Genomic DNA, 139262 nt, shown 5'->3' with positions numbered 1-139262 from the left:
TATTAGACAATGTTGGCTTATTTAATGAACGCTTATTTGCAGGGAGGTTAGATTGTAATGCTTTTCCTGAATTTGTCGGTATGTTATTGAATCCCACTGCAAAATAGAGACAGCCTGGAAGCATCCCAAGACTTTTCACTTCAAATGCCTCCTATCTCCCACATTAATCCCTTCCCAAATGAGTTTGGATTTTTTAAAGGGGGAAGGCAGGAGGTATACTGTACTGTGGTACCTCTGGTTATGAACTTAATTCGTTCTGGAGGTCCGTTCTTAAGCTGAAACCGTTCTTATCCTGAGGCGCGCCTTCGCTAATGCCTCTGGCGTGCGATTTCCGCTCTCATCTTGGGGCAAAGTTTGCAACCAGGAGCAGCTACTTCCAGTTTAGCGGAGTTCGTAACCTGAGGCATTCATAACCTGAAGCGCTCGTACACAGTAATTGCATAGTTGCTAGGTTGCGTCTGATCCAGATACCTTTTCTGAGAAGTGTGTCTCTTGCCAGGAATGCAAAGGGAATGCAGTTACGGCATGTGTTAGAGCATATATACTCAACGTACAGATAAAATCACCAGCCTCTGCAGTTAAAAAGATTTCAGGAGGGCCAAGAAATTAGGCCTAGCTGAGGGGAGACCCAGGTTAAAATCCTTGCTCAACAATCGTGTTGCACACTGGAGCCTAATCTCAGCCTAATCTCCCTCACAGGATTGTTGTGAGAATAACATGGTGGAGGCTGGGAACTGCACGCTGTCAAGTTTGGAGAGAAAAGAGGATGTACATTCAGCAATAAACAAATCCATACAAACAAGTTTATTAATAGTCCACTGACATTCAAACTCCAAAAACAAATGTAAGCAGAAGCCCACAAACAGTGCACTTTTCATTATTAAAACTTTAAAGAGGATTAGAACAAAATTAAAACAAGTACATTTTATCAATGTAAAAGCTGTAATAAAAATACAACCTCTGCCTGAGAGCGAGGATACTTATTGCTGGACAACATTGGCCAATGGTCTGAGTTGGTACAAGTCTTCTTCACTGACTTGCCAAAATGTAGTCTTAGTTTATTATTTTTATTTTATGTATATATTTAAACCGTCCATTTCTCCCTCATATTTTAACTATAGCCAGTAAATGGTCTAGTTCTCCCTCATATCTAACTATAGTCTATACTTTAGTCTATCTCTTCCTCTTATTGGTATCAGAACCTTTATCCAAGTAGCTTAACATGGCTGTGTCTTCCTTCACCCCATTATGAGGTACCTTATATCATCCCGTGAGGTAGCTTAGGCTGGAAGATAGTAAATGGCCCCACATCTCTCATGTTGGCTTTCTTGGGCCAACGGGTACTCAAAAGTGGCTCTGAGACCCTTGTACCTTATGTGCAGTTACAGAATAGTTTTCTGGCACCATCCTGTGGCAACTTCTCAAATTACACTTTAAAGTCATATACGGCACACTAACGCTGAAGCGCAAGCAGCTGCTGCGTTCCACTACATACCACTTCATATGCAGGCTGAAATGGTATCGGTACCTTCCTGATGGGACGCGGGTGGTGCTGTGGTTTAAACCGCAGAGCCTAGGACTTGCCGATCAGAAGGTCGGCGGTTCGAATCCCCATGACAGGGTGAGCGCCCATTGCTCGGTCCCTGCTCCTGCCAACCTAGCAGTTCGAAAGCACATCAAAGTGCAAGTAGATAAATAGGTACCACTCCAGCAGGAAGGTAAACGGTGTTTCCGTGCGCTGCTCTGGTTTGCCCAGAAGCGGCTTAGTCCTGCTGACCACATGACCTGGAAGCTGTACGCTGGCTCCCTCGGCCTATAAAGCGAGATGAGTGCCGCAACCCCAGAGTCGGCAACGACTGGACCTAATGGTCAGGGGTCCCTTTACCTTTTAACCTTCCTGATGCTGCTGGATGACAATTCCCACCAGTCCCAGCCGGTGTGGCCAATGGCCAAGGGTGATGGGATTTGTAGTCAAGCAGCATCTGGCGGGCACACAAATGCTGCCCACCCGGCATTGCCAAGTCCAGCCAACCTCATCATGAGTGAATGTTGCAAGCAAATCGCCAGGCACTCGGACCACTCGCAAAGGGCAATGGTATTTCGCTGGAAAAACCAACCGACACACCAGCTGTTGACAAATGTATGCACTGCCACGTGGAATTAAATCTCATGGAGCTCAGTGGAAGCAAAGTAAATGTGTAAAATACAGCTGCATGAAACTCGCCCCACAACCCAAAATCTTAAAGCTCAGAGGTTGCACTTTTCATCAAGGACTTGGAACAGGAATGGTATACTCTCTGCTGCCTCCCTTTGGCCAGGTCCTGCAACAGCAGCCTCTTTCCCTGCTATTTGCTGGTCACTGCTGGCCAGGTTGTGTTACTGCAGCCTTTTTCCTTGCTCTCTGCTGCCCTCTCTTGGCCAGGTCCTGCAACTGCGGCCTCTTTCCCTGCTATTTGCTGGTCACTGCTGGCCAGGTTGTGTAACTGCTGCCCCTTTTCTCTGCTCTCTGCTGCCTACTATTGTCGGGGCTGTGTAATAGCAGGGTTTAATCCCTGTTTCCTTCTGCTGCCTCTTGGCCAACCTGGTCAAGAGGGGGCAGCAGAGAGCAGGCAAAGAGGCTGCCATTACAGAACCTGGGCAAAAGGGGGCAGTAGAGAGTAGGGCAGGAGGCTGCAGTCACATGATTTCAGCCTCTTCCCTTGCTCTTATGTATCAGATTCCCACCATATGCAGCAAAATAGTCGCAAATGCGCCTGTGAACTGTGACATCCGTATATGCCTCGTTCCCGCCACCCCAGCCCCTGACCTTCTTCACCTGGCTAGAAGTTATTTTTGTGAGCAGAAAATTTGCCAAGGCACCAAACAGCAGTTATGGGGAAATGTGGAATAACAGATGCAAGGGCAAGAGGAAGGTGCCATCCTTTACTTCCATGTTGTCAGTCCTCTTAGGGGGCAGGGATAAAGATCGTCTTCTTCTGAGGCTTCCTGCACCGCCGCACGGTGACAGTGACAGGAGCCGGGTCCAGAGGCATTCCTGCCACAGAAGGCATCGTGCCAAACTGGAAGAAGCAAAGGGGAAGAGCTTGTTACAGGGAGGCAACGAAATGCAAAACAGCACGCTAGAAATCTGCTAAAGTTGCAACGGTTAGCAGCAGAGCTATGCATCTTGCAAGGGTGTTTTCTACATCATAGAATCATAGAATCATAGAGTTGGAAGAGACCACAAGGGCCATCGAGTCCAACCCCCTGCGAAGCAGGAAACACCATCAGAGCACTCCTGACATATGGTTGTCAAGCCTCTGCTTAAAGACCTCCAAAGAAGGAGACTCCACCATACTCCTTGGCAGCAAATTCCACTGTCAAACAGCTCTTACTGTCAGGAAGATCTTCAAAAGTGGACTTGCTTGCATCTTGAAACATGACCATGCATATTATGTTTGGCAAAGCCAATTTCCCTCAGAGGCAGTGAGGTGTACTGGTTAGAGTGTTAGATTAGGACTGGGGAAACCCCAGGTCCAGCTGTGAAACCCACCAGGAGACTTAGAGCCAATCCATTACCTCTCAGCTTAACCAAACTTGTTGTGAGGGTAAAATATGGAGATGGTGGAATGGGGAAAAGGACTATGATTTGGGTCCAGGCTAATTTACTTAGTTGCACTTAGTTCCAATTGAAACCAAAGTGAAAAACTAGTTGCGACTTTAGTTTCAAAAGCAGCAAAGTTCAGCTAAGTTCTTAGATCCAACTCCATGCATGCCACCTTGAACTCCTGGGAAGAAAGGCAGGATAAAAATGTAATAATAATAAAAAATATCCTGGAGATGCATGAACATTGGTGCTTCATTAGTTTGGGGTTAGAGTAAAAGGGTTGCTGGGGTAGTTAGCTTCAGTCGTGCCATTTTATAGGTGACTGCTGAAATAGTCACAACAATAGTCAGCCCACAACTTATGCGGCGGTTACATTTTGGGGATTGCATCTACTCTAAATAAGTTGGAGCATTGTAGTTCAGATTCGACTGAAAAGAAGTGAATCCATGTACTTCTAATATTTATGTATTTCTAATATGTACTGCTAATATTTATTTATTTACCGGATTCCCCTAACTACAGTTAAAAACGTGGATTGGCTTAGGGCTTTGCAAAACAGAGTGCCAAAGGTTAAAACTGGCATATAAATTGTTGACAGTGCCTTATTCACCAAAAGCCTGCAGGTTTCTCTGTCTGTCTGTTTGTGTCTTAAAAAGCACTTGTTACCGTACCTCCTGCATATTTATTTTTTTTAAAAATCAAAATGCTACAAATATGAACAATTCTTCAATTTATTCTCTATTTCATTTTAGCTCTGATGTGCCTTTTTGCAGTTATCAATGGTTCTGACATTTCTTTTTTAAAAAAAATGATATTTATTGAAAATTTTATAGTTACAGAAAAAGAGTATAAAAGAAAAAAGAAACAATGAAAAATTTAACAGACAATACGTCAAAAATAAAAAAGAACAATACATCAAAACAACAAGAAAAAATCAAAACATTTAAAAACACATCCAATTTCCATATCTTTATCTTTCATTTACTTGTTTCCTCGACTTCCTCACACCTCCCTTTTTTGTATTCTAGTTCAAATTAGCTAATTCAGCAAATCCTTTCCCTCTTTCTCAATTTTTTGTTCTATAGTTTATCCTAACACAATCTAACTTTAAATTTTCCACTTCAACCCATTAACAATCAGTTTTTGCTTAATTCTTTATAACATTTCTGCTAAAACCATGTAACTTCATCAATGGTTCTGACATTTCTACCAGGGTCAGCCTCCCTGAATTGGGCTTTGGGTGAAAGTGCAACGGGTGTGCCTTCCTACATTCTTTGGATGCCCAACTCTATGGTACACGCACCACCTCCCCACCAGGAGGACTGCGCTCACCTTATAGGGTGCACTCCACTTCCCAGCACCTGCCACGTTGAGAGACCTCACGCGCAGCAAGTACGTAGTGCCAGGAGTCAGATTCTCCAGGTGCTCTTCTGTCTGCGAGCAAAACCAATGGATGTTCTTGCCTTGACCATCCAGCCGGGCCTCCTGCAGTTGCAGCTCGTAGAAGGAAATCAACTCCCCGTTGCGTGGGCCTGACCAAGAAACCTATGGAGGAGAGAAAAAGGGCATCATGCAGAAAGCTAGGAGATGAGCTCTTTCACTTGATCCCAACATCTTCAGGGAAGTGGGTGCTAAAGGGGTCCTTTCACTGGTGCAGGGAGGAACCGTGGTGGCTGGTGCCCATTGGGATTTATGGGACAGAAAACAAGGAGACCAGTAGTAAGTGGAGCCAGAACAAACCCAGCTGATTCTAGTGTTGTCCCCCATCCTCTACCCTGTTGAGTTCTGCAGGAAGTAAGGAGGAGGAAGCTGGCATTCAGGGCCACCCCTGGGGCTGGTTGTTAGGAAGATGGTGGACAGGTGGTGGCTGGTTGAAGACAGATGGAGGTTGGCTGGGCAGTGATCTCTTTACCCTAATGTACCAGCCTCCTAACCAGATCAAGCCTATCCATTCTTAAGGAAATCAGCCCTGAGTGCTCACTGAAAGGACAGATCCTGAAGCTGAGGCTCCAATACTTGGGCCACCTCATGAGAAGAGAAGTCTCCCTGGAAAAGACCCAGATGTTGCAAAAGATTGAGGGCACAAGGAGAAGGGGACGGCAGAGGATGAGATGGTTGGATAGTGTTCTCGAAGCCACTAACATGAGTCTGACCAAACTGCGGGAGGCAGTGGAAGATAGGAGTGCCTGGCGTGCTCTGGTCCATAGGGTTACGAACAGTCGGACACGACTAAACGACTAAACAACAACAACAACCAGCCTCCACTGCCCTTAAGGGACATTCACCAAGAGGTAGCCTTAGTCTTCTCTGATATAGCAGAAAATACTAGGGGTGCTTCCAGGCAGCCTGTCTATTGAACATTCACCCTGACTTGTTTGTAGGGAGGTTAGCAAGTGCTTTCCAGTGCATTTCCCCAACATTTCTCTTAGCACAAGATGTCCAGTCTCTCCGGGAAGCGAGTTGGTTGCACAACACCTCCCAATCAACTATAACTGCGCAACCTGAATTTGGCAGTGTGTGGCTTAATGCTGGACCCTGCAGCCAAGTGTTAGTTCTTGGCTTTAAAAAAAGGTAAAGGTAAAGGACCCCAGGACAGTTAAGTCCAGTCAAAGGCAACTATGGGGTTGTGGTGCTCATCTCGCTTTCAGGCCAAGGGAGCCAGCGTTTGTCCACAGACAGCTTTCCAGGTCATGTGGCCAGCATGACTAGACCGCTTTTGGTGCAACAGAACACAGTGATGGAAATCAGAGCGTGTGGAAATGCCATTTACCTTCCTGCCGCAGTGGTACCTATTTATCTACTTGCACTGGTGTGCTTTCAAACTGCTAGGTTGGCAGAAGTTGGGACAGAACAACAGGAGCTCACCCCGTCGTTGGGATTTGAACCGCTGACCTTCCCATTAGCAAGCCCAAGAGGCTCGGTGGTTTAGACCACAGCACCACCCGCTTTGTAACCTCTTGGCTAACCACTCATTGTTTGTCTTGGGGGCAGACAAACTACAAGCCTGGTTTTGGATGCCATGTTAAGCCAAAACATAGTTTTGCTCCTGGTAGTGAAGCAGCAGCAGCAGCAGGGAGAGGAATGAAGCAGCTGTGATTTTTGCTATGAATACCAATGGCACACTCGTTCCTTCTTGTACAGTCATGGTTTAGCTCAGCTTTATGCGCAAGCCATGCCACTGTCCAATACAAGCTATATTCCAAACACAGTAATTTCCTGGCACTTGAAACTGAAGACTATTGCTGTGCACTTGGAGGGCTGTTGGCCTGGGTGACCCACTGGGATTCCTTGTGTGAAGTTTTTGCTCTTAAGGTTTCTGTGAGCAGAGCTGTCAAGGGTGGCTTATCCTGAGGCAACACGTCTTAAGGCCTGAAAGAAGACTATTTATAGCCGGTGGCAGTCAGGTGATGTGTTTCGATGGGAGTTAAGATGGCTCAGAAAAAGGATGAAGAGCGATGACTAAGCTTATTGTCCCCAACCCCAGTAAGCAGGGAGAGGGGTTAAAAGAGAAGGAAGCGACCAACCTGCAGGTGTTTTTGTGACTGATGGAGAATCAATGGACAAAAGGATACAGAGGGCTGAATTGCTCTCTGTAAAAGGCACTGTAAAAGGCTCTGGCAGTTCCATTAGAAATCTGATGGGGAGCATTGTACCTGGGACCTCTGTATTTTCCACCTATGCTCAACCTGTGTACGTGTATAAATCAGGGATGGGGAATCTGTAGTCTCTACAGAAGTTCTTGGACTCCATATCCCATCAGCTCCAGCCAGCATGGCCAATGGCCAGGGATGATGAGAGTTGTAGTTTAGTAGCATATGGACCCATCCCTGATATAAATAGCCTGCTATTGTGATGATTTTATTATGATGCTGCCTATTATGATGCTTTGTATGATGTTTTAATTATTATGCTCCATAAAATGTGTTCTTAATGTTGTACACCACCCTGGGATCCTTTGATAAAGGGCAGTATATAAATCGAAATAGCAGTAGCAGCAACAACAACAACCCATATGATACAAGGCTCCAGTCACTCTCCTCAAACCTTATTCCACAGACACTTAGACAAGCACTGGAGCCCCCGAAATCTCTCACGTCTCATAGGGTTGGGGTGCATGTAACAATATGGGTTCCTCAGAGGTGCACTAAATGTGATCTATCTATGCTCAGATGTTGCACCCCCATTTACCCAGCGGGGTAGTTGAAGAGGAGTTCAGCTTTTGGCTCAAACAGAGACCCGGCTCTCCAGTCACAGTAACCTAGCAATGCAGAGGAGGCCATTTTGTGTCAGGAGGCCCCACCTGAGCGCTGGTGCTGCTGACGGTGTGCTCGCGGATGAAGGGCTGTGGCGGCAGTTCCACACACACAGGAGACTCCGAGCCGCTGTCGGAGAGGCTGGTCTCCCCGTCGCTCATGTCCAGGTCGACGGGGACGCTGGGGCTGCTGCTGCGGCGAGGGCGGCTTGGCGGGGGCCTGTGAGGGGCTTTCTTCGGAACTGACAGCCCGGCCAGCAAGTCATCCAAGGTGTGAGGTAAACTGCAGGCTGAGTAGAGAATGTGTTTGGGGGTTTCGATGATGCTGCCCAGGCCAGAGCTGGATGTGTCACTGCTTTCACTGGGAAGGCTTGAGTGATTTCTGTAGAGCTGAAACTAAATTAAAAGAGGAACAACCCACCCAAACAACCCCTGAGTGAAACCTGCTTGCAGAACTTGTTCATTTTCTCCTAAGCCAGAGGTGGGGAACTTGATGCCCTCCAGATGTTGACAATTTCCAACTACAATTTCCACCCCCCGACCATTGGGCATGCTGGCTGTAGATGATAGAGCCTGGAATCCATCAACATCTGGAGGGCTGCAAGTTCCCCATTTGTCTCCTCATACTCCAATGTTTTCCCATTTATTGAAAGGATGTATATATTCCAGATGACTGACAATACTTTAACAAGCATCAACAGAACCTAGGAAGGTCTTCATTTTCACTACTACTTGTAGCATCTACAGTAGAAGAAGAAAACATGGTCCTAATGTTGGTGGACTCCAGTTCCCACCAGGGGAACTTTTTCCATTTTCCATTGGCAGTCTCATGCCAGTGTAAGTTGGAGCCAGGGCAATGGACGCGACTCCTGCCTTTGTACAATAGCCTACAGCCACACAAAATCCAGATGTTTCTGCAGACAGTCCCCCTTACCCCACGCATCCTCTGAGGCATCACCACAGATCAGAGACCCATCCCAGCAGTTAAAAGCACTCGAGGGGGGGCATGGAGCAGGTCCAGTTATGGCCTGGGGGCAGTTCTGAGAGCCAAACAGAGATGCCGGGGGGGGCATATTCACTCCCTGGGCTTAAGGTTCCCTAAAGGTAAAGGTAAAGGTACCCCTGCCCGTACGGGCCAGTCTTGACAGACTCTAGGGTTGTGCGCCCATCTCACTCAAGAGGCCGGGGGCCAGCGCTGTCTGGAGACACTTCCAGGTCACGTGGCCAGCGTGACATCGCTGCTCTGGCGAGCCAGAGCTGCACACGGAAACGCCGTTTACCTTCCCGCTAGTAAGCAGTTCCTATTTATCTACTTGCACCCGGGAGTGCTTTCGAACTGCTAGGTTGGCAGGCGCTGGGACCGAACAACGGGAGCGCACCCCGTCATGGGGATTCGAACAACCGACCTTTTGATCGGCAAGCCCTAGGCGCTGAGGCTTTTACCCACAGCGCCACCCGCGTCCCTTAAGGTTCCCTACTCCTCATTTATATGACCAAATATCTTAGGCTGCACCCTTCCCTCCTGAATTAGCTTTTTTGGGGGTTCCTTATGAATTAGCTTTGATTATAGGAGCTGTGGATTGATTATCCAGGGACGGGGGGGGGGTAGGGGTAGGTGGGCCTCAGTCCCCCAGTCTCAGGGGGGTCCTAGCACCCTCTACTCCCTTCTTCTGGGATGCCTGGTTCCCTGTTGATGGTCCACATTAGCGTTTTTTTTAAAAAAAAGCATTTTAGAGAAATACCTCACCTACCATTTTCAAGCAGGGGAGAGGTCATGCCCTTGGGAAGGAGAGACTTGACGAGGCTTCTCTGTGGCAGATATGATGAGTGGTGATGAATGACTTGCACCTTTAAGGCTGCATCTGTTCACAGGAATGGAGGGGTTTGAGTGCATCAGGATTAAATAGGTCCACACATCTGTTGAGCCGCAAGGTTCGGAAAGCTTCCAGCTGCAAGGAGCAGAACCCTTTCCACATCGAAACTTGTCTGCCCAGGAACCAACTTCTGCATGCGGCAAAGGGATGCTTAGCCAGCAGCAGACTTTAGGCTTTTGAATTTGAATAAATCCCTCTGCAACGCCAAAATTTGATGCCCTCTGCCCCAGCCTCTTATCATTGTTGCAGTGCCCTCTGAACTCAATGCCCAGTGTGGGCAAACTAGTCTTGTTCCCCAAAATCCACCTCTGTCACCCTTGCACTTCCTTAGCAAGACTTCCACCCAGTCTCCCTTGCTGTTACCTAGGCAGAGAACTCCTTTTGCTAACTTTGCAGGAAAACAAAACAAAACATAGCTTGGTTGGATATGGGTTTTTTTTTGTTTTTTTTTGTTTGCTTTCCGAAAAATGCAGGAAGAGAAGCCATTTCCCCAGCTTCAGAAGAGGAAGAACAGAGCTGTTTACCTTGATGGAACAGACAGGTTATGCACTTGGCTTCGTTGCTGAGCTGGGGTTCTGCTTCCAAATCCAGCCAAAACCCCTAACCAGGAGCAGGGAAGCCTTTTCAATCCATGGGCTTCATTCCTTTCTAGGCAACTTTCCAGGGACCACATGCCAGAGGTAAAACTGAGCAGAGCAACCAATGTGACTTTCGCCTGTGTACACAAACTCACATGTACTCCTTTCTAGCCTCTATCCCAGGGGCTGTCAACCTGGTCCCTACCGCCCACTAGTGGGCATTTCAGGATTCTAGGTGGGAGGTAGGGGGTTCTACGGCACAAGTTGAATCCTCCTTCCATCAAGCACTAGTGGGCAGTAAAGAAATTTTACCATCAAGAAAGATGCATTAGTGGGCGGTAGGTATAAAAAGGTTGGCTACCCCTGCTGTATCCAGACAAGCAAGAGGCATTGTCAGAGGTCAAAGACACATTCCAGCCAGGCAAAAACATTCAAGGAGGGTGCAAAGCAGCAGGGTTAGAAAGGGGTGTGGGCTGGGGAGAGTTCTGAAGGCCAGAAAGAGAAGTCTGGAGGGACACATCTGGCCCAAGACCCCGAGGCTTCCCATCCTGGCCCTTGACTTTCCCCAAACTGCTGAAGTTGCCTCTCTGGTTCCACTCACACTCAGTTTCTGCTTTGCATCCTAAATCCCTTCCCTGAACATGTCTGTGGTGCCGCCGCCACCCCTTCCATCAGTGTGCTCCCTAAAAGGACACATTTTCCATGAGGACTCTGGCTCAGTACTCATTCCCAGATGTAACCAAGCTTAAAACACAGACACAAAAATCTAAACTTTTGTGGCTTTGCAGATGTTGCAGGACTCCAATTCTCATCAGCCACAGGCAGAGTGGCCTGTGGTCAGGGATGATGGGAATTATAGTCCAACAATTTCCCTCGTCTGTAGGATTGGAATGTAAATATGTTTGCTGACACTTCATTTTTATCCTATCTCCCTTGCACTGTCATTTTCCTCATCACTGATTTTTCATTGTAAGCTTCTGTCTGTGTTTTGTTTTCGAAAGTCTGTAAAGTGGCATGTACATGAACGGTATAACAACAACAACAACAACAACAACAATTACTACTACAAGGATGCTGTATAGAAATTATTGACACTGTCCTGGTCCTTCAAAACAAAGATGGGAGCCGCCCTACATGGAATCATTACAGAGGTTTCTAATTTTCTAGGAGAAAATCATGGTTCCTTATGTCATGCCCGGTAAAGGTAAAGGGACCCCTGACCATTAGGTCCAGTCGTGACTGACTCTGGGGTTGCGGCACTCATCTTGCTTTACTGGCCGAGGGAGCTGGCATACAGCTTCCGGGTCATGTGGCCAGCATGACTAAGCCACTTCTGGTGAACCAGAGCAGCTCACGGAAAGGCCGTTTACCTTCCCTCCAGAGCGGTACCTATTTATCTACTTGCACTTTGACATGCTTTTGAACTGCAGGAGCAGGGACCGAGCAACGGGAGCTCACCCCATCGCGGTGATTCGAACCGCCAACCTTCTGATCGGCAAGTCCTAGGCTCTGTGGTTTAACCCACAGCGCCACCCGCGGCCCTGTGTTTGGGCATTATATAAAACTCCAAGGTCCAGAGAAAGCCACTGCCAGGCAAACAAGCTTGAATGCTGGGTACCCAGCCTATTGCCACTTTCCCTCGCTCCCCTCGCAGCCACCCCTTGTGTTTTAGCCCTGTTGCTGTCCAGACTAGCTCTGCCTCTGCCTCCAGACCCATGGAGCTGACTTACCGCCCACAGGATGCCCCAGCACTAGCATATTGGAGGCTATGAGTCTGAAGGCCTGTCCCAGAAAGGCCACTGTTTGCCTAGTCCTCATTATGCCACAGTGCTACCCCTTCCATTGTGACCAGGCACAGTCAATGTGGGGCAGGCCTAGGGCTAGGCCCCAGGGCCCTTTTACATGAACGTAGCTGCTGACTGGCTCTGTGCAGTAATTAATGAAAAAATGAACAAACATGAACACACATATATACCAGCTGATATGTTTCTATTGTGTTAGGAATTTTGAGGTCTTAGATATATGGTAATGTTCATAACCACATGTACATAGATCAGCACAGGAAGACCGACCTGAAGGCATTTTGATTCCTAAACTGAGCAAATGTTTTCTCTGCAAGGTCAAAATGGGAAATCCTCCCCATTGTCTTTTCCTTCACAAATCCTGTCTTAAGTGTATGTCTGTGTATGAATAGGTTGTGAGCCTGTCAGTGGCGTAGCGTGGGTTGTCAGCACCCGGGGCAAGGCAAGTAATTTGCGCCCCCTAACCCGTGGATTTGTGCCCCCTAACCCTAACCCCCAGATGTTGTGCCCGGTGCGGCCGGCCCCCCCTGCACCCCCCATGCTACGCCACTGGAGCCTGTGACCTGGCCCAGGAACTAAGTATTTATCATTACAAAAGATTGGCCAGGCTCCCCAGGCAATCCAGTCAAGTAACCTGCCAGACAGGAGATAAACAAGGACAGGAGAAAAACAACATTCAAATTTCTGTTTAGACCGCCTTTTCTGTAATGTAGGTATGATGTATCTGAGGGGTGGTCTTAGGTTACATCCCTTCTGTGATATATGTATGATGTTTCTGGGGGTGGTCTTGATCTACAGGGTGGCAATTTCAAAAGTCTTTATAAGGCCTTGCACGCCATTTTTCTGGGTTCCTCCTCTCTCCTGTGGGTGAGGGGAGCACCCTGTTGCAACAGATCAATAAAGATCAAGCTTACTAGCTGCTTTGCTTCTCAATATTCTCTGGTTGGCCTCTGTTATTCTCTCCTACCAATAGGGAACCTATGTAAGGACTCTATATGGGCTCTTGGATACCCCATAAGGGAAAAGGGCATATTTTTGTTTACAACACTATCATTACAGACATAGGACCGGAGCTGTTTTTTGTGGCAATGCTCACCACTGGTACAGATTACCAGCATCTTTTTTGTACCAACAGTACTTTTATCAATATATGAGTACTAGCACCTCTTTTATTTTATACCAGTGCTTAGGACAATTGTGTGCTTTGGTGTTGCTTAACACAATTGGAAGCCAATGCCTGTGCAAAATCGCGCTCTTGCCAGAGCCTGGAATGAAACCAATTATATACAAATTTAGGAAGGCCGAAAGGAAGCAGTACTAACAGCAGAAGAGAGAACATTTCCTATTGGCTCTGCTTTATGGAAGGGGTTCTTCTGTTTGGCTGTGAAATAAATAATTAATTGCCCCCCCCAAAGGGGGTCTTTGCCTCAGAAGGAGGACTGGCACCTCGGAAGGAGCACGGTTGTAGAAGGCTTCGTACCAGTCGGGAATTGACACAGACCACACCAGGATTTGAGAAAAAGCAAAGTCTGATCTTTATTGAAAGAACAGAGAAAAAAAACGAAACTGTTGCAACAGGGTCCCCACTCACGTAATAAAACGAAGTGAGAGCCCGAACAAAAGAGCTGCCTTGACTCTTATACCTTTTGGTTTCCATACAGATCAATAGCAGGAAGTGACATGAACGGCGTGAAGAGGGGATTAACATAAGGTAAGAAGGATGTTGTAAGACCTTTGGGAGGTGTCAAATATTGTTGGAGGGCTGGGATAATATGTGTTGAGCTTCCTCTCATTTATTCTGGATCTGCTTAACGGCTTTTCCTTTATCTACAGGAAAAATCTCCATAGTTGCTGATAATCAGCATGCAGATCACAGAGGCTGGATGTTCGGGAAATGGCTTCAATGTTAATGTGAGATCTTGCTCTGCGTTGCTATCAACTTGGGTGTGATAGTCTGATGTTTGCATAAAGGTAAAGGTAAAGGTACCCCTGCCCGTACGGGCCAGTCTTGACAGACTCTAGGGTTGTGCGCCCATCTCACTCAAGAGGCCGGGGGCCAGCGCTGTCCGAAGACACTTCCGGGTCATGTGGCCAGCGTGACATCGCTGCTCTGGTGAGCCAGAGCCGCACACGGAAACGCCGTTTACCTTCCCGCTAGTAAGCGGTCCCTATTTATCTACTTGCACCCGGGGGTGCTTTCGAACAGCTAGGTTGGCAGGCGCTGGGACCAAACAGCGGGAGCGCACCCCGCCGCGGGGATTCGAACCGCCGACCTTTCGATCGGCAAGCCCTAGGCACTGAGGCTTTAACCCACAGCGCCACCGCGTCCCTATGATGTTTGCATACTTATTGGAAAATAAAACTACAGTGGTACCTCGGGTTACAGACGCTTCAGGTTACATATGCTTCAGGTTACAGACTCCGCTAACCCAGAAATAGTGCTTCAGGTTAAGAACTTTGCTTCAGGATGAGAACAGAAATCGTGCAGCGGCGGTGCGGCAGCAGCAGGAGGCCCCATTAGCTAAAGTGGTGCTTCAGGTTAAGAACAGTTTCAGGTTAAGTACAGACCTCTGGAACGAATTAAGTACTTAACCTGAGGTATCACTGTACTTTATTTTGAGGCGGTATTTGTGTGTATTCATGGAATTATTTTTTGGGACGCGGGTGGCGCTGTGCGTAAAACCTCAGCGCCTAGGACTTGCCGATCGTATGGTCGGCGGTTCGAATCCCCGCGGCGGGGTGCGCTCCCGTTGTTTGGTCCCAGCGCCTGCCAACCTAGCAGTTCGAAAGCACCCGCGGGTGCAAGTAGATAAATAGGGACCGCTTACCAGCGGGAAGGTCAACGGCGTTCCGTGTGCTGCGCTGGCTCGCCAGATGCAGCTTGTCACGCTGGCCCCGTGACCCAGAAGTGTCTGTGGACAGCGCTGGCTCCCGGCCTATAGAGTGAGATGAGCGCACAACCCTAGAGTCTGGCAAGACTGGCCCGTACGGGCAGGGGTACCTTTACCTTTACCTTTATGGAATTATTTGCAGACCCAGCAGATGGCAGTGTGGTGGAGAGAGTTTTGGCAGCTACAGTTTGGATACATTCAGAAAAATACAGCCTAGTGCAGCATTACATTTCTGTAAAGGTACATTCATGGAAAAAGAGATACATTTCAGTAAGGATACATTCAGATACATTATACATTTCAGTGATAGCAAAAGGTAAAAAAGACACAGCAAAAGGATACATTCAATGATACATGAAAAAGACACAGCATACATTCTGATACATTTCAGTGATAGCGAAAGAAGGTAAAAAGGCACAGCAAAATGATTTATTCTCAAACGATGCATTCTGCAAGGCACAGTTCATTTTCTTGTGGGGTTTTTAAGGTAGAACACTATAATTCTGATATTGGTAGGGTCATTTTCCTTTATTCCCCTCTCTGACCCTGACTCTCTTATGACAGCTGACACCTGCCTCTTTCTTATTGGCTGCTCCTTGTGCCTCTTTCTTATTGGCTGCTCCTTGCTATATAAGGCCTACCGTTGAGATGGTTTTGAGGCATTGTTTTATCTAGATGTGTGCTAAGGGTGGCCAGGTGGCCCTCCTTTATCTGACACAAAGTGAAGCTTTGCTGTGGGGTGTGTGTGTGTGTGTGTGTGTGTGTGTAAAAGCAGTGTTTAATTCTTTATCTGCCAGATTCCCCCTTGAACCTGTGCCCCAACACCGCTCTGCTTTTACCCCTGCCAGTGCTTCAGGTGCATGTTAACATCACCTTCCCAGGTTATAATAAATAGTTAGACTTCATAATGCAAATAATAATAATAATAATAATAATAATAATATCCTCCGTGTGACATACCAGGAGATGTGGTCCCATAGGTACGAGAGTCCTAGGCTGTATAGTAATAATAATAATTATTTATTTATACCCTGCCCATCTGGCTGAGTTTCCCCAGCCACTCTGGGCGGCTCCCAATCAAGTATTGAAAACAATACAGCGTTAAATATTAAAAACTTCCCTGAACAGGGCTGCCTTCAGATGTCTTTTAAAGATAGGGTAGCTACTTATTTCCTTCACATCTGAAGGGAGGGTGTTCCACAGGGTAGGCGCCACTACCGAGAAGGCCCTCTGTCTGGTTCCCTGTAACCTTAGCTCTCGCAATGAGGGAACCGCCAGAAGGCCCTCAGCACTGGATCTCAGTGTCCGGGCTGAACGATGGAGGTGGAGATGCTCCTTCAGGTATACAGGACCGAGGCCATTTAGGGCTTTAAAGGTCAGCACCAACACTACAACATGTAGTTCAGGAGCTTACTTCATTTTTCATTTCCATCTCCAAAGAATGGATTCTCTAAAAAACCCCTCTCTTTTCCTCTTTTGTTTTGTTGATGGCCTATAGTTTCCCTCACAGGGGGAAGGGTGGGAGAAATTTCTTCTGCTGCTTTAAGGGCAAGAGGGAATTTTTTAAATCTGCACGGGTGTGTGTTTGTGTGTAATACAATAGGAGGCAGATGGAGCTGGAAGAAAATGCCTGTAGAGAGAACGCCATTGGCTGCCAAGGGAACAAGGCAAGAAATGAGCTTTGTTTGGAGGATAAAAAAACAGAAACATGATCCAAGGAGGGCAGCGTCTGACAAGAATCATCCTGTATGAGGCATCTGAAAATCCTGACAGGTTCCAAAATGCGTTCCTTCCATCCTAGGCAAAGCTGGAGTTACCTGATGTGTGTTACAAAGAGGGTCATGACAAGGATCAGCAGCTACTACTGGCAGCCCAGGGTGCCAGTTTGACTTCTGGGGGCTTCCTATCCAGCGCTTGAATGATAAGGTTCAGCATCAGCAGTCGGTTCAGAAGAGCTCCTAGCCAGCCCAGTCTGGCTGTGATGCCGCTCCTCACCAGTTCCCCAGAGGCTACTGCAGTGGTGGGTGGAAGGTTCTCAGTTCAGCTAACATCCTTAGGGGCCGTCCGCCATCTTTATTTATCCAAAATGGACAGGCCTCAACCCAAACTTCAAAAATGGCACTGAGGTGAGGGCCCAGTTGCCCCTCTCCTATCTACTCCTTTGAGCCTTGGACTTGCCGATCAGAAGGTCGGCGGTTTGAATCCCTGTGATGGGGTGAGCTCCTGTTGCTCGGTCCCTGCTCCTGCCAACCTAGCAGTTCAAAAGCACGTCAAAATGCAAGTAGATAAATAGGTACCACTCCGGTGGTAAGGTAAATGGTGTTTCTGTGTGCTGTTCTGGTTCGCCAGAAGCGGCTTAGTCATGCTGGCCACATGACCCGGAAGCTGTATGCCGGCTCCCTCGGCCAATAAAGCGAGATGAGTGCCACAACCCCAGAGTCGGTCAGGGATCCCTTTACCTTTACGATCCTGCAACTCACCACATTTTTGATGTGAACATGATGGACATATGGATGAGGGCCTCATCGAGGGCTGTCCCGAGACATCTTCCTGCTTAGGGTTACCGGAAATTGGAAGGGGGGTGGACCCCCCCCCAAGCCTTGCCTCTCCACACTACGAGGCAAAGACAAAGAGCTTCCATTGAACATTACCAAATGTAGCAAACTGATAAATGCATCTATGTACTGGCTCAATGGGAAAACTTTAGGAAGTCATGTAAAATCACTCCAGTGATGGATTTACATCATTCCAACGTTCTAATCAGAAGGAAAATGGCTACCAGAAGAGGAGTTTGGGAGAGAGCTAGGGGCAGCCATAATCCCTGGAGCGTGAGACCATGTACACAGCAGCCCCACTGCCTGGGTGATAATCCCTGGCATCTGGCACCTGAGTGCCAGACAGGTAGTCATCCCAATCACAATAAGAAACCCAGCCTCAATGGATTGGGGGTCTCGGTCAAGAGGAAAGGGTGTGCTTAACTTGTCTGGGAAACAGGAACATGTAAATCCTTACCTTTCTTTTACCTAGTGGGTGTGAGGTGGGGGTGAAGGAAGGGACAGGGGGCAAACCTTATACTCAGGTTTCTGCCAGAAGACCCTTCCCAGTTTATGACATAGTTATGACAAAATGTATGATGTCTTTGCTAAGGGTGTTATGGGTAAAATGGGAAACTTATAAAAAGGGGAGTCATTCTTCTTTCTGCTTCTTCCATGTGGTAATTTGAAGTCCTGTTGCAACAGTTCCTTGAATAAAGTTCAGGTCTACAGGCTGCTGTTTTGCTCCTATATTCTTGGCTGGTGTCTTTGTTTGGTAATTCAAGTGAGCCGGGGGAATTTTTCTTTAACATTTAGTCATCATAGCTCTGTGGTAGAACATCTGCTTTGCATGCAGAAGGGCTCAAATTCAACCCCAAGCATCTCCAGATTGGACTGCCTGGGACAGAACTCTGTCTCCAGCCAGCCACTGTCAGCCAGTGTAGTCAGCACTGAGTTAGATGGCTCAACGGCCTGAGTATAAGGCAGCATCTTATGGTGCCTGAGGACAAGACGGTGCTCTTCCCATTGATTTGAAGGTTATTGTGAAAAGGTTTGAAGAAACGAATAACAAATTATAAGGTAAAAGGTAAAGGTAAACTTACCTTACTTTCTTGTTGTTGTTATCTACCTTACTTGCATCAAGAGATGGTCTTAAAATATATTGGAATAAATAGAGTTAATAAAAGTTTCATTAAAAAATCTACCAGCTACCAGCCAGTATTTTATGCTGCAAATGTGGAGTATTTTATGCAGCCAGCTGCCTCCCAGCATACTGTGCTCAGCTAGCAAAATGTGGCCTCCCCTGCTGCAGCAAAGAATGGCAGGTCGAGATTTCAAGCAGGGACATAGCTGTCAACTTTTCCCTTTTATTGCGAGGAATCCTATTTGGAATAAGGGAATTTCCCTTTAAAAAAGGGAAAAGTTGACAGCTATGAGCAGGGGACAGGGAAGGGCCTCCACCATTCTACCCTGCCTCTGAGAAAGAAGAGCTGCAATGTGTCTTTGAGGAGGAACTCAGTTGCCTTTGTGCATTTTCTTGTTGGGCGGGGATGGAAAAGGGGCGATGGTGGGAGCGGCTGCTCTCTTGCCCATTCCTGGCCTGATCTCTCCCCCCCCCTTCCGCCCTGCTGTCCCAATCCAGTTCAGGGTGGTGGTGCAGAGAACCAGGTAATCAGTAACTGAGTGTGTGCAAGTGTGTGTGTGTGTGTGTGTGTGTGTTTGTGTGTGGCCAAAGACTCCCCCCACCTGCACTTGAACCTCCTCTGAAAAGCAGGAAGCTGGGTGATCCGCTGCCTTTCCCCCTTCCCTTCCCCCCACTCCTGCGCTGGCTGAGTGCAAGAGCTAAGTCACCCATTTGTTTTGGCAGTCTCTCCCTCTGCTCTGTACCCAGCCCCTGATGAAAGTCCTACTTGGTTATTACACACCACAGAATGTCGCATAGACAGTGGGAAAACAAAAAACGCAGAACAACTAAGAGATTAAGACAGATATATAGTTAAATTTATACGTGAGACAGATGATTAATTCCAGAGGAGGAAAGGGAGTTGTATAATTTGCATCTGATTTTATGGTTATGTTCTTTAGATGAGTCAGTGATTTAAAATCTTTGAATCTATAGCTATATCAGCACAGTTAATTGTGCGGAGGTAAGAGACTGAGTTAACCTGGATGAGTGATGTCCGCTACCCTCAGTGAGTTAGGGATTTCTGCTGCAGGCGAAGACAGGCACCAGCAGATTGAGCAGCAGCAGAAGAAGAAGAGTTTGGATTTGATATCCCGCCTTTCACTTCCTTTAAGGAGTCTCAAAGTGGCTAACATTCTCCTTTCCCTTCCTCCCCCACAACAAACACTCTGTGAGGTGAGTGGGGCTGAGAGACTTCAAAGAAGTGTGACTGGCCCAAGGTCACTCAGCAGCTGCATGTGGAGGAGCGGAGACGCGAACCCGGTTCCCCAGATTACGAGACTACCGCCCTTAACCACTACACCACACTGGCTCTCATATCAATAGTGGGTCCAATGGCCACAAAGGTGGTTTCTGGATGAGCTGTAGAGTGAAGTGAGGGGTAGATGGGGCTCATCAACCTGGGAAGGTAGCCCATCTAGGAGAAAGAAATCTCTGGTCCTAAACCTCCACTGCCTTGAGGGACATCTACAGAAGAAGGAAAGGCTAGGGAGTAAACTCAACACAAATCTGGAGTGTTGTTTCCCTAAGACAGTTGGATAGGGTCTTGCACACTTCCTTCCAGCAACTCCTGAAGCCCAGCTGGTGCCAAATGTATTCCTCGTCTTTCCTTTGGACCACATCAGCGAGGCTGCATGGTGGTGTCTTATAATTTGGGCAGCCCAGGACCTCCATATACACAAAGTGACCGCCAGGGAGGGACAATGGAGTGGAGAGGCACACTCCATTTCCTCTTGAGACAGATAGATGCCAACAACCATTAATTATAATACTGTATTTTATTGTCTTACACTTTGAATACTATGGAAGTAAAAGAAGCAAAGGAAAATACAATTAAGGAATCCTACAGCATATCACAATTGCTACAACTGCAATAAAATTTATTAAGCGGTCCGCCAAGACCCTCAGCGATATTAAGGTGGTCCATTGGCACATCGCCCCAAGGAATCCTGGGAACTGTAATTTGTTAAGGATGCTGGGAAATTGTAGCTCTGCGATGGGTAAATTAGAGCTCCCATGACTTTTTGGGGGGTGGGGGGAGCGTGTTTTGAATCTGATGTAACGGTATGTATCATGTTTCACAATGGGCAAAATGAATGCTTGCTTTTGGGGGCTGTAACATCCATTTCCATTTGGTTTTTTAAAAATGCTTTTAATACTGAAATATTGCACACAGTGACAATTCTGTAACAAAGGTTGCCAAGACCTTTTTCTATAAAAAAAGAATTGGGGTCCGTATTAATTAGCATGACGGGCGTTCCTTTTCCAATTGGATATTTTACATCAGGCTCCGACATGTCTTGGGCCTGACCTGATCTCACCCAGATCAAAGCTCCATCCCATTGACCCACACAGCCTGTTTGCTCTCACTTTCCTCGCTGGGCGACGTTTGCTGGAACTGGGGGAGCGTGGAGGCACGAGGGAAGCGGCTGGAGGAAGAGGAGGTCCTGATGAACCTGCGCCTGGGGGCTGGGATTGTTCCTGCGTCTTTGTGTGTGTGCAGAGAGAGAGAGAGAGAGAGAGAGAGAGAGAGAGTCTCTTCTCCTTTGGAGAGGCTCCTGAGTCGCAGGTGCGACGTGAGCCGCAGACAATGGGCGCTTTGAGAAAGGAGGCCGCGCTATGGGGGTGGGGAAGCGGCGCGCGAGCTTCGGGCCTGGCGATCTCCAAAAGCTAGAGCGCAGGGCCGAGTTAGAAAAGAGCAGCCTTTTCCCTTTACAAACACCTTTACATCCATTCAAACACCACCGCATTCCGTTGATTCAGACCCTTTGGAGAGATCTTCTTCGCCATCGGATTTTGTTTCAGGCTGAAGCTCGCGCCTCCCTGCAGGATAATAGCAGGCGAGCGTGCTCTCAGGAGGAAAAAGAATGAAAAGGAAGGGTGGCCCGCTGCAAAGCACAAACGCACCGTCCCAATGTCGTCATTTGGTCACCAAACAAGCCCATTTCTCCCGCCAGGGCTTAATGCTCCAAATGTAGGACGGATACCTGGACTAAAGGGAATCCTGAGCGCGTGCAGAGTGCATTCCCATGACCGCTCCCTAACTCCAGAAAATCCCCAGCGGTTAGGGAGGAAGGACTTACAGCCTTTCTCAACCTGTGGGTCCCCAGATGTTGTTGAACTACAACTCCCATCACCGCTAGCTAGCAAGGCCAGAGCTCAGGGATGATGGGAGTTGTAGTCCAACCACATCTGGGGACCCACAGCTTGAGAACTGCTGGAAGGTGATACAATGAAGAAGAAGAAGATGATATGTTGCTTCCAGGCCGACTTTAGCCCCAGCATATTTTTTTCTACAAAGGAATTAACCTCTGATCACAAACGTCGCATTCAGACGCCAGGAACATCGTTGGTTGGTCGCCGTTGGAGACACAAACTGTGCCGGACTAGGTCGGAGATGGGAAACCTTTGGCCTTCCAGATGTTGTTGGACTACAGTTCCCATCATCCCTGGCCGCTGGCCACCTTTGCTTGAAGCTGAGTTGGACTCCAGCAACATCTGGAGGGCCACAGGTTCCCCATCCTTTGGCCAGTGTTCCCCAAACTTGGGTCTCCAGTTGTTTTTGGACTACAGTTCCCATCATCCCTGATCACTGGTTCTGCTGGCTAGGGACGATGGGAGTTGTAGTCCAAAAGCAGCTGGAGGCCAAAATTTGGGACTTAAACGGAACCATGGTTTGATCCAACAGTTCTTTATTTCCGTCAACCCTCACTATCCCGGGCCACTTTTGAAAGGGACCCAGGTGTCCGGTCATGGCTTTTTTTAAAGAACTCACTTTCAAGGCTGGGAATGGATCCCAGGAATCCGGGTCTCCCCCTTCCCCTGAAAACCCCAAACACCGTCTCCCTCTCTGTGTCTGTCAGGCTGTTTCCCTCCCCTCCAGCCCTAAAAAAACCTTCACGCTTTCTTTAGCTGGGGATGGGATCCGGACGCGTCAAGCCCCTCCCACCTGTTAGCCACACCCACCGCGTGTTCTCTTCCCCTCCCCACCCCCCGGCTCCTTCCCTCCCACCCTCCGTCTGGCAGGTGTCTGCACAGCTGCAAAGGGGCCGTCGCGCCCGGGTCCCCCCTCCCGGCTCCTCCCGGGTTGCTAGCCCTTCCCCTCCTCCTCCCGCCGCCCCAGGTGGGGAAGCTGCCTTGCGCAAGGAAGCACTTCTGAGCCCGGGAGACCTGCCCTGTCTCTGGCTCTTCAGCCATGAAGATCGCGCCCCCCTTAGCGGGAAGGCAAGTACCCCGGTGAGGGCAGCGAGGTAAGAGGGGTTTCTTTCCCTTCCGCGGTTGCTACTTCGCGAACCCCATTCCACAGGGAAGTGGGGAGCAGAATTTGAACGCTGCCCTGCTTTGTCAACCCGTGTGTTCCTCCACCTCCTTCTGGACACCCCACAATTCCACCCCCACCCCGGGGCTTGTCGGCATATGATCACATTGATATTCTTATTTTTTAAATATTTCCATGGGCTACTTGCCGTTTCACAGTGGGTTCCAGTTTGGGCAGAATGCACCACATTTCGATTTGCCTACTTTGCTTTCCCGCTATACCCTCCAGTTAAACTTTTTTTGGGTTATCGCATTCGATCTGAACAGTTTCTCCGACCTGTTCTGCATTTCTGAACGTGACGCAATTTGTTTCGGGTTGACTTGGTCCGACAGGTTTGAAAATGTGTGGTTATCTAGATGTTAAAATCTCTGGCTTGCCTCCAGCTGAAGGAACTTAATCATGCCCGTTAACTTCAATAGGTCTACCCTGAGTAGGGCTAGTATTGAATGCAACCCAAAGTGTGCTCCTCCCCTTTTAAATGAAGGATTGGGGATTAAGGAATGTTCTATCTCCATGGGTGTAGCCAGGATTTTTGTGGGGGGTGGCAGGCCTTTGGGGGGGGGGGCAGAACCTACGTTAGCTATGTATTTTTATGTGTTCTTACTGATTTAGGGAGAGGGACGCGGGTAGTGCTGTGGGTTAAATCACAGAGCCTAGGACTTGCCGATCAGAAGGCCAGCGGTTCAAATCCCCTCGACGAGGTGAGCTCCCATTGCTCGGTCCCAGCTCCTGCCAACCTAGCAGTTCAAAAGCACGCCAAAGTGCAAGTAGATAAATAGGTACCACTCCGGCGGGAAGGTAAACGGCGTTTCCGTGAGCTGCTCTGGTCTGGTTCACCAGAAGCGGCTTAGTCAAGCTGGCCACATAGCCCGGAAGCTGTATGCCGGTTCCCTCGGCCAATAAAGCGAGATGAGCACCGCAACCCCAGAGTCGGTCACGACTGGACCTAATGGTCAGGGGTCCCTTTACCTTTACCTATTGATTTAGGGAAGCAGCTGCCCCCCCACCCCCCATGTATATCTCATTGTTAATATCCTTTAATTCTTTAGTAAAAAGATTGCTCCAGAATGTTTCTTGATAGCCTCCCATAATAAATTACTCCCTTGCCTCATCCCATGACTTTTGAATTAATAAATTACAATTTTTCTGAATTAATTAATTCACTGCCTTCTCCTCCTCCTAAGATGATACAGGGCAGTTTGGGCAATACCCTTGGGTGAGCTTCCTTCTTTGGTGGTGGGGTCGTGGTGAACTGAGAGCAGGTGGGGAGCACAGTTGTCTGAGACGGTTTACCATTTTAATTCCCCACAATGCCCTGGAGCAATGCTACCTTGAGGGCATTGTAGGAAATTAAAATGGTGGCTCGACCCAGACCCCACCGTCATGGTTTGAAACAGTCTCATACCAGTTTAAACAGTCACTGCTTCTTCCAAAGCACCCTGGGAAATACAGCTTTTGTTAAGGGTGCTGAGAGTTAGAGACCCATATTCCCTTCACAGATCTGCAATTTTCAGAGTGATTTAACTATCAATCCCTCTTTATGGGAAACTCTAGAAATTGTAGCTCTCTGAGGGGGAATAGGGGTCTCCTAGCAACCCTCAGCACCTTTAACACACTACAACTCCCAGGGTTTTTTGGGGGAAGAGTTGACTGTTAAAAGTGGATGTGTGTGTGTGTGTGTGTGTGAATTTGAGCCTTTTGCTCCTCTGGAACCAACTCTGGTCACATGGCCAGCAACGCTGAGTAGGGGACTTGCATAATAACTACAGTCATACCTCGGAGTCTGTTCCGGAAGTCCGTTTGACTTCCGAAACGTTCAGAAACCGAAGCATGGCATCTGATTGGCCGCAGGAAGCTCCTGCAGCCAATCAGAAGCTGCAGAAGCCCCGTCGGACATTCGGCTTCCAAAAGAATGTTCGAAAACAGGAAAACTCACTTCTGGTTTTCAATCGTTTGGGAGCTGGAACGTTTGACTCGCAAGGCGTTTGGGAGCCGAGGTACGACTGTATTTTTGTTTGGAAAACTGATGGATATACACAGAGAGATCTCATTGCTGCCTATTCAGGGTATTAGGCCAGGGACCTCTGGATCAGGGAAGACAAGCTGACACAGTCATCTCCCTGACTCCCATCAGCCTGGAACACCCCAAACCAAAGGAGGTACTGGGCACTTCCGCATTGATGGGAGGAGGACTTATATGGGATGGTGAACTCATGGTCCTCAGTTAGTTATTGGGACTAAGAACAAAGAGATCTTTGTCTTTCAACCAGTCTTGGACAGGACAGTCCTTCTAACAGGATGCCTTCAGAAGAGAACAAGGATGTGAAACTCAAGCCTGGGGGCTGCATGTGTCCCTCTAGGTCTCTCTGCCTGGTCTTTGGGACTCTCTCCTTGCCACTTCTCCACCGGCTGTGCTCCACACCCTAAAGGGGTTTTGCCTGGCTGTCTTTGAGCTCTGTTATGCTTCTTTGCTAGCCTGGATTGAGGATAGAGAGGGGTGTGTAGAAATTAGCCTGCTGTGCAAAGGTAAAATGAACTTTGGTTGCTCTGGCCCCCAGAAGGTCATACAGATGGGCATGTGGTCCTCACCCAGAAAGAAAGGTTCCTTACACCTGAAACAGAGGACTGTCATCTTGAAAGCCCTTCAAATAGAAGACAGTGTCTTCTGTAAAGTCAGTGGCGTAGCGTGGGTTGTCAGCACCCGGGGCAAGGCAAGTAATTTGCGCCCCCTAACCCGGGGCAAGGCAAGTAATTTGCGCCCCCCCCGCTGCACTGTCCCTCCCGCAGATAGTCCCTCGCTCTCTCTGCACCGCACGCCTGGCACCCACCCCCTCCACAGTGCACAGCCAGCACTGCAGTGAGAGAGAGTGAGTGAGCCAGGTAGGGGCAGAGAGCTGCGAGTGCGAGCGCGCCCCCCCCCCAGATGTTGCGCCCGGTGCTGCCAGCCCCCCCTGCACCCCCCACGCTACGCCACTGTGTAAAGTAGGACACATGCCCCCCACACCTGCCTAGCACCTTCTTCTGGGTGTTCCCATGGGTGAACATCGTCTATAGGAAAGTGCCTGCAGAAAGTTACTTTGATAACATTGTTCCTGGTAATGTAGATTCCCTTGGGGCATTATAATTCCTGAACTGTATGATGCTCCCTCTTGGGTTCTAGACTGAACTCTCATTTCTAACAAGGGACATTTCTGGAGGGGTTAGAAAACAGTCTTCTGTGCTCGCGGCTGGGACATCGGTGCGCTGCTGGGAAATTGAACTTATCTTTGATGTCCTTGTTTGGAAAGTGACTCATCAGAGTGAAGTAAGGGTGAACCAAAAAATTGGAACACATTCCTGCAAGGCTGCCAGAAAATGAAATAAAAGTGCAGCACATTACTGCCCAGGCCTTTTAAACCCCACCCCCTGCTCTATAATACACAATAATCACATGTAATTTTACAGTTAGCTCATACTTCATATAGCCATAATTACAGGTTCATTTGTTTCATATTGATTGCTGTGCGATGAAGATGGTAACCCTTTTAGACCAGGGAGAAGAGTCGGTGGAAGAAGATTGGAAAAAATTTAAAGCCTATCTACAAAAACATTGTAAAATTAATGAATGTTAGAAGGATGCTGGAATGAAGTTATATGGTTTTAGCAGAAATGTAATAAAGAATTAAGGAAAAGTGGATTGATAATGGGATAAAATGAAAAATTTAAGGTTAGGCCGTTAAGATAAATTATAGAACAAAAATTGAGTAAGATGGAAAGAATTTGCTGAAATAGTTAATTGAAATAGAATACAAAAAAGGGAGGTGTGAGGAGGTCGATGAAACAAGTTAATGAAAGGTAAAGATATGGAATATTGGATGTGTGTGTCTAATGTGTTGTCCTTTTTTTGTATTGTTGTATTGATTTTATATTGTAATTGCAATGTATGTTTTGTTAAACTTTTTATTGTTTCTTCTTCTTTTTTCTGTAATTTCCAAATTTCCAATAAATATTCTTTTAAAAAAATATGAAGATGGTAACCATTTCCCCCCCGCTGATTGGATCTTTCCTTCTCATAGCTGCTAATATCTGTTTATTATATTTTGTATATCTTATTCTTCTTCAGAATCCTTAAGTGTGAAACTTTCCTCTTTTCCCACAGCTTTGCTATTAAAATGCAAGCAGTTAGTAGCATTTGAGAGACCAGGGCAAATGAACTTTGGCTAATACCTGGTGTTCTGTATTGCCAATACCATCGTTAAAGGGTCTAAAAGTAGATGGGTGTCTACTAGTTCTTTAATTTCTTGCTTAATTTCCATCCAGAATTCACAGTACTTTTGGCAGCTTTGCATCTCCAACAGCTGTCAGACGTTGTTGTCATGCAAACCAGGTCTATACGTCTTAAGTCAAGAGAGCTTACTGTTGACATCTCTCTTACAAGAGGCTGCGTCCTCCTGTAGGGCCAAATCTTCTCTATGTAGCATCAGTCCACAATTATTTCCTCACACCGGCTGAGAGATCCACATGTGTACATGCTCCCTTGCCCCCAAGCAGCTGGGAATGCTGCCTAAGTGTTCAGCATTTTTAGTGTTCAGTGGGTGAAGGCTAGAGAGACCAGGATTCAGATTCCGACTCGGTCCTGATGCTCCCTGGGTGACCTTGGGCTAGTCACACTTTCTCAGCTCAACCTACCTGTGGAAATAATATGGGGGAACCATGTGTGCCACCCATTGTTCCTCGGAGGAGAAGTAGAGTCAGCGTGTGTGATGGTGATACTCTGATCACTACTTTCTTTTTTTCTTTTTCAAATTGATATTTTATTGAATTTTTTTTTTTAGGTATAAAGCAATAAAGTGATACAAAATGAAAAAAGAACAAAACACACAACTGTGTAAAGGGGGGAAAACCATTATACAAATACAGTCTTACCTTGGTTCGTGGATGCTTTGCGACTTGAACGTTTTGGCTCCCGAACGCCGCAAACCTGGAAGTGAGTGTTCCGGTTTGCGAATGTTTTTTGGAAGGCAAACATCTGATGCAGCTTCCGATTGAGTGCAGGAAGCTCCCGCAGCCAATCAGAAGCTGCGCCTTGGTTTTTGAACATTTTCAGAAGTTGAATGGACTTCTGGAATGGATTCTGTTTGAGAACCAAGGTACGACTGTATATACCAAAATACCCTAACCCATACATTCTTTTATAAACTTGGTATTATTATCCTAATACTAATGTAAATATTAAAAGCCTACTACATTTTGTATGAATTCGTTCCAGAAATTGTTGTATTTATCCAAGTGGAGTCTACGTCTGTGAGCAGTCCGTTTGTAGGTTACAAGTGTTATCATATTATCAACCCACTGATTAAGGAAGATCATGTCTTTATTCTTCCAGTCCATCAACATCAGTTTCTTGGCTACCATTAGAGCGCGTAAAATCCATTTTTGTTGTCCTGTTGTTAACTTCCATGTAGTAGGTCTATGGTTCTGAACTACCACTACTTTCTTTGCATGCTCAATGGAAAGATGGGCGGTGCTGTGGCTCCAGGATTTTGGGGGCCCTTGGTCTTGGCACCCACAGCACAGCCTTGCAACCTGTAAGAGCTGGAACATGCAAACTTGAGAATCTGCTTAGGGTATATCTGGTGTTCTTGACTACTCTGTGCAAACTACGGCAGCCCTGTTAAGTCAGCAGGCTCTCTGTTGATCTCGAGGTCCTGACAGGTGCCCATCTTTGCCTCCTTCTCGACTCAGCCCTGGCAGATGGGTTCAAGGTTTCTTGAGGCTTATATTCATCTTTTGTTGTCTACAGGGCTTCCAGATTCCCCCCACCCCCCCTAAAAAAGGCCTCCTCTCCTGGAAGACCTGCATTTCGGAAAGGAGGATCCAGCAGGTTTGATGATTAACCAGTTCTGAAATGGCTGAAAAAGATGGTGAGTTGTAATTTCTTTTTGAAGGCCCTAGAACCTCCCGTGCCTTTTTCCATTTAACTCCAGGCTTTCCTCCCCAGCACCCCCACCCCTCACTCAGCCAGAGCAGGACTTAAACATTAACATTTCTGGCTGATTCCTGCTGCCCTGGGAAAGGCAGTGAGGTCATGTGCCCATTAAGTGACCTCTTGGCACCCTCTCTCTAGGTTTTTGTTCCGTTCGGAGGTGGGCAAATTCCACAGGGTGAGTTGTGTTAGGTTTGCTGCAGGTGACTCTATGCTGCAGCAAACAGTGTTTCTTGTTCTTGTTTGTAAGTGACGCCTGTGAGCCTCTATAGAGTCCTTAGAGCAGAGATTAATCCAGCTCTGATTTACTCGACTCTGTCCTTGTCTTGGCTTCCACCAATGACAGTATATAAGACTCATACCTTTCTATGTATTAAGCCAGACAGACTGTTGAGCAGTAGCGACCTTTTTCATCCATACTGAAGGCTCCTTGGATTCCCAGAGCCTGATTTTCTGACAAAGGTCTTTTTAGTGGTGGCACCTGTTTTAAGAGGGTGGAGCTACCTCAGGTGTGTTTTTACACACTGGCCAGTGAAAATGTCTTTCTTTATCAAGGCTTTAGAAAACCAACTCCATATCTGTGTTGCTGCTGTTAGTTTTATGGCTTTGCCACCTTTGCTGTAAATTTTAATTGGTGTTGTGAGTGATCATCGTGGTGAGTAGCTGAGTGAAAATGTATTATTATTATTATTATTATTATTTAAATTTGTATACTGCCCTATGTAGTCCAGCAATGTCTGGAGAGTCACCTGTTTGCCAGACCCACTGGAAAGAAGCCACTACAGCAGCAGTGAAGAACCTTCAGCCCTTGAGCCTAATAAGGCTGCCCAGGCCACCCCATTTAGCCTGCAAGGACTTTTGGACAATGCTCCACCCAGGGCCGTCTTAAGCATATCTGGCGCCATGGTGCAAAGATCCCTCTGCACGCCCCGCCCCCCATTTCCCAGAGTTGTCAACCTTTTCCCCAAGCCTCTGTGGGGATCGCTCTCCTCCCGCGGAGGCTTGGGAAGGAAGCTGCATGCCCGCCAGCCATATGGTTGATGGGGCACAGCTGGTGGGTGTACAGGGAAAGGGGAGGCTGCCGGCAAAGCTGTGCAGTTCCCCACTCGCTGGAGCACCCCTGAGAGGCTGGCACCCTGGCACAATGCGCCACTAAGCCCAATAGGAAAGACGGCTCTGGCTCCACCTACCTCCACTACACCTGACACTACTTACGATGTCAGATGTGATGAAGGTAAAGACATGGCTCAGCCAAAAGGGGATTTGTGGGCACCGCCAATCAGCTCTGAAGAGCATTTTGCAAGGGGTTTTGCAAGAACTGACAATCAGATCATAGTCTGCAAGGACTGCCCAGTGGTGTCTGGTGGAGAACTTTGCGATGGCAAGCAATTATCCAGAGCCCTTTGCAAAGCCTCTACAAGACCCAACAACCAGCTGATTGTAAGGTCTTGCAGAGTGCATTTGAAAGCTTTTGCCCCCATCGTTTGATTTCAAACCAAATGGGCAGAAAAGGATCTCCCGACATCATTGCGATGTCAGGTGATTGATAAATTTGGCCCTGCATGTGAGGAGATGCGTCCCGCAAAAACAGATCCAATTCCCAACTCCTGCAACCCCACTACTTTTCTTCTTAGTCTGGGGGCAAAGCAGAGAGGCACATGAGTAGTGGTCTCCCATTGAGCCAGGTGATAATGAAAACCTGATTTCTATTTCATTTGAAGCTGAAATGATTACTTGCATGTGAAGCTCATTGATTTCAGTTCTAACAGCTTGCCTAAGCTGAAGTCAAAGTGATTTTGACCACATCCTGCTGCTGCTGTTTTGCAATCCTCCCTAAATTACAGGCAGGTGCCAGTTTGCATAACTTCAGGAGAGGTGTTAAGGTTATAGCTAACTAGCTAGCAGGAATGCATGCACAATAAGGACCTAAGAATGTTTCCCTGGTTGTCCAGCCAATTCCTGCTTCTAGAGCAATTAATAGCAGCTCCAGGGTATGGTACTTGAAAATACCAAAGGGTGTGCCTCCTCTTTCCCTATTTACTGCTCTGACGCAACAGAAAAAAATATAGCTGCAAGCCATCTTGTACCTCGGCGTTGATCATCTAGCTCTTTCCAAGTGGTATGTAAGTCCTGGGCAGTGGTACTGCCAGATAATGGGAGAGGCTCCTGGCTCTTTTTCCTAACCAGTGAAAAAGAGGTGGGGGCAAGGGCCTCTAGTTATTACAGTGCCCCATGCGCTTGTTGAGAATTGCTACTGCAGGTGTGCCTTTAAGGTGCAATCTGTTGCAAAACACATCCGGCCGGGAGCAAAACTTCTTTCAAGCACATGGAGTTGCCCTCTTGTTAAGTTTGCCTGCCAGCGAGTGATGGATCTGTGGTTTTGTGGTTGCCTTTCTGCTGTCTAACCATCTCTCTCTGCCTTCCAGGGGGCCTGAAACGACGCAACTGGACTTCGCCTAAGGTGGTGGCTGTAGTAGCCAGCGGCTTCCTTCTCTTGGCTGCGATCGGAGTTGGGTGCTGGGCTATAGGTGAGAGTCTCTGCAGGGCTGGAAGAGGCTGTTCACAAGACATGGTGCACATTAAAAACCAGTGATCCTAGTTGCAGGGGGTGTGTGCCTTTTATATGTATGTTTCCGTGTGCAAGGAAAGGGCACTCTATCCAACTCTATCCAGCCCAGGAGGCCTTTCAGTAGTTGCCCCAAAACTCTTCCCATAAAAGATTCCATCTCTTTTCAAGCACACTGTAGGAAACAGCTGTAATTTTAACACCAAATGCAACACCAAACAGGGTAAGAACAAATCCCGGAGTAGGAATCACATACAGCTGAAAACCACTGGTAAAAAAACAGGGCAAATGTATCAGATTCAATACCAGGCTATTTCTGGAGAAATGGCAAACCCTATAGTGTAAGGGTGGTGCTGGAGGAGATGCTTGAGAGTCCCATGGACTGCAAGAAGATCAAACATGTCCATTCTTAAGGAAATCAGCCTTGAGTGCTCACTGGAAGGACAGATCCTGAAGCTGAGGCTCCAATACTTTGGCCATCTCATGAGAAGAGAAGACTCCCTGGAAAAGACCCTGATGTTGGGAAAGATGGAGGGCAAAAGGAGAAGGGGACGACAGAGGACGAGATGGTTGGATAGTGTTCTCGAAGCTACCAGCATGAGTTTGACTAAACTGCAGGAGGCAGTGGAAGACAGGAGTGCCTGGCGTGCTCTGGTCCATGGGGTCACAAAGAGTCCTACACGACTAAACGACTAAACAACAACAACATAGTGTAAGGGAGTTTCTGAGCGGGCAGCAGTATCCCAGTGGTATGAATTCCTGTAGAGATGGCTCTGCTGGAGTGCTCCCAAAGCCATTGAGGAGCCAAAGTCAGCTTTGAGTTTGGAACCTGATAGTACTACACCTAAGGAACCCACAGCAGGACCTGCAAGCATGGTGAAGACTATGGCAAACCATATCTGAGCTTCAGACAGAAAGCTGATACTTGTTGACTTCTCCACCACATGGTAATGGACTATGTAAAAGGACCAAGCCGTTCTTCCACAGTCTTACTGGAAAGTATCCAGATGAACTGAATTTGTTGTGGATGATGTTCAAGACATTGCTGCCTACTGCCATGTGAAATGCAGGCCAACGTCCCAGTGCTACAAGAAAAACCAAAAGGTGCATGGATTCTCTGAAGCAAACAAGCAGAAGTTGGAAGGAGCCCTACAGTAACCACAGATTTCTACGTCATAAAGTGCTGATGGTTAAATGATAGCCTTTTCTGCATAATGAACTGATCAAGTTAGAATAAGTGCCCCGATGAGCTTTTGTCGCTCTGTCCTGTAAATGAGAAGAATAAAAATGTATAAAATGGCAAAAGGGGGGGGGGGGGGAGGAAGGAAGGAAGAAAATGAATCTACCGAGCCTAGCATTGCCTCCTATCTAGGGTTGCCATATTTCAAAAAGTGAAAATCTGGACAGAAAATTTGTTTATGGAACATTTATATTTTTAAGGGAAATTACCACAACCAACATTCCTAACATGGGTTGCCATATGTCTGGATTTTCCCGGACATTGAAACAGCTTTTGTCTGGACACTATTTCTGACAACCGATTGCCGGCTATGTCTGGGAAATTTCGGACAAATGTGGCAACCCTACTCCTATCTTAAGATGAATCACCCCTTCAGTCTCAGGGGTGGGCAACCTACGACCTTAGGGCCACTTATGGCCCACAGCCTAACTTCATGCGAATACAAGGAGGGGGGTGGGAAAGGGAGTGGCTAAGAGAGAGAAAATGGGGTACCCTTTGCACTGTTGACTCTAGCCCCACCCACTACTGCCACGGGGACCCCAACTGATTACCCCCAAGAGAATGAGACCCTTCACAAAAAAAAAAAAAATGTTTCCCATCTCTACTCTAACTTCACCCTCCTGTTTCTCCTTTGCAGTGGTTTCTGTGCTCAGAAGTGAAGGTGAAAGCCTGTATGTTGGTGAGTGTTTGCAAGAGAGCTGTGGCCTCTCTTTACATACGGCATCATGTCATAGGGTCCAGTTTACCGGTCTTCTCTAAATTCCTGATCATATTAATTACTTACACAATGCTTTCCCCATGTTCGGTTTGCCTTTTCTCAGCCACCCCCAATAGCAACCCTGTAGGGCAGGCTAGTATTACCGTATTTTTTGCTCTATAAGACTCACTTTTTCCCTCCTAAAAAGTAAGGGGAAATGTGTGTGCGTCTTATGGAGCGAATGCAGGCTGCGCAGCTATCCCAGAAGCCAGAACAGCAAGAGGGATCGCTGCTTTTGCTGCGCAGTGATCCCTCTTGCTGTTCTGGCTTCTGGGATTCAGAATATTTTTTTCTTGTTTTCCTCCTCCAAAAACTAGGTGCGTCTTATGGTCTGGTGTGTCTTACAGAGCGAAAAATACGGTATATTTCTTTCCTGCACCTTGAAGGCCTAATTTTTCAGCAGAGGTTTGATGGGAACAGTGCACAGGGCACATTCACATCATGACTTTAAAGCGTTACACTATCTCTTTAAACAGTCATGGCTTCCCCCAAAGAATTCTGGGAACTTTAGTTTGTTAAAGGTGCTGAGCATTGTTGGGAGAGACCCCTGTTCCTTTCACCGGGCTGCAGTTTCCAGAGTGGTTTAGCAATAAATTTCTCTTGACGGGGAACTCTGGTATGGAAATAGGGGTCTACTAACAGCTTGCAGCACCCCTAGCAAACTTCCTCCTCCCATAATCCTCTGGGAGAAGCCATGATGGTTTAAAATGGTATCATAGCCCTTTAGGCACGAATGGGGCCAAAGTTAAAATCAGGCAATTCACTCCCACAAGTGATGCCTACCAATTTGGGTGGTTTTGAAAGGGGTTTAGACAAACTCATTGAGGATATGCTATCAATGGCTGCAGGCCTCTGAAAACAGCAGTGGGAGAGAGATGTTGTCTTTCCGCCTGGCTTGCGGACTTCTGGAAGCCACCTGATTGGCCTCAATAGGGAAAAGGATACTGGGCTAGCTAAGACCTTTGGTCTGACCCAACAGGGCTCCTCTTATGTTCAGTCCTGAGGTAAATGTGGGGAATTTTGTGAGAATCCATTCAACTGAATCATCCCCAAATCCTGGTGCCATGGCGCACCAAATTAAACATTCATTCAAGATGGATAATTTAGGCCATCTGCTGTCAGCTGAAGCATGAAATCTAGGCCTGAACTTACTGTAAACATGCCTATATAGTTGCTCATCATGCCAGGTAGACTTCATTGCACAACAGGAGTATTTGGGGGAGCTCTCAGAAGCCGAGCTAGGAAATTTAGGCGTGAAGTCAATACTAGTCCTTGCCCATTGAAACTGATGTGCACATCTAACTTGGAGTCATTTATCTCTGTGGGTCTGCTGTGAGGAGAAACTAGCTGTTAATTAACGTGTCATATTTCTAATTTGGCTGCGCCATGGTGCCTCATGCAAGAGGGAGATGTCACCGTGAATTAGGAAAGGATCGGTCAGTGCTGGGCTGTGGCAAAGGTGGGGTGAAGTGTGGGCATATCCTGCTAAGATCTCACACCTTTGTTTGGTCAACGCAGTCCAGGTGAGCTCCGGCGACCTGCGCCTCACTGTGTACGATGAGAATGAAGGGAGGTGGAGGCTGCTCTGTTCGTCGTCCTCCGATGCCCAAGTGGCCACCCTCAGTTGCGAGGAGATGGGATTTGTCAGGTACTTCGAGAGAACGGTAATGGCTGAGGTGACTAAGGGTGAGAGAAGCATCAGCAGAGGAGGCCTTTTGGAGCAGAAGTTTAGATGAGGGAGCCTCGTCAGCCCACCTTGTCACATAAGAGGGAGAAAACCTGCACCGGTTGAGATGCTTTCTTCTACGTAGTACACAGGACCGCCCACCCCCTCTGCTTTTTAACTTGGTCGTCATAATTTTATTCATTTCAGAAATAATTTACACTGCTTTATTGTAATGAAGCCTCACAGCAGTTTGCAAAAAAGAATAAAACCACCAGTAAAAAACAGTTATTTAAAACCTTAAAAAAACAAGTACAGTGGTGCCTTGCAAGACGAAATTAATTCGTTCTGCGAGTTTTTTCGTAGAGCGAGTTTTTTCATCTTGCGAAGCACCACGGCGGGGAGGGGTGGGGAGAAGCAGGGCAGCTGCCGCAGCCGGTCCTTGGACTCAACCGCGCCTTGTGGACACTGCGAAACGCGGCTGCTGGAGGGCGGCGGGGCTCAGGAGCGCGACTCCGGCTGCAGCGCTGGCTGCTGGTGGCAACGGCTCCTGAGGGGAGCGCGCGAGGGCGGTGGGCAGTGGCGCGAGGCAGCCGGAAGGTCGGAAGGTCGGCCTGAAGGTGGGAGGGAGCCGGAGGAGCGGGGAAGCGAGCGTGTGTGCGTGCAGTGACCGTCGCCATGACAGGAGAGGCAGGGCTGTTTCGTCTAGCAAAGCAAGCCCTTAGAAAAATCCGTCTTGCGAAGCACCTCAGAAAATGAAAAACCCTTTTGTCTAGCGGGTTTTTCGTCTTCCGAGGCATTCGTCTTGCGGGGTACCACTGTAAATGATAAGTTAAAAACCTGATTAAGACGTATGCCAGCATTCAACATAATCGATGCCCACATGGGTCTGTAGCCCTTTCCAGGCATTAACTGCATGTAGGGCTTTTCACCTGTGGAAAGGGATGTAGGGCTGTACCACCGACTGCATCCCAGCACTGCAACCCCCGCCAGCTCTGCGCTTAGCTCAGGAGTCTGAGAGCTTCCCTTTGTGGATGGACACACTGATCACATAGACACTGAGGACAGATCCCCCTGTTTCTGCACATGAGAACTGTGGCTACATTCAGTGTGTGAGAAGGGCTTTGGAGCCACTGGCCACTGGTAGAACTTGTGTGAGAGGTGAGACCAGTTGAGAGATGTAGGTAGGAGTGGACCGGTCTAAGGAGCCTTGAAAAATGGATGGGATTGGACATGCTTCCTCCCCAAACTGTTGGGCTGAACCAAATGGTCATGTCTGAGTCTTGTTTTGCTCACCCCAAAGAGTGGATGGTGTTCAGGGCATGATCAAAGCAGCCTGCAGGATGCCCTTCCCCTGAGCCAGAGAAGGGAGGCTCAGTGCCAGAGCACCTGCTTTTGGTGCAGAAGGCGGCAGGATGAATCCCTGGCATATTTAGCTTGAAAGTAGCCAATATTGAGCAGCCGTATTCTGCTCTAAAGCTTTAGCATTGGAGGGGGTTGGACTAGATGACTCCTTGGGGGTGGCTTCCAACTCTATGGAAGCCGTGGGGGGAGAGGGTGGTAAGCTGGCGCTTTCTAGATATTGTTGGACACCAGTTCCCATCAGCCCCAGCTTGCATGGCCAGTGGCCAAGGATGATGGGAGTTGGAGTTCAACAACACGTGGAGAACATCAAGAGGTATTGGAGAACAGGGCTGAGAGAGTCTTCTCCCCAGGTGGGTGACTCAATCTAGAGTCAGGGCAATGCTTCCTGTAGTGGTCACATGGGTGATCCTGGCCACTCAGGGGCCCTTCTAAGGCAAGCATAGTCAAACTCGGCCCTCCAGATGTTTTGGGACTACAACTCCCACCATCCCTCGCTAACAGGACCAGCGGTCAGGGATGATGGGAGTTGTAGTCCCAAAACATCTGGAAGGCCAAGTTTGCCTATGCCTGTTCTAAGGCAACCTCTTTTATTGCCCTTTAAAAACAATCCTTGAAAATGCACTAAGAGCGCGGGGGAGATCTCTCTCGGTTCTGGTGCTGGGATGTAGGCATGGCTGTTGCATTGATACTGACCCCCTCTGTCTTTGCCTGCCCTTTAGGTCTCTCTCCCATTCAGTTCTGGCTGCTGACAGAGCAGGGGCCAATGGGACGTCGGGCTATTTCTGCGTGGACGAGTCCCGCCTACCTTTTGCGCGAAGGCTGAGCGAGGCCATTGTGGTGTGGTAAAGTACAAGATGGACTAGGGTGGGAGTTGAAATCCAGGAATGTCTGGAAGGCCACAGAATCAAAGCCGAAAACCCTGATGGTGGCTGAGAAGCACTAGGCTAGGTTTCCACAGGAGCCCTGACCTTTTGTCAAGCTGGGGAGGGGGGGAGGATTTAAACACATTGCAGAGTTCCCAAAAAATAGATCATCCACCAGAGCTTTACTGCTATCGAAAGCAGATGAGCATAACGGTCAGAAATCCAATACATTCAGAATTGGCATAGTCCATAAGAAATCCAGTTGCAGCACTTACAAAAACTTGTAAACTTATAACAAGACTAAAACTTAACACTAAGCATACTATGTACAGAACCCCACACCAGAAGGAAGAGAGATAGAAAGAGAAAGTAAGTAAGCCCCAGGCCCCTTCTGGCCTATATTTATAGTCAGCATGACCTTAACAGAAAGAGATAAGAGAACCAGTTTAAGCCAGCTGTACTCAGCTTCTCTGAAGGAATAACCCAAAGACCATGGACCTTCATCTTGTTTCTTTCACAAAGAGAAGGTTCCAGAACCCCCTTGAATGAATTAGAACAGGAAAGGTCTCTACACATCAGATCAATGCTTTCTGCACTACGAAATGCAAACTGACACCTTTGACCCTTCTGGGTGGGGCTGATGGGAGGCCAACAGTTCCCTCTGCCCTGACCTAGGCCTTGTAGGACGACCTAGACTTGGACCAGTTAGGGCAGGCGTGGGGACCCTTCCCAGAGCCATTCTTGACTCACCAAGGGTTCCATATTTGCCTGCAAGACTGTTTTTGTGGAGCCATGCCCCGCTGTCAACCAGGTGACATCACCTTGATGGGTGGGTTTGAGGGACGCAGGGGATTGCAGCAGAAATCAGGGTTGAAACCCTCCTGATCCACCCATCAGCGGATGGGGAGTTCAATCCTGCTTGGCCACTGTCTCCCCTCACTCGCCAACTTTGACAGGTGGGCGGAACAACCCACATGCCAATCACCTGATGTTAGACAGGTCCACCTGTCAAAATTGACTCATGTTGGTGGGGCCCATAAATGTTCCCCACCCACTTTTCTAAGGCGTTTGGCAGTCCCATATGGTGCATCTCACAGACTTAATCCCAACACTTGGTGACTGGATTATATTCTGCCCCCTTTTGCTGCTCTCAGCTGCTAAATACTTGCCCTATTCCCCTAACAATTGGTACTGGGACTGACCCAGGCGTGGGTGACATTGATGGCAGATCACTTAAAGCACATGGTTAAACTACAGTTCCCAGGATTCTGTAGGGGGAAGTCATGTACTTTAGATGTGTCTTGGATGAGCTGTAACTGTACTCGAGTGAGCACAGACATACTAGCAAAAGCACATCCATCACCAGAATGTTCACCCTTTCTCTGAAGCTTCATCACCATATACGTATACCAATAAACTGAATGTTGGCTCAGCCTTACCCCATCCTCTGCTGTTTGGGCAGCCTGCCTGTCTCTTTGTTCATTTTAAAAAGCATCTCATGAATGCTCAGGGTGGATGCATTCATCTGTTGCCTACAGCTGGCTTCTGCTGTATACTTGCAGAAGCATGAGTTATTGGGGTTTTGCTTAGAGTTTGACCCTGGAGAGGAATAGGTACCGTTGCAATAAACCCAATAAGGGCTTAAAGCAGGCTTCCTCAACCTCAGCCCACCAGTTGTTTTGAGACTACAATTCCCATCATCCCTGACCACTGGTCCTGCTAGCTAGGGATCATGGGAGTTGCAGGCCAAAAACATCTGCCTGGCTTAAAGTCACTGTAAATGTGTGACATTGACATGGCCAAGGTCATTTAGTTCATAATGATACTGGGGGCTGTGTGTAAGCTAGGCTTTTGAAAACAACACCTTCCCCACCCAGCTCTGCACCGGGAAAAGGCACTGTGTGAATTAAAATAAGTGAAAATATCCTTAATGTGCCTATTTTACATCATTCCCCTCCTAGCCACAGGGAACACAAGGGACTTTTAGGGCCACTATAAATCCTACTCAATGTGAATTCCAGCTTTCAAGTTAGCGAGAAACTGCACCATTGCCTCCAGGTTTGTCATAAGGCCTAGAATCTTGGAAATCAAATGCAGATGGAGATGTTCAGGTACGTGAACTCCCCACCCGGCAGAAAGCTCAACTTGCAAGGAACCTGGAATACACATGTTCCTGATGAAGGTTCGCTTTCCTTCCTTTCTGCAGCTGAGCCCTCTCCTCTTTCTCTTTCTCTCACAGCGAGTGCCCGACAGGCCGATTCCTGGCAACGCTATGCCAAGGTATGGAAACCCTGAACCCTCCCAAGGGCACCGTCTTGATCCACCTGCCTGCGTACAGGTCTCTCTCTCTCTCTCTCTCTCTCTGCCTGCTATCTTGAAGTTCCTCTAACTCTTTCCCAAGTCTCCTTCTGTTGTTCAAATGCCATTAACAGCTTTTCATTTTCTTCTTCTGACCTGCTCACACCTAAACACCCCTTGGGACAGTGGAGGCTGGTCTGTTAGGGCAAATAGAGTACCCACCGCCAGCCTCAGCAAGCCCCCGGCTGCCTGCCTTCTTATTTCCAACCAAACCGGGAAGTCCAGAAGGTGGCCCTGACTGCCAGCGGCCAGCATCCTCCTCCTGAGTCTCATTGCTGCCCTTGTAGAAATCATCAGGGAGGACAGGGGCAAAACCACAACTGACATTGGCTCTCTGGCTCCACCTACAGTTGGACTCCCTGCCTTCCACCCTACCAGCCCCAACAAGCACCAGCCATCACTGCCTTTTTAGTTTACTGGCCTTGGTGCTAATGCGAATGTGATCTCATGAAAGCAGACAGAAACTTGCATCAGAACGAGGAAAGAAAGGCAAGGTCAGCTCTAGCTTTGAGGAAGCCATCTGCAGCGTGTCCTCTGGTGGGCTCCTCTGTTGCCAGCAGGTTTACCCATTAGGAGTGGCAGCAGCCGTTTAAATTTCCCACAATGCCCCTGACGGCTCTGATGACCTTGTGTGAAATGGAAATCGTGAGTGCCAGTCAATCAGTGTGTGCGTGAAATTAAAGGGCGCTCAGGGCAGGTGGTGACACTCAGCCCAGCCAAGAACCCCTGTAACTGCCCCCCAAAAGCTGTGTGGTGAAGCTGGGACTGGATAAAAGTTCTAGAAATCTACGGACTCATTAGTTGCCAGTAAATGTTAGAAACCTACATTGCCTCTTATCGAGGAATGGCTAAGGAAATACTGTGTGAAGCTTAGGGATGGCAGTCAACACCCTGAGATGGCGGAGAAAACATGGCCTCTGTTTATTGGTCCACCCAATAAACTTGGCCATTTGGCATTTCGTTTTTAAGCTTGCTTGCCTTTTGTGTGGTAACTCTGCCAAGCAGTGCTACAGTTCCCAATGTTCCCTGAGATGGTTAATAGTTGATGGTTAAACTATTCTGGGAGCTGTAGTTCTCTGAGGGGGAATGCAGGTCTCCTAATTACTCTTCGGCACCCTCAACAAACGACAGGGCCTAGAATTCTCTGTGGGAAACCATGACTTAGGACAGCTGGGGGGGAGGCAGCAGGCGAACAGTGCGGAGCCTGCGGGTGCCTGAGATGTATGGCTTGGGCATGCTGCAGGCCCCGCGGTGAGTGCTGCCCACATTTTGCCACCTCCCTCAGGGTGACACCCAGGGTGGCCTGCACCCCCACACTCCCCTTCCTATGCCCCTGTGTGGCCCATGGCACGCTCTTCATGCAGCAGAATGAGGTGGCAGGATTCTGAGGCAGGGGTTTGCATTGTACTATTTCAGGCAGGAGGAGGTGGATACCACTTAAGAATGCTCCCTGAAATAAAAACTTGAGATGGCAAGTTGAAAACAAAAACACAGGCCTATCCCATCAGGGAGAAAACTTCTAACCCAGCTGCTCCCTGTTGCACTAGTTTTCTACTTGTGGGGATGTTGTGGTTTTTTTATGTGCTTAGCATTAAAAAAAAGGTTTCCTCCCCCCAAAAACCCCAACAACACTTGATGTGGTACAGGCCATTTCCAGATTACTCTGGTTTCTGCCACTGATATGTTGGCATGTACCAAGGTAAGGGCAGGGAGGAGCCTGGTCCAAACAGGGTCTGCTCCCTTCACATTGGCACATGTGGAGATGGCTGAAACACTTGAATAATAAGGAAACGTCTCATTTGTGGGCAGCAGGGGCTGTGACTGGGGCAGGTCTGTGAATTATTTTGATGGCATGCAAGGGTTGTGTGAACCTCCCCTCTGCATTATGTAGCGTACAGGAGGTAGCGATGACCACCAACTAGGATTGCTTTAAGAGAGGATTAGGCGAATTTAGGGATGTTTACAAGGCTTTCATTAGCTACTAGGCCATTGGAACCAGAGTTGGTGTGCATGTTCATGACAGTATTCTGCAGGTCAGGTATGCAACTCAGCTCAAACCCATAGATCTGATTTTGTTCTTTACTCTGCAGCAATTGTGGGAATGGGATAGACTCTTTTTAAAAAAAGTATCTCAAATCCTAGAGGGTAGCCGGGAAATTGTCCCCAGTTTTAAGTGATGTTAACTGATCACCTGAGTTGTCTCTAGCCAGATCCTGCCCCTTGAAGAACTCATGCCTGTTGTGTTCTTTGCAGACTGTGGACGTAGAAAGTTGTCCATGGACCGCATTGTGGGAGGACAGGACGCCAGCTTGGGCAAATGGCCATGGCAAGTCAGCCTGCGCTATGATGGGACGCACCTTTGCGGTGGCTCCATCATCTCCAATGAGTGGGTTATCACGGCTGCACACTGCTTCCCAGAGTAAGTCCCTGCCATATCTGTGTTTGCTATTGTGATGGCTCCCAACTTGGTAAGGTTGCTCCTCTCAGGGCTTGCCCTGATGTTTTAGAGTGTTTACTAGGATGTGTGAACCCATCTGAAGGTAGCCCTGTTCAGGGAAGTTTCTAATGGTTGATGTCTTACTGTGTTTTTAATATTTTGTTGGGAGCTGCCCAGAGTGCTTGGGGCAACCCAGTCAGATGGGTGATATATTATTAATATTAATAACAGCAGCAACATGAAAAATTGAACTGAATGGCCTCAGTTGGCTTCAGTTTTAATTTGTTCCGAAACAGATGTGATTAGAAATGAACGAATCATGGAATTGAAGAGTCGGAAGGGACTCCAAGAGTCATCGAGTCCAACCCTCTGCAATGCAGGAATCTCAACTAGATCATACATTACAGATGGCCACCCAACATCTGCTTAAAAACCTCCAATGCCCAAGAGGCCACCAGCTTCAGAGGGAGTCTATTCCATGGCTGAACAGCTCTTATGGTCAGAACGTTCTTCCCGGTGTTTAGTCAGAATCTTCTTTCTTGTACAGTGGACGCTCGGGTTGCGAACATGATCCATGCAGGAGGCAAGTTCGCAACCCGCAGTGCCGCATCTGCGCATGCGCGGGTTGTGATTCAGTGCTTCTGCGCATGTGCAAAGCACGATTTTATACTTCTGTGCATGTGAGACTGCTGAAACCCAGAAGTAACCCGTTCCGGTACTTCCGGGTTTTGGCACATCCGTAACCCGAAAAAATGCAACCTGAAGTGTCTGTAACCTGAGGTATGACAGTAACTTGAATCCATTGGTCCGGGTCCTAGCCTTCAGAGCAGGACAAAACAAGTTTGCTGCATCTACCATGTGGCAGCACTTGAGATATTTAGCTCTTTACCAGGCTAAACATACCCAACTCCCTGAACCGTTCCTCATAAGGCTTGGTTTCCAGACCCTTGATCATGTTGGTTGCCCTCCTCTGCACCTGTTCCAGCTTGCCATTATCCTTAAATTGTGGCACCCAGAACTGGATACAGTCTTCCAGATGTGGTCAGAGCAAGGTGGAAGAGAGTGGGACTATTATTTCCCCTGATTGGGATACCAGAATAGCATTGGTTTTTTTTTTGCTGCTGCTGCTGCACCACGCTGTTGACTCGCGTTAAGTTTGTGATCTACTAAGACCCCTAGATCCTTTTCACATGTACTACTGTCAATCCAGCTGTACAAATGTGTTCGTTCTGTTGGAGGTTTTCCTATCGGCATCTGGTAGGCCTCTGTGAGAACAGGATGCTGGACTAGATGGGCCACTGGCCTGATCCAGCAACCTCTTCTCATTCACACCCACCCACAAGCCACCAACAACCCTGGCAATGTTGTACAGTGGTGCCTCGCAAGACGAAAAGAATCCGTTCCGCGAGTCTTTTCGTCTTGCGGTTTTTTTCGTCTTGCGAAGCAAGCCCATTAGCGGATTAGCGCTATTAGCGCTATTAGCGGCTATTAAAGGCTTAAGGGATTAGCAGATTAGCTGCTAAAAGGCTATTAGCGGCTTAGATCAGCTGATAAGCGGCTTAGATCAGCTGTTAAGCGGCTTAGCGATCAGCTGTTAAGCGGCTTAGCGAACAGCTGTTAAGCGGCTTAGGGGCTTGGGAAAAAGGGGGGGAGGGAAAAAAACCCCCAGGAATCGCAAGGCATTTTCGTCTTGCGAAGCAAGCCCATAGCAAATTCGTCCTGCGAAGCACCTCCAAAATGGAAAACCCTTTCGTCTAGCGGGTTTTCCATCTTGCAAGGCATTCGTCTTGCGGGGCACCACTGTATAGCTGTCCTCCTCCAATCTCTTTCTGTGTCTTAGGCTGATAGCTCAGTTGGTAGAGCATGAGACTCTTAATCTCAGGGCCATGGGTTCGAGGCCCCACGTTGGGCAAAATATTCCAGCATTGCAGGGGATTGGCCTAGATGGCCCTTGCATTTCCTTCCACCTCTATGATTAATTTTGATTTTGATTTCAACAAGTCTCCCCATCTCTCTGCAGGAGGAATCGAGCACCAAGCAGGTGGCGGGTGTTTGTGGGAGCCGTTTCCCAGCGCTCTGCTAAGGGGCTGCAGGTGGGTGTGACAAGCGTCGTGTACCACGGTGGCTACCAGCCCTTCCTGGATCCCAACAGCGAGGAGAACAGCAACGACATCGCCCTGATGCACTTGGCAACGCCCCTTTCCTTTAACGGTGAGAATGTGGTGACAGGAAGGTAGTTTGGGGAAAGAGTTATTATGAGCCTGTGGGGCAGGGGTGGGGAATCTGTGAGCCCTGGTTGTTGGACTCCTCCTCCCCCTGGGCCTCCCCAAAATCCACCCAGGGAGGAGGGGAGAGGCAAGTTGGGCAGGAAGAAATGTGCTGATGGAGCGATCATAATAGCGCAGTGCTGAGATCCATCCATACGATTCCCAAGCCACGCCAGTTATGAGGTTGCCAGCATGATTATATAGCATGTCAGCTGCCTTGCAACCTTATGATGAAGGGTAAGGGAGAAATCGGAGGAAGGAAGGAATGTACGCTTGCATGTCCTATGGGGCTGCGATGTACCGCAATGCAGAACTTGCCTTTCAAAGTAAGGTGAAGGTTGCGCCCAAGCTTCAACTTGGGGCAACCACAGCAGAAAAAAGTTAACTCTGCATTCAAAGCCAGTGTTGGGGTTCAACATCTAATGGGTGATGGGCCTGGGCACCTGCACACTGGCAGTGCCAAGCAGCCAACTGAGTTTTTTGGCTTTCAGGAGAGTGGATGGGTGACAGTATGAGCAACCACAGCTCTCAGAAGAGGCAACAGCCACCATCACCTGCTCTCTCTTCTGCAGTGTGTCTGTTTGTGGGAGACTGATTGTGCCTTCCCCAAACTCCCTTTCCCCCTCTGGAAAAAAAGAGGAGTCAGCCCAGTGCATAATCATAGAATCAGAGAATCATAGAATCATAGAGCTGGAATAGACCACAAGGGCCATCGAGTCCAACCCCCTGCCAAGCAGGAAACACCATCAGAGTACTCCTGACATATGGTTGTCAAGCCTCTGCTTAAAGACCTCCAAAGAAGGAGACTCCACCACACTCCTTGGCAGCAAATTCCACCGTCGAACAGCTCTTACTGTCAGGAAGTTCTTCCTAATGTTTAGGTGGAATCTTCTTTCTTGTAGTTTGGATCCATTGCTCCGTGTCCGCTTCTCTGGAGCAGCAGAAAACAACCTTTCTCCCTCCTCTATGTGACATCTTTTTATATATTTGAACATGGCTATCATATCACCCCTTAACCTCCTCTTCTCCAGGCTAAACATGCCCAGCTCCCTTAGCCGTTCCTCATAAGGCATCGTTTCCAGGCCTTTGACCATTTTGGTTGCCCTCCTCTGGAGACGTTCCAGTTTGTCATGTTTCTGAGTGTGTATGTGAGAGACAGGAAAGAAAAACCCATGGATGTGAGTGACCCAGAAGCTAGGAGGCAGGATGAAAAAATTCATTTGCCTTTTGACAATACTTTTCTCCCCACAGAATATATCCAGCCCATCTGCCTGCCAGCTTTGGGCCAGCCTTTGGTGGACGGCAAGATCTGTATCGTTACTGGCTGGGGCAACACCCAGTACTATGGTAAGTACCTCTTGCCACTGCTAAGATGGCAGCAGCTCTTGCAAGCTGTGTTGCGTATCTTTCCCGCTTCTTATGCAAGTACAGAAATGGCTGTGGGCTGCATCATTCACCTGATAACCTCAGAATTCTGTTGGTTCATTTTTTTTTTTTAAGCTGCGAGGCTTCAAGGCAGGTTTAATTGATGTGGGCCATTCCTTAAAAAAAACAACAACCCAGAAGCCAAAGGGAGAACTGATGTAAGGGCCAATAAAAGCAGAATACAAAGCAAGTAGATGTGGGCTTGCTTGCTCCCCCCCCCCCAGTGTCTTTTAGGTTGCGGAACTTGGCCTGCCATGATACAGAATCCCTGTAATTTTGACTATTTCCCCTGCTTATATGCAGACGACATACAGCTCTGGTTACAGGCAGGGGAGATGAAAAGTGGTCTTCTAGTTGCAGCCCCTTGCATCACTCTGAGCTGCCCATTTTGGCAGCCGTTGCTGCTTCTACTGGGAGTTAATCCCATAGTGTTAACAATGCCCTGTATTCCAGTACAGAAACTGTTCTTAACCTGAGGTACCACTTTAGCTAATGGGGCCTCCTGCTGCCGCCACGCCGCCACCATGTGATTTCTGTTCTCATCCTGAAGCAAAGTTCTGAACCTGAGGTACTATTTCTGGGTTAGCAGTGTCTGTAACCTGAAGCGTCTGTAACCTGAGGCACCACTGTATTGTGAGGAAGAGAGATAAACCTCTCTCTGCCTACGTTCTCCACATTGACCCCTTTGCTCGTTGCACTTCCTTGTGGAAGCGAGCATCGCTCTGTGGTGGAGCACACTTTCCGTGTGCAGAAGGCCTCGGCTTCAAACCCTGGCATCTCCAAGGATCAAGGGAGCAGGCAATAGGGAAGACCTCTGCCAGAAGTACCAGAGACCTGCTGCCAGCCAGAGCTGACTGCACTGGGTCAATGGACAGATAAGTCCAACCTGTTTACTAAGCCTGCTTTCCTATGGCACTCGGTTCTTCAACTTTGTAGGGCAACAGTCTGACGTGCTGCAAGAAGCCAGCGTGCCCATCATCAGCACCAGTGTCTGCAACAGCCCTGACTACTATGGCAGCCAGATCAGGCCCAGGATGTTCTGCGCTGGCTTTGCTGCCGGCGGAACAGATGCCTGCCAGGTAGGTTGTGCTGGGCAGTGGGCAAGGGCAGGGCCGGGGAGGCAAGGGGATATAAGTTATTGAAGGTGGGCGAGGTGTGGTGGACTGCATTTTAGAAAGAGAGAGCAAGGTGTGGGTGTTTGGCAGAGGTGGAGAACATTTGGTCATCCAGATTTGGCTGGTCTGCATCATTCATCATCCTTGACCATAAGCCATTCTGGCTGGAGCTGACGGGAATCCTGGGGGGTTGGGGTGGTACAAATTCCCTCATCTTTAGTGTTTAGTAGACTATTTGCTGAACAGCAAAGCAGGGCAGGATGCATGGTGAATTTGTTCAGACACAAAGTGACCCAGGCAAAAAATATCATGGGGCTTAGGCCAACAACTCACATTTCTTCCCTACAAGGTTTATCCCTTAAATTATCTTAGATGCTTTTTCTAATGTGTGTGTGTGTTTTATGAGCAAGAGGTAAAGGACAACCAGCGTTGGTTCTGCCAGTTGGCTTCTCTGCCCGCTAGAATGGAGGGCAAAGGGCTTTTAAACCCATTCTTCTCCCTGTGAAGAGCGACAGAGGCTCAGTCAGAATTTCTCCCCTTGTGTGCTCTAGCTGTTGAACTTTGGCCTGCACGGGATAACATGTTTGCTATGGGAATGTTTTTCTTCTGTTTGAAAAACAAAACAAAAACCATAATGGCGGCCATGAGGGTTTCAGATTAGGATCATGGGGTTGTGACAGCGCATTAAAATTAGAGATTAGGTTTAAAAAATGTAGCACATGTACAAGTAGGTACACATAGGTAGTAGGAGATTATTAAATAGCTTTATTGGTTACAAATGCCTGATTGGAGCTGGAATGAGACAATATAACATCCCTGGGGAACATGAATGATGCTTACTCTTTCCCTGTGCCATTTCCCTGCTGAAAATTGTCCCTCCAGAACTTAATTCTTGCCCTCAAAGGCTCCACTGCAGTACCAACCCATAGCTGTGGGCTTTGATTGGCCTGTGTTTCTGCTTCAGCACCCTGGCCTTACCTGGTCCGCATTTCTAGTTAGAGTGCTATACTATAATTATAATAAGAATAAGATTAAGAATAAAAAATTATTTATCTCCCACCAATCTGGCAGAATAGAATATTAAGAATACGACAAAACATCAAACATTAATAACTTCCCAATACAAGGCTGCCTTCAGATGTCTTCTAAAAGTCAGATAGTTGTTTTTTTCCTTTACGTCTGATGGGAGGGTGTTCCACAGGGAGGGCACCACTACCAAGAAGGCCCTCTGCCTGGTTCCCTATAACCTCACTTCTTGCAGTGAGGGAACCACCAGAAGGCCCTCAGAGCCGGACGTCAGTGTCTGGGCTGGATGATGGAGGTGGAGATGCTCCTTCAGGTATACTGAGTCGAGGCCATTTTGGGCTTTAAAGGTCAACACCAACTCTTTTGACTTGTGTTTGGAAACGTACTGGGAGCCAATGTAGGTCTTTCAGGACCGGTGTTACATGGTCTTGGCAGCCACTCCCAGTCACCAGTCTTGCCACTGCATTCTGGATTAGTTGCAGTTTCCAGGTCACCTTCAAAGGTAGCCCCACATAGAGCGCATTGCAGTAGTCTAAGCGGGAGATAACCAGAGCCTGGTGGAATGAGCAAGGGTTGTAACTCCTGCTTTCTTCTGCCTGGCAGGGCGACAGCGGCGGCCCCTTTGTGTGTGAGGATGGCATCTCCCGGACTTCCCGCTGGAGGCTCTGTGGCATTGTGAGCTGGGGCACCGGCTGCGCCCTGGCCAATAAACCAGGGGTCTACACAAAGGTCAACGACTTTCAAGGGTGGATCTATCGTGCCATGAAGGTAAAGGGCACCCGGGGCAGTTGGGTGAATCAGTTGCAAGAAAAGCAACAGGGAGAGGCTTGCGGCACCCTAAAAGTTAATGCAGCGGTTGGCAGCCTTTTGGGGATGGTGCTTGTGCAATGGGAACGGAAGCAATTGGCTGACAGGCAGTGACTCCAAGCCTCCTTTCTGCAGGGATCAGTTGCACTAGTGAGTGGGAAGTCAGGTCATGCAGCCAGTTCAGCAAGATTGAAGGTGATGACTTTCGCTATGCCCTGCTTTAGGCAGGTGTCAGCTGTGATATCGAGTATCTCGGCAGCTTAGCCGATCCCAGAAGGCTGATCTCAATCAGCTGACTGCTTCCCTTGCCATTGCACAATTGGGGATGCACTTTAAGGCTCCTGGTTGTGCCTGGGAAGACCTGTCTACCTGCCAAACAACCAACATCATCACCATCGTATATTTATATGCCCCCTATTTGTCTGGGTTGCCCGTGCCACTCTGAGCAGAATTGAACAAATTATGAAACCATGGTAAAACATCAAACATTAAAAACTTCCCTATACAGGGCTGCCTTCAGATGTCTTCGAAAAGTCAGATAATTGTTTATTTCTGATGGGAAGCCGTTCCACAGGGTGCCTGGTTCCCTGTAACTTCAGGGAAGAGCCAGTGTGGTATAGTGGTTAAGAGCGGTAGACTCGTAATCTGGGGAACCAGGTTCGCGTCTCCACTCCTCCACATGCAGCTGCTGGGTGACCTTGGTCTAGTCACACTTCTCTGAAGTCTCTCAGCCCCACTCACCTCTCAGAGTGTTTGTTGTGGGGGAGGAAGGGAAAGGAGAATGTTAGCTGCTTTGAGACTCCTTCGGGTAGCGATAAAGCAGGATATCAAATCCAAACTCTTTTTCTTGCAATGCGGGAACTGCTAGAAGGCCCTTGGAGGTGGTTGTCAGTGTCTGGGCTGAACGATGGGGGTGGAGATGCTCCTTCAGGTATACAGGGCTGAAACCATTTAGGGCTTTAAAGGTCAGCACCAACACTTTGAACTGTGCTTGGAAACGTACTGGGATGTCACATAAAATGTCAAGCGTAGGGCAGGCTGGTGTGGTTTGAGGGGAAATGGCCTTGTGGGCCAAACTGAGACCCACACTGGGCCTGATTAGGCCAGTCGGAGGTTCCAAACCCCTGTGTTACAACATCCACTGGTTAACTGGTGTCCAATGTAAAAGATCTCAAGTGAGCACATAACCAGTGCATTGCTGTGGAAAGGCAAGGGAACACCTCTCCTGTCCTCCCAGCACATCTGTCTGTCTGAAGGCCCCAGAAAGATGCACTCTCCTTTTGTTTTCCCTCCTGCAGACTCACTCCCATGCCAGTGGAATGGTGATCCAGGACTGAAGCCCCGGAAGAGCGATGCTGAGCCGTCTCCGCCTCGCCAACCTCCCCCCTTCCAGTGTGAGACTGCTGCTTTAAACAAAATGGGGTGGGGCGGGGCAGAAATGACATTTTACAGAGAACAAACATTGTCCCATCCAGCTGTGTGCTCTGGCATAGCCTTGTGGAATAGGGCAGGGGAGCCCTTCTACACTGTGAAGTCACCGCTCCTCGCTGGCCCTTTAAACATCTGCCAATATGATGCCTTTGCTTTGGCAGCCTATCAAAGGGGTGCTTCTGGTTCTTTAACGGCCCATCTAGGAATGAGGGTCGGCCTTGCTTCCCAGGACACCTGCGACTGGCTAATCTGTGGTTGCTTTGGTGTGGCTCATTACCCAGATCACACGAACGTGAGGCCCTTAAAGTATTGAATTCTGGCAGGTCAAGAATTTCAAAAGCAAAGGCCCAATCCTTGGGAGTTTTCCCCAGCTATAAAGAAGGGCAGAAGCTGCATTTAAAGGGAACCCCCACAGCAACTTCTCACACTACCCCAGGTTACACTCAGGATGGATGAAACCATCATGATTTCTGACTTGAAACTGGGGTGTCCTGATTGTCCTGATTTCAAGGCTTGGTCCCCCCCCCCCCACTTCTGCCCCAGCAGCGGATCCTGCCTCCCTGCCCCTTGCAACATGGCAGCCAGCTACGAGCTTGGCAGTGCGGCTTGATGATGTCATTTCCCAGGATGCCGCTGGAAGCTGAGACACACACAGAGAGGCAGAGAGGCGGAGCATGGGCTTAAAAGGGCTGTGGTGCAGATTGGAGCCAGCAGCGGTGGGGGAGAGTCTTGAGCTGCTAGCAGGGTGGGGAAGAGGTTGGTGGGAAAAGGAATGGAGGGCTTGGTGCCCGGGGCTAGGGTCCCGCCCAGTAACTTGCAAGGTGGCAGCAGTGCCTCTGAGCATGTACAGAATGCACACATGCATATTTCTACCCCTCCTCCCACTCCCCCCAGCCAGAAACGCCTTGCATTCCTCAGATGAAAATGCCCTGATTTCCATCTGAGGAATATTGGAGGGTATGCCCCAAGCCTTGTTCTGTGGATCTTTGGCTCTCAGGTGATTTTGTCAGGTGATTTCTCTAGGTCATTGGTCTCCAAATGGTAGGTTGCACCCTAAGATGAGATTGGTTGTGCAAGTGATACCACCACCATTTTCGTATATTTAAAAAACAATTGTTCAGGGGTTTTAAAGAGCAAATGTCGTAAGACAGACTTGGAGAGCATATGTGTTGTGTTATACCATGAATAACAGAACTTACCACAGGGGGCTCAGATCTAGAAGGGGAAACAGTTGAACTGATGACAGGAAGTCTTGAGGAGGAGATACTCCCTTACTGCAGTTTGCTAAGGGCAAATTTGGAACACAATAGAAGCAGGCCCATGCAGAGGGGGTAGGGCGTTGGGTTCCCTTGCCCTGGGTCTCAGAGGGCTAAGCCAGCCAGTGCCACCCCCTCCCCCTGCCAGGGACCAGCTGCTGTTTTGTTTGAGTTGATGACTCAAGACTTCAGCCCCAGGCCTCAGACATGGGCCTGAGTAAAAGAGTTTACTTCCACTTACCTGAAGTTTGCAAGCATTTTTAGGGAAACTGACAGGACCAATAGAAAGCGGGCTCACGTTTTATATGAGGGCAAAATATCAATATCTGACCCAAAGAGCCTCATTTGGAGTCCAGGGAGGATATTACTGAGGGTTGGATACCCTCCGCCAGTCTCCCATTTCCCTTCTGGATGGGAAGATGTCAGGAAGGATTGACCAGCTGTTCTGTGCATTTTCCACCTGTCCTTTTAACAAGATTGAGTACATTTTGGGGAGGGCTTTATTAGGGTACTTTTAGCCCTCCAGTACAGACTTAAGAGTTATGTTTGTATATTCTGTTGAGGATCTGTTGCTGCCCCCACTCTAGCATTGTCCACAGGTGAAAATAGCCACCAATAATGTTGAATCTGACGGTTTTCCTCCATCACACACACATTGTAGACTTGGAAAAAAAGCCTAGCACAGATATTAATCTTCTGGTATTAATCTGTTATTGTCTACATACAGAATGGGTGTACTCTATCTCTGCATCCCCACGATAAAAAAATTTGTATGCACCGGGAAATTAAGAACCAGAAACTGCTTCAGTTTCGTATTAGAAGTTCCATTAAGGATTATTTTGGGTCTGCACACAAGTGATACACCGGCCTTCCCAAACCTGATAACCTCCATAAGCTTTGGACTACATTTCCCACCATGCCTGAGCCCAATGCCCCTGGTGGCTGATGGGAGTTGTAGTCTAGTCCAATGCATCTGCAAAGCACCAGCTTGAGGAAGGCTGTTGGAATCAAAGGGTAACTTCTCACTTTCTTGACATTCCGATGAATGTACAAGCACCCAGCTGTCCAAAAGCAACTGTACATCTTTAGCATAGCCATGCACACACTCACACTTATTGATTTGGTGGTAATTTGTAAGTTACTGGCTGGGCTGATCAGATACATTTGATGCCGTGACCAAAAAAGAAGAAGCTGAAATAAAAACATGTGGTTCGCCTATCATAGAATCGTAGCAATGCAGAGTTGGAAGGGACCCTGAGTGTCACCTAATTCAATTCCCTGCAATGCAGGAATCCTGCTCACAGCCATCTCTGGGTGGGCTTGAACCACCAACCTTCTGGTTGACAGCCAGATGCACTAACCCATTGTGCCACTGGAGCATATGAATAAGCCCTGCTGGCTCAGGTCAAGGGCCAATCTCATCCAGCCTTTCTCTCTCTCTAATGGTGGCCACACAGCTGCCTGTGGGAAGCCCATGTGCAAGGCCTGAGGGCAATGGCGCTCTCTACACTTGTGATTCTCAGTAGCTGTTATTCAGAGGCATGCTGCTGTCCAGCATTGGAGGAGCGCAGCCATTGTGGCCTTATCCTCCACAGAGTTGCCTACATACAGTAATAACCCGTCTGGGGCCAGGAAGAATCCCAGAACAGTCCTCTATTATGTCTTCTGATACTGTAAATAGATAACTATGTTGGGTCTCCTTTGGGACCATGGATCAGTTAACTTAGCTTGTATATATTTGTGTAATTATGTCAATTACAGTAAATAAAGCCTGTTTTGATTATAGATGGCTCTTGGATTATCTCGCAGACTTTTTAGGATCCCCCTCCAAGGCTCAAACAAAGGAGCTTCCTGACTTGCACATTAGTATTGTGTCTCTTGTTGTTGGGAGTGCAGAATGAGGGCCACTGTCCCCTCCCCCCAGCAAAATACACCATTTGGAATACCTGCAAAATTCAATGCTGCTCTAGTATCCTGCAAGGAAGGATGGGCAGCAAGTGTTAATTCACAGTAGTGGGAGGGAAGCTTTTACAGTGGTACCTCAGGTTAAAAACCTAATTCATTCTGTTCTTAACCTGAAACTGCTCTTAACCTGAGGTACCACTTTAGCTAATGGGCCTCCCGCTGCTGCCGTGGCGCGATTTCTGTTCTTATCCTGAAGCAAAGTTTTTAACCTGAGGTACTATTTCTGCGTTAGCGGAGTCGGTAACTTGAAGCGTCTGTAACCCTAGGTACCACTGTATAGAGGGAGAAAATTCCCCATTCTGCACCAGAAAACCAGAAATCACAACTGAACACCATTGCGTGGGATCAGGGCCATAGCTAGGGGGTGGTGAGGTGTGCCCCTGCCAGGGGCGCACATGAGGGGGAGGGCACAAAATCGGCTTGAAGATATGTCCATAAATATGTCTATAAATAAAAATATTTGTTATTGCCTCATACGAAAAGGTTTTAAATAGAGGGTGAATTGAATGAGTGGAGGGGGGGGTGTTGGAGGAGAGGTGGAAAGAAGAGCTGATTTGTCCATGGATAAGGGGCACAATCTGGATAGTTCTGCCAGGGGCGCAAGATCACCCAGCTACGGCTCTGCATGGGATGCCGATAATCTGTTTGCCGATGGCAGGAGCTGGGCAGATAGGTGATGGAGAAAGGTTTTGTGAGGCCCACAGCTAGCTGAGAAGATGTACAGGCTAACACCAGGCCCCTGCCCCCTTGTAGAAGCAACTGTCTTTAAAAGACTGCTTTGGGAGGTACTTTCCTTAAAGACTAGGCCCCACCAGGGCTGTAGATCACCTGCTTTTCACTGGTGCTGGAGAAGGGAGGGTTAAAAGGCCAGCCTGCCTGCCTGGGATGGCACTAAAGGGATGGACTGGGTGGCTCTGTGCCAGCACAGCTGTGCCCACCAGCGGACTTGCTGAAGCACCATTCCAGGTCAGAGACTGTGTTTGTGAGTGTTAAGCCAGAGAGACAGAACAGAGATTTAGCTAGCAGGGCTGGTTCACCCATGAAGTGATGTCATGTGCCCCCCCCGGGGTCCATGGGGGACAGCAAATGTGGCCCCCACGGCTGCTGTGGTTGTTGCAGCTGCAGCCACCGCATCTCCAGTTGTTGCTGCTTTCCCACCCTGGTGAGTATTGAAGTGTATATCGAATGAGAGAGGCACTACATACATCAGCAGGACAGTTTATGCAGTGGCCTTTGCAAACAATGATTGTCGGTGGCACGATTTTCTAATTTGTTTCAGGCGCCAAAATGTCTTGGGTGAGCCCTGGTTGCTAGTACTCTATCCGTCCTGCTGTTCTCCAGAGGCTCTTGAAAGCGTCAGTGTAGAGATCCCACCAGAACAGAACAAAACAACCAACCAACCAACCAACAAACAAACAGAAAAACACCTATTCAAGTGGGCGGAGAAGAACATTCTGTCGATCAAATCCGAACACGTCGCCAGGATGGAAAATGAGGAGGCAGATTGGCTCAGCTGGGAAACCATCTCAGAGGTGGAATGCAAACTCCACCCCCGCCGACTTCCAACAGATAGTGGAAGACTTCGGAGAACCAGTCGTGGATCTGTTTGTCACCCCACCGAACACTCAGATGTACAGATTCGTGTCTCGCTTCCACTCACAAGAAGTGCAGGGAATGAGCATGGGAACAACCCATTGGCTACCGGGGATGCTATATGGTCCCCGCCTCACATTCAGCCTTCTGGCAAGGACAAAAAATATCCTTAAAAAATAAATTAAGATAAAATGAAATAAAACAAGCAAGAGATGACTCTTCCCTCTCACTGGTCTGCAATGACAAAAAAGTCCTTGCTGGGCTTACCTGCAAAGCACAGGGCTGCAGTGGAGCAATTTCAGTAAAAAGGTGACTTTTTTAGTTAAGGAAGATGTGACAAGTCTCTTACTGCTGATGTGCTACCGTGCACAGCAACCACAGTGTGGCAATTTAGTTTGTGCAACAAAGGGGGAAGCTTTCCTCCCTAGCTTGGTTGGGGAAAGGTGAGGATTAAAGGGCTGTTTTGGAGGTTGTAAAAGGTTAAAGTTCCTCTAGGGTAGTGGCCTGATAAAATGGAGGGGGAAAGAAGAAAGGGACATCTAGAGTGGGAGTTTGGGAAACTGTCGTCGAGAAGCACTCCAAGATAAAGAAAACAGAAAAATACGGTAAGTTGAAGCCAAACAAATCCAATTCAATCCAAAGAAAAAGCAAGGAAATCCAGAAAGGAGGAAAAAATAAGAGAGCTTCAGCACACACGGTTCTTCCTTTCCAGCTGGTAGGCAGTCAGTCTTGGATGTGGTGAATCCTTTCATGGGGTAATGTTGTGGGACTTCAATATCAATGCCAAGGCTTCCTCAAATGGACCAGCTGGGGATTTCATGGCCTCCATGACAACCATGGTGTTGTCTCAGTACATCTGTGGTCTAATCAGAACTCCTCCTCATGCAAAAAGCTGGTTCTGGGTCATGATCAGGACCACAGCAGGTGTCTGGGAGGGATGAAACTCCTCTACCCACCCTCTCGGCCTGAAATTTGCAAAAGCAAAATATTGCGTAAAGCAGGTTATTAAAGTAGCATGCTGTTCGGTCCCGACAGATTTATCAAAAGTCTCCTTGATCAGCTACATCATGCATTGATAGATCCCATTAGCAGCAGGGAGGGGTAAGAAATCAAATCCTTTTCTGATTTAAAGGTGAGCCTACAAAATTCACACTTTTCCGAAACGGGCAGTTTCCTGAATTTTGCAACACAGTTCTGAATCCAAGTAATGTAGACAAAAATGCCTTCACTAGGGTAAAGAGTGCATCTTGTGAGTCTTGTAGAACCTGCCTAGCAGTCAGGCCTCTTCCCCCTCACCTAGGAGGGTGGGGCCCTGACTGACCAAAGCTAGAAAAGACGGAGGCTGTTTAGCACCTTGATACCATCTTGTCTGTGTGTCCTGACTGACTGACTGTAGCTTTGGAAGCTGAGCTGGCTGAAAAGACCTTTGGGTTGGGGTATGCTGGTTTCGGTGTTGTTATCATGGCCCCAGCTATCTAAAGTTTTTAACTGCTTTAATTAATTTTAATTGTTTTAACTGGGTTTTAACTTGCATGCATTTAAGTACAGGTAGAATTCTTTGGTACGTGGTGGCGGTGGGTCTTTGGGGTCCATAAGGGTGGGAGATTGTGGATGCCCCAAAGAACCAAACGTGTGCCCTCTAGTGTACAAAAGCCCCATTTTTTGAACTTCTTATTTGGAGGTCCTGATGCAGATGCTAAGCCTGCCGTGTTGTATGTAGACAAAAAGTTAATGTATGTTTTTGCTGTCTTCTAAATTCTAATTCCAAAGCCACAGTGTGCGAGTAGGTTCACAAGCAGTTCTGCATATGTGTGTGTATGGAGCGGTGTGTGCCTTGCTTTAGGCAGGTGTGACTATGGTGCTGCATTCTCTTCTTTGTTTAAAGCGATTTCCCTGCAGTTGATGCATAGTAATCTAAGGCAGGCACGTCCAACTCCCAAGAGACTGCAATCTACTTCCACTATAAAAAAAAACTGGCAGTGATCTACCCATTGAATTGACGAAAGTTGGAGGAAGACCCAAAGCTGTTGATGAGCTTTTTTGGGGGAGCACAAGTTGTTGAGCTTTTCTGGGGAGCTAATGTTGAACTTTTTGGGGGGAGCCGAACTTGCTGAGCTTCTTTGGGGGAGCCAAAAATTGATTGACCAGTAGATCGCAATTGACTAGTTGGGCATGCCTGATCTAGAGGATGTGAATGGGGCCTATTTCCTAATGGAGGTGATGGAGATTTGAGTTAATTGTGCATCTAATTTGTGCCCATGATCTTATTGAGATGTGAAAGGCTAATATGATATGTATTCAGAACTGAGTTCCTTGGATTCCCCCCACCCCACCCAGCCTGGTGGCACCACTTGAACATCCATTCTTGGCCCATTTCCACCTCCTGAACTCTTCCCTTCCTCCTGCTTCCCAGTTCCCCCCAGAGTTGGGCTCTAAAACAGTCGCTACCTGAAAATTACTAAGGATGTGGCATTATAACTTTCTTTCTCTCATCTTCAGTTTTTCAGTGTCATCGATGGCTTTTTTCAAATACAAGGAAATCCTTTTTACTCCACTGGTCCACTCAGTGGAAACACTCAGCTATGTAGAAAATGAATTCCAACTGCGGGATGATGATACTGTGGTCGTAGCTTACCCCAAGTCAGGTCAGTTGTGCGATTAAGTAAATAGATAGACTCTGGATTTAGTTGGCTTAGTGAGGTACCACTTTGGATGATAATATTTATTACGTCACTAACTTTAAATATGAAGCTCACAAAGAATATCCCCTCCCCACACTCTTTCGATACTTTACAACTGTGATGCTCCATGAATGTCAGGACAAAGAAAAGTTATCTCAGATTAAGAAAAGAACAGGGGTGGGGAATAATAAAAATACAGAACTATACATGACACATTTGTGCCTGGAAATTTCACTGCAAAAGATAATTGAACTTGAGCTTCAAAGAGAGAAATTTTCTAGCCAGATTTATCACTGCAGTGAGATTCATCCACACATTAAACTCAGAGAGATATGTAGGCAGATCCCTCTTCACTCTAGATTAAGGTTACCAGATTTGAATCCGGGGACACTTTTAAAATTCAGTGGATTTTCTATGGGGACTGATTTGTAAATCCGGGGACTGTCCCCGGGAAACGGGGACATCTGGTAACCTTACTCTAGATGCCAAACTTTCAGTTCTGAGGGTTTCCCCCCACTCTGTGTAGGCATCTACATGCCATGGAATGCAACTCTAAGCAACTAAAGAGAACATGAAGGAGCATCTCCACAACTATCATTCAGCCTGGACATTGAGGTCCAGCTCCAAGGGCCTTCTGATGGTTCCCGCACTGCAAGAAGCGAAGTTACAGGGAACTAGGCAGAGGGCCTTCGTGGCAGTGGCACCCACTCTGTGGAACACCCATCAGATGTCAAGGAGATAAATAACTACACAATTTTTAGAAGACATCTCAAGGTAGCCCTGTATCAGAAGGTTTTTAATGCTTGTTTTCATTATATTTTTAGATAAAGCTGCCCAGAGTGGTTGGGGAAACTCAGCCAGATGGGTGGAGTATAAATAATAAAATGATGATGATGATGTGTGCGCACTTGTGCAAAAAAGGAAAGGTGTGTTGCAGCAGCTCATGCTTTGTACTCAAAAATCGCAGACAGTTTTTCTTTAAAACAGCCCTGATTCCTAGGTAGCTGCCTACGAAAATGGAGGTCACCATGACAAACTTGCATTCTTGGGATACCTTAACAATGAAGGCAGAAGAGATCTATGTCAAAGGGAACTGTTCAAAGTTATTTAATAGAAATATACTTGTTTAAATTGTCCAAAATTATTTGTGGGTTTTTCAGAAAACATCACATAGTCCCATTGACAATGGCCAATAGTCTGGAAACGGACCACAGCCTACCTTGTGCCCACCCCTCTTTCTCACAGTTATCTGGGCAACTTAAGTCAGCACCCGCCTTCCAGAACATCACCCACCTTCTCTTTGCACAGTCGTTCTTAGGACAAAATTGTTTGGACTCCTGGCTGGAAACCAAAGGAGGGGAGAAGGCTCTTGTGTTCCCTGGTTCCCCACTTGCATCTGGGAGAAACAGGACGCCAGACTCAATGGGCCACTGGTCTGATCCAGCAGGCTACTCTTCTGTTCTCATTTGCACCACACTCAGCAAAATAATATCATCAACTTCAGCATGTTATACCATTCCTGAATTTTGGGAATCTTGTCGCACAGGAAGGTGCTAAGTAGCTAGCTGTGGACAAAGATCCATTCCATTTCTTGTGATCGTCTAATTTATTTCACAAGGGCCAGACATTAATGCACAGAAGAAGATTGTGACTGGTGGACTTCCTCCTAGGTACCCATTGGATGGCGGAGATCTTGAGCTTAATCCAGAGTCATGGGGACCCTTCATGGGTTCAGAAGGTACCACTGTGGGAAAGGGCACCCTGGATTGAGATGGATGATCATTTGCAGATTGTCTTGAAAAATCCTTCCCCCAGGATCCTGAATACTCACCTGCCATTCCAGCTTTTCCCCAAGTCCTTCCTCCACTCCAAAGCCAAGGTAAGAGAGGAACAATGGACACATCAAGCTTGTCTTTGGCTTCTGTCTTTCTGACACATAGATGTGAGGGATTCTGGAACACTTGACACAGCCTGTTTACAGGAGGATGCCGTATTTTGTACTAGAGCACAGAGAGAGCTATTGGAAGGCTCCTTAGCAGTTGCCCGATTGCGGAAGAACTTGAATTGGTCATGGTCCACATGCATGGTCAGCCCTGGTCCTTACTGCAGGCTTCTCCTGTTTCCATGTCAGGCTTTATTATGTGATGCTTTATGGATTATATATTTCACAAATTAAAAGTATTTAAAGGGCAAATGTCGAATGACCATTTTTTTCAAAATGGCATGATTTCATTTACCGTATTTTTCGCTCTATAAGATGCACCAGACCACAAGACGCACCTAGTCTTTGGAGGAGGAAAACAAGAAAAAAAATATTCTGAATCTCAGAAGCCAGAACAGCAAGAGGGATCGCTGCGCAATGAAAGCAGCAATCCCTCTTGCTGTTCTGGCTTCTGGGATAGCTGTGCAGCCTGCATTTGCTCCATAAGACGCACACACATTTCCCCTTACTTTTTAGGAGGGAAAAAGTGAGTCTTATAGAGAAAAAAATACGGTATTTCTTTTTTTAAAAAATATTTTTATTAAAGATTTTCTTGGTTTACAAAAGCACATGCATTGTTTCTTTTTTCAGGTTCTATAGTCTTTCTTACAAATCAGTTACAGATGTTAGTGTTGAGTACTGCATAAGGTTGGGGAAGAAGAGGGGGAGAGGAGGGGTGGGGTGGTGAGGCTTATATTTTTTGTATAGTGTACGTGTAAGGTTTTGTGTCAGCGTCAACTGGGAAGGTTCTTTTTCTATTCATTTATTGCCTTTCCTTGGTAGTGAGAGGTATGGGGGGTCAGGGTGGGGTTGGTTGTCTGTGGGTGGCTGCAGTGCGGTTTGTTTGCATTTGTGAGGGGAGGGGGAGTGCTTGTTGGGTCAGGTAAACCAGAGTGATTCTTATGCTGTTGGTGGATTCTTCTTGTTATTTTGTTGGGCTGCGTATGTGATAAATGGGAGCCACACTGGGGTGTCATTTTCTATTGGTTCCTGTGTCAGTTTCAGTTTATTGGTTAGCTTTTCTAGTAAGGCAGTTACAGTTTTTAGTGACACAGTGTATTCTAGTTTTTTTTTTTTTTATAATATTTTTTTATTGCGTTTCTTTCCAAATTTTGTGCATTGCAAACATACCTACAAATTTACAAGAAACCATTTTTTTTTTTTTTTTTTTTTTGTATAGCAAAACAATATAAATCAAACCAAAAAAAGAGTCCTAACTTGGACTTCCCCACCCCTTCCGATTCTGCATTCTTTGTATTAACAATGTCAGCAATTTGTTACCTTATATCATACCTTATTGTAACTTTCACATGTTATGTATCCAAATTCAATATATTATGTCACCATTTTTATACCTTTAAAAATAAACGTAACATGTTCAATTCATATTATCTCCTTTTCTCTTTTCTCACTTAATTTACTGTTCACTTAATCATAGTTGCTAAAGCATATCATTTCCAAATCATGCATAATCTTAAGATTCATACAGCTTATAATACTTTTGCAAATAATCTTTAAATTTTTTCCAGTCCGCCTCAATTGTTTCTACATCCACATCTCGGATTCTGCCGGTCAATTCAGCTATCTCCATGTAATCCATCAACTGCGTCTGCCATTCCTCCAGCGTGGGTAGATCTTGTGTCTTCCAGTTCTTAGCGATGAGTATTCTTGCTGCTGTACTAGCATACATAAACAAAATTCTGTCCTTCTTTAACACTCTCTGGTCCACCATGCCCAACAGGAAGGCCTCTGGTTTCTTGGGAAAGGTATACCTAAATACCTTTTTCAACTCATTATAAATCATTTCCCAAAAGGCCTTAACCCTTGGGCAAGTCCACCAGAGGTGAAAGAATGTCCCCTCTGCTTCTTTGCACTTCCAACATTTGTTGTCAGACAGGTGATGTATCTTAGCTAACTTGACTGGGGTCATGTACCACCGGTATATCATTTTCATGATGTTTTCCTTCAAGGCAGTACTTGCCGTGAATTTCATTCCGGTGTTCCATAACCTTTCCCAGTCTTCAAACATAATGTTGTGTCCAACATCCTGTGCCCATTTAATCATAGCAGATTTAACTATCTCATCCTGTGTATTCCACCTAAGCAGCAAGTTATACATTCTAGATAACAGCTTTGTCTTTGGTTCTAACAATTCTGTCTCTAGTTTCGACTTTTCCACCTGGAATCCAACTTTTTTATCCATTTTGAAAACCTCTTGAATTTGAGCATAATGTAACCAATCTCGCACCTTGTTTTTTAATTTCTCCTGGCTCTGCAGCTTCCAATTGTCTCCAATTTTTTCAATTAGTTCCCAATATTTCGGCCAGTAGGCCTCCATATTGGGTCTTTTTCGGGCCTTGGCCTCCACTGGTGATAACCACCTCGGAGTTTTACTCTCTAGTAGGTCTTTATATTTCATCCAGACTGCAAAAATTGCTTTTCTGACAATGTGGCTTTTAAACAATTTATGTACTTTAACCTTGTCGTACCATAGGTATGCGTGCCAACCAAAAGCATTATTAAATCCTTCCAGATCTAGGACATCAGTGTTTTCCAACAAAAACCAATCTTTCAGCCAGCAGAAGGCTGCAGCCTCATAGTACAACCTCAAGTCCGGCAGGGCAAACCCCCCTCTTTCTTTTGAATCTGTTAGTATTTTAAACTTTATTCGGGGCTTTTTGCCCTGCCAGATAAATCTAGATATGTCCTTCTGCCATTTTCCAAAACAATCCACTCTGTCCACGATCTGCAAGGTTTGAAACAAAAATAACATTTTCGGCAACACATTCATTTTTATAGCTGCGATTCTTCCCAACAAGGAAAGTTTCAATCTTGACCAAATTTCTAAATCCTTTTTAACTTCCAACCAACATTTCTCATAATTATCCTTAAATAAATTCAAATTTTTGGAGGACAAATAGATCCCTAGGTATTTCACTTTTTTTACCACATTCAATTCTGTTTCTCTCTGAAACCCCTCTGTTTCTGTAATTGTCAAATTCTTGGTCAACACCTTAGTTTTTTGTTTATTTAACTTAAATCCCGCCACCCGACCAAATTCAGATATAAGTTCAAGAACTCTTTTTGTACTGGGTTCTGGCTCCTGCAGTGTCAAAACTAGGTCGTCTGCAAATGCTTTCAGTTTATATTGTTTCACTCCGACCTCTATCCCTTGTACCAACCGGTCCTCTCTGATCATGTTCAATAGCACCTCCAGGACTGAAATAAATAACAGAGGGGATAGGGGGCACCCTTGTCGTGTCCCTTTCTCAATTCTAAATTCCTCCGTCACCACATTGTTCACTATTAATTTAGCCTTTTGTTCTGAATAAATTGCTTGTAATCCATTCTCAAACCCCCGTCCCACTCCCATCCCTTCCAAGTTCTTCTTCATAAACATCCAAGATATGTTGTCAAATGCTTTCTCCGCATCAATAAAGATTAACACCGCCCTTGTGTTCCTATCAGTCTGCAAAAGTTCCAAAATGTCAATGATGTTTCTAGTATTTTCATATAAGTGTCTACCAGGGAGAAAGCCTGCTTGGTCCTTATGAATTACTTCATTTAATACTTTTTTAAGTCTATTTGCCAAAATGTCTGCAAATATTTTGTAATCCACATTTAGGAGTGAGATGGGACGGTAGTTCTTGAGCTGAGTCTTTTCAGATTCTGACTTGGGTATCAATGTGATGAAGGCTTCTTTCCACGTTTCTGGTGCCCTCTTCCCCTCCATGATCTGGTTGCATACCTCCAACAAGGGTTGTATCAAATAGTCCTTCAAAGTCTTGTAATATTTGGAGGTAAGCCCATCCGGGCCTGGAGATTTGCCTAGTTGCATATTCTGAATGGCACCTTCAATTTCCTGTGAAGTTATTGTAGAGTTCAAGATTAATTTTTTATCTTGAGTTATCTTTGATAATCCATTTGTCTTTAAAAATTGATCTATCTCTGATTCTTTCTGAGGCCCCTGTGCATACAGTTCTTTAAAGTATCTGTGGAAGCACTTCCTGATTTCTTCTGGTTTCTGAATCATCCTTCCTTCAATCTCTAAATTTGTAACCGTGTTTAACTTTTGTCTTTTTTTCAGCTGCCATGCTAGCAGCTTTCCACATTTATTCGCTGATTCAAAGGATCTTTGCTTCATCTGTTTTATTTTCCATTCAATCTCCTGATTAATCAATTTTGAATATTCTGCTTGATGGAATTTAATTTCTCTCAACACCTCCTTTGACTTTGGTTTAGTTCTCAATTTTTTCTCTCCTTGGTGTATTTTCTCCAATATTTTATCTTTCTTTCCATTCCAGAATTTTTTCTTGATTGTATTCTGCTGTATCAGAAACCCTCTCATAACGGCTTTGCTTGCGTCCCAGATCGTTCTTTTTTCTACTGTAGTATTCAAATTTATCTCAAAGTAGTCCTTTAGTGTTTTTTGGGCCTTTTTCACAATCTCTTGATCTCTTAATAATGTGTCATTCATTCTCCATCTGAAGGAACCGGGTTGAGTTAGTCTAAATTCTATTTTCAAGGCGTTGTGGTCGGAGCATGTTTTTGGGCAGATTTCCACCTTTTTAGTCTTTGGTGCCATCCCCCTGGAGGTCCAAATTTGGTCGATCCTTGACCAGGACAGATGGGCCTCAGAGAAGAAAGTTCCTTCTTTACCTAGGGGGTTCTTTGTCCTCCATATGTCAATCAAATCCAGATTGTCAGTCAGTTCAAAAAAAGTTTTAGGCAGTCTGCCATCTGATGTTAAATTCTGATTGTAAGACTTATCCATATGTGCAGACACCACTCCATTCATATCTCCCATCATTATGATGTTAGCATAATCCAGATAGTCCAGCAGCGTCTCATGCAGCTTCTTGAAAAATTCTGATTTCCCATCGTTTGGAGCATAAATTCCTAATATCAATATTCTTTCTCCTTGAGCTTGAATTTCAATTGCCAAAATTCTACCTTGTTCATCCTTGAATAAAAATTTAGGTGTCAGACTCTCTTTAGCATAAATCACCACTCCTCTCTTCTTTACTTTGTCCGACGATATAAATTCTTGGCCTAATCTTTTATTAACTAAAACCTTTCTATGGAGCCTGGTCACATGAGTTTCTTGTAGGCAAATAATGTCCAATTGTTCTTTCTTCAATATGTGAAATAACCTCCTTCTTTTCTCCGGGGAATTTCCGCCATTAATATTCCAACTGAGTAGCCGCAGAGACATCCTGAACTATTCTGTCACACCTAGAGCGGTGTGTCTTCTTTCTCCTCTGGTTCCGAAGGTGCAGGCGTTGGTCCACCTGGGTTGGGTAAAGGCCAATTAGCTGCTGCTTCTTTTTGGAGATCTTCTCCGTGGTCGTGCAGGAACTTTTGTAGGTCCTCTGATGATCTTATTTTAGCCTTCTTCTGTTTGTAAGTAAATGATAGTCCTTGTGGGAACTCCCACCTGTAAGGAATTGTGTTAAGTCTCAACAATTTAGCCAATTCTGAATAGGTGGCTCTCAAATCCAATAACTGTTTGGGAATGTCTCGGTAAATTTCCACCCTTTTCTCTTGTATCACAATTGAGTTTTTAAAGTGTAGGCCTAGTATTTTGTCTCTCTCTTCCCTTGATCTCAAAGCTATTAAGCAGTCTCTGGATCTATTTTTTCTTACCAATCTTCCCAACCGAAAAGCCGATACAATTTTAAAGTCACTTTCTTCTTTTAGATCCCAGAACTTTGTAAACTCTGTTGTCAAGAGTCCAATCAAATCTTCTTGCTCAATTTCTGGGACTGCCCTCAGCCTGAGGTTAGTCTCCCGATTTTTCAATTCCACCAATGAGAGATAGGTTTGTTGGTCACCTATCTGTTTGTAAAGAGGTTTGACTTCCGCTTTAACTTCCTCAACCTCTTTTTTAGCCGATATTGCAATTTGAGCGGCTTCCCCTGCCAGTTTACGATTCTCTTCTGATGCTCCTTGCAATTTTTCAATTGCTAGGTTATGTAGGGAAACCTGCTCTGTCAACTTCTGGATTGAGGATATTGATTGATCAATTTTTATTGATTGATTATCAATTTTTTGATTTATCACTGCCAATTGTTCCAAAACTTGTTTCAGTACACCCTCAGCTCCTCCTGTTGCCATATCTCCCTCCTCTGATTTTTCAGGCTTTTCGGTTTCTACTTTTTGTGTCGCAAGCACAGCTGGAACTGATAATCTGCGTCCCTGAGTTAAAGTTGTTTGAACAAGCTGTGCCTGCTTTTTTGCTTTCTCTTTCTCCTTAGCTTCTTTAGCTTTGGCTGCTCTTGTCTTTCCTGCGCCACTCATCAGTCAATGTTCAAGGTCAAATGTTATAGTCCCATGGGAAAGACAAGCCCAAATTTAAAAACAGTCCATTGAGAGAGGATAAACAGAAAACTTTTCCCAGGCCTCTATATTACCAATATCCTCTAGGGGGAGTGCCACCAAAATTTTAGTGAGAAGAAGGTAACTTTTCCGCCATCAAAGCCCCTTTGTTCCAACTTTGAAAGCACCTTTAAAGCACCTTTGAAAGCACCTTTAAAGGCGAATTAGTTCCAACGCACTAAGAAAAGAGTCCTGCAGAGCACTTTTAAACATGTAACAAAGTTCCAGCAAGGTGCCTGCAAATGTATCCACTTCAGCTAAATAAGCTCAAAGTTACACTTTCCAATTACAAAAAGTGTCTGGAAGTTTGCAACAGTTCCGCAGTTTATACAACTTTGACCGGCCACCCGGGAATATGGAGTTAGAGTCTTCCCTTGCCCCTTGGGGGACCACTTCAGGTCCAATTTATGCTGTATTTATTCTTAAAAGGAAAGTTTCCAATGTGCACGAAAGTCCCAATTTAAAGCTTGAAAGCTTCTCTACTCACAGCGCTTTCCGCTCTTTAGATCATCTGCTTTGATCTTGCAAGCAGTGCCAGAAGACGGACTTCCTCTTTCTCGTCTCCCGTTTTCAGCCGAATTTTCCGAATTAATTTGTAGGATCTTAGGTCCTTACTCACGGGTTTGATGTTTCAGCCCGATGTTTCTTGGAAGAAGGATCAGCGCTCATCCGTGACAGCCGCGCGGCTTCGCCTCCGCAGAAAGAGCGATGAACCCACAGCACCACTCCCCCTCCTTCACTCCGGAGCCCCTTACGGGGTTCCTTTCGTGATTTCGGGGTCGCTCCAGGTGCCCGCCGGGTCCCACGGCCACGGACTCACTCTGCCCGTGGTTTCTCTTGATGGGTTGTCGCTGCGCCGTCGCGAACAACCCTTTTCTGCGGTGCCCCTCTTCAGAGCTCGAAGAGGTCCGCCATCACGGTTTCGCGCCGCCCCCGGAAGTCCTAGTTTTGAGGGATTTTGTTCCTGCATCTGTTTCCTAATAGTCTGTAGTCCTTCCCTCCATATTCGTAAAATGGTTGTTTTATGATTGATTTCTAGACAGTCAATTCCCCTTCTTTTTTGTTCCATGAATTTAAGAAGGTTGTTGTTTTTTTGGCTCCTGTTTATTTGTAGTGTGATGAGAGAGTCATAATGTCTTGTTCTAATTTACCAATTTATGCAGGCTCCTCTAGTGACCGCTTTCATTGTGTCCCAAAGGAGGGGGGTTGTTATTTTGCCCACATCATTGTCCTTAAAGAAGTTTTGGAGAGTTTTCAAGAGACTAATCCCCTTTTTTGGAGGAGAAAAGCACTGTTTTTTGGGCTAAAATGTTAAAATGTTGAGCTTTTTTTAGGGGAGCCAAAGTTGTTGAGGGGGGGGGCAGTGATCTAACGGTGATCTATCTACCACAGATGTCCAGTGATCTACCTGTTGGACGTGCCTGGAGCAGACCATTTGAAATTAATGCTCCTATGTTAGTTATGCCCATTATTTTCAGTGGCTCCACTCTGAGTAGATGTCACACTGGATACATTCTGTAACAGTAAATTAAATAACAATTTGTTACCCTTTCATGGGGCAGTAGTCAGCTGCCACACTCTGCCTAATGTTAGGGCCGAGATGGCTGCTCTCCCTAAATGTGGTCCTGTATCTGTTACAGATAGTCTGTACACTGCGTAACCCCAGAGATGTGGTGGTTTCAACCTACTACTTCAGGAAAGGCCATAAAGATTGCAACGATCTAGAAACTGTGGAAGATTTCATGGAGAGTTTCCTGAGTGGGGAAGGTATGAAAGGAGGCAAATCAGCCAGTCTCCTTTGTTGTGGTCCAGCACAATGTCCACTACCAGAAAGGCTCTCTTCTTAGCTAATGGAACAGCCTTGACAGAGAAGTATAATTTGCAGTTGGATACATGGAGAAGGGAAGAAATGGGTGAAAGTCCTATTTTAGTCATTTTCTTTTTAAGCAAATTAATAAACGTCCTTAACAAATGGGTAAGACTGGCACCAACATGAGAATAGAGTGAAACCTCACATTCAGTGTTGTGGATGATAACAGACATTCGCTGGTGGCAGAGACAAAAACAAACAAACCTTAACAGAGAAAGCTTCATTCAAACCTTTACTTCTCCCTTGTGTGGATAATGTCACTACACAGATCAGTCACTAGGTGGCGCTGGACATACGCCAGAGTCAATGTTTTCTGTTATTTATTTTGTTTTTGAGGGACAATGCAGTCGTTCTAAGTCCCTGACAGGCCAACTTGAATAAACCCCACCTAGCTATTCTACGCTGCATCAACAGAAGTATAGTGCCCAGAGCAAGAGGAGTCAAAGTCCCACTCTCTCTCCGCCTTGGTCAGACCACACCTGGAATACTGTGTCCAGTTCTAGGCACCACAATTTAAGAAGGATATTGACAAGATGGGATGTGTGTAAAGGAGCTTGACCAACATGATCAAGGGTCTGGAAACCAAACCTTATGAGGAGCAGTTGAGGGAGTTGGGTATGTTTAGCCTTGGAAATGGCCCTCAGCCCCCAGGAGCTGGCACCTATGCTGACTGGTGTTTCTTCTACATCTACAATGAGATCCTCTCCCTTCCCAGTGATGGGAAGGCATTCCACAGGGTGCCTAGTTCCCTGTAACTTCAGGGAAGAGCCAGTGTGGTGTAGTGGTTAAGAGCGGTAGTCTCATAATCTGGGGAACCGGGTTCGTGTCTCCGCTCCTCCACATGCAGCTGCTGGGTGACCTTGGGCTAGTCACACTTCTTTGAAGTCTCTCAGCCCCACTCACCTCACAGAGTGTTTGTTGTGGGGAAGGAAGGGAAAGGAGACTGTTAGCCGCTTTGAGACTCCTTTGGGTAGTGATAAAGTGGGATATCAAATCCAAACTCTTCTTCTTTCCTGCACAACTCTTTACATTTCACCATTGTTTCCTCTTTGCTCTTCCAGTGGTTTATGGTTCCTGGTTTGACCATGTGAAAGGCTGGGTGGAGATGAAGGAGAGAGCCAACATCTTCTTCATCACCTATGAAGAACTGCAGCAGGTACAGGTCCAAGCTTGCCTGTGTTCATGCACTACTAGGTTACAGGCCCAACTCTGACATTATTCATGCATGAAGTTGCCAATTTTTTGTTTGGACTCTGAGGAAGTGCAAAATTCCTTGCTACCCCTACAAGAATTATGAAGAAAATAAGAATAGGAATAAGAATAATATTGTACCCATTCAAATGGGTGGCTTGCTTCAGCCACTCTGGCCAGCACATATAAAGACATAATAAAACATTAAGCGTTAAAAAGCTTCCCTATACAGGGCTGCCTTCAGATGTCTTCTAAAGTTTACATAGTTACTCATCTCCTCAATATCTGATGGGAGGGTGTTCCACAGGGTGAGGCCACTACCAAGAAGGTCCTCTGCCTGGTTCCCTGTAGTTTCACTTGCATGCCAAGGCCCCGTGACTTGCAGTTCCCTAGTGGGTAATAAACACACGGACAAAAGTATTTAGGCTTATGGGTTTAAATAGGCCACAACTATATTGGTTACAGATGTGAGCGGTTTGGCTTAGGCACTGGGTGACACTCAACTCCCACCCATCTGCAGGGAGTCCAGCTAAGGGCAAACCACCAATAGGGGGAGACCTATGACTTACATCAAATAGGGGCACCCCAACAGTTCCCCGTTGGGGTCGTGGCATGGCCCTAGCCCATGTCCGGGCATCGGATAGGATCCACACCCCCGGATCCCTTTAACAGGATACCCTTAATGAGGAGGAGCAGGCGGAGGCTACAACTTCCCCTCCATCCAAACAAAGGCTTACCCAATGCCTAACCTCACAAAGTTGTGACGATTGCTACAAGGTAGGCAAAAACCAAATGGCTGGTGCCAATTTGCCAAGTGAAAAAAAAAACCTTACCTGACCCCAACAATATGGCAGCTGACATTTGTCCATAGCAAGGTCATGTCATAGCAAAGCATAAAAAAGAAGGCAGGTGGGTTGGGAGATCTGGCAAAGGACGAGAGAGGAGGGCCACCTGGCTGTGCCACAGATTACTGTATTTTTCGCTCTATAAGACGCACCAAACCACAAGACGCACCTAGTTTTTGGAGGAGGAAAACAAGAAAAAGAAATATTCTGAATCTCAGAAGCCAGAACAGCAAGAGGGATCGCTGCGCAGTGAAAGCAGCAATCCCTCTTGCTGTTCTGGCTTCTGGGATAGCTGCGCAGCCTGCATTCGCTCCATAAGACGCACACACATTTCCCCTTACTTTTTAGGAGGGAAAAAGTGAGTCTTATAGAGCAAAAAATACGGTAAATTACCCATGGCCACACCCCCAACTGGCACTGATTGGACAGCGGGGCAACCCTGGGCATGGCCCCACCCAACACTGGTGATGTAGCCAGGATGGCACTAGGGGGTTGTCAATCTCTGCCCCTGCCAGATCACTGCAGTGGTCAGGATGCCTGGCTGCAAATCCACCCACTGGAAAAGGTGAGTGGACTTCTCACAGTGAGGGAACCTCCAGAAGGCCCTTGGTGTTAGATCTCAGTGTCTGGGCTGAACAATTGGGGTGAAGGTGCTCCTTCAGGATTTAAAAGGATTTAAAGGCAAAGAGCCTCATATCATGCACAGAGTGCCCTTCCTTTCTTCTGCATTGGAGCAGGTATGTCAATAGGTTGTGTCATTTCAGGGATGTGAAAACTAAATTTTTGCAAATTTATTCAGTGACGTGCCTTAAAAACAGGTCTTTGGATGTGAGGATTTCAAATCTACTATTTTCGTGATTGGACAACATTTAGTTTGGTAAGACCACATAGGAATGAGGAAACACATAAATTCCTTTCAGAAAACCAAAGAATTTTATCTTCTGAAAATTTTAGGTAATACAGTGATACCTCTGGTTGCAAACGGGATCCGTTCCGGAGGTCCGGCCATATCCTGAAGTTTTTGCAACCGGAGGATTGCTTCTGCGCACTCACGCGGCATGGTTTACAGCTTCTGCGCATGCGCATGAGGCAAAAACCTGGAAATATACTTCCGGGTTTGCTGCTTACATATCCCAACGTTTACGTAACGAGAGGTACAACTATACTTTATCATAATCATAATAAAAAAATATAATAGCAAGTAATTGGCAATCATTTTTAATGACTCATATGCAATTCTACACACATTTTGTTTACCAAGCGAAACAAAACTATATTAATTTAACCAATATATGTTTGCATTTTCAAGTCATGTTACAACTTTTTAGCAGCCCTCTTTTTTTGGGAAATGGAATGCTGAAAAATTCAACACCCCCTAGTGTTGGGTTGAAATAAGCGACAGACGAGTAGTGGGTGTCATGTGGGAGGCATCTCCTCGACCAAGTGTCGGAGAGTCCCTTTTATTGAATATTACAGCATTGCCTCATATGTGCTTGCTGCTGATTGGTTACACGTGGTGTGCGTTACAAGGGCTACAAGGATTGCGTATAGGACATACAAGGGTTGCGTATAAGACATTAGTCATCATTAGATAGAGGGGACACAGAGCTGGGTCAGGCATGGAAACTTCCTTAGTAAACAATCTATGATTGATAGGATGGTACTCAGAGATCGTACAGAGTGTACTTAACATTCCAGGGTGACTTAATATTCCAGGGTGATGAGGAGAGGATGTATATAGATAGATAGGAAGGTGAGGACATCACTTAACATTCCGGGCTAGCTGGTGCCAGGGTAGTTTAGAAAGGAATGTACAGAAAGACAGGACTATGCAGCATCTCTAGAAATACTACTCTGCATCTCCCCTTTTCTTTTCTTATGTAAGAGGTTTTACTATACGAATGCAGGTAGGATAAAGAAGACAAAAATATTTCGGGATACGTGGTATGCCAGCGCATGCCCAAAATAAGTTTGCCCGCATTTTCCCGTATCACTTACTGTTGGTGCTGCCACTTCGTAAAGTGGGCGGCAATAATTTTATTGGGTGGCTGGGGGGGGGGGGAGAGAAAAGCTGAGACCAGAGACGTATGAGACCAGGAATGCATTGGATGAAACAGCATAACAAAATTAATACACATATTATGACAATAGCATATTGGAAAAGATTGCGAAGCCAATCCAGATTTGGCAACCAGTCGGTGAGCCACTGGGTGAAGGAATCCCAGAAGCTAGAGAGTCCAATGTCCTGTTTAATGTGGACATTTTAAACCATTTTAAACCCATCACGTCGGGGTCACCAGATGTTGGGTTGAAATAAGCGACAGACGAGTAGTGGGTGTCATGTGGGAGGCATCTCCTCGACCAAGTGTCGGAGAGTCCCTTTTATTGAATATTACAGCATTGCCTCATATGTGCTTGCTGCTGATTGGTTACACGTGGTGTGCGTTGCAAGGGCTACAAGGATTGCGTATAGGACATACAAGGGTTGCGTATAAGACATTAATCATCATTAGATAGAGGGAACACAGAGTTAGGTCAGGCATGGAAACTTCCTTAGTAAACAATCTATGATTGATAGGGTGTTACTCAGAGATCATACAGAGTGTACTTAACATTCCAGGGTGACTTAATATTCCAGGGTGATAAGGAGAGGATTTATATAGATAGATAGGAAGGTTAGGACATCACTTAACATTCTGGGCTAGCTGGTGCCAGGGTAGTTTAGAAAGGAATGTACAGAAAGACAGGACTACACAGCATCTCTAGAAATACTACTATGCACCCTAGTATGACAATAAGCTGCTTTTCTGCCCTGAAGGCAACGTCTCTTGCTGACTCTGATGCCTCCTGGGTGCTGTGATGGCTGAGGAGCAGCTGGAGACAGGATGGGTTCTGCACAATGATAGGAGTAAATTCCACACCTCATGGCATCCATCTTGCCCAAATCACATACACCTCTGTGTGCCTCTTGATCAAGGGCAAGCTCTCAACATAACAATGAGGATTCACAGCCATTTGCTTTTGCTTTCTGCAGGACCTTCGAGGCAGCGTGCAGAAGATCTGTCATTTTCTTGGCAAGGAGCTGAACAGCCAACAAATTGAGTCTGTGGTGGAAAATGCCTCCTTCCAGAAGATGAAGGACAACAAGATGTCCAACTTTTCTTTAATACCAGAGAGCATTTTTGACCACACAAAATCAAAGTTCATGAGGAAAGGTAAAAACATTGGAAGCCAAGAAATAAGGTCATAATGCTGCATGCCAGGGGTGAAGAACCATTTTCTTTTTCTGTGGATGTCTATTGCCTCACAGAAAAAGCCAATCCCCAACTAGGCCAGAAAGTGGGGACAGTTTGCCTGAGATCATACGGTTCTCTCTGTGCAACATCTCACCTATGTCTAGCTTTGTTGCATGGATGCCCCAATCAAAACAAGAAATGTTCTGAGAACAAGGGTATGCCTGTAAGATTTTGAGGCTTGGATAATTCTGGGGACTGCCTAAAAATAGGTTGCAGATTCTCCAGGCCATCAAGACACAGTAGTTGCCTCAGGGTTGTTTATGCCAGAGTTGGCAAGTTCTGTGCCTTTCACATCGATTGGGAGAGCAAGCAGAAATTCAGCAGGCAGAGCAACAGACACACAGTTCTTGGAGATCTCTATGGTGTGATAAGAAAGTATGGCTGGACCCACCTGGTCCAGGTAGCCAACATGCATGCATTAGTGCTGCCGGAAAGCCAAATCAGGAGGGTGGGAATGGTTGGGGAGGGGCTCAGGGCAAACAGCTAGGGGGCATGTGTTTACTTCAGCCATCTGAGGGAGCTGCCACATGTCTGAGCATGAGAAATAAAAGTTATAATTTGAGCTGAAGTAATTTCATGCAAACTTCTTTGTGGTTGCCACTTGCTCTTGTGTTGTTCTAGGGATCTCCGGGGACTGGAAGAACCTCCTGACAGTGGCGCAGAGTGAACGCTTTGATGATGCCTATCAGGAGAACATGCGTGGTGTGAATATGACCTTCCCTTGGGAATGAAGAATCCCAGATTGTTGCTCCTGGTGTTCTCCACATTCTTATGTGTCATATGGTTTGGCTATTTTCTGCTACCACTTTGCTAAATAAACATACCTGATCAGGAACAGTTGTTCTTTATTTTTTTAGCAAATCACAAAGTGTCTTTAGAGCTTGGAGGTCTCATTGCAGCAGCTCCAGGAGAAATGCTGAGACCGAGACGCCCCTTGAACATCGCCTTCATAGACCTGATGAAGGCCTTCAACCTCGTCAGCCAAAAAGGACTCTTCACACTGCTCAAAATAGGATGCCCACAGAAGCTTCACGAGATGATTGTGTTCTTCCATGATAACATGCCCGGCACCTTCCAATATGACGACACATCCTCAGATGCCTTCCCTGTTTGTGTTCTTTTCTTAAATTCACGAACTGCTCTTATAAAAATTCCTCTTTGAATGTTAAAGAGCAGGGTAAAATGAATAAATTTACTCTTAATGGCCTGCACTGGCCTGGCGCAACAGAGAATTTTCAAGCAGGCGTTTAAATGGTGGTACAGAAGGCTCCCACTGAATCTCTGTTTTTAAGGTGTTCCACAGGGCAAGGCCTATGACACTGAAAGCTCGGTTTCTTGTTGTCAAATGAGACACACCAACTTGGGGGACAACTGAAGATGTTCCTGCAGATGGTATCAGTGATCGTGGTAGACCATAAGGGTTCAGGTGATCCCTGACCTATCTTGGACCAGTTTGTTCAGGGCTTTGTAAATCAATGCAAGAACCTTGAACCTGGCTCAGTAGCAGATGAGCAGCCAGTGTAGCTGTTTTAACAGTGGGGCCACAGGTTCGCATTAGCAATATGGCTGCAGTATTTTGCAGCAGCTGGAGTTTCCGAACCAGACCCACAGGCAGCCCCACAAGGAAAACATTACAGTAATCTAGTCTCAAGGGTACCAGTGCATGAACTACAGTGGACATGCTACAGACTGGGGCAAAAGCTATTCTCAGCTGGCATGCTGCTTGAAGAAAAGTGGGAAGAGCAAGTTGAATTGCAGACTGATTCAGGCCTATTCCAGTGACAGTGGGGGCAGGGATCTGGGCTGAGTCAGGTTGAGGCAGCCCAGCATTTCAGAGTGATCCAGGCCTGTTACAGGATGTGGCGTTGGGTGGGGAGCCTGAGGGGTCTGCTTTGCTAGGATGTTCCACGCAGGGAATCAGAGGCATAACTAGGGCCCCTTGTGCCCTTGGCAAGGTGCTTAATTGTGCACCCCTTCCCCCCAAAATTGCCTTTATCCTGCAGTGTGAGAAGGGTGGTAAGCTTCTTTCATGTATGAACTGACAGAAACAACGGCTTCATGTCACTAGACACATATATGTTATCCACTCCATAGTCTGGTACCCCTAAGTACCATTTCCTGAACCCCTAAGTTTCTTCAATGAAAGTGCTGGAGTAGCAGATCTGAGCAGAGTTGAATCTTTGCATAACAGCTGGTGAGCAGCAGATTTGGTCTGGAGGGCTGGAAAATGCCCCTTCTCAAGTGCCTCTCCCAGCAAGATTGAACCTCCTCCCCATCTATGAATTGGAGGGGAGAACACACATTCCCCCCTGACTGATTGTTTAAGTCTTGCTCTGTGAGCCAGGAAAAGAAGGAAGCTCCAGACTTAACTGTAGTGAGCAGGCCTGTATCTTTCAGAGGCATGTCTGGTCTGGAATACAAACTCCCCTCTCTGGTTGGCAGTGGTTTCATCCAAAGTTCATTGGCACTTTCATCCTATCTATGTAGGAGGTGCATGCTATGCTGAGTTGTTGATCTTCTGCTGACAGAAAACTATACCTGCTGAACTTTCCCTCATTCCTCCTGCTTCCTGATATTACTGCAGACTCTTTGCAAGGTTTCCTCTCACAGTAAGTATCTTTCCCAGACCCACAGGATGCTCCAGTAGCTGCTGAATTATAAAGACTGCTCCTGTTTCCTTCCTGTATTCAAGGATTCCTTACGTTCTTTCAGATCATCTCATGGGTTTTAAACTAATTGCTATAGTCTATAAATGTAGCAGTGGAAGAAAGACAGGACAACAGCTCCACCCACTGGCTCTTCTGAGAGACCTGCTCCCCCTGCTCCTCTCCTCCCTGAACTGTCTGCTCTTGGCAGTCCTCCACCTGTTGAGAGAGAAGGGAGAGCAATGCCTCTGCTGAGAGACCCTCTTCATTTCACTTCTCTTCTTCCCAAACAGATTCCATGCAATTTGGTAATCAGTTTCAGATCTTTGAAGCTTTACTTTACTTTGAAGGTTTTCTTCCTCCTTCCCCTTTGGATTGTCTTTTGAGATTTTAAGGCTGTGAGTGGCGACACTTTGCTCTGCTCTTGGTTTACCGCTGTTACGTAAAGCTGTTCTGCAAATGTTTGCAGCTGTTGAGCAAGTGGAATGCTGTAAATAAATAAATGAGTATCAAGGGTTCCATATACAGTGGTACCTCGCAAGACGAATGCATCGCAAGACGAAAAACTCGCAAGACGAAAGAGTTTTTCGTTTTCTGAGTTGCTTCGCAAGACGAATTTCTTGTGCCTTTTTAAAAAAACTGTCAATGCATTCCTATGGGAAACCGTCAATGCACAGTGGTGCTTCGCAAGACGAAAAAATTCACAAGACGAAAAAACTCGCAGAACGAATTAATTTCGTCTTGCGAGGCACCACTGTACGGACAAAAGTTCGCCTCCCCTGGCCTCCTACTGGCAGAAGCCGGGAAGAGGAAAGACTCTTTTGCACTTCAGGTAAACAGTGTGGGAGTAGCCCCAGAAGCAGTTGTGCGTGCGTGTGTATGGAGGTGTGTGTGTCTTTTTTTAGGCAGGTGGGGCTGTGATGTAGCACTCCCTTCTTGCGTAAACTGATTTTCCTCCAGTTGATGCATAGTGGCAGTGATCCAGAGGAGGTGAATTTCCTCATGGAAATGAAGGTGATTTTCCTCATGGAAGTGAAGGTGACTGGAGTTTATTGTGTGACTATTTTGTGTCCAATATGCTACTGCGATTTGGAAGTCTGATAAGATGTGCACTCAAAACCGAGTTCATTGGATGTGACATAATCTCTCTCTCTCTCTCTCTCTCTCTCTCTCTCTCTCTCTCTCTCATCTTCAGTTTTTCAGTGTCTTCAATGGCTTATTTCAAATACAAGGGGTTCCAATTTGCTCACCTTTTGATGTCCGTGGAAACACTCAGCTACGTGGAAAATGAACTCCAACTGTTGGATGATGATATAGTGAATGTCACTTACCCCAAGTCAGGTCAGTGGTGCAATTAGGTAAACAGACTTTTGCTTTAGACTTAAAGTATCCACTAAACCTGCCAGGTATGTTTGTTTTTGACATACCGTATTTTTCGCTCTGTAACACGCACCTGACAATAACACGCACATCATTTTTAGAGGGGGGAAATTCTGAAGAAACAGTGAATGTATCATTTTTGTGCCTCATACTGTGGCCACAGACATGTGATCTGATGGTGAATTTGGGGTGACCCAATGCAAAAATCCTGAGAATCCCTGTGGATCTGTGCTTTGTAACCACATTTTTACACCATTGTGGCCCCAGGCAACAGTGGGTGCGTGATTTTTTTGGTGCAGGCTGTAGCCATGGGCATGCTATGTGATCTGATGGTGAATTTGGGGTGACCCAATGCAAAGATCCTGAGGATCCATGTGGATCCATGCTTTGTAACCACGTTTTTGCACCATTGCAGCCCCAGGCAACAGTGGGTGCGTGATCTGATGGTGAATTTGGGGTGACCCAATGCAAAGATCCTGAGGATCCATATGTATCCGTGCTTTGTAACCACGTTTTAAGTGGGGAGGGAAGGAAAAACACAAGAGGGGTGTGCAGAGAAGCAGCTGGCTAAGAATGCAGGAGAGGGATTTAACGGGAAGAAGGAAAGGAAGGCAAAAGTTTTCCCCACCCAGCCACCCAAGCCAGCCCCCCCCCTCTCTCTCTCCCACCTGCATGTTTTCCAGCTGCCTGCGAGTCCCTAAAATGCTTCCCTGGACGCAGCAGCACCGGAGCACGGAGAGGAATTAGAAGGAAGGACGCGATCCTTTCCTTTCCCCTCTGCTTGCCTGGAGGGGAGGGGTTGCCTGAAGGGGAGGGGATTTGCCTGCTCTTTGTTCCGTTTGAGCAAACAGGAACCGAAACAGAAGCGGGTGGGCAGTAAGACCCTGAGGCGGAATGCAGGAAAGCAACAGCTTCCTCTCTTGCGCGATCAGATTTTTGCCTGATTTTTGCCCCTGCGCTCGGGACAGTCAGCTCCAGGGACCTCACATTCGCTCAATAACACGCACAGACATTTCCCCTTATTATATATATATATATATATATATATATATATATATATATGTATGTATATTAAATAAATAAATAAATAAATAATTTATTATTTATACCCTGCCCAACCGGCTGTGCTTCGCCAGCCACTCTGGGCGGCTACCAACCAAATATTAAAATACATCAAACATTAAAAGGTTCCCTAAACAAGGCTGCCTTCAGATGTCTTGTAAAAGTTTGGTAGTTGTTGTTCTCTTTGACATCTGGTGGGAGGGCGTTCCACAGGGCAGGTGCCACTACCGAGAAGGCCCTCTATGTGGTTCCCTGTAACTTGGCTTCTGGCAGGGAGGGAACCACCAGAAGGCCCTTGGTGCTGGACCTCAGTGTCCGGGTAGAACGATGGGGGTGGAGACGCTCCTTCAGACATACTGGACCGAGGCCATTTAGGGCTTTAAAGGTCAGCACCAACACTTTGAATTGTGCTCAGAAATGCACTGGGAGCCAATGTAGGTCTTTCAAGACCGATATTAGGTGGTCTTGGTGGCCACTCCCAGTCACCAGTCTAGCTGCTGGATTCTGGATTAGTTGTAGTTTCCGGCTCACCTTCAAAGGTAGCCCCACATAGAGCACATTGCAGTAGTCCAAGTGGGAGATAACCAGAGCATGCACTAATCCGGCGAGGCAGTCTGCAGACAGATAGGGTCTCAGCCTGCGTACCAGATGGAGCTGGTAAACAGCTGCCCTGGACACAGAATTCACCTGTGCCTCCATGGACAGCTGTGAGGCCAAAATGACTCCCAGGCTGTGCACCTGGTCGTTCAGGGGCACAGTTACCCCATTCAGGACCAGGGAGTCCTCCACACCCACCCACCTCCTGTCCCCCCAAAACAGTACTTTTGTCTTGTCAGGATTCAACCTCAATTTGTTAGCCGCCATCCATCCTCCAACCACCTCCAGACACTCACACAGGACCTTCACCGCCTTCACTGGTTCTGATTTAAAAGAGAGGTAGAGCTGGGTATCATCTGCATATTGATGGACACCCAGCCCAAACCCCCTAATGATATCTCCAAGCAGCTGCATATAGATGTTGAAGAGCATGAGGGAGAGGACAGAACCCTGAGGCACCCCACAAGTGAGACCTTGGAGTCATCTTCGATAGCTCAAGGAAGATGTTCATCCAGTGTGCAGTGGTTGTGAGAAAAGCAGATTCCATGCTGGGGATCACTAGGAACAGAATGAAAATAAAACTGCTGCTAACATAATGCTGCTCTCTACTTTCCCACAGGCTTCTGGGAGAAACAGGATGCCAGACTCAATGGGTCATTGGCGTCATCCAGAAGGCTATTCTTCTGTTCTCACTTGTGCCACACTCAACGAAAAAATATAGTCAGTTTCACCACGGTAAACAGTTCCAGAATTTTGGGGATCTTGCCCCATAGGAGGGTGCTGAATAGGTAGAAGAGGAAGAAGATTCATTGAAATTCTTATGTTCCTCTAATTGCTTTTGCAAGGGCCAGGTGTTAATGCACAGTGATTGACTGGTGGATTTCCTCCTAGGTACTCACTGGATGTCAGAGATCTTGAGCTTAATCCAGAGTCAAGGGGACCCTTCATGGGTTCAGAAGGTACCACTGTGGGAAAGGGCACCCTGGATTGAGTTGGACGAACATTTGAAGATTGCCTTGAAAAATCCTTCCCCAAGGATCCTGAATACTCACCTGCCATTCCAGCTTTTCCCCAAGTCCTTCCTCCAATCCAAGGCCAAGGTAAGAGAGGAACAATGGACACATCAAGACTGCCTTTGACTCCTGTCTTTTTGACACACAGATGTGGGGGATTCTGGAACACTTGACACAGCCTCTTTACAGGAGGATGCTATTTTTTGTACTAGAGAATGGGGAGAAGTACTGGGAATCTCCTTAGAAGTTTCGTGATTGTGGAAGAACTTGAATTAGATATGGTCCACATGCATAGTCAGTCCAGGTCCTCACTGGAGGCTTTCCCTGTTCCCATGTCAGGTTTTATTTATAATGCCTTCAGTTTACTGCCACACTCTGCCTATTGATAGTGTTGGGCTGCCTGGGCCCTCCTTCAATATAGCTCTTCCTCTGTTACAGGTAGTCTATACTCTGCGTAACCCCAGAGATGCTATGGTTTCAAGCTACCACTTCATCAAAGGCTTTAAAGAATGGAAGGATGCTGGGACTTTGGAAGAGTTCATGGAGAGATACCTGAGAGGGGAAAGTATGGAAGGAGGCAAATCAGCCACTCTTGTTTGCTGTGACCCAGCACCAGTGATATCGAATATCAGAATGTATATATTTTTTGCTAATGCAACAGTCCTATCAGAGAACTATAATTCCCAGTTGGATACATGGAGAAGGGGAGAAATGGGGAGGGGTCCTAAATTTGTTATTTGCTTTCAAAGAAAATCAATAAATGCCTGTTCAAATGGGCGAGAAAGGCACTAAAATGAGAATAGGGTGAAACTTAAGGAAAGTCCTTAACACCAACAAGACAATAGATCAGAATCGATGATAGCAGACATTCTCACTGGTGGCAGAAAGAAAAAGAAACCTTAATGGAGAAAGCCCATTAAAGTGTAAAATTGTTGACTCATTCAAACATTTACTTCTTCTGTACGTGGATTATGTCAGTAGATAGATCAGTCAGCAGGTGGCATTGGACTCAGGGTAGTGTTGAAGTCTCCTGTTACTGATTTTGTTCTTAAGGGATAATGCAGTTATTTTCCAAGTTCCTGACTGGTGTTTCCTCTACGTCTACAATAGCATCCTCTACTCCCTCCCACAACTCCTTATATTTCATCCTTGCTTCCCCTTTGCTATTCCAGTGGGTTATGGTTCCTGGTTTAACCATGTGAAAGGCTGGGTGGAGATGAAGGAGAGAGCCAACATCTTCTTCATCACCTATGAAGAACTACAGCAGGTAAAGGTCCAGTTTTAACTGTGTTGACCTGCAGCCCCAATTCTGATATTATTCACACATGAAGCTGCCTTCTTTTTTGAAAGATTCTAGTAATATTGGCCAGAAAGGGATTCTGAGCATGTGCAAAATTCGGTGCTACCTCTACATACACTGCATATCATGTGCAGAGTACATTTCCTTATTTCTACATTGGAGCAGATGTGCCAATAACCTGCTTTTCTGCTGCAAAGGTAATGTCTCTTGCTAACTCAGGTGCCCCTGGGTGTGGTGCTGGCTGAGGGGAGGTGGAGACAGAGTGGCTTCTGCAAGGTGATAACAGCAAATTCCACATCCTCAAGACATTCATTTTGCCCAAAGCCAATTCCGACATAAGGAGGAGGTGGAGTTGCGGGCTCACGCCCCCAACAACTGTGCGCGGCTGGTTTTAGCCCCGCATGACCTGGGGAATCCTTGGGCCAAGTCAGCCCCAGGGCCAGCGAATCGGCTGGCCCCGGGCGCATGGCCTGGGTCATTTAATGCTGTGCGGCCCCAGGATCTCCCCTTTTCGCCCTCACATTCCGGTAAAGATTTCTGGGGGGGCGTTGCCTCGTCCGAAACCTATGGAGGCCAGGGCCTAAAGCACGCCCCCGAGCGGTGACCCCTCCGGGGAGTTCCTAGTGATGTACATCTCAGGGCTCCCCCTACTGATGTTAACCCTTTACGGTTTTCATGCTAACAGGCTGAAGCAGGATAGTCTAAATGCCTAAAGCCAATACCGCTCTTACTGTAACCAATAAAGTTGTGGCCATTTTTTGCCCATTAAGCTAAACTAATGGCGTCCTGTGTCTTCATTTATTCCAACTGGTGGGAGGCGGGAATTGCCACGCAATGCACATTGCATACTGGTACTCATGCTCTCTCTGTGCCTCTTGATGAAGGGCAAGCTTTCCACATCACATGAGGATTCACAGCCATTTGATTTTGCTTTCTGCAGGACCTTCGAGGCAGCGTGCAGAAGATCTGTCATTTTCTTGGCAAGGAGCTGAACAGCCAACAAATTGAGTCTGTGGTGGAAAACGCCTCCTTCCACAAGATGAAGGACAACAAGATGTCTAACTTTTCCACAACACCAGACAACATTTTTGACCATACAAAAGCAACGTTCATGAGGAAAGGTAATAACATTGGAGTGCCAAGGAATAAGGCCACAATGCTGCATGCTAGGGGTGAAGAACCTCTTCTTTTTCTGTGGATGTTTGAATGTCTCACAGAAAAAGTCTATCAGCAACCAGTCAATAGAGCGTAGAGTCAGAGCTGACTGTGAACACAGTTTGCAGGTCCAGAAGGGGGTGCAGTTTGCAGGATTGCATACCTTCCTCTCTGTGCAACATCCCATCTAAGTCTATCTATTTCATGGGTGTCCAGATCTAAATAAGAAATTATTCTGAAAGAGGCAGTCTGGAGAACAAGGGTGTTTCTGCACGATTTTGAGACCTGGATAATGCTGGGGACTCCCTGAAAACAGGTTGCAGATTCTCCAGGCCATCAAGACACAGTAGTTGCCTCAGAGTTGTTTATGCTAGATTTGGCAGGTTCTGTGCCTTTCACATCAGTTTGGAAAGCAAGCAGAAATTCAGCAGACAGAGCAACAGGCACACAGTTCTCTGTGGTGCAATAAGAAAACATGACTGGATGAGACACCCAGCTGGTCCAGGTACCCAACATGCATGCATTAGTGCTGCTGGAAAGTCAGATCAGGAGGGTGGGAATGGTTGGGGAGGGGCTCAGGGCAAACAGTCAGGGGGCATGTTCTTTCCCCCCTAATGTCAGCATATTCTGTGCCCTTCACATTTATTTGGAAAGCAAGCAGAAATTCAGCAGTTAAACCATTCCAAATCTTGTATACTTTCCTGAGTCCTATGCTATAGGGCCACGGAGTCTGAGTTCTCCATCTCTAAAGCTGCAAAGGGAACCTAACTGAATGGTTTTTCACCTCAAAGTGGTTAAAATGGATGTGAGAACAATGTGCCCCACTGTGCCCTCATTGACTGGTGGCTGTTCATGAGAGAAAGCTTGGTATGGAGGTCCTTGAGGCAAGCTTTTATGTCATGTGCAATCTGAGGTGGTACCGTCCTCTAACAAGAATGGACCATGCCAGAGACGGCCTCATCATCAGAAGTGGTAAATGCGTAGAGAGCAAGCAGGACCCATTGCATTTTCCTGCCAGATGTGCTGGAAAGGCTACAGTTCTTCATTCCACATGCAGATGCTGACGGGATTTGCTGTTGCATCTAAACAGCGAAAGAACAGTGTCCTCCATTTTACCTGAGGGCAATAGGCTTTTAAGGGACAGACATTGTAGCTCTACAGCTCAGCACTGCTTACTAATGCCTGAGCATGAGGAAGAAAAGCTCTAATTTGAGCTGAAGTAATTTCAGGTGAACTTGTTTGTGGTTGGCCATTTGCTCTTGTGTTGTTCCAGGGATCTCTGGAGACTGGAAGAACCACCTGACAGTGGCGCAGAGTGAACGCTTTGACCATGCTTATCGGGAGAACATGCGTGGTGTGAATATGACCTTCCCATGGGACTGAAGAATGCCAGATTGTTGCTCCTGCTGTTCTCCACATTCTTATGTATCAGATGGATGGGTATTTTCTGCTGAATAAGCAGATACCTGATCAGGAGTGGTGCAGTTGCTGTTATTTGTTTTTTGTTTACTAAATCACAATGTGGCTTTAGAGCTCAGAGGTCTCACTGCGTCAGCTGAGACTGAGACATCCCTTGTACATTGCCTTCATAGGCCGGACAAAGGCCTTCAAACTCTTCACACTGCTCAAGATAGGATGTCCACCTAAGCTTCACGAGATGACTTTCTTCTTCCATGATAACATGCCTGGCACCTTCCAATATGATGGCTCATCCTCAGATGCCTTCCCTGTTTGTGTTCTTTTTTAAAATGCATGTACTGCTCTTAAAACAGTTCCTCTTTGAATGCTAAAGAGCAGGTAAACTGAATAAATTTATATAATGGGTTAGAGACTGGGTAAGTGAATATTTATCTGTTCATTCATAATTTTTTTTATATCCCACTGTATCATAAAACCAAACAATAAAATCACAAAAATCTAAGAACAAGTTAAAAAACAAACAAAAATAAATTAAAAACAAACAGCAACAGACCATAGCGGGAGATGTACTCTTAATGGCCTGCACTGGCCTGGCGCAACAGAGAATTTTCAAGCAGGAGTTTAAAAGGTGGCCCCAAAGGCTCCCACTGAATCTCTGTTTTTAAGGTGTTCCACAGGGCAAGGCCAATGACACTGAAAGCTCGGTTTCTTGTTGTCAAATGAGACACACCAACTTGGGGGACAACTGAAGATGCTCCTGCAGATTATCTCAGTGATCGGGCTGGACTATAAGAGTTCAGGTGATCCCTGACGTATCCTGGACCAGGTTGTTCAGGGCTTTTTAAATCAATGCAAGAACCTTGAACCTGGCTCAGTAGCAGATGAGCAGCCAGTGCAGCTGTTTTAACAGTGGGGCCACATGTTCTCAAGCAGAAGCTCCCGTTAGCAATATGGCTGCAGCATTCTGCAGCAGCTGGAGTTTCCGAACCAGACCCACAGGCAGCCCCACAAGGAACACATTACAGTAATCTAGCCTCAAGGGTACCAGTGCATGAACTATAGTGGACATGCTATAGACTGGGGCAAAAGCTATTCTCAGCTGGCATGCTGCTTGAAGAAAACTGGGAAGAGCAAAGACCAGAAGAAAAAGAAGAGAAGAGGCAGCCAGTGGTGGAAAGTTCTTCACAAGTTGAATTGCAGGCTGATGTTATCCACTCCATAGTCTGGTACATGATTTTTGCACCACTGGCAGGGACCCGTTTCCTTAACCCCTAAGTTTCTTCAGTAAAAGCACTGGGGAAGCAGGTCTGAGCAGAGCTGAATCCTTGCATAACAGCTGGTGAGCAGCGGACTTTGTCTGGAGGGCTGCAAAATGCTTCCTTCGCAAGTGACTCTCCTAGCAGGATCGAACCCCCTCCCCATCTATGAATGTGGGAGGTGTGTGTGTGTGTGGGGGGGGAAGAGAACACACCTTCCCCCTTGACTAAATGTTTAAGTCTTGCTCTGTGAGCCAGGAAAAGAAGGACGCTCCAGATTCGAACGGAAGTGAGCATGGCCTGTGTCTTTCAGAGGCATGTCTGGTCTGGAATACAAACTCCCCTCTCTGGTTGGCAGTGGTTTCATCCAAAGTTCATTGGCACTGTCATCTCATCTATGTAGGAGGTGCATGCTATGCTGAGTTGTTGATCTTCTGCTGACAGAAAAATATACCTGCTGAAGTTTCCCTCATTCCTCCTGCTTCCTGATATTACTGCAGACTCTTTGCAAGGTTTCCTCTCACAGTAAGTATCTTTCCCAGACCCACAGGATGCTCCAGTAGCTGCTGAATTATAAAGACTGCTCCTGTTTCCTTCCTGTATTCAAGGTTTGATTACGTTCTTTCAGATCATCTCAACCTCATTTTTCTCCCCTTGGTGAATTCTTCCCCAGTTGCCTTCTCCCTTTTCCAGATTCCCTCTTTCCTTTTCCAGATTGGAACATGCATGGGTTTTAAATTGACTGCTATATTCTATAAATGTAGCAGTGGAAGAAAGACAGGACAACAGGTCCACCCACTGGCTCTTCTGAGAGACCTGCTCCTCCTGGCTCCTCTCCTCCCTGAACTGTCTGTTCTTGGCAGTCCTCCACCTGTTGGCAGCTGTGAGAGAGAAGGGAGAGCAATGCCTTTGCTGAGAGACCCGCTTCATTTCACTTCTCTTCTTCCCAAACTATAAGACTCCCGTTTTCCCTCCTAAAAAGTAAGGGGAAATGTGTGTGCATCTTATGGAGAGAATGCAGGGTGCATAGCTATCCCAGAAGCCAGAACAGCAAGGGGGATTTCTGCTTTCTTTTTTTTTATAATTAATTTTTATTCAGTTTCCAATTTACATTCCATCCATATTTAACATTCACCTTTTACATATGCATCTTTTGAACTTCCCTCAGCCTATCTGACAATTGTCCATATTGTCACTACTACTCATATTTCTTAAATTTATATTGCACTTTACCAATCTTAATCTTATCATATCATTCAAGCAACATTTCAATCGATCTTTTTCACAAAGCTTCTTGAAAGCCAACAAGCGTTAGTTGCTCCTCACATACATTTTTGATATATTCTGTAAATTTATTCTAGTCCTCGGAAAATCTCTGGTCGCGTTGGTTCCGAATTTCTATCTCTCCATAGCGAAGCCCCTAGCTTGTGCACAGAGTGATCTGTTCTCAAACAAAAAGAAAACGAATTGGGACTTGAAAAAAATTGAATTTAAAAGCTGGATTGGAACTAATTCGAGGCTGTAAGGTGGAAAAAAGGAGGTCAGCCTTGCCGGGAATTTTATTTGGACGCAAGAAGAATTCGCGGAGTGGAAAAAACTAAGTTACGACAAGCGAACAGTTATGGATATATTAGACGATTTTTTTTATTAGAAAGGCTTCTCACAAAAAACAAAACTGAGTTATAACTAAGGAGAGGGAAAGATTTGTTGAGAAGCAGGCAAAAACAGCCCGACGGAAAATTGGCTGTGAATGTTGGGGAAACATTCAGCGAGTTGGATTACTTTCACTTTAAAAGAAACTGCTCAATTTAAGTGATGGTCTCTAAGGCATGGATTCGGAAAATAAATAAAGTTTGCTGGCTCAAGTAATAAGAAAGGAAATTTAAGACTGTGGACACCAATTTTTTCTTTGATTTCATGGGTTGAAATTTTTAAGGATTTTGGGATTATAAACTTGGTGCGCGAAATACAACACCCCCCCCCCCACTTTCTGGAGTTATAAAGAAAGAGATACAAAGTGCCATTTTGACGCCAGTGAAGGAGCTTCCTGCAGCCATTTTGTTGCCAGTAAAAGAATCTTTCCTTCCCCTGTGGATACAATTATTGAGGATTTAATTTTGGGAGCTACATCTGAACACGACGGCTTGGAAGAAAACAATTTCTTTTTTTAGGGGTTTATACTCCCTCCTACCCCCCTCTTTTTTTTCCTTGGGATTACAGGTTTGAATCTTCCAGTCTGCACTTTGGGTCTTTCCGTCACCATATATTTACACTATTGGATTTAAATAAGGCGACCTCTGCAGGACACTGTTTAAAGGTTTTAAGAGGGAAGCTCTTTGTTTTATTTTGAAGTCTGCAACCAATTCCAGGGAAATAGCCAAGCAAGTGGCAAGAAGGCAAGAAGAGTGTTAGGATACACTTATTGTATTTAAGGGTCTTGATTCTTTTGCTGCATTAAGGAGTTTATTTAACAATTTGAAAGGGATACATTGTATAACATTCATGAGTTATTTATTTTGGATATAAATGAGATGAGGAATTAGAAATTGTAAAAGGGATATTAAAAATTATTTTGAATATTATAGAAAATTATTTTGAGTATCGAAAATAGTAAATCTGCTAATATTTATTTTTATTTTATTTCTTGTCTGGGAAAATAGAATTTGACCTTATTGTTTAATTAAAAATGTCACATATACAGAAAAAAAGTGAAGGTGCAACACCAGGAGAAAGAAAGGGTTCAAGACAAGAACCAGAGTGGAAAGCAGATTTTGTTAAGATGTTTACAGAATTGAAAGCAGACATAAAAGGCAGTGAGAAAAATATTGAGAATAAATTAGGTCAAATGGAAACAAAATTGGAGCAAATGGACAATAAAATAGACTTAACAGTAAATGAATTAAAAGACCAGATGAAAGAAATTGTTAAAAAAAATACTGAAATTGTTAAAAGAACACAGAATTTAGAGGAAGGAATGAAAAGGGCAAAATTAGAAATGAGAGAGGTTCGGAAGGAAGAGGAAAAAATGAGGGTGGAAATATCAGAAGTGAATAGGACCCAGGATGAATTGTGGGATGCGGTTGCGATGAATGAACTTCGGCAACGGGAAACTAATTTGAGACTGAGGTCTGTGCCAGAAGCCCAGGGAGAAAGAATTAAAGAGAAATTGACGGCAGAGATTGCCCAATGGTTGGATATGAAAATAGACGAAGTGGAAAAAACAATACAAAATGCTTTTCGGATTAAAACAAGATCAACAAGAGCGAAGAAATTTCCTGGAGACTGTTTAGTTGTCTTCAAATATAGAGAAATGAGAAATTTGATTTTGCAAAAAAACCCAGGGAGAAACGTTTAAATATTGATGGGAATTATATAATTATTTTTAAAGACGTGCCGATGAGACTTTTGAAAAAAAGGGATCAATATAGACAATTGGTTCAAACTTTGAAGAAAAAATATATTGAATTTAAATGGGAATTTCCAGAAGGCGTGGCATTTACATATAAAGGGAAGGGGCACAGGCTGACAAAAATGGAAGAAGTGGACAAATTTTACAGAAGATACAAAGAGCTGACCAGAGAAGGAGAAGAAGCAGAGGTGCCAGGAGCAGGAGGTGATGAAGGAGACTCGGCAAAGCTGGAGGAAGAAGAGGAGCGAAGCAGAAGGGACAGAAGGAGAGGAAGAGGAGGAAAACGGGAAGAGGAAGAAGAAATTGATAAAGAACAAGAAGAGGAAGAGAAATAAAGATATAAAAGAAATAATATTTAATTGGCAGACACTATGGCACTAAAATTATGGACATGGAATGTGAAAGGAATGAATGATAAAAAAAAAGAAATAAAGTGGGACAATATCTAAAACAAAAGAATTTGGACATTATTTGTTTACAAGAGACGCATGTTAAAAAAACACACAGGAAAATTTTAATCAACAGAAAATTAGGAAATGAATTTATTTCATTGGATAAAAGCAAAAAGAGAGGGGTGGTTCTGTACATAAAAAATAAATTAGAGGCACAACAATTATTTAAAGATGAGGAAGGAAGATACATTGCAGTCCAAGTCAATTGGCAAGGTGAGAAATTGATAATTATAGGAGTGTATGCACCAAATGGTAGTAAAGCAGAATTTTTCAAAAGTTTGGAGGAAAAATTATTTGAACATTTGGATCAAAAGGTAATAATAATGGGTGACATGAACGGAGTGGTTTCAATGGAGATGGATAGACTTTGAACTAAAGGCAAAATGAAAGAAGGGAAATTACCAAAAACTTTCTTTGAAATGGTGGAAAATTATAACTTGGTGGACATATGGAGACTGAGACACCCATTAGAAAAACAATTCACTTTTCATTCAGAGGTAAACCAATCAATGTCACGAATTGACCAGATTTGGGTTTCTAATGAAATAACCACAAGAATAATAAAGATTGAGATTCAACCAAAGGTTTTATCAGATCACAATGCGGTAAAAGCCATCCTAAAAGGATTTGAAGAAAAATCCTTCAGGTGGAGATTGAATGAAAGTCTCTTTGATGACCAGAGAATAGCGGACAGCGCTCAGAAATGTTTAATGGATTATTTTGTAAATAATGTTAACAAGGGAACAAAGATGAGCACGGTTTGGGATGCAAGTAAAGCGGTCATGAGAGGATTTTTCATTCAACAAAACGCGATTAAAAACAAAATGAGAGAAAAAGGGAAAAAAGAAATCCTAAGACAAATTATGGAGAACGAAAAAAAAATAACTATAAGACCGAAGGTTGAAAAGGTTAAGCAAAGCATAAAAATGCTTCAGACACAATTTGCGATGATAATTAATAAAGAAGTAGAATGGAACATAAGAAGAATGAGACAAAAGAACTTTGAATTTGCAAACAAATCAGGGAAATGGTTAGCGTGGCAAATTAAAAAAAGGAAAGAACAGAACATGATTAATAAAATTACAATAGACGATCAAGAAATTGAGAACCCGAAAGGAATAAGGAAAGGTTTTGTGGACTTTTACTATGATTTATATAAAAGAAAGGAGAAAATTAACATAAAGACAATGGAGGAGTATTTAAAAAAGAAAAAGGTGCAAAAAATATCAGAGAGCAATAAAAATAAACTGAATGAACCAATAGAATTAGAAGAGATCCAAATGGCAATAAAGGATTTGAAAAGTGGGAAGTCGCCGGGACCGGATGGATTCACTGCTAGATATTATAAAGAAATGAAACACACCCTACTTGTACCATTAAGAGAAGTAATGAATAATATATTGAAAAAAGGAGAAATACCTGAGACCTGGAAACAAGCATATATAACATTTATTCCCAAACAAGACTCTGATTTAACACAAGTTAAGAACTATAGGCCAATTTCACTATTGAACAATGACTATAAAATGTTTGCAAGCATATTGGCAAGTAGGATGAAAAAGGTATTAAAGGAAATGATTCATAAGGATCAAACAGGTTTCCTTCCTGGTAGACAGATGAAAGATAATATAAGAAATGTAATTAACATAATAGAGTATCTGTCAAACAGGAAGGATAAACAAGCGATGTTGATATTTGTGGATGCGGAGGGATTGCTGCTTTCACTGCGCAGTGATCCCTCTTCCTGTTCTGGCTTCTGAGATTCAGAATTTTTTTTTTCTTGTTTTCCTCCTCCAAAAACTAGGTACGTGTGATGGCCTGGGAATCAGATTCAGAGGCTGAACCTGAGGAATCCCAGCCTGCACAGGAGTCCCCACCTTCAGGGCCAGCTGAGCCGGGGCAGGGGCTTGAACCTGAAGGGCCCTCACCTGTGCCAGATCCTCAGGAGCAGACACCAGCTGAATCCACTCTGGCTCCGGAGGTGATCGAGGACCCATTGCCTGCAGGTGCTCCTCTCTCAGCCTTGTCAGGGGAAGGTGAGCTTGCCTCTGGGTCCAGTAATCCTCCAGCCTCTCTTGAGCTGCAGAAGCTCAGGGCAGAGAGGCGGAGAGAACTAAGTTCTCGCAGGAGGAGTGCTCACCTCCAGGCCAGGAGAGGTGAGTCACCTGTGGGCCAGGGCCGCCCTATGCCTCAGGGGAGATAAAGGCCAGCCTGCCCAGTCCCAGAATGCGGGAGCAACATCGTTGGTTACCTGTTCCTGCTGGCACCCTGTCCTGCTTTCTGCCAGAGTTCCTGACCACGCCTGACTCCCTGCCTTGGACCCCGCTTCAGCCTTGGACTGGACACGGACCACGCCGCACGATAACCCCCCCCCCCGAACCAGCACAGTGCGTCTTGTGGTCTGGTGCGTCTTATAGAGCGAAAAATACGGTAATTCCATACAATTTTGGCAATCAGTTTCAGATCTTTGAAGCTTTACATATGGGTTTTCTTCCCCCTTCCCCTTTAGATTGTCTTTTGAGATTTTAAGGCTGTGAGTGGGGACACTTTGCTCTGCTCTTGGTTTACAGCTGTTACGTAAAGCTGTTCTGGAAATCTTTTCAGCTCCTGAAGAAGTGGAATGCTGTGTATGGAGGGGTGTGTATCTTTTTTTAGGCAGGTGTGGCTGTGATGTAGCACTTCCTTCTTGCGTAAACTTATTTTCCTCCAGTTGATGCATAGTGGCCGTGATCCAGAGGAGGTGAATTTCGTCATGGAAGTGAAGGTGATTGGAGTTTATTGTGTGAATATTTTGTTTCCAAGGTCTTACCGAGTTCATTGGATTTTCCCACCACCATACCTGGTGGCACCACCAGAGATGGTGAGAAGGGAAAAGAGAAGGGTGTGTGTGTGTGTCAAGAAGCTGCTGAAGAATCACGGGAATGGCCCTCTCCAGCTGCAAGAAGCTCCTCCCGTATCCCGGTCTCAAAGAACACACAAAATCATGAGGCGGGCAGAGAAGAGACAAGAGATACGCAGAGACAGTTGAAGACTGCTTGGGGATCGTCCAGGAGAGGAGGAGCCTTAGAAAGTGTGGAAGAAAGGGACATTCAGTCCTGACAACAGCTCTACAGTGGTACCTTGGGTTAAGTACTTAATTCGTTCCGGAGGTCCGTTCTTAACCTGAAACTGTTCTTAAACTGAAGAACCACTTTAGCTAATGGGGCCTCCTCCCTGCTGCCGAGCCGCAGGAGCATGATTTCTGTTCTCATCCTGAAGCAAAGTTCGTAACCCGAGGTACTATTTCTGGGTTACCGGAGTCTGTAACATGAAGCGTATGTAACCCGAGGTACCACTGTATAGGGGAAAGACTTACCAGGAAGTATTGTTGAGTTGTTTAATGTTTCCTTGAATAAAGCAGTAATTTCATCCTCCTGCTCACCAGCTATTTCCAGAGTTTGTTTCTAGAACAGTAGCGACCTGAATGTCCCTAAGGATGTGGCATAATCTCTCTTTCTCTCTCTCTCTCTCTCATCTTCAGTTTTTCAGTATCATCAATGGCTTATTTCAAATACAAGGGGATCCCATTTTCTCCAGAGTTTTCATCAGAGGAAACACTCAGCTTTGTGGAAAACGACTTCCAACTGTTGGATGATGATATAGTGAATGCCACTTACCCCAAGTCAGGTCAGTGTTCGCTCCAATTAGAAAAATAGATGTTGGATTTAGTGGACAAAGTGTCCACTAAACCTGCCAGCTATAAGTTTGCTTTTGACATAAGTCATTAACAACCACCATGTAGCTGCATAGTCTCTGGAAACCCATGAAAAATGAATGAGTTTTTCAGGTACAGTCATAGCTTGGATCCTGAACATCTCGGAAGCTGACATTCTGGCTCCCAAACGATCGAAAACTGGAAGTGAATGTTCCAGTATTAAAACGTTGGGGTTTTTTGGGATGCCAAACATGAATTACAGCTTCTATTATTCTTTCTGAAACGCCTGCACAATTGGAAACCAATTGAAAGCTACTCCTTGGTATCTGAAAATGGACTTCCAGAATGGATTCATTTAAATTTGCGAGGTACAACTGTATTGCAATATATAGGACCATCTTAAACCAGTTATCCATTCCTGGATAATGATTACTTAAGGAGCAACAAGCAAATAAATTATAAGACATTTACAAATGAAGGAAGATAGACAGCAAATAAGTTGAATATCTGAATAGAAATGTCTACCACATGTGAAAGTTACATGTTTTTCACTTTCTGAACTATACAAAGTGAGGCACAGGCAATTCCTGATTTTTGCAATGCGCTTCTTCAGCTAATTAATGTGTAGAAAAACGCACATAAGTGTGCATAAAATACATACTTTAGTGGGGAAAAACATAAAAATGCATTATATTGGGGAAAATGCGTTGTAAAAATGTGCAAGAAATTTCACAAACTGACATAGAAATATGGAGAACTGATCTTAAGATTGCAAAAATGGGAATTCAAAATAGAAATATTACACTTTCCATAGCCACTGTTGATGTTCAAAGGAACCCTTGAAATTCCTGGGGAAGTCAGGTAACCTTGAAAAAAAGAGAGATTTCCCAATCATTCTGTCTTTCTGGAATATCTTAACCAAGATATTTACAGCGCTCATGAGCTGAACTGAGAATATTCCCAGGAGAATGTTACACGTTATGGCATGCTTCTGTCATGTCACTAGGAAGGCTGTCAGTGCTGGATATGGGTGGTCTGGGTGGTTCCCTTGCAAAGGGGCCCAAGTCGAGGGGGTTCATAATCATAATCACAATGAAACCTATACTTATATGGTTACCTACAGAGAATTATTAAAAAAGCAACTGTACCTTAAAATATTATTGTGAAAATATATTGTGGAGGTGAGGGGGAAAATTTGTCCTTGCTCAGGGCACCATATTACCAAAGTCTATCTCTGATGCTGTGTCAGAATAACCATCTCTACAGGTTGATTGTATATAGACGAATAAGCCATTTTTCTGGTATAGTCATTTTCCAAAAATCCTCATAATTAACACCCAGTTAATTTAATGACTGAATTAAAAAAACATGGATTGACAAGGACACAGCAAGGTGACTGTACACCAGGATAAAGATTCTGTGAAAACCCACAACACAGGAGCTAAATCCTAGGGCTAGGAAGTCCATAGTAAGTCTACTTAGCAGTATAATTCAAGGAACCACAGGATACTAGAATAGGAAACCCACAAGTACATCACAAATCTAGGAAGCAGGAAAGTCAATGGGTAACTAAGTTAAAAGAAGCAAATTATCTTTTTTTAAATAACTTTTTTTCAAAATTAAAACAAAACATATTATTCAGGAACATATCATCCTTCCCGCCCATTTTTCCTCCCTTCCCCTCCCACAGAACCCACCCACCCCCACCCCCCGACTTCCCTCAGTTCCAGTCTTTGATTTCTCTAAAAATGCTGTTTTCTGCATGTTACACAGTTGTATAAATCCTCAAACTATTTAGCTGATTATTATCAATAAAAAGTTTGTGAATGTTTATTCAAAACCAGCCAAGGAGTCCAGTTCGCTTTGTTGTGTCTTCACATACTTTGTAAAGGGTTCCCATTCTTCTTTAAAGTCACAGTTATCCTTGTCCCGTAGCTTGTATGTCAGTTTTGCCAGTTCTGCATAGTCCATCAATTTTTCTTGCCATGATTCTTTAGTTGGGGTTTCTTTAGCCTTCCATCCTTGTGCTATTGAAACTCTCACGGCTGTTGTCGCATACATGAAGATGTTTTTCAGCTTTTTTGGCAGATCTTTCCCTACAATCCCTAATAAAAATGCTTCAGGTTTTTTAACAAATGTTAAATGGAACATTTTCTTCAATTTGTTGTATATCATTTCCCAATTTTTTAAAATTACCTTACAATCCCACCACATATGATAAAATGTCTCATCCTTTTCCTTACACTTCCAACATATATTTGAATTAGTTTTGTACATTTTCCCTAAGTGCACTGGTGTTGTGTACCATCTGTACATCATCTTCATGTAATTCTCCTTCAATAGGGAACAATCTGTAAATTTTAAGTCAGTTTTCCATAATTTTTCCCAATCTTCCATCATAATGCTGTGACCTACATCTTGTGCCCATTTAATCATAACTGATTTTACCTCTTCATCTTTCGTCTCCCATTCTAATAGTATGCTGTATGCGGCCTTCAGTAATTTCACTTTCCTTCGATCACTTCCGTTTGAAACCTAGATCTTGTGTAACTGAATCCTTTCTTGCTGTCTTCTTTATGTGTTTCATATAGTTGTCAATAATGCAACCAACTCTAAAAGTGGTCTTTGATCTCATCAAAATCTCTTAATTTCCATTTTCCATCATGTTCCTTTAATAAATCAACACATGTGAGCCATTTTCCTTTCTTTCCAAGTGGTTTGAGCAGTAATGCTTCATGTGGTGAAAGCCACCACGGGATCTTTTGTTCCAATAAGTCTTTGGATCTCTCCCATACTCTCATTAGTGATTTCCTGATTATATGGTTGTAAAAACTTCTATGAACCTTCCCTTTCCTGTACCATAAGTATGTGTGCCAGCCAAATCTGTTGTCATGTCCTTCTAGTTCTGATGCCTCTTGCTTATCCAATCTCATCCAGTCCCTGATCCATACCAATTTATTCATAATACAATTTAAGGTCTGGGAGGGCAAACCCGCCTCTATCTTTTACATCTGTAAGTATTTTATGTTTTATCCTTGGCCTTTTGCCCCCCAGATAAATCTTAAAATCTCTTTCTGCCATTTTTTAAAGCATTCATCTTTCAGGATGACTGGTATTAATTGAAAAAGAAATAGCATTTTTGGCAACACATTCATTTTAATTGCCAATATTTTTCCTAACATTTCTGGGCACCACAGTTCAAGAAGGACACTGACAAACTGGAACGTGTCCAGAGGAGGGCAACCAAAATGGTCAAAGGCCTGGAAACGATGCCTTATGAGGAACGGCTAAGGGAGCTGGGCATGTTTAGCCTGGAGAAGAGGAGGTTAAGGGGTGATATGATAGCCATGTTCAAATATATAAAAGGATGTCACATAGAGGAGGGAGAAAGGTTGTTTTCTGCTGCTCCAGAGAAGCGGACACGGAGCAATGGATCCAAACTACAAGAAAGAAGATTCCACCTAAACATTAGGAAGAACTTCCTGACAGTAAGAGCTGTTCGACAGTGGAATTTGCTGCCAAGGAGTGTGGTGGAGTCTCCTTCTTTGGAGGTCTTTAAGCAGAGGCTTGACAACCATATGTCAGGAGTGCTCTGATGGTGTTTCCTGCTTGGCAGGGGGTTGGACTCGATGACCCTTGTGGTCTCTTCCAACTCTATGATTCTATGATTCTATGAGATTCATTCTAGTCCATATTTCTAAATTTCTTTTTACCTCAAGCCAAATTTTTTTCATAGCTATTTTTAAATAGGTTTATATTTCTTGATGTGAACCAAATCCCTAAATATTTAACCTTTTTATGGACTTCTAATTCAATGTTTTGTTCTAATTCGGTTCTTTCTTTTTCCTTCATGTTTTTAACTAATAATTTAGTTTTATTCCTATTTAGCTTAAATCCTGCCACTTCCCCAAAATTCTGAATTTTTTCTATTACTTTAGGGAGTGAAGTTTTAGGTTCTTTCACTGTTATCACTAGGTCATCTGCATACGCTTTTAACTTGAATTCACTTTTTCCAGTTTTTACACCTGTAATCTCTTTATTTGCTCTTATGTTTTTGGCAAGTACTTCCAAGACCAGAATAAACAATAATGGTGATAATGGGCATCCTTGTCTTGTTCCTTTTTGGATATTACAATCATCCGTTATCACCTGATTTATAATTAGTTTGGCTTTTTGTTCTGAATAGATTGCTGCTATTGCTTTTAAAAACTTAGGACCGCTTCTGATTTGTTCTAACAGCTTTATCATGAACTTCCAAGAAACATTATCAAAGGCTTTTCCAGCATCTATAAACATCATTGCCACTTTCTTTTCATTTTTAGCCTCCAAATATTCTATTATATTCAAAATATTCCTTATATTCTCCTTCATTTGTCTTCCTGGTAATAACCCAGCTTGATCTTGATGTATATATTCATTTAATATTTTTTAAAATCTGTTAGCTAGAATATTTGCAAACAATTTGCAGTCATTATTTAACAAGGAGATAGGCCTATAGTTTTTAATTTGCAGCAAATCTGTGTCTTGTTTTGGAATTACTGTTATATAGACCTGTTTTCATGTTACTGGGATTTTGCCTGTGTTCAATATTTCATTCATGACATCTTTCAATGGGTTCGCTAATTGTTCATTTAATTTCTTATAATATTTTGCCATAAAGCCATCCGGGCCTGGGGACTTGCCATTTTTAGAGCTTTTTATTGCGTCAAGTATTTCTTGTATTGTTATCTGGGAGTTAAGGATGTTCCTTTGTTCTTCTTTTAAATATGGCATATTGCTATTTCTGATGTACTCTTTTATCTTAAATGTTTTCTTTCCCTTGTCTATACAGCTCAGAAAAATATTTAACAAATCCCTCTCAGCTTGTCTGTAATTCTGCCATTTATGTTAATTTTATTTATGGAGTTCCTTTGTTCACTTTTATTCAACTGCCAGGCTAACAACTTTATTTGCATGCTCAAAATATTTTTGTTTTACTCTTTTTATTTTCCAGCTGATTTCCTGGTTTATAATCATTGAATATTGGGTTTGTAATGTTTTGATTGCCTGTTTTACTGCCTCTTTATTTGCTTTGTTTGGCAGCTGTTTCTCCTTTTTCATAATTTCCTCTATTATTTTTTTTTCCTTTTTCTCTCAATTTCCTTTTAAATGAGTTTTGTTGTATAAAGAGTCCTCTCATTACAGCCTTGCTTGCATCCCAGGCCGTCTGTAACTTTGTTTGCCCTTGACTATTTATTTCAAAATAATCCATCAAGGTCTTTTTTTGCTTTTTCAACAAATTTGTGATCATCTAATAAATCATCATTTAATCTCCATCTAAAAGAGATTTGGCTTTCTTTTTGTAATTCCATAGTCAGGGAATTGTGGTCTGAAAAGGTTCTGGGATTGATTTCAATTCTTTTGACTCTTGTTTCCAATTCTTTGGAAATCCATACAGAGTCTATTCTCAAGCTGCTGTCATGTACATGGCTCTAAAAAGTATACTCTCTATCAAACATGTGTCTCATTCTCCAGATATCTATCAGCTTTAGATTTTGAGTCATGTCAAAAAAAGTTTATGGCAGTTTACCTTCTTTGGTCTCTTTTTTCCTGGCTGATCTGTCTTTGTCTAAAGTTGGAACTCCATTTAAGTCTCCCATTAAGATAATCTTTTGATCTGCAAATTCAAGTAGTTCTGTTTCTAGTTTTCTGGAAAAAATGCTTTTCTATCATTAGGGGCGTAAATACTAACCAATATCACTTTCTCTCCCTGGATTTTAAGCTGTATTATTAAAATTCTGCCTTTTTCGTCCTTCTGAATCAATTTGAGTTCAAGTGCAGGATTAATATAAAAAACAATTCCTCTCTTTTTTGTTTTATCTAATGAGATGAAATCCATACCTAATTTTTTGTTAATTAAGACCCTTTTATGCTTTTTTGCAATATGTGTCTCTTGGAGACAGATTATATCTAATTTCTGTTTTGCTATTACATGTTCAATCCGAAGTTGTTTGGCTTCACAATTTAAACCGTTAACATTCCAACTCAGTAATTTAAGATTGACCATTTCCAGAGTCAGTTACAATATCTGTTTTCCCTGATGCCACCTCTTCCAGTTCAAGTTGTTCCAAGGATTTCTTTTGCTCAGATAGGGGGTCTCCCCTGTCTTGTTTGGGATCTAAGTCTCTCCTATTTTTATCGAGGAATTCTCTCGCCTGAAATTCTGATGTCAGTTTACATCTCCTCTTCATGTATGTAAAGGGGATACCCTCAGGAAATTCTCATTTGTATCTGATGTAAAAGAAAGAAATTAACAAGACCAGCAGGGGTGTGGAGTTTTTGCATTGTTTTGCACCCTCTGCCATTTGTATGAATATCTCCCCATGGTGCAGAAGTCATGTGTATGTCAGAAGTGCCATGGGTTTCAGGCACCCAGGGAACAAGTTCCTTCCCTTGAAGCCAAGGTGGCAGAACTAGAAGGTGTAGGAGGCAGAGAAAGTGGTCAAGGAGACCTTCAGGGATGTGGTAGCTGGGTGGCCATCCCACAATGACAGCTCTCCTGCCGTCCATTCCCATACACGCTTATGGGTGTGAACTGGAGGTGATGGAGCAAGAGCGAGACCTTGGAGTCATCTCAAGGAAGATGTTTACCCAGTGTGCAGTGGTCATGAAAAAAGCACATTCCATGCTGGGGGTCACTAGGAATGGAATGAAAACAAAACTGCTGCTAACATAATGCTGCTCTCTAGTTTCCCACAGGCTTCTGGGAGAAACAGGATGCCAGACTCAATGGGTCATTGGCGTCATCCAGAAGGCTATTCTTCTGTTCTCACTTGTGCCACACTCAATGAAAAAATATAGTCAGTTTCTCCATGGGAAACCGTTCCAGAATTTTGGGGTCTTGCCCCATAGGAAGGTGCTGAATAGCTAGAAGAGGAAGAAGATTCATTGAAATTCTTATGTTCCTCTAATTGCTTTTGCAAGGGCCAGGTGTTAATGCACAATGACTGACTGGTGGATTTCCTCCTAGGTACTCACTGGATGTCAGAGATCTTGAGTTTAATCCAGAGTCAAGGGGACCCTTCATGGGTTCAGAATGTACCACTGAGGGAAAGGGCACCCTGGATTGAGATGGATGATTACTTGCAGATTGCCTTGAAAAATCCTTCTCCCAGGATCCTGGCTACTCACCTGCCATTCCAGCTTTTCCCCAAGTCCTTCCTCCACTCCAAGGCCAAGGTAAGAGAGGAACAATGGACACATCAAGACTGCCTTTGACTCTTCTCTTTTTGAGACACAGATGTGGGGGATTCTGGAACACTTGACACAGCCTGTTTACAGGAGGATGCCATTTTCTGTACAGTGGTGCCTCGCAAGACGAAAATAATCCGTTCTGCGAGTCTCTTCGTCTTGTGGTTTTTTTCATCTTGCGAAGCAAGCCCATTAGCGGATTAGTGCTATTAGCACTATTAGCGGTTTAGCGGCTATTAGCGGCTATTAAAGGCTTAAGGGATTAGCGGATTAGCTGCTAAAAGGCTATTAGCGGCTATTAAAGGCTTAAGGAATTAGCGGATTAGCTGCTAAAAGGCTATTAGCGGCTTAGATCAGCTGATAAGCGGCTTAGATCAGCTGTTAAGCGGCTTAGGGGCTTGGGAAAAAGGGGGGGGGGGAGGGAAAAAAACCCCAGGAATCGCAAGACATTTTCGTCTTGCAAAGCACGCCCATAGCAAATTCGTTTTGCGAAGCACCTCCAAAACGAAAAACCCTTTCGTCTAGCGGGTTTTCCATCTTGCGAGGCATTCGTCTTGCGGGGCACCACTGTACTAGAGAATGGGGAGGACTATTGGGAATCTCCTTAGCAGTTTCCTGATTGTGGAAGAACTTTAATTGGACATGGTCCACATGCATTGTCAGCCCAGGTCCTCACTGGAGGCTTCTTCTTTTCCCATGTCAGGTTTTATTTATCATGCCTTCAGTTTACTGCCACACTCTGCCTATTAATAGTGTTGGGCTGCCTGGGCCCCCCTTCAATATAGCTCTTCCTCTGTTACAGGTAGTCTATACTCTGCGTAACCCCAGAGATGCTATGGTTTCAAGGTACCACTTCATGAAAGGCTTTAAAGTATTGAAGGACCCTGGAACTGTGGAAGAGTTCATGGAGAGATTCCTGAGAGGGGAAAGTATGGAAGGTGGCAAATCAGCCACTCTTGTTTGCTGTGACCCAGCACCAGTGATGTCCACCACCAGAAAACATTTATTATTAGTTCTAGCAGAAAACTATAATTCCCAGTTGGATACCTGGAGAAGGGCAGAAATGTGGCAAAGTCCTACATTTGTCATTTGCTTTCAAAGAAAATCAATAAATGTACTTTCATATGGGCAAGATTGGCATTAAATGAGAATAGGGTGAAACTTAAGGAAAGTCCTTAACAGCTGGGTGAGATTGGCACCAACAAGACAATAGATCAAAATCGAAGATACTAGACATTCTCACTGGTGGCAGAAACAAAAAGAAACCTTAATGGAGAAAGTGTAAGATTGTTGACTCATTCAAACCTCTACCTCTTCTGTACGTGGATTATGTCAGTAGATAGATCAGTCAGCAGGTGGCATTGGACTCAGGGTAGCGTTGAAGTCTCCTGTTACTGATTTTGTTTTTAAGGGATAATGCAGTTATTTTCCAAGTTCCTGACTGGTGTTCCCTCTACATCTACAATAGCATTCTCTACTCCCCCCCATAACTCCTTACATTTCACCATTGCTTCCTCTTTGCTCTTTCAGTGGAGTATGGTTCCTGGTTTGACCATGTGAAAGGCTGGATGGGGATGAAGGAGAGAGCCAACATCTTCTTCATCACCTATGAAGAACTACAGCAGGTAAAGGTCCAATTTTAACTGTGTTGACCTGCAGCCCCAATTCTGACATTATTCACACATGAAGCTGCCTTCTTTTTTGAAAGATTCTACTAATATTGGCTAGAAAGGGATTCTGAGCATGTGCAAAATTTGTTGCTACCTCTACATACACTGCATATCATGTGCAGAGTACATTTCATTATTTCTACATTAGAGCAGATGTGCCAATAACGTGCTTTTCTGCCTTAAAGGTAATGTCTCTTGCTAACTCAGGTGCCCCCTTGGTGCTTTGCTGGCTGAGGGGAGGTGGAGACAGAGTGGCTTCTGCAAGGTGATAACAGCAAATTCCACATCCTGAAGATATTCATTTTGCCCAAGGCACATTGCATACTGGTACTCATGCTCTCTCTGTGCCTCCTGATGAAGGGCAAGTTCTCTACATCACATGAGGATTCACAGCCATTTGATTTTGCTTCCTGCAGGACCTTCGAAGCAGCGTGCAGAAGATCTGTCATTTTATTGGCAAGGAGCTGAACAGCCAACAAATTGAGTCTGTGGTGGAAAATGCTTCTTTCCACAAGATGAAGGACAACAAGATGTCCAACTTTTCCTTAACATCAGACAACATTTTTGACCACACAAAAGCAAAGTTCATGAGGAAAGGTAATAACATTGGAGTGCCAAGAAATAAGGCCATAATGCTGCATGTTAGGGGTGAAGAACCTCTTCTTTTTCTGTGGATGTTTGCATGTCTCACAGAAAAAGTCTTTCAGCAACCAGTCAATAGAGCGTAGAGTCAGAGCTGACTGTGAACACAGTTTGCAGGTCCAGAAGGGGGTGCAGTTTGCAGGATTGCATACCTTCCTCTCTGTGCAACATCCCATGTATGTCTGTTTATTTCATGGGTGTCCAGATCAAAATAAGAAATTATTCTGAAAGAGGCAGTCTGGAGAACAAGGGTGTTTCTGCACGATTTTGAGACCTGGATAATGCTGGGGACTCCCTGAAAACAGGTTGCAGATTCTCCAGGCCATCAAGACACAGTAGTTGCCTCAGAGTTGTTTATGCTAGAGTTGGCAGGTTCTGTGTCTTTCACATCACATTGGAAAGCAAGCAGAAATTCAGCAGGCAGAGCAACAGACACACAGTTCACGGAGATCTCTGTGGTGCAATAAGAAAACATGACTGGATGAGACACCCAGCTGGTCCAGATACCCAACATGCATGCATTAGTGCTGCTGGAAAGCCAGATCAGGAGGGTGGTAATGGTTGGGGAGGGGCTCAGGGCAAACAGTCAGGGGGCATGTTCTTTCCCCCCTAATATCAGCTATCTGAGGGGTTGCCTGCCTCTCAACTGAGCACGATGAAGAAATGACCCAATTTAAGTTTACGTAATTTCAGGTGAACATCTTTGTGGTTGTCACTTGCTCTTGTCTTGTTCTAGGGATCTCCGGGGACTGGAAGAACCACCTGACAGTGGCACAGAGTGAACGCTTTGACCGTGTTTACTGGGAGAACATGCATGGTGTGAATATGACCTTACCTTGGAAATGAAGAATCCCAGATTGTTGCTCCTGGTGTTCTCCACATTCTTATATGTCATATGGTTTGGCTGTTTTCTGCTACCACTGTGCTAAATAAACATACCTGATCAGGAACAGTTGTTCTTTCTTTTTTTACCAAATCACAAAGTGTCTTTAGAGCTTGGAGGTCCTTCTGCAGCAGCTGCAGGAGAAAGGCCTTCAACCTCGTCAGCCAAAAGGGACTCTTCACACTGCTCAAGATAGGATGCCCACCTATCTTGGAAGCTTCACGAGATGATTGTGTTCTTCCATGATAACATGCCCGGCACCTTCCAATATGACAGCACATCCTCAGATGCCTTCCCTGTTCATGTTCTTTTCTCAAATGCATGAATTGTTCTTATGAAAGTTCCTCTTTTAATGCTAAAGAGCAGGGTAAAATGAATCAATTTACTCTTAATGCCCTTGTGGCAAGCTTTTATATCATGTGCAGTCTGAGGTGGTACCGTCCTCTAACAAGAATGGACCATGCCAGAGACGGCCTCATCATCAGAAGTGGTAAATGCGTAGAGAGCAAGCAGGACCCGTTGCATTTTCCTGCCAGATGTGCTGGAAAGGCTACAGTTCTTCATTCCACATACAGATGCTGACGGGATTTGCTGCTGCATCTAAACAGCGAAAGAACAGTGTCCTCCATTTCACCTGAGGGCAACAGGCTTTTAAGGACAGACATTGTAGCTCTACAGCTCAGCACTGCTTACTAACGGCTCTTTTTGGATGCAAAGTGGCCTCCACTTTAAATAAATGCTGCAGCGCTACATTGGAGGCAGAACAACAGACACACAGTTCATGGGCGTATGAGCCTGTCTACTCAATCAGTGGCCTTTTCCATGGAGCTCTCTGTGATGGAATTGGAAAAGGTTGCTGGGTGAGACACCTAGCTGGGCCAAGTCACCAACACGCAAGCATTAGTGCTGCTGGAGTGCCAAGTCAGGAGGGTGGGAATGGCTGGGGAGGGGCTCATGGCAAGCAATCAGGGGGCATGTGCTTTTCCCTCTAACGTCAGCCACCTGAGGGAGCTGACGCATGCCTGAGCATGAGGAGGAAAAGTTCTAATTTGAGATAAAATCATTTCAGTTAAACTTCTTTGGGGTTGACATTTGCTCTTGTGTTGTTCCAGGGATCTCTGGAGACTGGAAGAACCACCTGACAGTGGCGCAGAGTGAACGCTTTGACCATGCTTATCGGGAGAACATGCGTGGTGTGAATATGACCTTCCCATGGGACTGAAGAATGCCAGATTGTTGCTCCTGCTGTTCTCCACATTCTTATGTATCAGATGGATGGGTATTTTCTGCTGAATAAACAGATACCTGATCAGGAGTGGTACAGTTGCTGTTACTTGTTTTTTGTTTACTAAATCACAATGTGGCTTTAGAGCTCAGAGGTCTCACTGTGTCAGCTGAGACTGAGACATCCCTTGTACATTGCCTTCATAGGCCGGACAAAGGCCTTCAAACTCTTCACACTGCTCAAGATAGGATGCCCATGGAAGCTTCACGAGATGATTTTCTTCTTCCATGATAACACGCCTGGCACCTTCCAATATGATGGCTCATCCTCAGATGCCTTCCCTGTTTGTGTTCTTTTTTAAAATGCGTGAACTGCTCTTAGAAAACTTCCTCTTTGGATGCTAAACAGCAGGGTAAAATGAATAAATTTATATAACAGGTTAGAGACTGATTAAATTAATATTTATATGTTCATTCATAAAAATATTTATATACCAGTGTATCATAAAACTAAACAGTAAAATCACAAAAAGCTAAGAACAAGATAAAAAACAAACAAAAATAAATTAAAAATAAACAGCAACAGACCTTGCGGGAGATGTACTCTTAATGGCCTGCACTGGCCTGGCATAACAGAGAATTTTCAAGCAGGCGTTTAAAAGGTGGTACAGAAGGCTCCCACTGAATCTCTGTTTTTAAGGTGTTCCACAGGGCAAGGCCAATGAAACTGAAAGAAGAGAAGAGGCAGCCAGTGGCAGAAAGTTCTTCACGAGTTGAATTGCAGACTGATTCAGGCCTATTCCAGTGATGGTGGGGGCAGGGATCTAGGCTTAGACTGAGTCAGTTTGAGGCAGCCCAGGATTTCAGAGTGATCCAGGCCTGTTACAGGATGTGGCGTTGGGTGGGGAGCCTGAGGGGTCTGTTTTGCTAGGATGTTCCACGCAGGGAATCAGAGGCGTAACTAGGGCCCCTTGTGCCCTTGGCAAGGTGCGTAATTGTGCACCCCTTCCCCCCAAAATTGCCTTTATCCTGCGGTGTGAGAAGTACGGTAAGTACGTCTTTCAAGTATGAACTGACAGAAACAGCAGCTTCATGGCAACTTTCATAGTCTCCTGTTGAATCTCTGTTGGCAAGATGTTCCACAGAGCAAGGTCAATGACACTGAAAGCTCGGTTTCTTTTTTTATATGTATATGATTTTTATTAATTTTCCAATAAAAAACAAATTTATAACATCATTAAACATCAAAAACTCATCACATATCTTATTTTTCTTTTAGACTTCCATCAACATGTCTGATAATTTTCCGTAATTATCACAAATCTTCACATTTCTTAATTTATATTGCACTATATATATCTTATCTTACCATGTTGTTTAAACAATATTTCTACCAAATCTTCTTAACAGAGCTTCTTGAAAACTTACAAACGTTATAACATTATCACAAATATTTTTAATATATTCTGTAAATTTACTCCAGTCCTCAGTGAATCTTTGGTCCCATCGGTTGCGAATCCTCCCTGTCAATCTGTCCAGTTCCACGTAATCCATTAATTTCAATCTCCATTCTTCAATTGTAGGCATTTCTTCTTGTTTCCATTTCTGGGCCAAAAGAGTTCTGGCTGCTGTTACTGCATACAGAAATACTTTCTGATCGTTCCTTTTTATTTCACCACCTAATATTCCTAATAGAAATGCTTCTGGTTTTTTAACAAATGTATATTTCAGTATTTTCTTTATCTCATTATATATCATTTCCCAGAAGCACTTCATTTTTTTACATTCCCACCACATATGATAAAATGTCCCTTCTTTCTCTTTACATTTCCAACATTTATTACTCACATACATCTTACTTAATTTAACTGGTGTTATATACCATCAATATATCATTTTCATAACATTTTCTTTAATTGTGATACATGCTGTAAATCTCATCCCTTCCTCCACAATTTTATCTAATCATCAAATTGAATGTTATATCCAAAGTCTTTGGCTCATTGAATCATAACTGATTTAACCTCTTCATCCTTCAAATGCCATTCTAATAATAATTTATACATCATAGATAAATTTTTAACTTCATTATTCAATACTTCTCGTTGAAACCTAGATTCTTTTTCAAAATAGCCTCTTTCTGCAACCTCTTTTCTAAACATTTCATTAATCTGAAAGTAATGCAGCCAATCATTTACATATTCTTTCACTTCTTCATATGGTTTCATTTTCCACTTACTTCCCTCTTTCTCAATTAAACCTCCATATGTTATCCACCTCCCAGTCATATTGATCCTTTTAACACTCATCACCTCTAATGGTGATAACTAGTGTGGTATTTTTGGTTCAAGTAGGTTTTTGTACCTACCCCATACCTCAATCAGAGGTCCTCTAATAATATGATTTTGGAAACCTTTATGCACTCGTTTTTTTTCATACCATAAATATGCGTGCCAACCGAATCTATTATCATATCCTTCCAAATCTAACGAATCTGTATTTTCTAATTTCATCCATTCTTTCAACCAACATATGCACGATGCTTCATAAAATAATCTCATATCTGGCAGGGCGAAGCCTCCCCTCTCTTTTAAATCTGTTAACAACTTAAATTTTATTCTTGGCTTTTTGCCCTGCCAGATATATCTTGAAATCACTTTTTGCCACTCTTTAAATATTGCAACTCCTTTAATTATTGGAATTGCTTGGAACAAAAACAGCATTTTCGGTAACACACTCATCTTTATCGTTGCAATTCTTCCCCAAAATGATAATTTCATTCTACCCCACACTTCTAAGTCTCGTTTAACTTTGTTCCATACTGGTAAATAATTGTTTTGAAACAAGTCAATATTTCTGGGAGTCAATAAATTCCCTAAATATTTCACTTTCTTTACCACCTCAATCTCAGTCTGTTGCTGTATTCTTTCACTAGTTTCTTGGTCTATGTTTCTCACCATTATTTTGGTTTTTTTCTTGTTCAATTAAAAACCTGCCACCTGTCCAAATTCTTCTATTTCTTTTAATACCACTTTAATACTCTTTATGGGATCTTCTATCGTTATAACCAAATCATCAGCAAATGCCTTTACTTTATATTGATTACGGCCAACTGACACACCTTTTATCCGTTCATTGTTTCTTATTGAGCTTAGTAAGTCTTCCAGGACTGATATGAATAACAATGGCAATAAAAGACACCCTTGTCTTGTACCCTTAGTTATTGCAATATTTTCCGTTATTACATTATTATCAATTAATTTTGCTCTTTGTTTGGAATATATTGCCTTTATACCATTTAGAAAAGACTGGTCCATATCCATCATTTCTAGATTTTTTAACAGAAATTCCCAGGAAATATTATCAAAGGCTTTCTCCGCATCCACAAAAATTAACATTGCTTGTTTATCCTTCCTCTTAGACAGATATTTCATTATATCAATTATATTTCTTATGTTGTCTTTCATCTGTCTACCAGGAAGGAAACCTGCTTGATCCTTCTGTATCATTTCCTTTAAAATCCTTTTCATCCTATTCGCTAAAATGTTTGCAAACATTTTGTAATCATTATTTAATAGTGAGATCGGCCTGTAATTCTTAACTTGTGTCAAGTCTGAGTCCTGTTTGGGAATGAAAGTTATATGGGCTGAAAGCTCGGTTTCTTGTTGTCAAATGAGACAAACCATCTTGGGGGACAACTGAAGATGCTCCTGCAGATTATCTCAGTGATCGGGCTGGACTAGAAGAGTTCAGGTGATCCCTGATGTATCCTGGACCACGTTGTTCAGGGCTTTGTAAATCAATGCAAGAACCTTGAACCTGGCTCAGTAGCAGATGAGCAGCCAGTGCAGCTGTTTTAACAGTGGGGCCACATGTTCTCAACCAGAAGCTCCCGTTAGCAATATTGCTGCAGCATTCTGCAGCAGCTGGAGTTTCTGAACCAGACCCACAGCAAGCCCCACAAGGAACACATTACAGTAATCTAGCCTCAAGTGTACCAGTGCATGAACTATAGTGGACATACTATAGACTGGGGCAAAAGCTATTCTCAGCTGGCATGGTGCTTGAAGAAAAGTGGGAAGAGCAAAGACCAGAAGAAAAAGAAGAGAAGAGGCAGCCAGTGGTGGAAAGTTCTTCAGTTGAATTGCAGGCTGATTCGGGCCTATTCCAGTGATGGTGGGGGCAGAGATCTGTGTTTAGGCTGAGTCAGGTTGAGGCAGCCCAGGATTTCAGAGAGCTCCAGGCCTGTTACAGGATGTGGTGATGCATAGGGAGCCTGAGGGGTCTGCTTTGCTAGGATGTTCCACGCAGGGAATCAGAGGCATACCTAGGGCCCCTTGTGCCCTTCGCAGGGAGCTTCATCATGCACCCTTCCCCAAATTGCCTTTATCCTGCAGTGTGAGAAGGGTGATAAGCTTCTTTCATGTATGAACTGACAGAAACAACGGCTTCATGTCACCAGACACATATATGTTATCCACTCCATAGTCTGGTACTTGATTTCTGCACCACTGGCAGGGACCCATTTCCTCAACCCTAAGTTTCTTCAGTGAAAGCACTGGGGTAGCAGATCTGAGCAGAGTTGAATCCTTGCATAACAGCTGGTGAGCAGCAGATTTGGTCTAGAGGGCTGGAAAATGCTCCTTCTCAAGTGCCTCTCCCAACAAGATTGAACCTCCTCCCCATCTATGAATAGGGGAGGTGGGGGGAGGGGAGAACACACATTCTCCCCTGACTGAATGTTTAAGTCTTGCTCTGTGAGCCAAGAAAAGAAGGAAGCTCCAGACTCAACTGGTAGTGAGCATGGCCTGTGTCTTTCAGAGGCATGCCTGGAATACAAACTCCCCTCTCTGGTTGGCAGTGGTTTCATCCAAAGTTCATTGGCACTGTCATCTCATCTATGTAGGAGGTGCATGCTATGCTGAGTTGTTGATCTTCTGCTGACAGAAAAATATACCTGCTGAAGTTTTCCTCATTCCTCCTGCTTCCTGATATTACTGCAGACTCTTTGCAAGGTTTCCTCTCACAGTAAGTATCTTTCCCAGACCCACAGGATGCTCCAGTAGCTGCTGAATTATAAAGACTGCTCCTGTTTCCTTCCTGTATTCAAGGATTGCTTACGTTCTTTCAGATCATCTCAACCTCATTTTTCTCCCCTTTATGAATTCTTCCCCAGTTGCCTTCTCCCTTTTCCAGATTCCCTCTTTCCTTTTCCAGACTGGAACATGCATGGGTTTTAAATTGACTGCTATTTTCTATAAATGTAGCAGTGGAAGAAAGACAGGACAACAGGTCCAGCCACTAGCTCTCCCCCTGCTCCTTTCCTCCCTGCTCTTGGCAGTCCTCCACATGTTGGCAGCTAAGAGACCCTCTTCATTTCACTTCTCTTCTTCCCAAACAGATTCCATGCAATTTGGTAATCAGTTTCAGATGTTTGAAGTTTTACAAATGGGTTTTCTTCCCCCTTCCCTTTGGATTGTCTTTCGAGATTTTAAGGCTGTGAGTGGGGACTCTTTGCTCTGCTCTTGGTTTGCCGCTGTAACGTAAAGCTGTTCTGCAAATGTTTGCAGCTGTTGAGCAAGTGAAATGCTGAAAATCAATAAATGAGTTTCAAGGGTTCCATATAGGGACAAAAGTTCGCCTTACCTTGCCTCCTAGTCACAGAAGCAGGGAAGAGGAAAGACTATTTTGCACTTCAGGTAAACAGCGCGGGAGTAGCCCCAGAAGCACTTGTGCATGTGTGTGTATGGAGGGGTGTGTGTCTATTTTTAGGCAGGTGGGGCTGTGATGTAACACTCCCTTCTTGTGTAAAATGATTTTCCTCCAGTTGCTGCATAGTGGCAGTGATCCAGAGGAGGTGAATGGGGCCTCTTTCCTCATGGAAGTGAAGATGATTGGAATTTATTGTGTGACGATTTTGTTTCCAAGATCTTACTGAGATTTGAAAGCCTGATATGATGTGCACTCAAAACCGAGTTCATTGGATTTTCCCACCACCATACCTGGTGGCACCACTCAGACACTATTAATGGCCAGGCAATTCCTCCTGAACTCCCCCTATTTTTTGCTGTAGCAGAGAACGGGGGGGGGGGGGGTCAAGAAGCTGCTGAAGAATCATGGGAATGGCCCTCTACATCTGCAGAAAGCTCCTCCCGTATCCCGGTCTCAAAGACCACGCAAGATCATGAGGAGGGCAGAGAAGAGACCAGAGATACGCAGAGACAGTTGGAGACTGCTTGGGCAAAATCCAGGAGAGGAGGAGCCTTAGAAAGTGTGGAAGAAAGGGACATTCAGTCCCGACCACAGCTCTACAGTGGTACCAGGTTAAGTACTTAATTTGTTCCGGAAGTCCGTTCTTAACCTGAAACTGTTCTTAACCTGAAGCACCCCTTTAGCTAATGGGGCCTTCTCCCTGCTGCCACACCGCCGGAGCATAATTTCTGTTCTCATCCTGAAGCAAAGTTCTTAACCCGAGGTTCTATTTCTGGGTTAGCGGAGTCTATAACCTAAAGCGTACGTAACCTGAAGTACCACTGTATGGTGGAAAGACTTACCAGGAAGTATTGCTGAGTTGTTTAACGTTTCCTTGAATAAAGCTTGAATGTCACTGACAACGGACTGCCACTTCGTGGTGAACACTATCTGACCCAGCAATGATAGAAATGACATGTACTCAGAAGTGAGTTTCTTGGGTTTTTCCACCACACCTGGTGGCACCACTTGAGCATCTACTGATGGCCCATCACCACGTCCCAAACTCTCCCCTTCCTCCTGCTCCCCAACTATTCCCAGAGTTTTTCTAGAACAGTAGCTTCCTGAATGTCCCTAAGGATGTGGCATAATTTTTCTTTCTCCTTCTCTCTCCCCCCCCCCCCCATGTTCAGTTTTTCAGTATCACCAATGCCTTATTTCAAATACAAGGGGATCCCATTTTCTTCAGAGTTTTTTTCAGAGGAAGCACTCAGCTATGTGGAAAACGACTTCCAACTGTTGGATGATGATATAGTGAACGCCGCTTACCCCAAGTCAGGTCAGTGTTCCAATTTGAAAAATAGAGTTTGGATTTAGTGGACAAAGTGCTAAACCTGCCAGCCATAAGTTTGCTATTGACATAAGTCATGAACAACCACCAGGTAGCTGCATAGAGGTACAACTGTATTGCAATATATAGGGCCATCTTAAACCAGTTCTCCATACCTGGAAAATGATTAGTCAAGGAGCAACAAGCAAATAAATTACAGTATAAGACATTTACAAATGAAGGAAGATGGACAGCAAATAAGTTGAATATCTGCATAGAACTGTCTACCTCATATGAAACACAGGCAATCCCTGATTTTTGCAATGCGCTTCTTTAGCTAAGTAATGTGCACAAAAATGCATATAAGTGTGCATAAAATGCATACTTTAGTGGGGGGGGAAACATAGAAATGCATTGTATTGGGGGGAAATGCTGTGTAAAATGTGCAAAAAAATTCACAAACTGACATGGAAATATGGAGAACTGATTTTAAGATTGCAAAAATGAGAATTCAAAGTAGAAATATTACACGATCCCTAGCCACTGTTGATGTTCACAGAAGGAAGCAAAAGAACCCTTGAAATTCCTGGGGAAGTGAAGAAACCTTGAAAAAAAGAGAGATTTCCAAATCATTCTGTCTTTCTGGCATATCTTAACCCAGATATTTACAGCGCTCATGAGCTGAATTGAGAATATTCCCAGGAGAATTTTATATATTATGGCATGCTTCTGTCATGTCACTAGGAAGGCTGTCACTGCTGGATATGGGTGGTGTGGGTCTGCAAAGGGGCCCAAGCTGAGGGGGTTCATAATCATAATCACAATCAAAGCTATACTTATTAAAAAAGCAACTGTACCTTAAAATATTATTGTGAAAGTATATTGTGGAGGTGAGGGGGAAATTTTGTCCTTGCTCAGGGCACCATATTACCAAAGTCTATCTCTGATGCTGTGTCAGAATAACCATCTCTACAGGTTGATTGTATATAGACTAATAAGCCATTTTTCTGGTATAGTCATTTCCCAAAAATCCTCATAATTAACACCCAGTTAATTTAATGACTGAATTAAAAAAGAAAAACATGGATTGACAAGGGCACAGCACGGTCCCCCAGGATAAAGATTCTGTGAAAACCCACAACACAGGAGCTAAATCCTAGAGCTAGGAAGTCCATAGAAAAGCTGCTTAGCAGTATAATTCAAGGAACCACAGGAAACTAGACTAAGAACCCCACAAGTACATCACAAATCTGGCAAGCAGGAAAGCCAATGGGTAACTAAGCTAAAAGAAGCAAATTATCAAGACCAGCAGGGGTGTGGGGTTTTTGCATTGTTTTGCACCCTCTGCCATTTGTATGAATATCTCCCCATGGTGCAGAAGTCCTGCGTATGTCAGAAGTGCCATGAGTTTCAGGCTCTCCGGGAACAAGTTCCTTCCCTCGAAGCCAAGGTTGCAGAACTAGAAAGTGTAGGAGGCAGAGAAAGTGGACAAGGAGGCCTTCAGGGATGTGGTAGCTGGGTGACCTTCCCACAATGACAATTCCCCTGCCGTCAGGAAGAAGGGAGGTCCTGAGAAAGGAGAACATCACTTTGAAGAAGAGGGAGGCATTCCCTTAGAAAGGACCCGTTTCTTGGGAGTTGGCATTGGGACCTGTGCTTTTGTAACTTGTTCATAAATGATCAAGCAGTGAGGTGGCCAAGTTTGCTGACACCAAAAATAGATGGTCAGTAAAACGGTGAATGAATTTAATGTAAACAAGTGTGAAGTGATGCATAATGGAGCAAAACATCTCAACTTCCCATACACGCTCATGGGGTGTGAAATGGAGGTGATGGAGCAAGAGCGAGACCTTGGAGTCATCTCAAGGAAGATTTTTTTTTAAAAAAATAATATTTATTACTTTTCCAACAATTAGAAAAAAGATTTTTTTAAAAAAAAAGAAAAAAGAAAAAAGAACAATACAATACACCATAACACATTAAACTAACATAACAAAACGATAACAATTTAAAATACATCAAACACATCCAACAGTTTCAATATCTTATCTTTCATTTACTTATTTCAACGACCTCCTCACACCTCCCTTTTTGTATTCCACTTCTGTTAATTGATTCAGCAATTCCTTTCCATTTTCCTCTGTTTTCTATCCTATAATTATCTTAACACATTCTAACCTTATTTTTCCCTTTAATACTCTATTAATCTATTTACACTTAATTCCTTATAACATTTCTACTAAAGCCATATAACTTCATTCCAACATAATGGAGCAAAACATCTCAATTTCCCATACACGCTCATGGGGTGTGAACTGGAGGTGATGGAGCAAGAGCGAGACCTTGGAGTCATCTCAAGGAAGACATTGACCCAGTGTGCAGTGGTCATGAGAAAAGCAGATTCCATGCTGGGGGTCACTAGGAATGGAATGAAAACAAAACTGCTGCTAACATAATGCTTCTCTCTAGCTTCCCACAGGCTTCTGGGAGAAACAGGATGCCAGACTCAATGGGTCATTGGCGTCATCCAGAAGGCTATTCTTCTGTTCTCACTTGTGCCACACTCAACGAAAAAATATAGTCAGTTTCACCACGGTAAACCGTTCCAGAATCGGGGTGTCTTGCCCCATAGAAGGGTGCTGAATAGATAGAAGAGGAAGAAGATTTATTGAAATTCTTATGCTCCTCTAATTGCTTTTCAAGGGCCAGGTATTAATGCACAATGATTGACTGGTGGATTTCCTCCTAGGTACCCATTGGATGGCAGAGGTCTTGAGCTTAATCCAGAGCCAAGGGGACCCCTCATGGGTTCAGAATGTACCACTGGGGGAAAGGGCACCCTGGATTGAGTTGGATGATTTGCAGATTGCCTTGAAAAATCCTCCCCCCAGACTCCTGACAACTCATCTGCCATTCCAACTTTTCCCCAAGTCCTTCCTCCACTCCAAGGCCAAGGTAAGAGAGGAACAATGGACACATCAAGCCTGTCTTTGACTCTTGTCTTTTTGAGACACAGATGTGGGGGATTTTGGAACACTTGACACAGCCTCTTTACAGGAGGATGCTATATTTTGCACTAGAGAATGGGGAGGAATATTGGGAATCTCCTTAGCAGTTTCCTGATTGTGGAAGAACTTTAAGTGTACATGGTCCATATGCATGGTCAGCCCAGGTCCTCGCTGGAGGTGTCCCCTGTTCCCATGTCAGGTTTTAGTTATCATGCCTTCAGTTTGCTGCCACACTCTGCCTATTGATAGTGTTGGGCTGCGTGGGCCCTCCTTCAATATAGCTCTTCCTCTGTTACAGGTAGTCTATACTCTGCGTAACCCCAGAGATGCTATGGTTTCATGCTACCACTTCATCAAAGGCTTTAAAGTGTTGAAGGACCCTGGAACTGTGGAAGAGTTCATGGAGAGATTCCTCAGAGGGGAAAGTATGGAATGAGGCAAATCAGCCACTCTTGTTTGCTGTGACCCAGCACCAGTGATGCCCAGCACCAGAAAACATTTATTTTTAGCTAACTCTAGAGTTCTATCAGAAAACTATAATTCCCAGTTGGATACCTGGAGAAGGGCAGAAATGTGGCAAAGTCCTACATTTTGTCGGTTTGCAAGCCCCCTCCACAGAGGCTGGCCCCTCTCATAGTCCTCGGAGCTTGCATACCGGTAACCTCCTCTGGCTGATATCCAGACAGACCAGGGAGATTTTGATAGGCGACATTTTCCGAAGAGAGGGTAAAATGCACAACCCCCTTCTCCTGCTTCCGCAGGGGAAAGAAAATAAGTCAGAAATCTATTTACATGATGTTTATTTCTGACATTACAGCACTACAGAAAAACACGTCCTTTCAGTTCAGTTCTTCTAGCATGTCTGACAAACTTCCTGAGCATGTGCAAATGGAAGGTTTCAAATTACACTCTTCACAGAGACTTATCCAGCCTGTGAACTTCCTGGGAAATTCTTCTTTCCCACAGATACGCGCATCATGTGATGTCAACAATTTGGCTGTCTGCAGCTGTGATGTTTCCATATACTGACACATTTGTCATTTGCTTTCAACAAAAATCAATAAATGTCCTTTCAGATGGGCGAGATTGGCACTAAAATGAGAAGAGGGTGAAACTTAAGGAAAGTCCTTAACAGCTGGGTGAGATTGGCACTAACAAGAGAATAGATCAAAATCGATGATAGCAGACATTCTCACTGCTGGCAGAAAGAAAAAGAAACCTTAATGGAGAAAGCCCATTAAGGCGTAAGATTATTGACTCATTCAAAGCTTTACTTCTTTTGTACGTGGATAATGTCAGTACACAGAGAAGTCAGCAGGTGGCATTGGACATAGGATAGCGTTGAAGTCTCCTGTTACTGATTTTGTTTTTAAGTTCCTGACTGGTGTTTCCTCTACGTCTACAATAGCATTCTCTATTCCCTCCCATAACTCCTTACATTTCACCATTGCTTCCTCTTTGCTCTTTCAGTTGATTATGGTTCCTGGTTTGACCATGTGAAAGGCTGGGTGGAGATGAAGGACAGAGCCAACATCTTCTTCAACACCTATGAAGAACTACGGCAGGTAAAGGTCCAATTTTGACTGTGTTGACCTGCAGCCCCAATTCTGATATTATTCACACATGAAGCTGCCTTCTTTTTTGAAAGATTCTAGTAATATTGGCCAGAAAGGGATTCTGAGCATGTGCAAAATTCGGTGCTACCACTACATACACTGTATATCATGTGCAGAGTACATTTCCTTTCTTCTACATTAGAGCAGATGTGCCAATAACCTGCTTTTCTGCCTTAAAGGTAATGTCTCTTGCTAACTCAGGTGCCTCAAAAGCAATGTCTAAGATGCCACCTGGGTGCTTTGCTGGCTGAGGGGAGGTGGAGACAGAGTGGCTTCTGCAAGGTGATAACAGCAAATTCCACATCCTGAAGACATTCATTTTGCCCAAGGCACATTGCATACTGGTCCTCATGCTCTCTCTGTGCCTCCTGATGAAGGGCAAGCTCTCTACATCACATGAGGATTCACAGCCATTTCCTTTTGCTTTCTGCAGGACCTTCGAGGCAGCGTGCAGAGGATCTGTCATTTCCTTGGCAAGGAGCTGAACAGCCAACAAATTGAGTCTGTGGTGGAAAATGCCTCCTTCCACAAGATGAAGGACAACAAGATGTCTAACCACTCTACAACACCAGAGAACATTTTTGACCATACAAAAGCAACGCTCATGAGGAAAGGTAATAACATTGGAGTGCCAAGGAATAAGGCCACAATGCTGCACGCCAGGGGTGAAGAACCTCTTCTTTTTCTGTGGATGTTTGAATGTCTCACAGAAAAAGTCTATCAGCAACCAGTCAATAGAGCGTAGAGTCAGAGCTGACTGTGAACACAGTTTGCAGGTCCAGAAGGGGGTACAGTTTGCAGGATTGTATACCTTCCTCTCTGTGCAACATCCCATGTACGTCTGTTTATTTCATGGGTGTCCTGATCAAAATAAGAAATTATTCTGAAAGAGGCAGTCTGGAGAACAAGGGTGTTTCTGCACGATTTTGAGACTGGATAATGCTGGGGACTCCCTGAAAACAGGTTGCAGATTCTCCAGGCCATCAAGACACAGTAGTTGCCTCAGAGTTGTTTATGCTAGAGTTGGCAGGTTCTGTGTCTTTCACATTGATTTGGAAAGCAAGCAGAAATCCAGCAGGCAGAGCAACAGACACACAGTTCACGGAGATCTCTGTGGTGCAATAAGAAAACATGACTGGATGAGACACCCAGCTGGTCCAGGTACCCAACATGCATCCATTAGTGCTGCTGGAGAGTCAAATCAGGAGGGTGGGAATGGTTGGGGAGGGGCTCAGGGCAAACAGCCAGGGGGCATGTTATTTCTTCAATAACATCAGCTATCTGAGGGGTTGCCTGCCTCACAGCTGAGCACGAGGAAGAAATGTCCCAATTTAAGTTTACGTAATTTCAGGTGAACATCTTGGTGGTTGCCACTTGCTCTTGTCTTGTTCTAGGGATCTGCGGGGACTGGAAGAACCTCCTGACAGTGGCACAGAGTGAACGCTTTGACCGTGTTTACTGGAAGAACATGCGTGGTGTGAATATGACCTTCCCTTGGGAATGAAGAATCCCAGATTGTTGCTCCTGATTTTCTCCACATTCTTATGTGTCATATGGTTTGGCTCTTTTCTGCTACCACTGTGCTAAATAAACATACCTGATCAGGAACAGTTGTTCCTTCTTTTTTTACCAAATCACAAAGTGTCTTTAGAGCTTGGAGGTCTCATTGCAGCAGCTACAGTAGAAATGCTGAGACCGAGACGCCCCTTGAACATCGCCTTCATAGACCTGATGAAGGCCTTCAACCTCGTCAGCCAAAAGGGACTCTTCACACTGCTCAAGATAGGATGCCCACCGAAGCTTCACGAGATGATTGTGTTCTTCCATGATAACATGCCCGGCAACTTCCAATATGACGGCACATCCTCAGATGCCTTCCCTGTTTGTGTTCTTTTCTTAAATTCACGAACTGCTCTTATAAAAGTTCCTCTTTGAATGCTAAAGAGCAGGGTAAAATGAATAAATTTACTCTTAATGGCCTTGAGGAAAGCTTTTATATCATGTGCAGTCTGAGGTGGTACCGTCCTCTAACAAGAATGGACCATGCCAGAGACGGTATGTTTGCCTCATCATCAGAAGTGGTAAGTGTGTAGAGAGCAAGCAGGACCCATTGCATTTTCCTGCCAGATGTGCTGGAAAGGCTACAGTTCTTCATTCCACATACAGATGCTGACGGGATTTGCCGCTGCATCTAAACAGCGAAAGAACAGTGTCCTCCATTTCACCTGAGGGCAACAGGCTTTTAAGGGGCAGACATTGTAGCTCTACAGCTCAGCACTGCTTACTAACGGCTCTTTTTGGACGCTCTCTGTGATGCAATTGGAAAAGGTGGCTGTAAGAGACACCTAGCTGGGCCAAGTCACCAACACGCAAGCATTAGTGCTGCTGGAGTGCCAAGTCAGGAGGGTGGGAATGGCTGGGGAGGGGCTCATGGCAAGCAGTCAGGGGGCATGTGCTTTTCCCTCTAACGTCAGCCACCTGAGAGAGCTGTCGCATGCCTGAGCATGAGGAGGAAAAGTTCTAATTTGAGATAAAATCATTTCAGTCAAACTTCTTTGGGGTTGACATTTGCTCTTGTGTTATTCCAGGGATCTCCAGAGACTGGAAGAACCCTCTGACAGTGGCATACAGTAAACGCTTTGATCATGCTTATCGGAAGAACATGTGTGGTGTGAATATGACCTTCCCATGGGACTGAAGAATCCCAGATTGTTGCTGTTCTCCACATTCTTATGTATCAGATGGATTGGGTATTTTCTGCTGAATAAACAGATACCTGATCAGAAATGGTACAGTTGCCTTTATCCTGCAGTGTGAGAAGTACGGTAAGCTTCTTTTGTGTATGAACTGACTGAAACAATGTCTTCATGTCACTAGACACATATATGTCATCCACTCCATAGTCTGGTACTTGATTTTTGCACCACTGGCAGGGACCCATTTCCTGAACCGTAAGTTTCTTCAGCAAAAGCACTGCGGAAGCAGATCTGAGCAGAGTTGAATCCTTGCATAACAGCTGGTGAGCAGCAGATTTGGTCTAGAGGGCTGGAAAATGCCCCTTCTCAAGTGCCTCTCCCAGCAAGATTGAACCTCCTCCCCATCTATGAATTGGGGAGGTGGGGGGAGGGGAGAACACACATTGCCCCCTGACTGATTGTTTAAGTCTTGCTCTGTGAGCCAGGAAAAGAAGGAAGCGCCAGACTCAACTGTAGTGAGCAGGCCTGTGTCTTTCAGAGGCATGCCTGGAATAGAAACTCCCCTCTCTGGTTGGCAGTGGTTTCATCCAAAGTTCATTGGCACTTTCATCCTATCTATGTAGGAAGTTGATCTTCTACTGACAGAAAAATAAAACTGCTGAAGTTTCCCTCATTCCTCCTGCTTCCTGATATTACTGCAGACTCTTTGCAAGGTTTCCTCTCACAGTAAGTATCTTTCCCAGACCCACAGGATGCTCCAGTAGCTGCTGGATAATAAAGACTGCTCCTGTTTCCTTCCTGTATTCAAGGTTTGCTTACGTTTTTTCAGATCATCTCAACCTTATTTTTCTCCCCTTGGTGAATTCTTCCCCAGTTGCCTTCTCCCTTTTCCAGATTCCCTCTTTCCTTTTCCAGATTGGAACATGCATGGGTTTTAAACTAATTGCTATAGTCTATAAATGTAGCAGTGGAAGAAAGACAGGACAACAGGTCCACCCACTGGCTCTTCTGAGAGACCTGCTCCTCCTGGCTCTTCTCCTCCCTGAACTGTCTGCTCTTGGCAGTCCTCCACCTGTTGAGAGAGAAGGGAGAGCAATGCCTCTGCTGAGAGACCCTCTTCATTTCACTTCTCTTCTTCCCAAACAGATTCCATGCAATTTGGTAATCAGTTTCAGATCTTTGAAGCTTTACTTTACTTTGAAGGTTTTCTTCCTCCTTCCCCTTTGGATTGTTTTTTGAGATTTTAAGGCTGTGAGTGGGGACTGTTTGCTCTGCTCTTGGTTTACAGCTGTTACGTAAAGCTGTTCTGGACATGTTTGCAGCTGCTGAGCAAGTCGAATGCTGTAAATAAATAAATGAGTATCAAGAGTTCCATATACGGACAAAAGTTCGCCTACCCTTGCCTCCTAGTCACAGACTAGGGCAAGGCCACAGGGCAAGGCCTATGACACTGAAAGCTCAGTTTCTTGTTGTCAAATGAGACACACCAACTTGGGGGACAACTGAAGATGCTCTTGCAGATGATCTCAGTGATTGGGCTGGACTAGAATTCTGGACTTGAAGAAAAAGAAGAGAAGAGGGAGCCTGTGGCGGAAAGTTCCTCACAAGTTGAATTGCAGACTGATTCAGGCCTATTCCAGTGATGGTGGGGGCAGGGATCTAGGCTTAGGCTGAGTCAGGTTGAGGCAGCCCAGGATTTCGGAGAGTTCCATGCCTGTTACAAGATGTGGCGTTGTGTGGGGAGCCTGAGGGGTCTGTTTTGCTAGTGTGTTCCTTGCAGGAAATTAGAGGCATACCTAGGGCCCCTTGTGCCCTTGGCAAAGAGCTTCATTGTGCACCCTTTCCCAAAATTTCCTTTATCCTGAAGTGTGAGAAGTTCGGTACGCTTCTTTCACTTATGAACTGACAGAAACAACGGCTTCATGTCACCAGACACATATATGTCATCCACTCCATAGTCTGGTACATGATTTTTGCTCCATTGGCAGTGGCCTGTTTCACCAACCCCTAAGCTTTTGTTGGGAAAGCTGACCTCATGGTGACATCATGAGGGGGGGGGCAGTTGGGGTGCTGTCTGCCTGCGGACAAGGTGAGGGCGCTGTTGCCCCTGCTCCTGGCTGGAGGAAGCAGGCAGGGGAGCGTACAAGCTGCTTGGCTTTGCTGGCAAACCGTGCAGCTCCTTCTCCCTCCCTCCCATGGCTCTGTGTGCTTGGGAGTCGCGGGGGTGGTGCTATTGCCCCAGCTCCGGCACAATGAAAAGCAGCTGTCCCAGTAGGTTTCACCCTTCCACTTCTTCCTGACAAAACTACCACCAAGTTCTAGAACAGAACTAAGTCAGTTACAAAGAGGATTGTGTGAGAAAACTGGAGAGCATCCTGCACACAGGGAGAGAAAAACCAGATCCACAAATGTGATAAGAGTAAGACCAGGCATGATAAGACTTTACTTCTGTCAGTGCCGGCTCACGAGCGGCAGCATGGCTTTTCTCTCGGCTGCGAGCAGGAAGCTCTCCAGTTTTCTCACATATTCTTCTTTGTAACTTCTTTGTAACTTTGTACTAGGACGGTTGCTTTTCATCGTCTCTGTTCCAGTTGCTTTAACACAGAGATTGACTGAAGTTTTCCCAAAGGTGGAGAAAACTCAGGGCACCTTGGAGCCGCGCTTCCCCTTCCTTAGGCTCGCCGTAGGCTTGGGGGGGGGGGCGTTACCCCACCAACACCGCCCTAGGAGGAGGCAGGCAGGGGAGACGGGTGTCATCCCTGTCTCCAGTTGAGCACACCTCTGCACAGAAGTAAGATCCTCTGGTTTCAATAGAGCTCACTCCCAGCAGGGGACTGCACTTGGTCCACTTTACTAGCCGGCACAGTAAAGGTTTCACAACCAATTAGAATAGCTGGCGATTTGCTTGACCATATGGTTTTTGGGTTATCCAATCCCCCCCCCCCCCCGTCTCTTAACTGTGCTGTTTCCCTTGCCTCCTCCAGCTAATCTCTGCCCTGCTTGCCTCGTTTCTTTTGTGTTGCTGCTGCTGATTGTTTATGGGTGCAACTTTGTCTCCTATCTGCGGGCATTAACTTGGAAGGAAGTCTCTTTGCACTTCGTGGGGTGTGCTGCTGAGTTGGAGTGCCTGAGACCAAGGAACGCAGGCTGGAATATCCTTTATTTACTTGTAGGATGGCTGATCGGCGAACGCATTTGCCTCGCCCACTTTTTCCCTGGGCAGGAATCCCTGAGCAGCGAGGCCACATAAGGGTTAAGGGGAGCGAGAGAGCAGGGCTCCCTAGAGCAGCCCAGAAAAGGCCCCTCTCTCCTTCCCGTCTCCTCTCCGGGAGGCCTCTGGGGCCGTGAGAGTTTTGGGCAAAGGGGAGGCTGTGGGGCGATGAGGGGGGGGGGGGTGCAGAGGAGGCTGTTGCAGGGCTGAGAGATGAATGGGAGGATCCCCTGGGTGGGTGAGGGGAAGGGAAGCATGCAACAGCCTCCTCTGCACCCAAGGCCTCTGAGGCCTCTGAGGCCCCAGCACCCCCCAGCTACCCACGACCCCCCCCCCGGGGGGAGAGGGCTCTTTGTGGGGCTCAGAAGTGGGCACCCCTTGAGAAGGGGGGGACCCCAAGTGGGGAAGGAGGGTGGGCACCCATCTCTGTCAGATGCTTTCATTGCAACCCCTGCATTGCGGAGGGTGGACTAGATGACCCTCGGGGGTCCCTTCCAGCTCCGCAGTTCTCTGGTTCTGTGGGGTGGAGCAAAGGAGCCAATTCCTTGAGGCTGTGAGGGCTTTAGCCTCCAACATGTGTGCACTCGCCCTGGCTGAACGGTTCATTTATCCAGTCTGTATAACGTTTATTGCACATGTAACTTGTTAAGATAACAGTTGTACATTTATCCACTCCATGTTTACACTATTTCCAGGCTTTGTTTTGCACATGGCACCTTAGTATGTTTGTTGCTTGAATGGTTACAAGTCTATCTCTATTCTAGCTATTATTCTAGTAAATTTGGTTTTATATTTATAAGCCAGTTTGTGGTGTTGTTGTTGTGTTGCATTATTATTACTGTCACCACATTTGATACTTTGTGTATATACTTTGCACTCACCATGGGCCTTGTTTGGTCCTTACAACACTGCTGGGCCAGTCCTGCTAGGTAGTTTCTTAGAAAACCTCCTTTCTCTCCACCATACAGTCCCTCTCCACTGTGATAGGAATTTTATGGTCTTAGATATATGGTAATGTTCATAACCGCACATATATAGATCAGCACAGGAAGACCAACCTGGAACCATTTTGATTCCTAAACTGAGCAAATGTTTTCTCTGCAAGGTCAAACTGGAAAAGCCTCCCCATTGTCTTTTCCTTCACAAATCCTGTCTTAAAGGTATGTCTGTGTTTGAATAAGGGTGTGAGCCTGTGATCTGGCTCAGGAACTAAGTATTTATTATTACAAAAGACTGGCCAGGCTCCTCGGGCAATCCAATCAAGTTACCTGCCAGACAGGAAATGAACAAGGACAGAATATTGAAATTTCTGTTTTAAGACCACCTTTTCTGTGATGTATCTGAGGGGTGGTCTTAGGTTACACCCCTTCTGTGATGTATGTATGATGTTTCTGGGGGGTGGTCTTGATCTACAGGATGGGAATTTCAAAAGACTTTATAAGCCCTTGCACAGCATTTTTCTGGGTTCCTCCTCTCTCCTGTGGGTGAGGGGAGCACCCTGTTGCAACAGATCAATAAAGATCAAGCTTACTAGCTGCTTTGCTTCTCAATATTCTCTGGTTGGCCTCTGTTATTTTCTCCTACCGATAGGGAACCTATGTAAGGACTCTATATGGGCTCTTGGATACCCCATAAGGGAAAAGGGCATATTTTTATTTACAACACCACCATACTGTCCCTCTCCTAGGTGACTGCGTAAGTCATGCAGAAGCTTCCTGGGCTTTGGGAAGGAGGCGACAGGGGAACATTTAGGGGGCTAGTCTAGTCCCCCTAGTCCACTGGGCCAGGGCAAGTACCATTATGTGGTGGGGAAGCTTACACTTTGATAGCCAGGTGGTGGTCTTTCTGCTTACACCCCCATGCCCCTTTTAAACTTTAAACCAAGGCAAGCTACTCACTTTAGAAATCTCTTAAGAAAGGTCCTGGGAAATACTCTAGGTGGTGATTTTGAGGTGCCCAGTGACACTGACTGCCGGGGACAGATTTTAACTGGAATTTTTGTTAAGCAGGAAAATGTTCCTTGAAATAAAACACCACATTTCTGCATTTCTTCTGGGGGCCCCTGATTTTGAAAGTGGGGCGGCTTAAGCAGGGTTGATTTCCAGCCACAACTCACCTTCTGGCCCCTCTCAGGTGGGTGCCATTGCCATCTGGAAAAATAGCACTGGTCTCAAGTATTTAAAGGCACACCTCATTTCTTGCTTTGAGGAAAGATTTATGACCTCCCTTTTCACATGTTTCCAGGAACTGAGGTGTCTTGGGATACAAATGTACCACACCTTATTCTTTTCTTGCTTTAGCCACTTGGAGACACTCCCCCATTTAAGGAGAGAGGCTACCAAATGGCCAGGCTGTGGGACGCCCCCTCCCCCTTGAGGTGTGTCTGACCCCCATCATTGTGTACATTTTGCTGGTTAGCGAAGGCATATCTTTTTGCACATGCCTTGGGGTGGAATGTGAGTCCAATGAACCACTCCCCCTGCAGAGTTGCCTGCTGGTTTTGCCTGCTGTTTGACACAGTTTAATGGATAGTTTGGGGTTGCTACACACTGGGATCCCTTGTGCCCTTGGAAAGGAGATTTATCGTGCACCCCCACCCCCAATTGCCTTTATCCTGCATTGTGAGGACGGTAAGCTTCTTGCACATATGAACTGACAGAAACTGTGGCTTCATGTCACCAGACACATTCCGTATATAACATGGCCCCATGTATAACATGGCCCCCCTATTTTGGGGGACTCAAACTTAAGAAACTGGGGGGAGATTGCCCAGACTTGTGGAGCTTTTCCCTATCAGCTGTTGCCTCGCTGCCAGAAGTCGTATTGACAGCAAATCCACACTAGCACTTGTTGCAGCCACCAATAACACAGCTCCCATCTCAGCCTAGCGGAAGCAACATTTTTAAACATTAGTTTTGAGGACAAAAACTTTGTCTATTACATGGACAAATACGGTATGTGTCATCCACTCCATAGTCTGGTACATGATTTTTGCACCACTAACAGGGGCCTGTTTCACCAACCCCCTAAGGCTCTGCAGGGAATGCGCTGGGGAAGCAGATCTGAGCAGAGTTGAGTCTTTGAAAAACAGCTGGTGAGCAGCAGATTTGGTCTGAAGGGCTGCAAAATGCTCCTTCTCAAGTGCCTCTCCCAGCAAGATTGAACCTCCTCCCCATCTATGAATTGGGGAGGTGGGGGGAGGGGAGAACACACATTCCCCCCTGACTGATTGTTTAAGTCTAGCTCTGTGAGCCAGGAAAAGAAGGAAGCTCCAGACTCAAATGTAGTGAGCATGGCCTGTGTCTTTAAGAGGCATGCTTGGTCTGGAAGAGAAACCCCCCTCTCTGGTTTGGAGTGGTTTCATCCAAAGTTCATTGGCACTTTCATTTTATCGATGTAGGAAGTTCATGCTATGCTGGGACATTGTACTCCAAATATACCTGATGAAGTTTCCGACACTTCTTACTTCCTGATATTACTGCAGACTCTTTGCAAGGTTTCCTCACACAGTAAGTATCTTTCCCAGACCCCCAGGATGCTCCAGTAGCTGCTGGATAATAAAGACTGCTCCTGTTTCCTTCCTGTATTCAAGGTTTGATTACGTTCTTTCTGATCCTCTCAATCTCATTCTCCACCCCTTGAAGAACTCTTCCCTAATTTCCTTCTCCCTCCTTCTGATTCCCTCTTTCCTTTTCCAGATTGGAACATGCATGGGTTTTAAATTGACTGCTATATTCTATAAATGTACCAGTGAAAGAACGACAGGACAACAGCTCCACCCACTGGCTCTTCTGAGAGACCTGCTCCCCCTGCTCCTCTCCTCCCTGAACTGTCTGCTCTTGGCAGTCCTCCACCTGTTGAGAGAGAAGGGAGAGCAATGCCTCTGCTGAGAGACCCACTTCATTTCACTTCTCTTCTTCCCAAAAAGATTCTTTGCAGTCTCGTCATCAGTGTCAGATGTTTGAAGTTTTACAAATGGGGTTTTCCCCCCTTCCCTTTTGGATTGTCTTTCGAGATTTTATGGCTGCAAGTGGGGACTGTTTGCTCTGCCCTTGGTTTACTGCTGTTACGTAAAGCTGTTCTGGACATGTTTTCAGCTACTGAGCTAGTGAAATGCTTTAAATCAATACATGAGTATCAAGGGTTCCTAATATAAAAAATACAAAGTGAGACATTAAGGATATCCAAAGGGAAAAATATGAAGGACAGAGGTTCTGACGAACGGATTATTAAAAACGCGTGAGGCAAACGGTGGAAGTCTTTTTTTCTTTTCTTTTCCTTTTTAAAAAAAATTATTTAAGGTAGATAAGGACAAGATGAAATTATACAATTGAATATAAATATAGATGGGAAACGGCTATGTATTGTGAGTACTTATCTACTTTAAAAACATTTCACTTATGATCTTTTTCCTTTACTTCTTTATTCTTTCTTTGTTCTTTTTTCTGATATCTTATCTTTCATTTCACTGCTTTATTGTGAATAGCATTTTATAGAGGTATAAAGAACTGTAAATATGAAAAGAGATAAAATATTCTCTAATTCTTTTTCCTTGGTTAGTTATATTTTCTTTTTCTTTTGTATTTTCTTTCATTGTGAATATGTATGTTTCCTAATTTGTATTTACTAAAACTATTAAAAATAATTCAAAAATTCAAAAAAAAAGAGTATCAAGGGTTCCATATACAGGCAAAAGTTCGCCTCACCTGGCCTCCTATTGGCAGAAGCAGGGAGGAGGAAAGACTCTCTTGCGCTTCAGGTAAACAGTGTGAGAGTAGCCCCAGAAGCAGTCGTGCGTGCGTGTGTGTGTACAGAGGGGTTTGTGCCTTGCTTTGGGTAGGTGTGAACGTGGCGTAAACCGATTTTCCTGTAGTTGATACATAGTTGCAGTCATCTAGAGCAGTGTTCCCCAACCTTGGGCCTCCAGCTGTTTTTGGACTACAACTCCCATCATCCCTCGCTAGCAAGACCAGTGGTCAAGGATGATGGGAATTGTAGTCCAAAAACAGCTGGAGGCCCAAGGTTGGGGAACACTAATCTAGAGGATGTCTTTGGACCTATTTCCTAATGGAAGTGATTTGAGTTAATGGTATGAAAACATGTGCCCATGATCAAATTGAGATTTGAAAGCCAGCTGTTGTCAGGATCTGGCTGGCTGCAGTGTGGTGAGAGGCACCAGTTGAAGGCTCAGAGTCAGGAGTTTGGTGGTGGGACACTGAGGAGAGGTCAGAAGGAGAGGATTGGGAGAAGGAGAAGGATGCTGAGACGGTTTACTGAGTAGGGAAAAGTGATGACAGCGAGCAGTTCAGACTGGAGCAGATAAGGGGGGCGGGTCAAGGAGCTGCTGAAGAATCATGGGAATGGCCCTTTCTGGCTGCAAGAAGCTCCTCCCGTATCCCGATCTCAAAGAACATGCAAGATCACGAGGAGGGCAGAGAAGAGTCAAGAGATATGCAGAGACAGTTGGAGACTGCTTGGGTAACATCCGGGAGAGGAGGAGCCTTAGAAAGTGTGGAAGAAAGGGACATTCAGTCCCGACAACAGCTCCATAAATGAAAGACTGACCAGGAAGTATTGCTAAGTTGTATGCCATTTCCTTGAATAAAGCACTGATTTCACTGACAATGGACTCTTCCTCTTTGCGCTGACCAGTATCTGACCCAGCCTTGATAGATATGACATGTACTCAGAAGTGAGTTCCTTGGATTTCCCCCCACCACACTTGGTGGTACCACTCAACCATCTATTGATGGCCCATCACCAACTCCTGAACTCTCCCCTTCCTCCTGCTCCCCAGCTATCCACAGAGCTTGGCTCTAGAACAGTAGCTACCTGAATGTCCCTAAGGATGTGACATAATCTCTCTCCCTCTCTCTCTCATCTTCAGTTTTTCAGAGTCATCAATGGCTACTTTCAAATACAAGGGGATCATTTTTACTCCACAGTTTAACTCAGTGGAAAAACTCAGCTATCTGGAAAATGACTTTCAACTGTTAGATGATGATATGGTGAACGTGACTTACCCCAAGTCAGGTCAGTGTTGCAATTAGGTAAATAGACTTTGGATTTAGACTTAAAGTATCCACTAAACCTGCCAGGTATAAGTTTGCTTTTGACATAAGTCATGAACAACCACCAAGTAGCTGCATAGTCCTAAATTTTGGCTTAATCCCTGGAAACCCATGAAAAATGAATGTGTTTAGTTTTTCAGATGTTGCAATATATAAGACCTTCTTCAACCAGGTATAAAGGGGAAAAGTCAGGTTAGTTCTCCATCAATGGGTAACGATTAGTCAAGGAGCAATAAACAAATAAATTGTAAGAAATTTACAAATAAGGAAGGTGGACAGCAAACAAGTTGAATATCTGAATAGACCTGTCCACCACATGTGAAAGTTACATGTTTTTCACTTTTTGAAGTACACAAAGTGAAACACAGACATTCTCTGAATTTAGCAATGCACTTCTTCAGCTAAGTAATGTGTACAAAAATGCATATACTAGAATAGTGTGCATAAAATACATACTTTAGTGGGGGGGGGGGGTGAATAAAATTTTTTTATAGTAAGGGGAAATGCTTTGTAGAAATGTGCAAGAAAATTCACAAACTGACATGGAAATATGGAGAATTAAATGTAAGATTGCAAAATCAAAATAGACGTATTACACCATCCCTAGCCACTGTTGATGTTCACGGAAAGAAGTGAAAGAACATTTGAAATTCATGGGGATGTCCGGAAACCTTGCAAAAAAATAAGAGAGATTTTCAAATCTTTCTTTCTTTCTGGGATATTTGAACCCAGATATTTACAGCGCTCGTGAGCTGAACTGAGAATATTCCCAGGAGAATATTATGCATTATGGCATGCTTCTGTCATGTCACTAGGAATGCTTTTGGTGCTGGATATGGGCAGTGTGGGTGATTTCCTTGCATGGGGTGCCAAGCCGAGGGGGTGCATAATCACAATAATAATGAAACCTATATTTATTTGGTTACCTACTGAGAAGATATATTAAAAAAGCAACTGTACCTAAATGTATTACTGTGAAAATAATTTTTTTGGGGGGAGGGGAATTTTTTGTCCTTGCTCAGGGCAGTGGCGTAGCGTGGGGGGTGCAGGGGGGGCCGCCCGCCCTGGGTGCAACATCTGGGGGTTAGGGGGCGCAAATCCACGGGTTAGGGGGCGCAAATCCACGGGTTAGGGGGCACAAATTACTTGCCTTGCCCCGGGTGCTGACAACCCACGCTACGCCACTGGCTCAGGGCACCATATTACAAAAGTTGTCTGTGATGCTGTGTCAGACAAATATGCCATCTGTCTGTTATAGTCCTCATAATTAGCACGCACTTAACTTAATGATTGAATTAAAGCAACTTGGATTGACAAGGGCACAGTGAGGTGACATTCCACCAGGATAAAAATCCTGTGAAAACCCACAACACAGGAGCTAAATCCTAGGGCTAGGAAGTCTATAGAAAAGCTACCTAGCAGGACAATTCAGGGAACCACAGTAAACTAAACTAAGAACCGCACAAGAAAACAGAAAGCAGGAAAGTCAATGGGTAACTAAATTAAAAGAAGCAAATTATCAAGACCAGCAGGGGTGTGGGGGTTTTGCATTCTTTTGCACCCTCTGCCAATTGTATGAATATCTCCCCATGGCACAGAAGTCATGTGTATGTCAGAGGTGCCATGAGATTCTGGTTCTCTGGGAACAAGTTCCTTCCCTTGAGGCCAAGGTGGCAGAACTAGAAAGAGTAGGAGGCAGAGAAAGTGGACAAGGAGGCCTTCAGGGATGTGGTAGCTGGGTGACCTTCCCACAGTGACAGCTCTCCTGCCGTCAGGAAGAAGGGAGGTCCTGAGAAAGGAGAACATCACTTTGAAGAAGAGGGAGGCATTCCCTTAGAAAGGACCCGTTTCTTGGGAGTTGGTATTGGGACCTGTGCTTTTTAATTTGTTCATAAATGACCAGGTAGTGAGGTGGCCAGGTTTGCTGACACTAAAAATACATGGTCAGCAAAATGGCAAAGGCAAGTCAATGTAAACAAGTGTAAAGTGATGCATGATGGAGCAAATAAGAGGAGGAGACAGATTCATGGAGCAGGCTATTAGTGGCTACTAGCCATGATGGCTGTGCTCTGCCTCCACAGTTGAGGCAGTAATGCTACCAAATACTACTGTCTGGTAACCACAGGAGGGGAGAATGCTCTTGAGCTCATGTTCTGCTCTCTGGTTTCCCACAGGCTTTTGGGAGAAACAGGGAGCTGGACAGGATAGGCCATTGGCCTGATCAAGCAGATTTGAGTCTGTTGTCATCTGCGCAACAACCAGCTAAATAATATAGTCAACTTCACAACAGTATACCATCCCTGATGTGGGGAATCTTGCCGCATAGGAGGATGCTGAATAGCTAGCAGAGGACAAAGATCCATTCGATTGTTTAAGTTTCTCCATTTGATTTAGAAAGGGCCAGACATTAACGTACAAGTGTTTTTATAGAAGAAGCCTCTGACTGGTGGACTTCCTCCTAGGTACCCATTGGATGTCGGAGATCTTGAGCTTAATCCGGAGTCAAGGGGACCCCACATGGGTTCAGAATGTACCACTGACAGAAAGGGCACCCTGCATTGAGTATGCCGATCATTTGCAGATTGCCTTGAAAAATCCTTCCCCCAGGATCCTGACTACTCACCTGCCATTCCAGCTTTTCCCCAAGTCCTTCCTCCACTCCAAGGCCAAGGTGGGAGAGGAACGACGGACACATCAAGACTGTCTTTGACTCCTGTCTTTTTGAGACACAGATATGTGGGATATTGGAGCACAAACACTTGGCACAGCTCATTTTTAGGAGGATACCATATTTTGTACTAGAGGATAGGGAGGAATATCAGAATCTCCTTAGCAGTTTCATGATTGCTTGAGAAATTGAACTGGCCATGGTCCACATGCATGCTCAGCCCAGGTCCTCACTGCAGGCTTCTCCTGTTTCCAAGTCAGGCATTATTTATTGTGCTTTCAGTTTGCTGCCACACTCTGCCTAATGTTAGGGTAGGGCTGCCTGGGCTCTCCCTAAATGTTGCCCTGTCTTTGTAACAGGTAGTTTATACTCTGCGTGACCCCAGAGATGCCATGGTTTCAGTCTTCCACTTCATCAAAGGCTTTAAAGAATTGAAGGACCTTGGAACTATGGAAGAGTTTATGGAGAATTTCCTGAGTGGGGAAGGTATGGAAGGAGGCAAATCAGCCACCCTTGTTTGCTGTGATCCAGCACCAGTGATGTCTACCACCAGAAAGTATTTATTTTTACGTAACTCTAAAGTTCTATCAGAGAACTATAATTCCCAGTTGGATAAATGGAGAAGGGGAGAAATGGGGGGGGGGTCCTACATTTGTTATTTGCTTTCAAAGAAAATCAATAAACGTCCTTTCAGATGGGCGAGAATGGCACTAAAATGAGAAGAGGGTGAAACTTAAGGAAAGTCCTTAACAGCTGGGGGAGATTGGCACCAACAAGAGAATAGATCAAAATCGATGATAGCAGACATTCTCACTGGTGGCAGAAAGAAAAAGAAACCTTAATGGAGAAAGCCCATTAAAGCGTAAGATTATCCACTCATTCAAAGCTTTGCTTCTCTTGTATGTGGAAAATGTCAGTACATAGAGCAGTCAGTAGGTTGCATTGGACCCAGGGTAGCGTTGAAGTCTCGTGTTACTGATTTTGTTTTTAAGGGAAAATGCAGTTATTTTCTAGGTTCCTGAATGGTGTTTATGTCTACAACAGCATTCTCTACTTCCCCACCATAACTCCTTACATTTCACCCTTGCTTCCTCTATGCTCTTCCAGTGGCTTATGGTTCCTGGTTTGACCATGTGAAAGGCTGGGTGGAGATGAAGGACAGAGCCAACATCTTCTTCAACACCTATGAAGAACTACGGCAGGTAAAGGTCCAGTTTTAACTGTGTTGACCTGCACCCCAATTCTGATATTATTCACACATGAAGCTGCCTTCTTTTTTGAAAGATTCTAGTAATATTGGCTAGAAAGGGATTCTGAGTATGTGCAAAATTCGGTGCTACCTCTAATACACTGCATATCATGTGCAGAGTACATTTCCTTTCTTCTACATTAGAGCAGATGTGCCAATAACCTGCTTTTCTGCCTCAAAGGTAATGTCTCTTGCTAACTCAGGTGCCCCTGGGTGTGGTGCTGGGTGAGGAGAGGTGGAGACAGAGTGGCTTCTGCAAGGTGATAACAGCAAATTCCACGTCCTGAAGACATTCATTTTGCCCAAGGCACATTGCATACTGGTCCTCATGCTCTCTCTGTGCCTCCTGATGAAGGGCAAGCTCTCTACATCACATGAGGATTCACAGCCATTTGATTTTGCTTTCTGCAGGACCTTCGAGGCAGCGTGCAGAAGATCTGTCATTTTCTTGGCAAGGAGCTGAACAGCCAACAAATTGATTCTGTGGTGGAAAACGCCTCTTTCCACAAGATGAAGGACAACAAGATGTCCAACTTTTCCTTAACACCAGACAACATTTTTGACCATACAAAAGCAAAACTCTTGAGGAAAGGTAAAAACATTGGTTGCCAAGGAATAAAGCCATAACGCTCATGCTAGGGGTGAAGAACCTCTTCTTTTTCTGTGGATGTTTGATGCCACACAGAAAAAATCTATCAGCAACCAGTCAATAGATCGTAGAGTCAGAGCTGACTGTCAACACAGTTTGCAGGTCCAGAAGGGGTTACAGTTCGCAGGATTGTATATCTTCCTATCTGTACAACATCCCATCTAAGTCTATCTATTTCATGGGTATCCAGATCAAAATAAGAAATTATTCTGAAAGAGGCAGTCTGGAGAACAAGGATGTATCTGCACAATTTTGGGACCTGGATAATGCTGGGGACTCCCTGAAAACAGGCTGCAGATTCTCCAGGCCATTAAGACACATCAATAACATCAGCTACCTGAGGGGTTGCCTGCCTCACAGCTGAGGACGAAGAAGAAATGTCCCAATTTAAGTTTACGTAATTTCAGGTGAACATCTTTGTGGTTGCCATTTGCTCTTGTCTTGTTCTAGGGATCTGTGGGGACTGGAAGAACCACCTGACAGTGGCGCAGAGTGAACGCTTTGACCGTGTTTACTGGGAGAACATGCGTGGTGTGAATATGACCTTCCCTTGGGAATGAAGTATCACAGATTGTTGATCCTGATTTTCTCCACATTCTTATGTATCATATGGTTTGGCTAGTTTCTGCTACCACTGTGCTAATAAACATACCTGATCAAGAATGGTACAGTTGTTCTTTATTTTTTTTACCAAATCACAAAGTGTCTTTAGAGCTTGGAGGTCTCACTGCAGCAGCTACAGTAGAAATGCTGAGACCGACATGCCCCTTGAACATCGCCTTCATAGACCTGATGAAGGCCTTCAACCTCGTCAGCCAAAAAGGACTCTTCACACTGCTCAAGATAGGATGCCCACCGAAGCTTCACTAGATGATTGTGTTCTTCCATGATAACATGCCTGGCACCTTCCAATATGAGGGCACATCCTCAGGTGCCTTCCCTGTTTGTGTTCTTTTTTTAAAATGCATGTACTGCTCTTAGAAAACTTCCTCTTTGGATGCTAAACAGCAGGGTAAAATGAATAAATTTATATAACAGGTTAGAGACTGGGTAAATGAATTTTTATCTGTTCATCCATAAAAATATTATCTACCACTGTATTATAAAACTAAACAGTAAAATCACAAAAAGCTAAGAACAAGTTAAAAAACAAACAAAAATTAATTAAAAACAAACAGCAACAGACCTTGCGGGAAATGTATTCTTAATGGCCTGCACTGGGCTGGCAAAACAGAGAATTTTCAAGCAGGTGTTTAAAAGGTGGTACAGAAGGCTCCCACTGAATCTCTGTTGGCAAGGGGTTCCACAGGGCAAGGCCAGTGACACTGAAAGCTCGGTTTCGTGTTTTCTAATGAGACACATCAACATGGGGCACAACTGAAGATGCTCCTTTGTAAATCAATGTAAGTACCTTGAACCTGGCTCAGTAGCAGATGAGCAGGCAGTGCAGCTGTTTTAACAGTGGTGTCATATGTTCTCGACCAGAAGCTCCCGTTAGCAATATGGCTGCAGCATCATGCAGCAGGTGGAGTTTCCGAACCAGACCCACAGGCAGGCCCACAAGGAACACATTACAGTAATTTAGCCTCAAGGGTGCCGGTGCATGGACTACAGTGGACATGCTATAGACTGGGGCAAAAGCTATTCTCAGCTGGCATGCTGCTTGAAGAAAAGTGGGAAGAGCAAAGACTAGAAGAAAAATAAGAGAAGAGGCAGCCAGTGGTGGAAAGTTCTTCACAAGTTATAATGACTCACTCTATCCCAGCCAACTCTTGGTCTGGGCAGCAGCAATCGGGTCACAGCATTCTGCACTAGCTGGAGCTTCCTAATCAGACTCAAGGGCAGCCCCACAAAGAGCTCATTACAGTATTCTTGCTTCAAAGTTACATGGACTACATTGGTCAGGGTACCCCTGTCAGGGACGGCGGCCCTGGTTGGTGAGCCAGACGGAGCTGATAAGATGCATATAACAGACTATAGACTGGGGGGAAAGCTATTCTCAGCTGGCATACAAGTTGAATTCCAGTCTGATTCTGGAATTTCCCAGCAACGGTGGGGGAAGAGATCCAGGCTTAGGCCAAATCAGGTTGTGACTCAGGCTGGGCAATGCATTGGTACACTGTCCAAAAATGTTTCGTGATAGTGATTTCATAATATTTGACCTGGAAATATATCATAAATCACAACGTGTGTGTCTATGTGTGTGTGTGTGATCACTTCTACATTTATTGGGGGGCAGTACCATGGTTTCCAGAAGGTTTCAAATTAACTTCAATATTCTATAAATGGCTGCAGCAGAGGGAGATAAAAGTGACAGTAGGTCCATTCACCAGCTCTGCTGCACCTCCTGGCTTCTCTCTTCCCTGAACTGCCTGCTATCTGCAGTCCTCCACCTGTTTGCAGCAGTGAGAGAGAAGGGAGAGTAGTGTCTCTGTCGAGAGACCCGCTTCATTTCACTTCTCTTCTTCCCAAATAGATCCCATGCAATCTGGTTATCAGTTCCAGATCTTTGAAATTTTTACGAACAGGTTTTCTTCCTGCTCCCTCTCGACCCTTCCCCTTCCCCTTTCAGATTGTATTTCAAGATTTTAAGGCTGTGGGTGGGGACTGTTTGCTTTGCTTTACTGCTGTCATGTATAGCTGTTCGGGAAATGTTTTCAACTGCTGAGCATGTGAAATGCTTTAAATCAATAAATGAGTATCAAAGGTTCCAAACTGAGGGAAAAGTTCACCTCACCTGGCCTCCTATTGGCAGAAGTAGGGAAGATCAAAGATTATTTTGCACTTCAGGTAAATAGCCCCAACTCATCCTATGAGAGGAGGCCCAGAAGCAGTTATGCATGTGTGTGGATGGGGGTGTGTGTGCCTTTGCTTTGGGCAGGTGTGACTATGGTGCTGCATTCTCTTCTTTGTTTAAAGCGATTTTCCTTCAGTTGACGCATAGTGGCAGTGAGCGAGAGGATACAATTTGGGCCTATTTCCTAATGGGAAGTGGAGGTGATTTGAGTTAATTGTGCTACAACTTGTGCCCATGATCTGACTGAGAGATGAAAGCCTGATATGATGTGCACTCATAACTGAGTTCCTTGGCCAGGTGTCACCACCCGGACTGGTGACACCACTTGAACATCTATTGATGGCCCATCACCATCTACCTGAAAGTCCGTAAGGATGTGACATAATTTCTCTCTCATCTTCAGTTTTTCAGTGTCATCAATGACTTATTTCAAATACAAGGGGATCCTTTTTACTCAACAGTTGCACTCAACAGAAACACTCAGCTATGTGGAAAATGAATTCCAACTGTTGGATGATGATATAATGAACGTTACTTACCCCAAATCAGGTCAGTGGTGCAATTAGGTAAATAGACTGAATTTAGTGGATTTAGTGAGTCATCAGATTAGATGGTAATTGTTATTACTTCACCAACTTTAAATATTAAACACACAAAGAATAATATAGAATCATAGAGTTGGAAGGGATCCTGAGCAACCCCCTGCAATGCAGGAATCTCAACTAAAGCATCCATGACAGATGGCTATCCAACCTCTGCTTATAAACCTCAAAGGAAGGAGAGCCCGTTACTTCCCAAGGGAGTCTGTTCCATTGTCAAACAGCTCATACTGTCAGAAAGTTCAGTGATTTATTATTATTATATTTTGTTACATACTGTACAAATGTTTGAGAGATCCAGAAATGAACAGTGGCTTTCCTGTTTGGCATAATATGGTTCACAACTTAAGAAAGAAAAGTGGGAGAATGGTTACTGCAGAAAGATTTTTAAAAATGCTATGAATAATAAGATCATGATTCCATTGAAGCATAAAGGAATGGTCAATAGTAAGCCCAGGAATGCAATCAAATCCAGATAAAATCATATTTTGCAGGAACTTGCCTGCCGTAAGTTTGCTTTTGATATGAGTCGTGAATGATCACCATGTAGCTGCATAGTCCATACGTTCATAATGAGTGAATGAGTTTTCTTTTTTTCTTTTTTTAAATAATATTTTATTTTCCACATTCAATAAACAAACAAAAAACAAATCGACAAACACATCAAAAAGAAAATAGCAAAAGAAAAACAATACATACATTGTACAAAGACAAAAAGAAAAATGAAAAAGGTAAAAATAAAAGAATTAAAAACAAATATTGTGTCATTGTATTCTTCAGCATTAACTTAAGTCTGCGACTTCCCCATGCCTTCCCACTCTGTATTCTAGGTCTTATATTCTGGTAGTAAACTCTTTCCCTCTGGCGTATCTTTGGTTCAGATTAATGTTATTGTCTTATTTATCCTTACATTTCCCTATGTCTTACTAAATATACTTTCTTTAACATTGTCATTTTTATAATAACATTCTTTTACATTCAATCTGATAACCTCAAACGTTCGTAATTTTATAATGCTTCTGTAGATAGTCTTTAAATTTCCTCCAGTCTTCCTTCATGAGTAAATGAGTTTTCAAATATTGTGATTTATATACGACCTTCTTTAACCAAGTATCAAGGGGAAAATTCAGGTTAGCCTGGAGTGCCCACAATATCCTTGATTTCCTCTAAAACATGTCCCCAAACTTTGCATACATGTGCACAAGTCCACCACATGTGGAAGTTACACATTTTGCACATTCTGAAGTTTACAAAGTGAAACATAGGAAATCTCTGAAATTTGCACTTCTCTGAATTTTGCAATGCAGCTCTTAAGCTAAATAACGTGTACAAAATGTGTATATAAGGCAAAAGTGTGCATAAAAGGCATACTTTGGAGGGGATATAAGTGCATTATATTAGAAGAAAGTGCTTTGAAAAAAATATGTAAAAAAATTCACAAAATGAAGTGGAAATATGGAGAACTGAATTTAAGATTGCAAAAATGTGAAACCACAACTGACATATTCTGCATACCTAGCCACTGGTGATGTTTACAGAAGGATGAAAAAGAATATCTGAAATTTCAGGGGATGTCAGCAAACCTTGAAAAAAAGAGAGAGATTTTCAAAACATTCTTTCTTTCTGGAATATCTGAGCCCAGATATATTTACAGCATGAGAATTGAAGTACATGAGGTTACTTGAGAATAATCTTAGGATAAGTTTATATGCTATAGTATGTTTCAGGGACATGATAACTGGGTGACCTTCCCACAATGACAGCTCTCCTGTCTTAAGGAAGAAGGAAGGTCCTGAGAAAGGAGAACATCACCTTGAAGAAGAGGGAGGCGTTCCCTTAGAAAGGACCCATTTCTTGGGAGTTGGTATGTGACCTGTGCTTCTTAACTTTTTCATAAAAGATCTTGAGTTAGGAGAGAGTGGTGAGGATTTTGTTGATGACACTAAATTGTTCAGGGTTGTTAAAACAAAAAGAGATTGTGAAGAGCTCTGAAAGGACCTCTCCAAACTGAGTGAATGGGCAGTAAAATGGCAGATGCAAGTCAATGTAAAGAAGTGTAAAGTGATGTATTTTGGAGCAAAACGTTTTAATTTCCCATACATGCTCATGGGGTCTGAACTGGAGGTGATGGACCAAGAACGAGACCTTGGAGTCATCTTCGATAGCTTAAGGAAGAGGTTGACCCAGTGTGCACTAGTCGTGAGAAAGGCTGATTCCATGCTAGGAACCACTAGGAAAGGAATGAAAACAAAGCTGTTGCTAACATAATGCTGTCACACATATCTATGGTGTGACCACACTTGGAGTACTGGGTACAATCCGATCACCACACATCTCTTTAACATTAGAACTTGTGGATATCCAATGAAGCTGAATGTTGGAAGATTTATGACAGAGAAAAAGAAAGTACTTCAAGCAGTGTATAGTCAAACTGTGAAAACCACTCCTCCATGAGTCACTGATGGTCACCAACATGGATAGCTATAAAAGAGGAGGAGGCAAATTCATGGAGAAGGCTATCAGTGGCTACTAGGCATGATGGCTGAGCTCTGCCTCCATAGTTGAGGCAGTAATGCTACCAAATACCACTTGCTGGTAATCACAGGAGGGGAGAGGGCTCTTGTGCTCATGTTCTGCTCTCCAGTGTCCCACAGGCATCTGAAAGAAATAGGATGCTGGACTCAATGGGTCACTGGTGTCATTCAGGAGGCTATTCTTCTGTTCTCATTTGCACCAGACCCAGCAAAATAATACCGTCAACTTCACCATGGTATACCATTCCAGAATCTTGGGAATCTTGCTCCAGAGGATGGTGTTAAATAGCTAGCTATGGACAAACCACTTGGTTTTCGCCTACCTCGTAGCAAATTGTCACAACTTTCTTAGTATTGGTGGTTAGGCATTGGTATTGGTATTGTTTTGTAGATGGAAGAGGGAAGGAAGTGCCATCACCTGCCCCACATATTGAAGGGTAGTCTGATAAAGGATTCGGGGGGGGGGTGTCCCTAGCCAAAGCCTATGGAGGGGAGGGCACTCCCCTGAGCGGTGACCCTGGGGGAGTTCCTAGTTGATGTGCAACAGCAGGACACCCCCTACTGGTGGTTAACCCTTCCCGGACTTTAAGTGAACAGGCGGAAGCCGGATGGTCTGTTAGGACCAATGCCTAAGCCAATAGCGCTCATTACATGTAACCAATAAAGTTGTGGCAATATTTAGCCCATTAACCTTAAATAATTGTGTCATGTGTCTTTATTTCCACTGGGGGTGGGGGACGGGAACTTGCCACG

At 45.0% G+C, this 139262-nt stretch overlaps 6 protein-coding genes across 9 annotated transcripts; 5 read left to right on the top strand and 1 right to left on the bottom strand.

Annotated features, from left to right (window-relative positions):
• Nucleotides 1-2910: 2910 nt before the first annotated feature.
• Nucleotides 2911-12143, bottom strand: FNDC8 (fibronectin type III domain containing 8). 2 transcript variants are annotated; one of them, XM_083456128.1, is made up of 5 exons: nucleotides 12021-12143; nucleotides 9590-9700; nucleotides 7887-8234; nucleotides 4919-5131; nucleotides 2911-3059 (listed from the first exon to the last, which is right to left on the bottom strand). In XM_083456128.1, exons 2-5 carry the CDS (start codon nucleotides 9590-9592, stop codon nucleotides 2946-2948), a joined length of 678 nt encoding a protein of 225 aa, XP_083312254.1. In that variant the 5' UTR covers nucleotides 9593-9700; nucleotides 12021-12143; the 3' UTR covers nucleotides 2911-2945. The 2 variants fall into 2 exon arrangements, with proteins under 2 accessions (XP_083312254.1, XP_083312255.1); XM_083456129.1 differs by lacking the exon at nucleotides 9590-9700 and having other exon boundaries at nucleotides 12021-12122.
• A 10673-nt stretch (nucleotides 12144-22816) lies between these two features.
• On the top strand, nucleotides 22817-53344 carry HPN (hepsin). Its single transcript, XM_083455662.1, has 13 exons — nucleotides 22817-22950; nucleotides 28801-28921; nucleotides 31410-31511; nucleotides 33427-33468; nucleotides 35065-35194; nucleotides 37294-37416; nucleotides 39677-39717; nucleotides 42049-42214; nucleotides 44253-44443; nucleotides 45751-45846; nucleotides 46861-47003; nucleotides 48669-48833; nucleotides 50171-53344. The coding sequence occupies exons 2-13, from the start codon at nucleotides 28906-28908 to the stop codon at nucleotides 50207-50209; spliced, it is 1254 nt and encodes a 417-aa protein (XP_083311788.1). The 5' UTR covers nucleotides 22817-22950; nucleotides 28801-28905; the 3' UTR covers nucleotides 50210-53344.
• Nucleotides 53345-57615: 4271 nt separating this feature from the next.
• On the top strand, nucleotides 57616-83987 carry LOC310683547 (uncharacterized protein). Its single transcript, XM_083453479.1, has 14 exons — nucleotides 57616-57762; nucleotides 59469-59677; nucleotides 67798-67924; nucleotides 69089-69183; nucleotides 73098-73278; nucleotides 73981-74082; nucleotides 74217-74467; nucleotides 75874-75968; nucleotides 77200-77345; nucleotides 79935-80143; nucleotides 80495-80621; nucleotides 81229-81323; nucleotides 82297-82477; nucleotides 83785-83987. The coding sequence occupies exons 1-14, from the start codon at nucleotides 57633-57635 to the stop codon at nucleotides 83892-83894; spliced, it is 2058 nt and encodes a 685-aa protein (XP_083309605.1). The 5' UTR covers nucleotides 57616-57632; the 3' UTR covers nucleotides 83895-83987.
• Nucleotides 83988-85432: 1445 nt separating this feature from the next.
• LOC310684593 (sulfotransferase 2B1-like) lies at nucleotides 85433-104481 on the top strand. Of its 2 annotated transcripts, XM_083455963.1 has the most exons (8): nucleotides 85433-85711; nucleotides 92568-92713; nucleotides 99751-99959; nucleotides 100774-100900; nucleotides 101502-101596; nucleotides 102058-102238; nucleotides 103020-103656; nucleotides 104279-104481. In XM_083455963.1, exons 2-7 carry the CDS (start codon nucleotides 92584-92586, stop codon nucleotides 103127-103129), a joined length of 852 nt encoding a protein of 283 aa, XP_083312089.1. In that variant the 5' UTR covers nucleotides 85433-85711; nucleotides 92568-92583; the 3' UTR covers nucleotides 103130-103656; nucleotides 104279-104481. The 2 variants fall into 2 exon arrangements, with proteins under 2 accessions (XP_083312089.1, XP_083312090.1); XM_083455964.1 differs by lacking the exon at nucleotides 103020-103656 and having other exon boundaries at nucleotides 85509-85711.
• Nucleotides 104482-109260: 4779 nt separating this feature from the next.
• On the top strand, nucleotides 109261-117643 carry LOC310684596 (sulfotransferase 2B1-like). Of its 2 annotated transcripts, XM_083455975.1 has the most exons (7): nucleotides 109261-109418; nucleotides 111275-111420; nucleotides 114161-114366; nucleotides 114718-114844; nucleotides 115890-115984; nucleotides 116469-116649; nucleotides 117430-117643. In XM_083455975.1, exons 2-7 carry the CDS (start codon nucleotides 111291-111293, stop codon nucleotides 117537-117539), a joined length of 849 nt encoding a protein of 282 aa, XP_083312101.1. In that variant the 5' UTR covers nucleotides 109261-109418; nucleotides 111275-111290; the 3' UTR covers nucleotides 117540-117643. The 2 variants fall into 2 exon arrangements, with proteins under 2 accessions (XP_083312101.1, XP_083312102.1); XM_083455976.1 differs by lacking the exon at nucleotides 111275-111420 and having other exon boundaries at nucleotides 109266-109418.
• A 1720-nt stretch (nucleotides 117644-119363) lies between these two features.
• On the top strand, nucleotides 119364-133242 carry LOC310684591 (sulfotransferase 2B1-like). Its single transcript, XM_083455959.1, has 7 exons — nucleotides 119364-119457; nucleotides 127830-127975; nucleotides 130476-130684; nucleotides 131041-131167; nucleotides 131789-131883; nucleotides 132342-132522; nucleotides 133030-133242. Exons 2-7 carry the CDS (start codon nucleotides 127846-127848, stop codon nucleotides 133137-133139), a joined length of 852 nt encoding a protein of 283 aa, XP_083312085.1. The 5' UTR covers nucleotides 119364-119457; nucleotides 127830-127845; the 3' UTR covers nucleotides 133140-133242.
• Nucleotides 133243-139262: the final 6020 nt, after the last annotated feature.

The sequence above is a fragment of the Podarcis tiliguerta genome (genome assembly GCF_965153285.1).
Source record: "Podarcis tiliguerta genome assembly, chromosome: 8".
In the NCBI taxonomy this organism is placed as follows: Eukaryota; Metazoa; Chordata; class Lepidosauria; order Squamata; family Lacertidae; genus Podarcis; species Podarcis tiliguerta.
Note: the sequence above shows the minus strand (reverse complement) of the source record. Positions and strands in the feature narration are given on the sequence as shown.

Coding starts and splice junctions, on each gene's coding strand:
- FNDC8 (XM_083456128.1), bottom strand. Junction 5,132..7,886: donor TCAGCAGCACCAGCGCTCAG/GTGGGGCCTCCT, acceptor TCTCCTCCATAG/GTTTCTTGGTCAGGCCCACG. Junction 3,060..4,918: donor AGTGGAGTGCACCCTATAAG/GTGAGCGCAGTC, acceptor TGCTTCTTCCAG/TTTGGCACGATGCCTTCTGT.
- HPN (XM_083455662.1), top strand. Junction 45,847..46,860: donor GGGCAACACCCAGTACTATG/GTAAGTACCTCT, acceptor TCAACTTTGTAG/GGCAACAGTCTGACGTGCTG. Junction 48,834..50,170: donor GGATCTATCGTGCCATGAAG/GTAAAGGGCACC, acceptor TCCCTCCTGCAG/ACTCACTCCCATGCCAGTGG.
- LOC310683547 (XM_083453479.1), top strand. CDS start 57,633: ATGGCTTTTTTCAAATACAAGGAAATCCTTTTTACTCCACTGGTCCAC. Junction 80,144..80,494: donor TCCTCCAATCCAAGGCCAAG/GTAAGAGAGGAA, acceptor CCTCTGTTACAG/GTAGTCTATACTCTGCGTAA. Junction 81,324..82,296: donor CCTATGAAGAACTACAGCAG/GTAAAGGTCCAG, acceptor TGCTTTCTGCAG/GACCTTCGAGGCAGCGTGCA.
- LOC310684593 (XM_083455963.1), top strand. CDS start 92,584: ATGGCTTATTTCAAATACAAGGGGATCCCATTTTCTCCAGAGTTTTCA. Junction 99,960..100,773: donor TCCTCCACTCCAAGGCCAAG/GTAAGAGAGGAA, acceptor CCTCTGTTACAG/GTAGTCTATACTCTGCGTAA. Junction 102,239..103,019: donor AGCAAAGTTCATGAGGAAAG/GTAATAACATTG, acceptor GTCTTGTTCTAG/GGATCTCCGGGGACTGGAAG.
- LOC310684596 (XM_083455975.1), top strand. CDS start 111,291: ATGCCTTATTTCAAATACAAGGGGATCCCATTTTCTTCAGAGTTTTTT. Junction 114,845..115,889: donor GAGATTCCTCAGAGGGGAAA/GTATGGAATGAG, acceptor TTGCTCTTTCAG/TTGATTATGGTTCCTGGTTT. Junction 116,650..117,429: donor AGCAACGCTCATGAGGAAAG/GTAATAACATTG, acceptor GTCTTGTTCTAG/GGATCTGCGGGGACTGGAAG.
- LOC310684591 (XM_083455959.1), top strand. CDS start 127,846: ATGGCTACTTTCAAATACAAGGGGATCATTTTTACTCCACAGTTTAAC. Junction 130,685..131,040: donor TCCTCCACTCCAAGGCCAAG/GTGGGAGAGGAA, acceptor TCTTTGTAACAG/GTAGTTTATACTCTGCGTGA. Junction 131,168..131,788: donor GAATTTCCTGAGTGGGGAAG/GTATGGAAGGAG, acceptor ATGCTCTTCCAG/TGGCTTATGGTTCCTGGTTT.